This window comes from Thermobia domestica, chromosome 7 (genome assembly GCF_964235325.1).
Source record: "Thermobia domestica chromosome 7, izTheDome1.hap1.1, whole genome shotgun sequence".
NCBI lineage: Eukaryota > Metazoa > Arthropoda > Insecta > Zygentoma > Lepismatidae > Thermobia > Thermobia domestica.
The window spans coordinates 241,537,627-241,679,601 of record NC_137460.1 but is presented as its reverse complement, the minus strand read 5'-3'; the positions used below and the strand labels follow the sequence as shown (position 1 = coordinate 241,679,601).

Sequence of the window (141,975 nt, the reverse complement as noted above, 5' to 3'; positions counted from 1 at the left end):
CACGCTTTATCTGTAAACTTTTGCTACCTATAACACAAATCAGATTTTCTGTCATTTTCGTTTTTGGAAGATAATTCAAATCTGAATGAAATTAAACAAAAAATACGGTTGGTAAAGGGTAGTTTGTATGTTTCGTAAACAACAACCAAAATTAGTATTCTTCTCGATAACTAGCTAATCTTCTTTATGTGCAAATAGTCTAGTTGCGTGTTGTGATACGGTTTTTAAATTGAACAACAAATGTGAATAATATTGTAACCTAATGAACCTGATTGCAGTTTGTGTTATTGAGTTGTATGTAGTAATATTTTAATTTGCGCTACGATATGCAGTCATAAATATTCACAGAAATAATGTTAATGGATACTTAACTAGGCGCATCCAGTTGCTGGAAGAAAGTGGTTATAAAATAAATGCATCCATTCTCTGTATCACTAATCGACTGATCTGGCATTTGCCATATACAGTTACTTAAGCGTTAAGAGCCTGACATACTAAAAATAATACAAAATTTACCATTTTTCTTTTGCTTGTTTTTCATAAGTGAAAGGAGATAATGAAATGCAACTTACCACAATCATAATGTTATTCTACAACAGAAAATATGAACCTGAGGAATTTTCAGTGTTTCCATCCATAGAAATTACAGTGTTGCCAGAATAACGTTTCCCCTAATATCTAAGTTAAGGCAGCGACTAGAGGAACAATCTCAACTGCATTTGATTACATATCATGTTGTCTTGGAATCCTGTGAACTACTTTTTAAATAACATTTTTATTTAATTTTAATAACTGTATGTTAAGACTATTTTGTTTATTACAAACTAAATACAACTATTATTTAAAAAATAGTTAACATGATACGTAATCAAATGCAGTTGAAGTCGTTCCTCTAGTCGCTGTCTTAACTTACGAGTTTGGAAGAAATGTTGTTCTGGCAACACTGCAATTTCTATGGATGACAACATTGAAAATTCTTCAGGTGCATATTTTGTGTTGTAAAATAACATTATGATTGTGGTAAGTTGCATTTCATTATCTCCTTTTACTTATGAAAAACAAGCAAAAGAAGATGGTAAATTTTGTATTATGTCAGGCTCTTAAGAAGGGATTTCAGTGTTCTGAAACGATTAATTTCCAGTAGTTTTCCAACATGTTTCTCAATTTTGATGTTAATTCTCTGAGTTCATTTCGTTTTTATTGCTAATGGAAGTAACGAAATTTTTTATCGAACTGATAGTTTTTTTTTTTTTTTTTTAATCTCTCTCGGCTTATTAAGCATGAAGCTTTTAGACGTAATATTGAAATAATGTCTCCAGATATTTTTGAATATAATTAATCTTGAAAAATAAACTCAAAATAATCTCAGTAAATTATGGTACAACTTTGGGTTAGCTACACTGGTCGCTCAATAGTTACGCAAATATCTGTAAGAGAATTTATTCGCATAAGTAAATGCTTTGTAAGATTTGCATGATTTTTGTGTGAAGGTTAAATACTGTCATTTTTCTGTACTATCACCAAATTAACCATAATTCATACCCTTTCCAGATAAATCAGTCTTTGAGGGACGAAGTAGTATCCCAAAAAATTAGCTGCTGTTAAAAAAAAAAAAAAAAAAAAAAAAAAAAAGTACGATTTTACCAGTAAGCCTACATTTAAGAGTCCATTGACCCATAACGTCTAGTCATGTTTCTTTAGGCTGCTCGTCTAGTTTCAGGAAATCCCCGATCAAATAGAAAAAGAAAATTGAAACAGAATCATGAAAATTTTAAGTTAATATTAATGGTAGTAAAAGTTCAGGAAACATATTCAGACAGACTTATTCTCAAACTATACATTCATTCATTCTCCGAGAGGAGGAGGTGAGTTTGGTGAGAAAACAATGTAGTTTTTAAAAATTTAATATAAAGACTATTATTATTGTTATTATTATTATTTTTACAAATTAGATCTGATATAAGAGTACAATATAATTTTTATTTTAATAGAAAAATCCTACATTATGTGTAGTATAGTTGGCACCACTGTTTTTCTTAGTTTTGTGTACATAGTTAAGATTTTATTTTTGCAATGTTAACATTTTGCTTTGTGTGTTAAATATCCAGTACATTATACAGATTGTTTGAAAAAGAACTCCCTAGTTTTAAGTATAAATTTAATTGGGAAATGAATGAAAACACATCAATGAGTACATATCATGAAAGAGAATTCCTTCAAGTTTTGTTTAATGTTGGTAGACTTCAACGTGGGATCCATTTGTGGCCCTGCACACGTCGAGACAATTTTCCACTTCTCGTCACGTATTCACCAGCATTTCAGGTGTAACTGTCTCAACCGCCGCGACGATTCTTTCCCGTAAATGATTGATGTCTCTGATCTTTTCACTGTACACAATTTTTTTTTATGCGGCCCCAAAAGAAAAAGTCCAGTAGGGTTAAGTCTGGGCTTCGTGGTGGCCAAGGTATTGGGCCAGCCCTGCCTATCCCCCTTCCTGGAAAGCGAGTATCAAGAGGAAAGAACAGCACTGGTGCCGTCTCAAGGTCAAGCAGACCTGCCAACTGCAGGGGAGCTAAACTTAGAAAGTTGATGAATCAAACACCACAAACTAGAATAATGTATGTCACTTTGTACAGATTCTAGGACACATTAAAACACATTAAAACATTACTTTTTCAAACACACTGTATTTATGCTTGTATTCAAACTAACACATTTGTTTGCTTCTGTTTAAAAGTTTACAAAGAAACTACATTCTATATGTTTGATAAATAAAGCACATTATAATATTTAGTGTTTATTTATTTATTTATTTATTTTTAAAGAAGTATTGTTAAACGGATGTGTTTCTTGTTCCTACATTATTCGTCGATAAAGTGAACTGTCTTATCTGGATTTTTGCTTCTAGTAACACATTCCCTATCATAAGCGAGCACAATAATTTATTTAAAGGTATAGTAAAACCCTGTTACTTGGCTACCTGCATTTTCCCATAGAACATTCGTTACTTATTACACTGGACACCTGTCTATCTTGGGAGTTGACCGCATTGAAGCAATGCTTACCCTATAATGATAATGATAAATTTACCTGCGTATCTTGGCCACGCAAAATACCGTTTTGTTATTTCTCTTAACTCTTTCGTATTCCCATACGAGAGGCAAATGTCCTGTATTTGTGACTGGGGACAGAGAAGCACAGATTACTACGATTTGTTCTTGAAGGTCAATGGCCAGAAAAGCTACTCTGATAAAGGGGTGGCGAAGGAATATGTGAATAAAAAAAAAAAAAAAAAAAAAACGTACAGGAATTCAGGAAATAGTTGTACGTATTTGTTTACTCTGTTTTGGTAAGACTATTACCTATATCGGCTCCTTTCATCAGTGGGGAGCTTTAGCAATTCCTTAAAATTCTCCAGGTTAAAGCTAACCATCTCAATTGTCAACTATTGCCACCTGACTGCTTATCGAAAGGTAGCGAAAGATTTGAGATATGAATTCCCTTAACATTTTCCCAAACCATCTTTTGCTACGAGGGAAACACTTCTCATTAACAAGAGTACAAAATTAGAATGTACACTCATGTCCAAAATGATTGTCGCATATCTAGAACTATCTTTTTGTAAGAATATAACTTGATAACGATTTTGCAGGGTACTTTTAATACTGATACTATGTGTATAATCGGGAAATGTATATTTGTGGTAAATTTCACAGGAAAAAAATTATAAACACGAAAATTAGAATGAGTAAAACAAAATGTTGCTAAATGAACAAGAAAGTTTTATTTTCGTTTTATTGTTCTTATTTACTGCTCTTTTGACAGGAAATTTGCCACATACATGTCTTTACCGATTATACACATACTAACATTATGAGAAATACCGGGCGAATTCGTTAGCAAATTATATTCCTACAACAACATATTTATAGACATGCGACCATAATTTTGGACATGAGTGTACATATGTGCCAAAAAGAATAAAAGAAATACTTCTAGAATGAACCACCACAAATCAATTTGTTATTAATACTGTATCAGACTAGTTTCTAGGAAGAGAAAGGTATGTACATTTATTAAATATACTATTTTTTTCTCATACTGTATATTGTTATGATTACTTTATATACATTATTTAAAAGTAGCTGTCGTGCCATTGCTTATTAAAATTTTACGATCAAGTAATACTTACAGAAATCCTATTCTAAAAATACACACTTATTTATAAGTAGTATAACCGTTACATGCCATTGTTATGAAAATTCAAGCAACAATCTACTAGTTAACCATAAATTAAACATAACTTTCTTACAAGGCTGTCTATATTCTTTATTATAAATTAACGAGAAATGTTACAGTTTCGGAAGTATATCACTTCCTTCTTCAGACTACTACTCCAACTGAAATCATAGATAACATAACATAATTTGTTATCTCTACCAATCAAGAATCATTTTTTTCATTTTTTATTAAAATTCAAAATATATGTCCATTGTTGTGACAATTTTAAACTCTTAACAGAAATAATACATTGTTAATTTATCTTTATATTTCTTTTAACATATATTAACTAAATTAAATACTAATTAACTATCTAAATATTGAAATTTTTTACCTAATATTGAATACTAAATTTACTACCTGAGTATTGATTACTAATTAACTACGTGAATATTGAAAAACATATAAATCAAATTTAACCCTATATTGTCCTTATATTCTACTTTTCTTCTTTCTTCCCTTTTCAAAATGTCCTCCCATTCTTCATTAATACTCAAACCACTATTTATTTTCATAGCTTTAACGTACACTTCTTTTATCCTCTTCGCTTCTTTCCACTTCCTAACCAGTTGTCTCCCTTCATATTCCAATATTTTCGCTTCTTCCCAGTTTACTTCGTGGCCTGTTTTATCTACGTGCTTGTAAATGGCATTCGTGTGTCTCTTCAATCTTACATCATCTTTATGCTGTTTTAAACGTTCTTGCATTCTCTTCTTGGTTTCTCCTATATACACCTTATCACACATCCCACACGGTACTTCATATATCACTCCTTTCTTACATAATTCCGCTGTCGTTCTCATCTTCTTTTTCTTGATGATATCTATTATCTTCATTCCTCCTTGCCTGTACGTCTTAATACCTTCTCTCTTAATAATTCTTCTTATCTTCTCTGATATCACCCCTGCACTTTCAATACCATGCCATCTTTTCTTCTTGTCCTCTTCTTTCTCTTCTTCTTTCTCACTTTTCTTCCTTCCCTTCCTTCTCTTTTTCTTGTCCTTATCACTGTAACCATTGTCTTTCAATTGTTCCCATAGTCTTTCTATATCTTTTTCCTTTTGATCTTCCTTCGTATTTATCATTTTGATCTTCTCTTCCATATTCCTAATGAAATTATTTTTTGTTCCTTCATCGACATCACTTCTTTTATTGCAGTAAACTTCCGATGCACATTCTTTTTGAAACCACGATGTTATAAAATTTCCTTCCTTTGTTCTCTTTACTTTGATATCTAAGAAATTTATTACACTTTCTTTTTCTATTTCCTTCTCTAACACAATACCTTTTCTTTCATCATTCAATTCTCCAATAAATTTCTCCAATTGCCTTCTGGTTCCTTTCCATACTCCAAAACAATCATCCACATACCTACAGAACAATATTAATTTATCACCACCTTTTTCTATCACTGTTTTCTCCCATTCATTCATTACCAGATCTGCTATTACTGGGCTTATACATGATCCAATACTCAATCCATCTTTCATTTTCACTATCCTATCACTTATCTTGCAGAAACTATTGTCCCACACAAACCTTAAAGCTTTTTTCATTTTCTCCTTATCCCAGTTTTCAATTTTTCTGTCCTTCATCACCTTGTCTACTACTCTTTGAACAACTTCTCTCTTGAGGCTGGGGAACATACTTTTCACGTCCACACTAAACATAACAGTCCTTTCTTTTCTGGTTCCTAAACCTTTTATCAATTCTTTCACTTCTGCTGAATTAACTACCTTCTTGCTATCCTGAATTCCTCTGAGAGCTTCTGCAATCTTTTTAATCTTTTTCTCCAATGTTTCCATGAAATTACTTCTACAGTCTAAAACCGGTCTCAGTTTTACTTCCTTCTTATGAATTTTAGGAAAACCTTTCATCTTCGGTATCCTTCCTTCTTCATCAATAAACTTTGATAATCCTTTCTTCTTACTTTCTTCTATTACCTGTCTTCTTATCTTCTTCTCTTCTTCTTTCCCTGCTTCTGATATTTCCTCATATGTACTGTCATTCAACTGCTTAAGCTTCTCTTCATAACAACCTTTCTCCATAACCACTATTGCACCTCCTTTATCCGCTTGTTCTACCACTATATCTTTCCTGTTTTTAATTCTCTTTAAACCTTGTAATTCATTTTCATGTAGATTAGATTTCTTCTTTTTTGATACATTTTTCACTAATTTCACTATTTTTCTTCTTACTTGTTTCACCTTCTCTTTATCTTCTATCTCCTGTAAAGCTTCTTCTGCTCCATAAAACAATTCTTATATGTCCGTTTTACATTTTACCGCCTTAAACTTGTATCCTAGACTTAAAAATTCCTCTTCTTCTTTCGTAATCTCAGCTCTTCCAATAACTACTACCTTCTTCTTGGAATCTTTTCTTTTCTCTTCCTTCCATCCTATTCTTCTTCCTTTTTCATTTAACCTCTTCCTCTCTTTCTCCCTGTAGCTTTCTTCCCAACGTCTGAGACCGTCTTTCGAAACTAACATTTCTCGTTAATTTATAATAAAGAATATAGACAGCCTTGTAAGAAAGTTATGTTTAATTTATGTTTAAGATGGACACAAGGCCTTTTTATGAAAATATCTACTAGTTAAGTGTATTTTGTTACATACACAATTCATAAATAAATTAATAACAATTTCTTCCAGCATGTCCGTTGTTAATAGCAATGAACAACACCGTTTTAGCGTCACAAAAATTCGTTTTTTTTTTCGATTTTCTCGAAAACTACACATGAGATACGAGAGTTGTGAAGAAAATACCAGACTTTTGGCCTATCGCGGCAGTGGGCGGGATAGAGTCGCCATCTTGGTGTCAGAACGTTGCCCCACACAGCACACATCCAGCTGGACGCTCTTACTGTGCTTTCTGTGACGTGTTACAATATGCGCTGCAATAGAAAATCCCGCCTTTTGGGAGGTGCGTTCTGTGATTAGGTTTTTGTTGGCAGAAAACCACAAGCTAACTGAAATCCATAGTAAACTGTGTGAAGTATACGGACATGGAATAATGAGTGAAGACCGAGTAAGGCAATGGTGCATTGATTTTAAACATAGCCGTTCCAATGTTCATAATGAGGACCGCAGTGGTAGGCCTAGCCATGTATCTGATGAACTGGAGGCAAATCTACGACAAAATTCGTGCAAATCATCGTTTCGCGATTACGGAACTTGCTGAACATTTTTCCTACGATACTAACGCCGAATTGCATGCCGGTATAAGCCGTGGTTGTGAAATCGCAGAGGCAGATTTCTACCGCGACGGTATAATAAGTGCCTTAATTTGCATGGCGATTATGAGGGAAAATAACTTAAGAGTGTACCTTTCAAATTTATATAATATAATTTGGTTTGTTCATTCTGTTACTTTTTTTTTTCTTTTTTCAATTTCAAAACGTTTGTTACTTTCTGGATAGTCCTCATATCATTCACCTCTATGTGATCTATTGACGGACGTACTGCATGTCTTACGTTTGCACAATATTCAAGTTAAACAGAAGTTAAAATTTAAGAATTAATGATAGTTGATTTAACAAACCGTCTACCGTTTAACGTGGTAAGAATAATTAATGATAATTGATTTAACAAGCCGTCTTACCGTTTAACATGGTAAGAATAATTAACGATAATTCATTTAACTAACCGTCTACCGTGTAACATGGTAAGAATAATTAACGATAATTGATTTTAACAAACCGTCTACCGTTTAACATGGTAAGAATAATTAACGATAATTGAATTAACAAACCGTCTACCGTTTAACGTGGTAAGAATAATTAATGATAATTGATTTAACAAGCCGTCTTACCGTTTAACGCGGTAAGAATAATTAATGATAATTGATTTTAACAAACCGGCTACCGTTTGATGTGGAACTTGAACCAAATGGTAATACTTTTTGTGGCATTGTAATTAGTGTACCACATTGCCAACGAAGTGGCTTCAACTACTAGACACTCTCGATATCGTTCGCAACTGGACACACTATCACAAGTTTGGTGATGGATGTGTAGGTCATAATCGATGTCATGACTGTTTTTCCAGAATCTCATTCACTTTTGCTGTAACTTAAGTCGCCCACCGCAAGGAGCGTCTTCGAACATCGAAATTTCCAAAACGAAAGCAACGTAATCCTCTTTTGGCTGTTGCTTCTATTAACGTGTCTTGCCTGTAAACGCACAAATTTCTTCACGGGCCTGCGTAGCATTTGCGCCTTTATCGAAAAATGACGTTGTAAAATGTAGCATAGTTTTGCCAATAATTTACTCATTTTAACGGAGCAATACGTTACGTCTGATTACAATAATTCCATCTTTTTTTTTTTGCATATCTACTAGCTTCAGCTGTCGAATGACGTTAGGCCTGACTCGCTGCGGCTCATCCTGAGATTTTGGACACTAACGCCATCACATGCGCAAAAGGCTTATCATTATTATTATTATTTAGGCTACGTAATATTGCAGAAATTATATATTTAACTCCGAAGAGCATAACGATCTTTGTCCTTTAATCGGAGCAGAGACACAGACGTCCATTTTGCATGAATATCACTCGGAGTCGCGCTTGTTGACCTCAATAGAACTTGATGATTCATATTCTATTATTCACGTTAAGATCAGTTGAGCGTGAGTTTGGTCATCCCTATGTGGACACGAATACACAAGCAAGAAAGAAGTAAATAAATATTTACTAGAATAGTTCATGTAATGAAAAATATTGCAATGTAAACCTATGATAATGTTTCCGTTAATGCAGCCACTAAAAGTTGGAACGCAGATTAATCTTTCCTTGAGAGGGCTACTATATAGCCCTTTTGTCTAAATGAAAGCAGAGTAAATGGAAATTACACGAGTAGTGATATAGCAGCCATTCTAAGATTGTCGGGGAATAGTTTCGGACATATTGATTGATTGTCTGTTCCAGCCAGACCCGTATTTAGGTAAGTGCTATTCTATGCTCGAGCACAGGGCGGCGAAATTTTGGATTACTTCTTAAGATTCACAATGAAGTAATATTTAAAACTAGCAACGCGCAGAGTTCCGTCCAAGCGTGAGAAAATATGCGTTTAATTCGCTCTAATTACAGTAATTACTAATTAGCTAGCTTATCTGATTATTTTTAAAATGTCATCCTCTCCCACCCGTACCCCAAGGGGTGAGGATGAACTTGAACATCATGAAAACTAATACCGTTAATCTCAGCGAGCTCTAAAACTATGAATTCAACAATAATCTCGCCCTCTCCTTTCGTAGTGAAGTATTATAACTATTGGATTAAAACTATCACTTTTTGTCTCAGCGATCCCGAAAAACTGTGAATTCAACTCTAATATAGGTCGTTTCGGGGGGGGGGGGGGGCAAATTATTTAGAGCACAGGGCCCACAATATATAAATACGGGCCTTGTTCCAGCGTTCTTCATTGGCCATACCATTCTCGATTGGCCATGCAGGATGGCTCAGTGGTAGAGCGCAATACGTCTGGTGCGTGGAATCGTTCGTTCGACCCGCGGCTAAGTTAGTTTGAGGTGGACAACATCGTGTCCGTGGGTTTTCTCGTGATACTCCTGTTTCCTTGCACATTCTCATTCCACAAATTCTTCCATCATCATTCACTTGCATTTATCACCCGTCCCCCTTAGCCTAACAAGCTAGAACGTGGGATGTTAAACTGAAAGATTATATTTGATTTTATTTCGATTGGAGAGGCCGCGGTGGCTCAGCGGTAGAGCGTTCACCTCTGGTGCTTGGGGTCCGGGTTCGATCCCAGCCCTCGCCAAGTGAACTTTGTGGTGGACAAACACCGTGTGTGTGGGTTTTCTCGAGGCTCTCCCGTTTCCTCCCACTTTCTTCATTCCACCATTTCATTCATTACTCATCATCACAGTCTCCATTAGCCTAACCGGCATAATCGTGGGACGTAAAACTCAAAGATTTCATTTCATTTTTTATTTCGATTGGAGAATGGATTGACATTACTCGTACAATTTCCATTTACTGTTGGTGGAAGTCTGAAACCGTTGGACAGATTAGGAATAATAACCTAAACAGAAGCCAGAGGGTTCAGTTTTACATAAACTTGTTCTCTGGACAAAAAAGATTAATTGTATGCTGTTTAACGTTTCCAGAACTGATGACATTGTTGTCAACATTGTCATGATTTCAGAGAAAACCAGACAGAAAAAAAATCTTATATACGTACACACACACACACTGACAAGTAAAACACGGAATGTGATTGATGGATAGTATTTTCCGACGAGTTCTAAGTGTGTGGTCTCGTTCTGATTAATCAGTGGTATGACTTTGTAGACTGATTCGGTTGCTTGTTTCATGTTACATTCTAATGAAGAAAACCCATGTTTCACGAAGTTGTAAATGATGTCCTGCTAAGATTGCTACTTTCATCGAATGCTTTTATTTTTATTTCTTTCTTCCAATAGCCTCAACACTTACGTAGCAGCTTCTTTTTTTTATCAATTCATATTGCATTTCACACATTTAACCCTGCAATTACACATCCACATCTGACCACATTTGCAATTTTTGCTCTGAATTAACTTAACGAGACTGATAGACAGACTTATTGCAAATTCAGTTCCCATTCTCAGCTTTCGATAACATTTTTCGTAATTTTTGTATGTCTTAAATCTTTTCATATCCATGGGTCCAATGGTAGAAGAAGTCAGCATTGTTTTTATCCCGTGAATGAATTCCTAGATATGAAAATGAATTTGATTACTGATACTATTAAAAATGTTTATTATTTGTGTGTTTTTTTTTATTGTAGATGTAGCCTAGTATTTTAATGTAATAAGTGTGTATGTCACAGTTATGTATATTTATATATCTTTACATTTTGACGAGTCTTATTCATACACACGCACGAATTCGTGCAATATGTATGATTATAAACACGAAATAAAATGAAATGAAGTGAAATGGCCTTTTCAACGGTATGCGGCATGTCACAGTGTATTTTTTCTTTCGTTCTTTAACCCATTATCAGCCATTGTCCCTTTTTTGGGACGTTTTTTATTATTATTTTTGAAAGTGTTTGTAAAGATATTCTTTCAATATTTCAGTTCCTTTCATTTGTTTAGTGTCTCTTCTGCATGATACAGAAGTTACTTGCAAACTTTTAATAATACGATGGCCTGGAAATGGCACCACGTTATGTCAAATTTGCATTTTTCAGCTGTGCAAACTTTTATCCGTTTTAGCGTAATATTTGTACCGCATATTCAATAAAATATAGTTTGTTCTGTGACAACATGAGTCTCAAAGTAATATGATCGTCTGCTATGCAACATAAATGCATTCAGTTAAATTTCTCATATATTTATTTCAAGCGGCCCAAAATTGGGGCATTGGCTGGTTACGTTAGTATTATTTCCTATGTGAGTTATAATTCGGTCTTGTGTCGAAGAGTGGTAGTACTGAAGATATAATTAGGTGTTGGTAGTGAGTAACAAAGGTTGCATTTACACTATGACATTGGATAAGCCTGCCATCACAGTGGGTGAAATAGTGAATTTATTAGAAAAGTATGATAGTGATGAGATCGACCCCGAAGATGTGGAAGTTGCAATTATATCTCCAGAACCAGATGAACTTACCGACGAGAAAGATATACCAGAGAACTTTTTACTGGAAAGTGCTGTTAGTGATGTAGCTGGTACCTTGGAATTGATCGACAACTCCGGTAGAATTGAGGACGGAACGAGCACATCAATTCCAAAGAGAAGGGAAACATCAGAGGTAAGTGTCGATGTTGCGCCGTCTACGTCAAATGGATCTGAAGCGGAAAATAAAACAGGCGGGAGGAGTTTCCGTGCCTCGAAGTGGTATAAGTGTGATCCAATATATAGTGAATCAATGCAAACTCAAGAAATAAATTTAGATAATGTAGTGAATAAGTTGTCAGGTAAAAGTATCAGGAATTTTTGCTGAGTTTTTATCAGACGAGGCTGAGAAACTAATAATTGAACAGAGTAAAGTGTGTGGTGCTCAGAAGAATTGTGGAAATTTGACATAACTAAAGACGATTTGCGTGCATTTATTGGGATTTTGCTGCTGTCAGGATACCACAAGCTTCCGCAAGAAGATATGTATTGGGAGCAAGCACCAGATGTGGATGTTCCACTTGTTTCCAACTCCATGTCAAGAAATAAAGAAGTATTTGCATCTCAACGATAATTCAAAAATTGACAAGAGGGACAAACTGTATAAAGTTCGCTTATTTTTTGACACTTTCAGAAATGAATTTCAGAAGTTTGGCGTTTTTCATCAAGAATTGTCTTTAGATGAAATGATGGTGCGATATTATGGAAAACATTCTGCGAAAACGTTCATGTGTGGAAAGCCTATAAACTCTGATTACAATTATGGTGTCTGACTAGTTCTTCAGGCTTTCTATACAACTTTTCACCATACTGTGGCAGGAGTGACGGGAGGAGTGGATCACTTTTTGACAGAGTGATTCAGGAACTTATAGCTTGTATTCCAGTTGCGGACAGAAGGAAATATAACATATGTTATATTTTTGACAACTTTTTCTCTAGCGCAAATACATTTACTGCATTGAAAGAAGACGGACTGAAAGCAACCGGAACTATTAGGGAGAATCGTACCAAACACTGCCATTTGATGAACAGCAAACAGATGGAGAAAGAAACAGAACGTGGTTTCATGGACCATAGATTTGATAAAGAAAAAGGAATTCTCATTGTGAAATGGGATGATAACAAAGCCGTTTCTGTTACAACAAACTTTGACACGATCGCTCCTGTGTCGTCAGTTTGGCGTTATTCTAAGAAGCAAAAAAGGAAATATATATCCCAATGCCACATCTTGTCAAAGAGTACAATGCACACATGTGAGGTGTAGACCTTGTAGATAAACAGGTAGCATTATACAGGGTAAGAATCAGATCAAAGAAGTGGTGGTGGCCTTTGTTTACATAAATGTTAGATGTCGCAGTTGTCAATACTTGGAGGATCTATCAGATTGTCAATGCAAACGAGAACATGTCCCTGCTCGATGTTCGGAGGTGGATTGTCCTATTCTATCTTTCGAAGGGAAACCGTTTTGCGACAAGAAGAGGGCCTCATGCAAGCAAAGTGTTAGGTGGCAGAGTGGGTATTGACGTGCGTACAGACCCAGGAAATAATCTCATAATAGTAACCAAAACGCAGAAAAGATGTGCATTTCGTAAAAAGAAGACGATAAAGATTTGTAAAAGAAGTAACGTAGGACTGCATGACAAACGTTTTGACTCATTTCAGACATAAATCGTAGTGAAACATTGTTGCTCATATGAATTAGTGAAGTGAGTAGTGCTTTCTAATTTATAAAAATTAGTTTTCGTGTAATACCATATAATTTGCAAAATATGGAGATGATCTAACAAATGCAAAAAGATAAGTGCAATATAGGTGTACAAACTGCTGTAGGATAACAATAAAGTAATTTAGAATTACATATATGTAAAAAAAATCAAGTGTGCAAATGTGTATTCATTTGGAATAACTTGGTAAATTTCCCAATTTCAAAGACGTTTGTGAAATGGAAATATAAAATGCTTACGTATTCTGCCATTGTCCCAAAAATGGGACGGATTGTATTTCCTGGAGTATATCGGCTAACTCTATTTTAACACTAATTTTGCGTCTTTATATATCAAAGAGTTATGAATAAACACATTTTTAAACAATTAACAACGATACAAGAATTTTGGCGAGTAATGGGTTAAGGAAAGTCATTAAGGAAATTTTGGGAATCATTTATTGCCATCCAATTTTCTTAAATAATATAAAATGATCTCAATTTTCGCAAATTTCCGCCAATAACTTCCTTTCCAAAGACTCTACTGCCACATGTATAACGGTGCATTCTATCACCATTCAAATGAGCTACGTCTCATCTCTGTAGAATAACTCAAGGATGAACAATAAACAACATGTCATAAATGGTTCAAAATCTGTAGCTCTTAGACTGTGTGTCCTATTCTCAACAGTTTATGACCATTTCTATCACCTCCCAAAGGGATGCTATTTCCTCCTGGGACACCCTGTATAACGAAAAGTATTTTTAAACACATTCTTAAAATGGAGTGAATTCACGCTATTGCCTTCATTTGAAGTCTCAGTAGTAGATCTCATTGGGAAGCCTCAAATAAAGCACAAACTGTTTCACATAAATCTGATAATATTTAGAGAACTTGTCGCAAATGTGTTTATTTATAATGGGGTAAATTCACTCTCTTGGCTCTTGACTAATAATCGGCAAAAGGTAATTCATAAGTCGTACCATTTTTCGGAAAAAAAAAGAAAAGAAAAGAAACACCTACGAAATTAACCGTAGAAAATAAATTGTAGATAATTTACTGTTCTTGATCAATTTCAAATCTTGAGTAATAGAAATGATTGGGAAGTTCCACTAAATATATAGGTCATATTGAACCAATATTGAACTTTTTTTTTTTTTTTTTTTTTTTTTAAAGTTATAATGGAAAATTATTTTATCGCATTGCGCATCTACAGAAACTTCAAGGTTTGGAGTCATTTTACTCTACATTCTCGACGGATTTTAACCCTAAGCAATTGAAAAAAAAAATGAAATGAAATCTTTGAGTTTTACGTCCCACGATTATGCCGGTTAGGCTAAAGGAGACGGTGATGATGAGTAATGAATGAAATGGTGGAATGAAGAAAGTGGGAGGAAACGGGGGAACCCCGAGAAAACCCACGCACACGGTGTTTCTCCATCACAAAGTTCACTGCGCGAGCTGGGATCGAACCCGAGACCCCAAGCAGTGAACGCTCTACCACAGCCACCGCGCCCCCCCTAAGCAATTGACTTACAAGGGGCAGGGACCGCAGTGGCTCAGTGGTACAGCGTTCATCTCTGGTGCATAGGGTCCCTGGTTCAATCCCAGCTCACGCCAAGTGAACTTTATGGTGGACAAGCAGCGTGTGCGTGGATTTACTCGGGTTCTCCCGTTTCCTTCAACTTTCTTCATTCCACCATTTAATTGATTTCTCATCATCACCGTCTCCTTTAGCCTTACCGCCATAAGCATGGGACGTAAAACTCATTCATTTTTGACTTACAAGAGGAGACAAAATAATGGGAACATCCATGGAAAACCATTATTGACCTGTCATCGTTATTGTACCGGTACGTTATGAGTTAAGGATGGCCCTTGTTTAAAAAGAATGTCCAGCTTTATGTGGACTCGGCTCAACCGTTACGTTACCAATTTATCCGTAAACGCTGTCGTATTACATTGATGGACTAATATGTATGATCTTAAAAACTTCCAAAGAGGACAAATCGTTGGTTACTGTCTAATTGACGTATATGTGATAATAAGCCCACGCGTCCAGAGGGTACCGCGAGCTATTGTAAAATGTCCTGCGAGCAGAGTTGGAGAACTCTTCCGCGAAACACAATAATGGACGAAAAATGAAAGTGGGTGGGCGTCGTTAAAGCAGATTGTCACCGCAAGAGGACAACTTTCATGAGGTGAGCGCAGAAGTTAATTACCATATATAGATTCTTTAATAATGTGTTTATAAATACTTTTCGTTATAAGGGTGTCCCAGCAGGAAATAGTGTCCCTTTGGGAGGTGATACAGAATGTCATTCTAAGCTGGAAAAGCTCATAAATCATACGTCCTACTCTCAACAGTTTAAGAGCTATAGATTGTAAACCATTTTTGACCTTACGATGTTTATTACTCATCCTGTTGTTATTCTAGAGAGATGAGATGCAGCTCTTTTCAACGGTGAAGAAGTGCACCGGTGTGCAACATGTGACAGCGGTGTCTTTCGAAAGAAACTAATGGGGGGAAATTTGTGAAAATTAAAATCATTTTATATTATATAAGGAAACTGGATGGCAACAATGATTCCCATATTTTCCTCAGTAACTTCCCTTTTAAAAAACACCACTGCAACCTGCCGCATACCGCTGAAAAGGACATTCTATCACCATGCAATTGCGCTATATCTCACATCTGTAGCTCTTAAACCGTTGAGAATAGGACACATGGTCTGTGAGCTTCTTTGCTTAGAATGACCTCCCTTATCCTCTCCCAAAGGAACGCTACTTCCTCCTAAAATAGCTTATGTAAGTATATATAGATATATACAGGGTGGGACAAATAAATCTAAAACGTTTGCAAAAGTGTGAAAATCATACCTAGTATGGTGTGGGGCCTTCTTTTACGTCCAAAACAGCTTGGATCCGACGTGGAATGGACGTATATAGCTCCTGAATCATAGTGTGTGGAATTTTGTACCATTTTCCTCCAAAACATACTCCAGTTCCTTCAGGGATGCTGGTGGAAGGTAATGAGACAGGACACACCTTTCTAACTCAGACCACAGTGGCTCAATAATATTCAGACCTGGTGATTGTGGGACCCAGGGGTGGTGTGATAGCTCCTGGTCATGCTCCTCAAACCACGATTTTACCGTTTTTGCAGCGTGGCAGGGTGCCAAATCATCTTGGTAGATGCCATCACCATCTGGATACAATATTTGGGTCATGGGTAGAACCTGGTCCCCCAAAATGGCCTCATACGCCTTAGCATTCATCATTCCATACAGGACTATGATGGAACCTGCAGAAAAACATGATATCACTGCCCATACTGCAACAGAACCACCCCCATGCTTTACAGTTGGGAGCAGACAGTCTGTATCATGGGCCTGCGACAGTGTTTTACATACGTAAACACGACCGGTTGTTGGAAACAAAGTGAAGGTCGATTCATCGGACCACATTATGTGTTTCCACTGCTCATGAGTCCACGCCTTGTGGTCCTTGCACCACTGGATATGCCTCTTCGCATTTACTGCTGTGACCAGGGGTTTGGCGATAGCGGCCCTGCCATGAATTTTCATTTTATAAAGTTCCTGTCGCACTGTTTTCGATGAAACCGGGTTCTGTAGGCCGGAATTGAGTTCAGACGTAATTTTCATTGCAGTGGTCTTCTTTTTAGCTGCTACAATCCGCTTTAATGCCTTCCGGTCCCTATCTGACAGGATTGTCTTTCGACCACTGTTGTGCTTTGCAGACGGCGTTTGCCCATGAATTGTGTATGCCCTCGTGACATTGGACACAGTGCCTTTCGATATCCCCACAATATTCGCCACTGTTGCCACTGAAGCTCCAATCAGACGGGCACCAACGATCATGCCTCTTTGGAAGTCTGTCAGGTTGCCCATTTTACCGCACCACTTTCACACCACCACACTCACAGGTGAACTGGTTACTGTTGACTGAAGAGGAAGGTCCACATGACACATTGAAAACAAAAACGATCGGCAACCGCAACACGTGTTGTACAGTGGAGGGCCAAACTTACGTGTCCTGTAAGAAGTATTTTTATTTTTTTATTTTTATTTTATTTTTTTTATTTTTATTTATTTTATTTTATTTTATTTTATTTTATTTTTTTTATTTATTTTTTTTTTTTTGTCTACCCCCTGTACGTATATCAAATCACCTTCTATTGAGATTACAAGTTTAAAGAGTTCAGAATAATTTTCGAATCCGAAAAATTGGACCTAAGAGTTCTGCGTTTCAAAAAGAGACCTATACGATCAATTCAATGAGCGTAAAGTAACTTCTATCACTGGAGTCGCCATGCATTCACATTTATTTCTTTGTCGGAAGATTTTCGTTAAAATTTATTCAAGTTTGGCGTAGACTCTGGAAATTAGCCTATTGCTTAAGGTTGAAATCTGTGAAAATTTGATTTGGTTTAATGAAGTTTAAGCTTCCATTTTCAGTTCTGAGGCTATAAGAAATGAGGACCTAGCGTTTAAGGTTTCATATGAAAGACCATAGAGTTCAAATTTCAATGTTCTTCTCCAGGAAATCGAGCTTGGGACTACATGCACCAAAGGGGAAATCCGTGAAGAGAACGAGATAAAATCGACGCAAACTTGGAAGTTTTCACATATACATGTGATAAAATAATAAATTACACACGTTATGAAAATGGTTGTATTTTGATGGATGTGACATATATTCTGTGAGGGTCCCCAAATATTCTCGTTGCTTAAGATGAAGTCAACCAATGATAAAACATTGAATTTACCGCATCTTAAAAAGAAAGAAAGAAAACACTGTATATCATACCACTATAAATTTCATAAAAATTATCCCTTTTTCATGAAACATGGCATGTGTTTTCTTTTATGGGTTTATCTTACGAGTTGAAAGTGGATGAAAGCAAGAGGGTGATATTCAGTCCCATCTTTAAGAAACATGCTCAATGACAACTTTTCTTTAAAAAAAAAAAGAAAGAAAAAAAGAAAAGAAAAAAGTTTCCTGGCCATTAAGGCTTTCCAGTAGGAGTATTATTTGGGATTGAACTCAAGGGTAAGATGTGAATACCTCCCCAACTTTAAAAAAAATGCATGTCAATTGTTTCGTTTCTTCTTCTTCTTCTTCATCTTCTCCTTTCTTTCTTTAATCCCATGTTCGTAAAGCATGTAGTGCGTTTTCTCTGAAGTTTAAGGCGGATGAATACCTGTGCCTTTTCCCTTTTTAGCTCGATCATTTATATGGCGAATTTTTCCCTTTTCTCTTTGAAGAAAAAAAAAAACTGGTAATTTAATGGAATAATTTTACTGATTTCTCCGTCAAATCTGTTTAAATATCCTTACTTTGTGAGAACTACATCTTGTAATACATAATTTTAATATTTATAAATAAAAGTTCATGAAATGTGTATTAACAAAAAATTGGTTACTTACCAATATATTCAATATAGAAAACTAAATATTGTACAGACGTATCGGAACAACATTCTAATTCCATCTTCACTGGTAAGGAAACAAGAATAAAAACGGATAAACGAAATGAGGTATGGGAACAGGAATACATATCTCCAAATGAACGGAACGTAAAACATGTTACTATAAAGAAACGAGTAGGGTACAATGGAAGAAAAAGTTGAGTTTGAAAGAAGCGTGGTAGCTATGCTAAGTCACTATAGCCAGAACCAAAGTACAAATCAAAGTTAGGCAATCAGATTTTATCAATGTTGCCAAAATCCAGATTTAAAGCCAGTTTATGAATAAAGAAAGATTCTTTGATCTCTCATTGTTGTTGTTGTTGTTTTTCTTGAACCTATCACATGAACGTGTTTTATTTTGTGTGTGTATATGTTGTAATGGTGAAGTGACAATCTCGAGATGTCCTCTTCTTGTGACTTTTTTGATTGTCTAATGTATTCTTTAATTCGGGTGTTAATATTGTGCTTCGTTTGACTTATATATGAAGAATCACATTCACACTGAGCACGATAAATACCTTATTTCTTTAGTGGATCAACAAAATAAGTTTTAAAACCGGTAAAATGTTTTTCTAAACTTTTAGGGGGGATACTGGAAGCAGATATATTGTGTTTTCCAAGAATACGCTGAATTTTTGTCAATAATTGTGGAAAGTAAGGAATTGCTATCCAAGTCTTTCCCATTAGTATACACTGATCCATAAGTCCCTTACCATCCCTTGTAAAATCCGTATTGGTGGAAAATAGTGAACAACAACCATGTAGTAACATAGTAAGCCGAGGGGCAAGTCGGATTGTGATGGTGACCGAGATGGCGGCCATCTTGAAAGTCGCCATCTTGAATTCACGTCAAGACTTTTAAATGGGAACATGGTCATGCGGCATATCATTTTAGGCTAGAATTTAAAGACAAACACAATGGTGAAATCGGTTTGTTGATACCTTAATTTGTTAAAAGTTAAGGTGGTAAGGGACTTCTGGCCCACCCTGTATAACGAAAGGAATCATTGTGACGCAAAGTAATCTAAGCATGTAAATTCTGGTTTTCAATTCTACCAAGAACTTCAGCCTGTCTGCAGGGTTTTCGATCTCAATTCTAGTTATGATAATCACAAGAAGCACAGTAGTTCTCCATGAATTTCTCTTGAACGAAATGCAGTGTCCATCGTTAACAGTGGCATTAAGGGAAACAAAACATAATTGAAGGATAATAATAAAAAAAAATAAATAAATAAAAAATTAAAAAAAAAAACACTATAGGATTTTAAAATTGTATTTTTTCCATTTTTTTAAACACCAGTACATTCTGTAAATATACAAACATACAATATATATCTGTTGAAAATGACAGGATGTATACAAATACCAGTTTTGGCAGTTCATTGAAATAATAACAATAAAATCTGTACGTACATAAAAATTGAAAAATAAAAAATTAATTAGGATTGTACAATGGAAACCCAGTTCGTATCATGTACTAACCATGCGGAATGTGCTAGAAATTCACACATCATATACTATTGAAGACATAATCAGGGAGCGTATTGATCTGGAAAACATGAAATTAAATTTTGAGCTTGTAAAAGCTTGGAATTTAGACACATTGCCTAAAGTTCGTTTATGTGAAAACAAAACAAAACAAAAAAAAAAAAAAAAAAAAAAAAAAACTGAAGAAATTAATTTCACATAATATGATAATATGAATAGTTTTTGTTTCCTAGTAGAAAACGGCCAACCTACAATAGCCCACAGTGAAAAGGCTAAACTTTTTAAAAATGGAAAATTACGGAAAACGAGTGTATCGTATATTTAGTTTTCTTTTTTTTTCTTCTTTTTGGTCGTACTTTTCTCAACTTGTCTTCTCATAGGAGATATTCAACAGTAACATTTTTTTTAGTACAAAAGCTTTTGACAATATGCACTTGAATTAATATATATATTTATGATAAATATATATATATATTTATGATTGGTAAAAAGAAGAAGAAAAAAAAAGAGTACGAATTTAAATTGTTACTAGACTCCCTGATAATGCTTGCCAACAACCAAACACTTGAACTAATGATCACTCTGAACGACTTCTAAGAAATAATTGTTAGGGATAATAATACTTTTATACTCATTTATTGTGGAAAAATTAATTTAATAATTAATTTTAAGAAATATTTACGGAATGTACCGAAGTTCGGAATCGATGTGTATATATATATATTTTTTTTCATACAATATAAGTCTTACTCTATCCGTATTGTCAATGTGTAAATTAAGAAACTTTTACATGAAGAAATTCGAAAGAAATAACATGGCAATGATAACAATATCGTACACCGTCCCTCCAATATTTACAGTAATTATCCATCTTAAGTTATGTACATCAATAAGTATTCCGGAAAAAATAGTGTCAAAGACGATTCATCTTTCTTATTTCTGTAATTTTCATTTGAGTCAGAAGGTAATTTCCGCTAAAGACTTACAGTTTTGTCAAGAAGAAAATCAAAACAAAGAAAAAAATTTCTGTTCCTATAGTTCAAACTACCTAGGTAATGAAAATTATTTAAAAGATATAGAACAATATTTTACAGGATAAAAGAACATATTTCCTCCCGAATTTCATCGATAATCAGGCCACCTTTAGTAAATCCTGTATTAAATTTCAATTGAAGAGTTTGGAGAAATGATGTGTACATCTTTGGTTTAATGTCCGTGCTTATACCTTTAGGATAACAAGCACAGATAATGGTTACTAAATAAATAGACTTATAATGCGGGAGGAAACGACAGTACCAGGGAAAAGCCATACTATGGTATTTGTCTGCATTGTACGGTATTGTATACTGCAAAGATTCTACTATTGCCATGGCCTACAAATATTCATTAACAAAATCACTGATTATTAAAGATTTTCTTAATAATAGCTCAATTTAAAAATAAAATGTATAATCGTAAATTGAGCATTTTCAAAATTCGATTCTAAATCACAGTACCAAATCGTTTCTGATATGTCATACTTAAAGCTCGCAGTAAAATCATCATTAAAAATGGTTTATATACATGTAATATATAATATACAAAATATTTCAAATATTAAAAAATATATATATCAGTCTTTTTAAATCCGTTCGTGATGAGTCAAAAGAGAGTTCGATTCCAAAAAGAATCTCGAAGTTACTTGATTGATCACAGTTATAAACCCAATGTAAACCACGTAAAGATTACTTGTCTGCTAAGGACCCGTTGAAATAGGTTGAATACCAGCATCAACTTTTGAGATTGTACGTTTTTCACTTTCAGTTGTACGATCAACAGCCTCAGAATTCCCTGCCCCTTGTGTATATGTTCTGCTAGTAACCACGGAAGACATTCTCTTGAGCATGTGCACGGACCAGGCATTAGAAATCGTTTTAGCAAATGTTTCCACCTTTCTCTGCAAATTTTCATCTTCATAATAAGGCATTACAGTCTTTATAGCACTTTCTATTCCGTCACCCAACATCAACTTCGTTTGAAATTCTACCAAACTCACAAGGAATTCCGGGACTATGTTGCGTGTTATTTCTGGTTCTGTGTTTTCAATTGCTTTCTCGTACGCCATTAACAAGTCCTTTTTACATTTGTGTGAAAATATTTTATAGTCAACTTCTACGTCAGACTCTTCCGACTCGTCACTTGAATAGAACATCCATGTTGAATCTCTGCTTAAAGTATCAAGTTTCTCCTGTCCTGACAAGGCTCCGTCTTCTGTGCAAAACTCATTACATTCTTTGAGAGTTGTCTGTTGGCTGCTTGGTGTCTTGTTGTCCCTGAGAAGATGAGAAAATAAATAAATAAACGAATAAATAAAATGTCAATTTAGACTAACAGCAAGATTTCCTAGACAAAAGTACAAAGAAATATATTAAAGTACGCATTTTTTAAATGCATTAATTTATATAAGAGAGAGCAAATATTGTTGTCTCTTTGATGTGTCCTGGGATATTGTTTTTTCTACAATATTTCTTATTTATGCAGTCCTTGTTTCTGAATTACTTCTTCAATTCTTCTTAGTTTAAAATTAAAATCTTACCTTTGTATTCAACCCGGTATCCTTATTTAGGATTTCATTTTCACAATATTTTGACCCTCTCTGTGCCCATGTACTGCTGTTCTTGCAAAATGTAAGCTGAAATATCATCCCTTTCACATTTGGTTGTATTGCTCCGATTCCGTTATACCAAGTAATCCAAAAATACGTTGTATGCCAATTCAACACTTGTAAGTATTGTATTCAATTACTAAGAACTTGAAAATTTGCTTCGTGTGAATTGCTTTTACAAATAAAAATAGTATTACTTAACCACATATTTCCTCTGTAGAATTAAGTAGTTTAATGGTAGGGGTTATTTCCTTAAGGGTTAGTTCTTCAATCGTGATGTACATTTGTTCACTTTTACTGTAGTAACACTATCAATTTGCCACTTATGTTGGAGTTTTCCTTCAGTTCTGTGCCTATTTCAGTACACCTCTATGCACTGTCAGGGTGTCTACTGGTCATGAAAGTCATGAAAGTCATGAAAAAGTCATATATTTTGCTTAGTGGTCATGAAAGCCATGAAAAAGTCCTTTATTTACCCAACTGGTCATGAAAATCTGAAATCTCAGAGTATATTTTTATACTTCATACTTTTATACCTCATACTGCAAGTACTGAAACAGTTGTATCAGGTCAGTAATTGTGAGAATTTCCCCCACCAGTTAGTGCTGGCTAACTGGTACTTTACTGTCTTCCTAGCTGCTCCTCATTTCATCTTCTAGTCTCTGTAATATAGTAACAACTTTTTACTGTCCAACTTTCTGATCTGCTATTTCTTTACTTCTAAGAAATGTAAATTGTGTATTTTTGGGCCTTTAGACTTATGCAAATAATATTATTCGTTTGAGTTTGCAGATTTTAAATTTGATCTATTTTTTTAAAACGAATTTCTTTTATAATTTGTTTTGTCTTTTTGAACCGCAATTAAAAATTTGTTTACTGCCTTTTAAATTGCTCTTGCATTTTAAAATTAGTTGTCAGCTAATCGACATTATGTACATTAGACAAATAAGAACATAGTGTGATCTTCATCTTAACCGATGCACCACTGATGGTAGGGGTTTATTATTACTAATGGTAAATTTTTATCGCCATGGTCATGAAAATTTGAACAAAAAGGTCATGAAAAGTCATGAAAAAGTCATGAATTTACTTTCTGGTATTCCAGTAGACACCCTGACTGTGAAGATCAATGTTGCTAGAGTTCTATACCCGGAATCATTCATAATCAGAACTGTTAATCTGAAACTAAATTTAGACAGGAGGAACCACTATCATTGATAGGATGAAATAATAGTAAGCCAAGTTAAAAACAGACATTAACTGAAAAACATTTATTTTCCGAACTCACACATTTGTACCTTGTGGAACCTAGTGACTGATATATTATACAGGCCTCATAACCATTGCAGTTGATCTGGCAGTGATTGAATACAATACTTACAAGTGTTGAGATGACATAGTATAGGTTTCCGGAATACTTGGGGCCAGTGGCGGACTTTTGGCACCAGATGTCCGCATTCAGCAAGACAATTCTGCATTTATAAAACTTGTCTAGACGTCCGTATTTATTTTTGAAAATTTGTAAAGTGTCCGTGATTTTTTATCTTCAAATGATATTCATATAACCTTATACTTCAACATCACCTCTGGGTGTTTTCATTTGTGCCCAGGCGTGTTTTTCGAACTGAAATTGGCTAGCTTGACTACGTCAGTAGACAGTTGAATAGCGGAATGAGCAAGAGAAAAAATGAAATGAATTTTTTTAGTTTTACGTTTCACAGTTATGCCGGTTAGGCTAAAAGAGACGGTGATTATGAGAAATGAATGAAATGAAGAAAGTGGGAGGAAACGGGAGAACCCCCAGAAAACCCACGAGCACAGTATTTGTCCACAACAAAGTCCACACAGCGCGAGCTGAGATCGAACCAAGGATCCCCAGCACCAGAGGTGGACGCTCTACCACTGAGCTCCCGCGCCCCCGAATGAGTGTCAGAAGAAGTGCATATGTAACAACTGAATTGAGGACATGGGTGAAATAGTGGTCTAACCAAGAACAATTTATAAATAAGAAACACAAGGTAATAACATTTGCCAATCTCTTTTGAAAATTTTTACAGAGCTTATATTTGTCAGCTAGTACAATGAGACTCTCAACTTATATGCTGCACTGTAGACTTGTACTAAAAGTTGAGATTTATTTTGCAATTTGGTTTTTATTTATACTGTGAACCTAGTTTGGATAGACCAGTATTGAACCTAGGTCCACAATTGTTTTAGTTTGTGCACAGTACTGTAGTGCATTGTTTCCATTTACAATTAAAAAAAAAAATGGTAGTCCGAATATACCGTGTACTCGTACTACTATTATTTCGTTAATTTTGGCGGATAGATCTAGTTTTGATGGAATCTTAAATCTTTTCTGTTTTCCGAATTCATTTGTTCTGCTTTTCACTCATCCATATGTGCTAATCGTAATTTAGGCATCTTGCGGCTTTAAGCAATTTATAACTGGAGGCCCCTTTACCCGCCACTACACCCACCTCGTAATACGCTATCCACTAATGAAATCGTATTACAGCATATCTTTGAGAGTTTTGCTTTAGCTACAGCCTGTTTTACAGTACACTCACATTTTAGTATATAAAGGTGTATCTTTGAGGTTATCAGTTTAGTGGTGATGTCATGCAACGCTTTCTTGACCAGTGTTGAATGTGAACTATGAATTCATTTTGGCATGAAATTTAAGTTTGTCATTTTAGAGTAATAGTGAAATGTGTCCAAACAAACAAAACGTAAAACGTTACAATAATAATTTAGAAAGAAAGAAGAAGAAAAAAGAATTGTTCCAAAAGTTGATTTCATTTCTTTTGCACACCCTCTGAGGCCCTAGTCTGCTTGCCTTGTTTGCCTAGTTGGAAATTCGACCTTGCTTGGGGCTATCTTTCTTGTACAGGACTAGGAACAATACAACAAAATGTAAAAGCAGTGATGTTCCAGCTTACATTTTATATGCATGAGTATATGGTCTCAGAGAGAAGCGAAATATTGTGAAAATGAAATCCTAAATAAGGACAGCGGATTGAATTCAAAGGTAAGATTTTATTTTTACTACAGAGTGTTTTCAAAAATGTGCACAATATTTTGGGAACAGATCCTCACATCAAAATAAGAAGAAAGTTCATATGGGTTTGTGCTCAAAAGTGGATAGTTTCGGAATTACAGGGTGCCGTAAACATGAAATAAGTGAACTTTAAAAGTTCATAGCTCCACTACTATGGGACCTATCGTAGTCGGGTCAAGACATCATTGAGGAGCTATTATCTGAACTACCCAAATATCCATATTTAAGAGTACTCCAGTACTTGGACACCAATTTTTAGAGAGGTAGGTGGAGAGTGATGAAATACTCCCAAACAGCCTTTCTAAAAATGATTGTGCAAGTACCGGAGGTTCTGAAAGATGGATATTTGGATAGTTTCTTTGTGATGTCTTGACCCGACTACAATCGGTTCTATTGTAGTGGAACTATGGACTTTTAAAATTCTTTTTTTTTTTCACGTTTTCGGCACCGTATAGCTACGAAACTATGCACTTCCAACCAAAGGTCCATAAGAATTTTTTTTCCTTATTTTGAGTTGAGTTGATTTTGAGTTTAACGTCCCGCTCAGCAGCGAGGCTATAGGAGACGTGGACCTACCGATTAACGTGGAATCCGAACCACATGAGCTCCCGCCGGGAATCGAAATCGGGTCTCCCACGCCAAAGTTCTTATTTTGACGTAAGGAATATATTCCAAAATTTTTGTAACACCCTGTATATCCTATAGCATCTATCGGTAACCTTCTTAATTAATTAGTTTGCTTTCTAATCTCTTCTGTTCCGGGAAAAGGTAAACTTCAGCACTTAAGGTCTAAACTTACTAGAACTGAGTATCTTTTGTTAACTTCTTAGAATTGATTACTTATACTGAACAACTTATAATGATAATAGTGTGTCCGCTATCTTCCTGTATACTAACTCGAATTCTGTGGAAATATCTGTGCTGTAACAATGTCATCATTTGTGGCGCTTGTGGCGTTTACTTCATAGGATGTCAATCCAAATAGAGCAAACATCACGCTAGATAGCCATTAATTGATTTTTTTCTTCCGAGCGTTAACGAAGAAACAAGTTATCACAAATGATACCTTTTTCCACCGCTAACTACACATAGAAGAAAATTCAAGTAATGACATTAAATTAAGACAAGAAACAGCATCATCGAACATTCAATTAAACACTCTAAAATTGCATTCGTATCAATATATTGCATCATGCACACAAGGCAAAGAACATGAGGCAGAATCTTAAAGACGCTACTATAGCGAATAATACGCAAGAATTGAGGCTGATATTTAATAAACTAACATACTTACATACTCTTTCAGATGGGCATATAGATTTATATACTAATAAGAATGTAATGTTAATCTAACTTATCGCAGATGACAACTGATACGAATTTTTACAAACTTTCAAATCAATTCAACTGATACGAATTTTTACAAACTTTCAAATCAATTCAGTGGTGCAGCTTTGACTGCATCTTGTTAGTTCATTAGTTTCTGTGCACCAATTGAGATTGCTTCCCGCGGATTCTCTCTTGCTCTCGCTGTTTGCGCGAGCTCCGCCTACCAGATGACGTAATCGCAAGTAAAGCTATAATTGGCTGCCGTTGGTTGCCAAGGCGATAGCCACATCGTCTGCAGGATGTTGCTATCCGTGCGAGGATGCATAGCGCTGTTATGAATGTAACAGTCTTTTTAAAATAAAAAGGGAAGTAAATTGTCTGAACTGGATACACCAAAAATAATGCACAAATAAGTTTATCACAACAATCAATCTAAGATTTTGCTGTAATGTATGTCCCATAGAGACGCAATGAAGGAATTAAAAAAAATAGTTCCTAATGCAAGAGATAAAAAACATTAATTAAGAAGTGACTCAAGAAATAATCTGGAGATTAAGACTACATGAACAAGCAAATGATGAGGTTTGCGAAATATTGTAGAAAAATAATTCCTTTAAGACACACCACACAGGTAACAATATTTATTCCCTTTTATAGAAAGAAAAGTATTTATGCACAAAGAGGAGTAAAATACATATAAATAAAAGTTAGAGTTTTGCCGAAATAAAAGTTCAAAATGGTGTTTCTTTTTATTTGAAAACCTTAAACAGAACTTTTCCTTCTAACATAGATAACCAAACAGTTCTCTAAAATATTCACGATCATCGTGCCTTTTCAGCAGAACTTGTTCCACTCTTCTATCTCTGCTATTGTTGTTTGTAATAACATAAATACGAGTATGTTTTATGCGTGGTTGGCTGGCACATACTTTTCTTGTACCACAACTTCTAGTGTACACTTTTCCCAAATACGTTTGGATTACTCATATATGAATGAGAGAACTTACACGTTATGCAGATCAAAATTAATGATGGTCACGTGACATCATCATGATTTGAAATAGAAAGAACCTACAGACAGCTAGAGCGATTACCTCAGCCGAGTTCATTAGTGGAGTCGGGAATTATTAAAGAAACGAAAATGTTAATCAATTACTCAGATGTAGCTCTTATAATGATAACGATGCATTGTCTATATCAATTATGAAACTGCTACATTCAGGACAATTTTGATAATAAGCGCTTTACAAATTATGCAACCTCAGAAAAAAAAAGAGAAAAAGATATTTTACGTTTATAAAAGTTATGAATTATCCACAATGATTGTGGTATCAGAAGAAATTAGTTATTCTAATGACATTACACTTCGTATATGTCCGCATCTTCTTACATAAACTAATTAGATTCTTATATACTAATTGATATATACTTCGCGATTGGAACGAAGGAGTCGGTGTCAAATATAGAAGTAGGAGGGGAGAAAATAGATCAGGCAGTGCCGGTCTGGAGCAATCACGGGCCCTCGGCTAAAGTTGGTTGTGGGCCCCCTGATCGAGAAACTTTTCACAGCGTATCTTCGGTACTTACAACAATGATTAAAGGTTTGATTGTGAAAAAAAAAAAAGTTTCTGAAGTATTTTAAATCTATCTATGTTACGATAAATGACAAGGTAAAACATACTTAAGCAATATAACGTAGATATAAATCATGATATAGGTTTCGGCGTCAGTTCAGCATTGTACTATATGATGTAATGCGGCTATGAGTGAAATAATAAAGAGAAATGTGTTGATATGGCAAAGTTATGCGAAACTCGTATAGTTATAAACATTTTTTTTTATTCTATGAGAAATAATGACAAATATTTAACGTGTATTACAACATTTATATGACCACGTAACTGTAAAAAGACTAAAATATTGGTATGCACTAACAAAGTGAAGCTCATTCTAGATTTATATTAACACAAACAGGCAAATTATTGATTACTAGTAATAAATGATTACAATATCACAAAGCACATAATTGTAAAATTGAAAATGACTCAGACATACACAGGAAGTACAAAGTATCAGGAATATATCAATACATTAATTTTTTTTCGAAAACTTCGCTTGTCACCGCAATTTCATCAATGACTTTATTTTTGTCCAAATTTATAAACAAGTCTCTCTCAACATTCGTCAACATTAAAGGAGATAGTAAGTTCTCGCTTAAAGAATATCTGAGTCTGTTTCTTACAATCTTCAATTTCGAAAAAACTCGTTCACAAGTTATCTGAGTGGATGGAATGGTCATTATATATTTAAACACAGTATATAAATTACTAAATAATCCAGACTGTGACGATAGTTCACAGAGAATGGGAAATGCACATGAGAGACATCTGAAACATTTCCTTTTAGTATCACATTGAGTTCCAGACTTTTTATCTTCAGATTCTTCTTCAGATGTCACACTTTCATCTGAATCACCATCATCATCATTACTTGTAATTCTCACAAATTTACACACTTCTTTCTCTTCTGGTTCTTCAGACTTGTCACTAAAATCTGCACTCAAATTACGATACTGGCTTGCAAACTGTTTCTGTTCTAACAATAACTCATTTCTATTCAGGTTTGCTAATTGAGAAACAGTTTGCAAGCTCATCTGGAAAATCTTCTACCTTCATTGCAACTATTTCCTCGTACCTTTTTGGGTCTAACCATGAACAGTCAAGCAGTAGAGTCTTGTTGGGTACAAACCGTTCTTCTATATTTTTACTCGCATAATCGAGAATGTTAAAGTATAGTGCTTTGTATTTCTGATCATGAGACAAATCTCTAGCCTCGTAAGAAACTTGTTCACAAGGCATTTTCTTCACCTTGGGAATTCTTTTTTCTGGAAAATCACCTTCTATATCAATTTCCCCATTCCTAAAATAAGCTTTGATGTCTTTAACCAGGGATTTACATTTATCATACAATCTTTTAAAATTTTTAACTTCTTTTTCTTCTAATTTCGTCTAATAATGCATCTACCGACTGCCAGGCCTTTACATAGTCTAAAGACTTGCTTTGGAGAAAGATGGACACAGGAGAAGTAACTGAAAACATGTTTAGCATGACTACAGCTAGAAACAAATTTTCGAATTTGCACCACTGTCCTAGAAGGGAACGCACTGTAAATTTTGTTTTGCAATCGAAATTGCCTGTTGACATATCTAACAATACTGACAAAAATGTAACGAATTTAGAAGATTCAACATTATCATAATGGATGATAGAGCTTTGTGTTTGCTCCACCACCTAGTAGCACTTTTTTTTTTTTTTTTTTTAATCGATGCAGCTTTGCCCACCCAGAATGAAGTTTCTTTGTAAATTTCTCCCATACGATCATTCTCTTGTATGAATTGCTTAAAAAGCAAGCGGATTCTTCCACGAGCCCAAATAAATGTTCTGCTTGGAGGCACTTTACAATAGAATCTGCTATAACTAAACTGAGAACGTGTCCCATGCAATGAGTGTATATGATTTCTGGGTTTACCTTCTTCAAATGTACTTGAAGATCATTATAGCACCTTTTCATAATACTGGCTCCATCAAAACAGCATGCAACCATATTTGAAAGAGGTATATTTAACTTTTCAAGTGATGATTGGCGAAGCACTATTTGAACAATTACAGAGGTATCTTCTGCTATAGTTAAATCAAGAAGTCTTTCATAGATTTTACCCTGTACAACATAACGAACACAAACGGCTACTTGGTCCATCACTGCTATATCTTGAGTAGTATCTATCATGACACTATAAATTATGCTGTCTTTTAAATCCTTAATAATCATATTTTGCCCCAAGAATCCTATTACTTTTATCATGTTATTTATGAAAGCTTTAGACAGGAAAGTAATTAGAGATCCTCTTCCAACTTGTCAATCTCTTTTTCCCTTTTTTTTTCTTTCTTTTCAAATCAGCAGCTCTTTTTCCCTTACTATTCTCAATACACTGATTTACATGGGTTCGCAGTATGACATCGTTCTGCAATAAGTAAGGCTAATTCGAGAAAATTGCCATGATTTCCCTCGCTTCTTCATTGCCCCTGTAAGCAAGCCCTCGGCTACCAATAAAAAGTGTAATATCTAGAAGACGTTGTACAACTTGTCTTCTTGTCTGAATATCCTTTTCTCTTTGCGTTGCTTGTTTACTACTCAGAAGTGTGTCTATATCACCTCCTTTACAACTTTGAAGAGCCGCTGACACAGAGTTCTGATGGTACTTAGAATTTTCATGTTCCGCCACTGCTTTATAAATATGTTTAACTCAAACATCATGCCCAGTAATAAATGAAGAGTCTCTATTGTCATTAGTACCAAATGCCATACAATTTGAACAAAAAGCTTTATTCAGTTCTACTGAATACGATAACCACTTCCTTTGAATTTTTTCACCACTAGGTAAGTCACGATAGTAAAGTTTACTTGGATTAAAAGGCAAGCTTTTTCCTGGTGTATCCAACTGACTAACTTGAATGGGATGTTGCTTCCAGAAGACTCTCTTAACTGTAATAGGATCAGAAACGTTCCAACTGATGAAATTTCCCAGCTCATGCGCGACATTACCTTTGGAAATATCTCCATTGTCATCGACACTATCAGAATCAGAAGACAACTTTATATATTCACCAACGAAGACATATGTGAAAAGTCACTTTTGTTTTCAGGCAAATTAGCATCTTGAGAAATACTGGCTGAGGAGGACTGGTTTTCGTCTGCGCTACTAAGTGAAGACTCCTTTAACTCGTAGTCATGTGAAGTAGATGTGGATGCCTCTGTGACGTCTGTGTTGCAGTCTCGTACATTACGAGCTGTGGAAGAAAATATAAATAAATATTGTAGACTAGACTAGTTAAGTACTGCACAAAATATGGTAGACTAACATACAATCTACAGTCTGCCGTTGCATATTATAATAGGTCGGTACCTTAGGTAGGAACAGGTTTCAACGCTCATTGCATTCAGTTTGTATACAGGGACTTGTTATCACTTTAGCAACCGGTTGTTTTCCTTAGCAACTGGAGGTCTATTGGACTAATTGGAGTCTTCCGAAGCTACTATTATGTTTGGTTCTTATTACCATAGCAAACCGTTGTTTGACGAGCGAGCGAGCGAGCAAGTGCGCGAGGGGCAAATAGTGATAGTATCAAACGTTATGCTAGGGTTACCACCCGTCTGGGCTTGATCCGGACATTCCGGGAGGTAAACAATTCGTCCGGAACAACATCTACTCCGGACGCCAAACGTCCGGGAGTATGAAAATTTATAAATCTACATTTCATATCTGTATCATAATACCTTAAGTCATAATGGTTCAAACAAGCACTACCGAATATTTTCATAATTCTTGCCAATTAACTTCCTGCTTCAAAAATGTTAAATACAGCCAGTCTTTTTTTTTTTTTTTAATGAACTGTTTTGTACTTTATTCAGGGGTTTATTATGTGGTTGGCACCAGTAACGCAAATAGGTTTTCTTTCCATTTTCTACCACAACAAAACCTACTTTCCATTATTGATTGTAATTGACAGAAACAATGAAACGGCAATTCTTGTCATTATTTTTCTCAACACGGAATCAGTGGCGTAGCCAGAGGGTGGGTCCGGGCAATCTGTACCCCTACCCCGAAATTTGAAAAGGTTAAAATAAAGCCTAAAAACGCGTTTTAATTCAAAAATTTTTCGAGGGAGGACCCTGGTTCCTCCCAAAGTTGACTTCTAGCTGAATGACCCCCCAAAAAAATTAAAACTTGGCTGCGCCACTGCACGGAATTCCGTTTTGCATGTCTAATTTTTAACATGACTTCAATTCTCTATATGTCCGGGATTTCTCCAGATGAAAAGTGGTAGCCCTATATATTGCATATACTGCATGAAAGAATTTCTGACATGAGGGTCTGCAATAGATAGTTTTCTAAAGAAATCTACTAAAAACAAACTCATTAGCAACATTCGTTCTCTTCAGTAACCAAATTTGTCTCTCGATAAATGAAACCTATTCTGCAACCACTGGCGCAAATCCCGGGGAGTGAGGGGGACATGTCCCCCAATCTATGAACTGGGTGGGACTGTCCCCCACAATAATCCAATTTGAAATTTGTTTTCTGGGGAATCATTATTAGAACAAGTGTCCTAAAATTTTAATGTGGATGCCTAAGTGGAAATACCAATTATAAGTGTGCATATATTCAGATTTCAGAATGTGTTCACGATACTGATTTGTAATACTAATAGTACCACTACTTCCTGTACATGGCAGTAGCGTAGCTAGGGTGTGGGTCCGGGGATCTGACACCCCCCGACGTTTGAAAAAGTTGTAAAAAATTAAGCCTAAAATGGCGTTTTCAGCCAAAAATTTTCCGGGGGAGGATTCCCGGACGCCCCCGAAATTAACTTCTACCTGACCCCCCTAATTAAATCCTGGCTACGTCACTGGTACATCGCCTGATATATAATATACAACAGGTTCACCTCAGAAATCAGATTAATCTCCTGTATATACGAGTTTATCTTCCCTCCCCCCTCAGAATAAGCCTCAAATCTGCTCGCCTCCCAATGTTGAAGACAACTCTGCTCTTCTGATCCTCCACAGCATTGTTTCTCAACTGCATACATATTTTGAACATCACAAAAAAAGTCCCCCCCCCCCCAATGTTGAAGACTGATTTGCGCCGATGTATGTCGCTCACTCTCTTGCAATGTGGCATAACTCATTTGAATAATATTAAATCTAATTATTTTTTGTCGCTCGCTCTTAATGTGTCCTTACCCTTATGCAGTGTTCGAATTGACTGGCAGATGACGGGAAAATCCCCCTTATAAAAATATCCTCGTCGTGTATCACAGAAAGTACGTAATATATCTGTTTAACCCTTTCCGTATCCTGGCTTTTTGGGCTATTTTTTAGACTTTCAGTCAAGCAGCTACTGTATCGATACTATTTATCCTAGGATCATGGTTCATACCTCATTTTCTTCAGAATAGAGCTGGCTTTCAAATGGTACCACTTGCATGCTCATACCATATACCAGAAGCGGGAAAAAATGTCAAAGTGAAAGTTTCGGAGGGAATTGTTTTCTCAAACTTTGCCCCCCTGGACTCCCTGTGTCAACGTAGCCATCTAAAAAAAATCTGAGAAATAGTACTTGGTATACTGAATGTGTGTGCCAAATTTCAAGTTTCTATCTTGAATAGTAAGGGAGGGAGAAATTTTATCAAAATTTCCCACCATGCCCCAAATTACCACAAAACCTATGATCTCAGGGAAAAAATTCCTGAGACATCCCTAATTACCCTAGGGTCATGTGTCGCCCACATTCACATCTGAATAGAACTGCCTTTCAGGCGGTACCATTCACATGTCTCCATCATGTATCTAAGGCGGGAAGTTGCAGAAAAAGGGATTTTTTGGTCTAAATTTCCTTTTTTTCAACTTTTAGCCCCTCTGGACCCCCCCTGTTTTAACGCAGAAATCTGAAAGAAAATCTGTTAAATACTACTCGGTGGACTGAATGTTTGTGCACAATTTCAATCTTCTAGGTGCAAAAATAAGCCCGCCAGAAAAAAAATCAGAAATTTCCCCATGTTACCCTATACAGAAGTATATTTTGAAAAAAAATCACTGAGACGTCCCTAATTACCCTAGAATAATAATTCGACCGTCATTCTCTTCAGAATGGAACTGCCTTTCATACGGTATGACTCACGTGTCTCCATCATGTATGTGAGGCGGGAAAATCCTATCTTTTTTCAGTTTTTCCCCCTCTGGACCCCCCCCTCTGTTTTAACGCAGAGATCTGAAAAAATCTGATAAATACTACTAGGCAGGCTGAATGTTTGTGCACAATTTCAATCTTCTAGGTGCAAAAGTAAGCCCGCCAAAAAAAATATACCCACCATGTCCCATTTTTCCCTATATAGAAGTATATTTTTCAAAAAATCCCTGAGACGTCCCTAATTTCCCTAGGATAATGATTCGACCGTCATTCTCTTCAGAATGGAACTGCCTTTCAGACGGTATGACTCACGTGTCCCCATCAAGTATGTGAGGCGGGAAAATGACGAGAAACGGGATTTGGGGGGTAAAAATATCCCTTTTTCACTCCTTTGCCCCTCTGGTTCCCCCCTGTTTTAGCACTGACATCGGAACAAAACTGTGGTAAACACTACTCGGTGGACTGAATGTTTGTGCAAAATTTCAATCTTCTACGTGGAAAAATAAGCCCGCCAAAAAATATTGAAAATTGAGAAAATAAATTTTTGACTTATGACGTCATCACCTCCTATGTCTGGACGCAGGAAGGTCTGAAACCATACGTAATGTCTTCTACAAGGCCTCTGGACTTGGAAAAAAAAAACCGGACGAAAAAGCTCAAATAGAAGAGAAATAACGCAATGTACCATGAAAAACGCGTATGGTACAAAATTGTACCATAGGATCCCCAAAGGGTTAAATAAGTATTTCTCTCTTTCACACAGACGCACACACAAACACACACTTGTCTCCAATTCACACACAATAATGTAAGCAATTTTCCCTCGTCCGGAAGTTTAATTCGAACACTGTCTGCCATTACAATTATTGTTACTTTTACTCACCTGTACTTGAAAAACAGTCAGAGCTTTTCCGTTGTTCACTCTCAGCAGAACGACGAAATCAAATGTTCTTCTCTTCTTTCTCTTCTTTTCTCCTCTTTCGTTTTGCAGCACCACTTGTTGAACTCATTTTCTACAGCTTGTTACATGTACATTCTCAAAATCAACTCATAGTCATTACAAAGGACTTTTCAACTTGCCGGACGTAGAGATTGCGAAATACGAATCACTAACAGTTTCGTTTACAAAACAAGCTTTAACGTACACGAATATATTTTGCTATACACAACTTCTGATTTGTGCTTCCGAAATACTATCGCGTGACCTCTGACTTCGCTTTACCTACAAACAATCACTGTTCGCTGGTTTGCATCCATATGCACCTGACTTGAGATGATCCATTGTCCACTGTTGCCAAAATAAGAAGCAAAAAAGGGTGGGGCTTAACACTGAAACGAGGGTGACAAGCTAACGCTGACCTCACCCCACTGTAAACATCCAATAATAAACTAAGCTACCGCTTCAATCTTTTATCTAGTGATTAAATGACTGTTTTAAGGAAGTTATACACGCAGAGAACACACATAGGAAAATATCTTGTAATTAAAAAAAAAAAAAAAATGTTTAGTAAACTATTTCACTCGTTTTTGTCAGGAATTAATACAATGTTAATGTTAGAGAATTTTAGGAAAACCTGTGAAAAATACGAAAAGAAAGGAACAATAAATCTATGAAAATGGTCACAAAGGAAAGTGTGGCAACTATAAAGTTCGAAGGGAAATAGTATAACAGATAAATAGTTTTCGGTACTGTATCTAGGTAATGTTATTAGAGAAGATACCGTATGCACTGTGAACTGAAAATTAAAGTTAGATAGGAAAAAATTCATCATATCCAACTTACTTTTTTAATATTTTGGGGGCCCCTACAAGAGTGGCGCCTTAAGCTGTAGCTTGTTACGTGTAAATCTGGTACTGGTTATTTTTAACTGGTTTTCAAGTATTACATTAAACTATGTTGTTGTGTTTTAAAATTATCAATAGTTAGTTCTGTTTTTGTATTCTAAACATCTGATAATTAAGATATTTTTAAGTTTTAAATATTTATTTTCCTATGCGTCCGGACCCTCCCAAAGGCTCTCGGGCCCTTCGGGACCTCGGCGATCGCCGGGCAGCCGACCTAGCCACACGGCACTGCGGACTGCCCCAAATAAAACACTGAAATGACCTAGTAAAATATATTTAAAAAAAAAATAAGAAATCGTCTGAAAAAAATGAAAACCGAAAGGAAGAGTGAAAATAATAATATACGAGATAAAACATATAATAATAATAATAATAATAATAATAACAATAATAATAATAATAATAATAATAATAATAATAATAATAATAATAATAATAATAATAATAATAAACAATAATAAACAAACAAAATAAAATAATAAAATGAAAGAGAAAAGGCTAAAATTGTAGTAGCAGCGATAAATATAAGGCTTAAAATATTCAGAGAGCGTGAGCTAGGTCAGAGACACTTGAGCTAGACGAAAGAAAGAACACAGGCAATAAAACCAATCGTCATTCACCAGAACACACCGGGGCGACTGGGAGGAGAACTTGCGCTACTCTGCTGGCTATCCCATAAGCACGCCCTCACCGTAAGATCAACGTGGAAATGGAATTGGGGGGGGGGGGGGGCAAGAAAACCTTTCCCATTGACAGAAACGCATGGCCCCGGAATCAGAAGAAGGGAAACGGAAAAATGAACCTGCCAGAACGAAAAGATATATCCTCACCAGGCCACAAAGGAACAAAAAGTTTTTTTTTTTTTTTTTTTTTTTTTTTTCAAAGATTCAGCACATGAACACTGTGAGCACACAACAGCAGACCGGGACGAGTGCACGTACACCCCAGATGGAGGAAGACGTCCACAGACCATTCACTTTTCAGACTCACCACCAACCACCCGTGAGTCTGGTAGCGGTATCCGCAGCTGAGAGTGCATCCGAGAACATGCGGATGAGGGGTGGTTATGCATAGGAAATCAGCTATACTCCCTACCCGTCGATGATATTATTAAAAAGGAATGAGCGAACGGGAAACAAATTAATATTAAGAATAAGGGAATGTTCCTTAAATTAAATCATGCTATATATATATTAAGTATTTACGAAATATAGATAAAATTATAATTGATTTTAACAAAGTTATTCCTTTTATGGTCTCGCCATGTTAAAAATGTTCAATTTCATTGATACTCTTTTGGAGCAAAGTCAAATGGAGCAAATATAAATCCAACAGAAAACAGCGAAAAAGGCAATATTTCATGCAATATTTGGCTTCCTACCTGATTTCTCGATTTGATCATGGACTACTGAAATCATTGCCTTATTCACAAGTTTCTGTAAAATTTTTGACACGCAGATATTACAAGAACTTATTGGCTTATAAATTACAAGCTATAAATGTAAATTTCGTAAGTCGTGAATTTGAAAAAACAGGCTTCCGTAGGTATCAAAATCAAGAAAGTGTGAACCATTACCTGTACATCATCCATGGGCATCGACCCGCCCTGGATTGAAGGCATCTTTTACCTCCTTAATTTAAAATAAATAAGGAAAATTTTGAATGCAGTAGTCATATCTAGTTATTTCCACAGTTAGAAAAAAAGGACCAGTGTGGCTTAATGGTACAGACTCACCTCTGGTGTGAGAATCTTAGATTCTAGCGTAGACCGAGTTTGTGAAGGATAATATTATGTCGTACTTCGGGTTTGCCATTTTCTGCCACATTCTGATTTCTACAGTTCTTCCAGAATTATTTATATTTTACCATCTGCTATGTCCTGTTACTTACAGGGCGTAATTGAGGGATGTTAAACTAAAAAGAAAATAATTTCTTTTTTCCAAAACTAGAGCTCACTCACCTTTGGAATTGCAAAGAATTATTAACTGCTTCCGTTAGTACAACAGCTGCTTCTGAACTCATTGCTTTTATGTTATTATCTTTAGTTAAATCCTAAAAATATAAAATAAAAGCCAATACAAATCAGTAGTTTATCAAGCAGATACTAATAGAAACACAGCGGATACTAAAGACAGTTAAGAACTAATTATGTGTAGTTAATTGAAATACATGGTTTCCTTTACCGAAGCTACATTATTAGTATTGCAATACTGTACGAAGGACAAAAATTATTAGTATTCCTGTTTCAGTGTTATATGTTTTTTTTTTTCTTTTTTTCATGCAATTACTTGAATTTTAGGTGGTCAGTGCTGCTACCTCTTTCATGCTGTAAGAATAAATTAAGACAAATTATTAATTAGTTAAGTTAATAAGTTAAGTGCTTGATAAGTGTTAGGTAAGTAATGAGGACATGCTCTAAAACCCTACGATAAATAACTTTATTTATTACAAGTGAACATTTTAATTATCACCTTAACTTCCCTGCTTCTCCTTTCGTTCGTGGCATCAAAATGTGTTGTTACCATGTCTTGGTACTTCCAATAAAAACCCTGAATACCTAGTTGGGGTATATTATGTGAAGAAAAAAGAAAAAAAGGGAATTATACAGTGGATCTTAGGGTCACGGGAATAATATAATCGGTTCCGTAACGCTGTTCGCGAATTGGAATTATTTTTCTTAATTCAAATTAATGTAAATACAATTAATCCCTTATAGTCACATAAAACATTATGTTGTACGCATTTTTTAACATTTCTTACTGTTCTTCTGTAAGAAAGAATACAGAATTACAAAAGAAAATTTAATCAAAACAAATAAGCTACTCTAAATTAATAAAAACAGTATTGTACTTTACTTTTATTTTTTAAGTATTAACAGTGACTGATGCAGGTGAATATAGAGAGGAAAGCAAAGCTATTTCAATTCAGCCTTCAGCACATTACTGTGTTTAAAGACGTGGAAATTTCTAGAATGGTAGACAAAAATATGTTTGATCTTACACTCACCACTTACACTAGTGCTAATAAAACTGTGAGTCTATCCTTCATTGACTTGTAATGGCAGTTTTCTCTTTCTGAGTGATGTCTATTCTTCTTGGCTTTTGTTTTCCTTTCTTCAGAATAAGGCGTATGTTCATTCATAGCCCGTAATATTGTTCGGGAACCGAGGGAAAATTTTTTAAAAAAGAAACTTTTTTGTAAACTGATTAGTTCGCGAAGAGAGGAGTTCGTGCACCGAGGATCCACTGTATATGCATTTCTATCCAAATAAACTATGGTATTGTAGCTTACCATCAAATCACTCAACTTTGGATCTTATGTCTTCTATAAACTTCAATCGCAGTCACCTTTACTTTTACAAATTGCTAAATCAAACTTCTGTCATCTCTTGAAAGGAAGCACACACCTAAATAGATTCTCCTTGTTCTGGACTAGATTAGTAAATGATTATAGAACATTTTCTGCCTTAATTGCTTCTGTCTAATCCGAATATTCCAATCAAACATCACAGATTCAACTCTCAACAACTTTACAACAAACAGTTTCCTTTATGTATGTCATATTCCTTAAACATTTTGTCTTTGAATTACTTCCCAAGATGAAATAATTTGTCCTATACTTTTGCACTCTTTGAATTTTCATAGAAGCATTGTATTTTAAACTTATGATTCGTACTAATGCAAAAATCAGTGTCTGCTATATGGTAAAATAATAACAGCAATCTATAACGTAAGTATTGATAAAATTTAGCAATATTCATAAGTTGACACTATTGAGAAGAAAAGAAGTGAAGATCGCATTGTGAAAAAGGACTTAACGTTCCTAAGCCATCGTATGCCCCTGAGGATGAATATCTTAATGTCATACTAGAAATATTGGAGGAAGGATTGACTGGGGAACATTTCTAGGTGAGTGATTTGAGGTGTTACAATATGTTCCATACGCTCGATGAATAATATGTACAAGAGATTTACCGAAAAAAATGATAATTATTCGGAAACTGACCATAACACATTACTGAAAGTTTTGTATCAAATACGTGCGGCAAGCAAGGTGACATACCATTCACCTAGGATGCGAAATCATAACAGCCGCAGTGTGTATGTGTGGGGAGGGGGGAGGGAGTGTAAAAAAGGAAGAAAAAACTCTTCGCACTAGAATGTTCCACTGTGGAGAGTTCACTTGTTTGGACATCCATACTTACTAAAGTATATGAGATTAGGGATATCATTAAGCAGGGTTGTTTTGTTTAAAACAAAATGTTTAAAACAAATCATTAAAACTTGTTTTAAACACATGTATTTTTTAAGATTTGTTTTAAACATATGTTTATTTTTTATTTTATTTTATTTTTGTAAAAAAAATCTGCCAGAGAAACAAAATTGTGAAAAAGTGCTCCTCATTCAGAAAACTTATTTTCTTCCCAAGTGAATGTTTTGATTTCTTGTGCCTTCAGTATGTCAATATGGTGATGTGTCGTAGTCGAAGGTTGGGCTACTTGTAGAACTGATATTAAAAAATAAATAAAAGAATTATCATGGAAACAAATGTTTGTGTTGTATTCAGAAAACAAACAAAGGGTTCTTTGCTACATTGTGGTTCTGAAATTAAAATATCGCAGGCATTCATTGATACAGAACATCTTGGTTTTCAGTCTCCGTACAACTTGGAATCGTTTAACATGAGTTTTATGGGAAGAAAAAAGGACATCATCTGGAATAAATTTATTAATGTAATTGCAACTCCATCAGATAAGAAAACGATCATCCGAAAACTGCTTCTGATGATTGTAACGTCAGTGATGTGGTTGAGATCCAACTGCGAACTTCAGGTAAGAATTAATTTTGTATCAACATTTTTTTCATTATATTATGAAAATCTTATTTTGTCCCTCTTCCCCACCTCAGTTCTAAATTTTCTTAAAAACTTTACACTTTGCTGCCATAGCTTGTATGAAGGGACCCAGGGCCGTCGCGTGGGTTGTAAGCGCCCGGAGCGAGAATTCCAAGCCTCCCCCTCAGTGTATTATGAGAAACAACTAGAGTTTATTCTGTACTCCTAGATTTAAATATGGAATCTACGATAAAAGAAGTTAGTATTATGTGATTTCTTTTTAAGTGAATGGCTTTTGTAGTTAGAGCATAAAAGTTAATGAAAAGTGGTTTTGAATTATTGAAATCAATGCTATTCTTGATGTGTATCAAGTTCAAAATAAACAACACAGTAATAGCATAGAACATACAAATATTAAGTTCCAAGATAAAACAGAACTTGCTCTCACATAGGACTGGAGAGAGTTCCTGTTGAATAATCCTAGACGATATTTTACATTACCGGTAATTTTCGAATTCAATACTCTATCGGGAGTCCCTCAAGGATCTAATCTCGGTCCCCTGTTGTTTCTTGTTGTTTTTAATTATATTCGTTTGTGTATAAGAACTTCCCAAGTTCTTCATTTTGCTAACAATCTCAAATTATACTCCAAAGTAAGTTCAATTGATGACTGTGTGAAACTTCAACAGGATCTACAGAGTTCAAATATGGTTTAAGAATAAATTAGTCCTGAATGTGTCCAGATGTAAACCTGTATCTTTCACAACGAAAGAAAATGCAATTAACTTTACCTATACAATAAGTCGCACTTCCTTGTCTACCCCAAATACCATCAAAGATCTAGGAGTTATATTTTATAGCAAATTAACCTTTGCTCAACACATTGACACAATAACGAGTAGTGTAAATAGAAACCTAGGTTTAGTTTATAGGATAGGACAGGATTTCTACAAAGAATCAACATTTGTAAGATTATATTTTTTGTATATGAGGTCAAAATTAGAATACTGTTGTACTGTTTGGACACCAAATATCATCAAATACTCTGATGCAATAGAAACTATACAGTTTAAATTTTTTTAAATGTTTACATACAAGAAAACCGGTTTCTATCCAAAGTATGTCCCCTATGAAGACATAGTAACGAATTTTAGTTTTCAAACATTAGGAAAAAGGAGATGGGTGTTTGGTCGGTTGTTGTTACATAAGTTATTAAACGGTAAAATTGATTGTCCAGAATTAATTTTAGAAGTGTTATTATGTATCCCAACAGGTAAGACTAGAACAGCAATCACTGGGACATTCTATTGTAGAAAAGCAAGAACTAACATATTACATAAGTCTCCTCTGTGCAGAATGTGTGCTTCATATAATGAAATGATTAGATTTCATGTGGTAGATGAATTTAGTATATCCGAAAACAAGTTCAAAACAATTGTTAGGCAGTAACTTCTGACAATTAAACAATGTATATTTATGTATGTATGTATAATAACGTATGTATAAGAGTGTATATTAGATAATTATCTACACGACACTATAACTGGGCATCAAGCCTGCTGTGTTGTCCTTATGAAATAAGTAAATAAATAAATTTTACTTAGCCGTGGTCTGATCGTTATTAACATATCTGAATTAACATTATTTTTTTTAAATTTCATTTACCAACATAATCTGAATTCCTTGAATTTTGTTGATTTGTCGTTTTCGGTGCCCCCTTGTCGCGGCGCCCGGGGCAATAGCCCCGGTCGCCCTGCCCACGCAACGGCTCTGAAGGGATCAGGCGAGAAAGAGCAAGGTGTGTCAGTCGCTCGCGTAACTAGCCATTAAAGCGTAATACTTATTGTAACATCAGTGAGGGACGTAAGTGTCTGGGACGATTTGATCTCAATTTGTTTGTCTGTCCGTATGTATGCACCACGCTACACGGCGCAATTTTCGATCTTTTAACATTAAATTCTGAGGGCAGAGGCACGAGACGTCGTAATTTGCTGTAAAGATTTGGACTGCGATCCGACGTAAAATTTCAAAATTCGGATCCCACTTTAAACAATAAGCCCTGTCTCATATAGCCTTGCTACTGATGAAAGCTGTAATCAATCAAACTAAGCAAACTAATTTAATGCATTTCGAACAAACCTATGTTGCAGGATAAATTTGGCTCCAACTCAGTTATAAAATACTTTTAGATACGGGGCGTTCAGAGCACAAGGGATCCAAGTCCATTTTCAGAAAGGTTTACTTTTGCTCAGCAAACGTAGTATCTTCGTAGCCAAGAGTCCGAAATAAATGAAACAAAAACCACATGAAAGGGCGTGGTGTGGGCTAGAGTTTCATAGGACAACCGCTAGACAAGGGCGTTTCTGGAACGGGGAGCAGGTGGGCTAACTTCCCCCTCACTGCTCTTAAATTTAAGATATTAACATTATATTGTGTACGCTGTAGCGTGGGAATGATTTAATAAGTCAAGCTCCGAATGCCATAGTCAAATATATATAATTACGTTAAATAAATACAGGGTGTGTCCAAATCGCAACCACGAATCCGAGATGAAAGAAAGGAAAACTACATGACAAGTTGTAATCTAGAATTTTATATGATTGTCACTAGCGAGGGGCGTCCGTTTAGAGGTCATCCGCCCCTACCCTGAATTTCAGATTTTGGAGGCAGTAATGCAGATTTAGAACCCTTTTTCTGAGCAAAGTCCAACAGAAAGAAATTGAAGTCCTTATACCGAATAAATATGGATTTTGATCAGTTATAACCCATTTCCATTGGCTGTAAGGAGCTATAGGCCTATATTGCTCTCTTGTACATTTTTTTGGCTCAAAAATTCCAAAGGTGGCTCTATTTTCGAGTTTCGGATCTGCTTAAAATTTTGAAAATTGGGCCTAAGCAACTTTCCAGTTTTGATCATCTGTATTTCCTCCGTCTTTATTTCATATAAGGAGCTCAGGCTTGTTGTGTTGGACTTTACTTATCAAAAGATTTCTAAAACTGTCTTACTGGCCCCAAAATCTGAAATTCAGGGTGAAAGTGGGGACGGTTGCACTCCTGTCCTACTGACGCCCCTCTCTTGCGGTTGTCATATCCCATACCTTTTCGCATGGTTTTAGTTACATTTGTTTTGGACTCTTGCCTACGAAGATATTATGTTTTGAAATAGAATTCATTTGCTGAGCAAAAGTGAACTTTATTGAAAATGGATTTGGGTCCTTTGTGCTCTAAACGCTCCAAATATTACTTTTCTTCAATAAATTATTGACTTAAAAATACCCATTACATATTCTTGCAGAAAATATTCTAAAGTTAGCACAACATGAAGTGTGCTTCAAACAATATCTTTAGAAAATTTATTATTTTAAAATAATTTTATTAGCATCAGTGTTCTGAAATAGTAATAAAATTTTGCGACTAAAATCTCACTCGCCTCCACGAAACGCGAGCTTAGTCCCTAAAGGCATAACTAGAAAACTTTCAGAAGCGGTAACTCCGAAATGACTTGTTTTAGGGCTAAAATGACCGCACAACCGTATTTCTGGTAAAATTCTAGCCTTAAAACATGTAACATGGCTCCCTTTGCATTTGAAATTTCGAATACTGAGCAAACATGTCCGCCATGATGCTTGATAGCACCATCTGATGTGTCAGACGACTTCCAAGTTTCATCATTTTCCCACAACCCGTTCTCAACACACAAGGATGATGAGGACTTTTGTTTCGTCATGTATATTGATAGATTGTGTGAAATCTTCATAGTAAGTAGGTTTTAAAATCTACCTAAAAAGCTTATTACAACCAAGAAAATATTTATGAGAGTCACTGGCAAGAGGGTGTAATAAAAGGGGTCGTGATATGAAATAAGTTGAAAATTACTAATCTATACTGAAATAGTCTGTACCCAACACACTGTAGTGTTAATGAGGATAAAATAAATGAAAAGGTCGGTTGCAGAACAAAAAGTCTTAACAAATACGTTATTACACGATTTTGAAATATGTTTAAAATCATGTTTTAAACTGTTCAAAATGTTTAAAACATGTTTTTTGTGTGTGTTTTAAAACATGTTTAAAACATTTTGAACACTTTTTCATGTTTTAAACACATGTTTTGTTCTTTCTTTTAAAACTATTTTTTCAAACCCTTTCATTAACTACTAGCTCACACACTGGCCTACATGTGAAATATATGTTAATTAGCCCTGTATATGAATTACTGTAATTAATTTTCAAGGTTCCGAAAATAATATCATATTATAGACATTCCAACTAGTTTTTAGTGAGGAGAAAGTTTCTTCCAAAAATATTAAGTGAGAAGAATTCCTTCTTCCTCTCCTCCAGTATTTCGCACTCTGCATTGCATAAAGCAGAACCCATCCAAGATATGAATTAGAAAAATGGTTGTCTAAGTACATCTTTTCCAATATCTTAAAATAAATATTTGTGAACACGAGACTGAAATTACCTTCTTAGAAAATGCAGGCCACCTAAAAAATAACATCTGTAGATGTAATTGGCGAGTGTAACTCGATACCCACATAGTTGAGAAATTAACGAAAAATTTAAGAGCTTAAAATAAAACAAATTAAGGCAATGGTAAGAAATTAACATTAAAAATGGCTATTTCCACTATTATGCAAAGAGAATACCTTGAATTCTGAAAGTTAATATAAAATTTAATGCATAAAATTAACCTTCTTTTTACCAACTTAAATGTTACACGTTATTTACCATGTAGGATGCAAATGAACCCCACATATAAATCGCTGTTTTTAATAAAAATGTTTAATTATTTTAATATATAAATGTTCAGATGGGACTTTTATTGCATAGCTAGTGTTTCGACACATAAAATAATGTAATATATTGTAATATATTTTCTCACAAATACATTATAGTTTGAATTTTATAAAAAATACAGTATGTTAATACTTCTCTGCAAACAAACAAGATTCCAATATCCTTACGAAATTACTTGCCTATTATATATAGTCAAATAAAGAAACATGTAAGATTATTCCTATCATTGCAAACACTAACAGTCTTCGCCTACAATCTTCTTCGTTGAATGATCTTTGCAAATAAAACTGTCACAAACGTCACATTTTGCTCTACCTTTTCTGTTCTTGGAGCGAGGACACTTTACACATCTTCCTTGGTTCAATTCAACAGGAATATTTGTTTCGTGGTTTTGTTATTGCTTTTCATCCTTCTCTCTTGCTCCAACAATGCATCCGAAAATACTACGGCATTATCATTGACATTCGGGAGAAGTAATATTCGTGTAATACCTATGCACCCCACTCTAATAATTTGCAAATATTTAGAAGACAATTCATTTAGTACAATTGCCTTCCGCATAAAAATATTTCATACAAATAAATAATTAAAGTCATTGAATCTCATCCTTGTAGAAATATTTTTACAACAATAACAAAATAATTAGCACTGGGTGTGTTTGCACCCCACTTGGTAAAAAGAAGGTTAAAGTGTTGGAAAATTAATTACTTAGTGTGAAAAATAATTGTTTCTCAAACAAAATTCTTAATTAAAAAATAATAAAATAAATATGACATAAAACGGACAAAAATCTAGGAAATTATGTATTTTTATTAGATTAAATTGATTTATTTTTTTGCGTATTTATTAGTTTTACGAAATACAATTGTTTGATTACATACACGTTCTTGATGAATAACCATTTCACATGGTTTTCCAAAAAAACTTTCAATCGTTACAATTTTTTAACAATTATCAATTGAAAATAAACTCCTGCAAAATTTAATTGATTAAATTTGATTAAGTCCTACATAAAATTTAACTGATTTAATTTAAGTCCTACATAAAATTTAATTGATTAATAACTCCTTCATAAAATTTAAGATTAAGTTTTACATAAAATTTAATTGATTAAATTTCCGATGAAGTCTTACACAAAATTTAATTGATTAAATTTAAGGTAAAGTCTTACATAAAATTTAATTGATTAATTTTAAATCCTACACAAAATTTAATTGATTAATTTTAAAATTAACTCTTACATAAAATTTACGATTGTCTTACATAAAATTTAATTGATTAAGTTTAAGTCCTACATAAAATTTAATTGATTAGTTTTAAAATTAACTTCCACATAAAATTTAATTAACTTTAAAATTAAAAAAGTTTAACTGATTAATTTAATCTTTAATTTTTTTTAACTGATTACTGATAAACACAAAACTAGATATCCACTTCATTGTCCATTTTCTGCACAGAAACATGTCTTAGATGAAGTAAAATGTTAGGTTTAGAGATATTAAACTACTTAAAGTACGATTAGGAATTAATTATTTTGTTTGAGACAAACAGGTTCATAAACAAGAATTAGATGCGAGAAGTTTTCGAATATTAACAAATACAGTAATAGTAAGTAATTTGGAAATAAAAACTCGAAGACTTAAAATACACAAAATATTTGATTCGTAGTCGATGTAATTTCAAATATAAAACTAACTAAAATTATACTAAGTGTTAGAAAAGTCAAACAATATATATACAAAATACAATTCATTATTATAGGGGAAGATACTTGTTTCTGGAATTGTTTGGATATTTTTATTTATATGAAAGATATTTCTATTTCTATTAGTGATGAAAGTGAAACTAAGCCCATAGCCAGTAATCAGTCTACATATTAAAATGCTAGGTTTATATGTTTGTCTCCATTCCTTTCGACAATGAGATCTCGAAAATCACAAGTGCTAGAAACGTGCCGTTTTGTTCAATTGATTCCAAATTTTGTGTAGATTGTCCAGTTCTCATTCAAAATTTCGAAAAACGTGTCGTTATTGTTCTATTTAACATTTTAGGGGCCGTTTTGAGCCCATATGATTAATATTGTTGCAGGCCGAAACAACGGTGTTAAGCAACCAGTAGAGAAGTTACGTATGGCGGGTTGACGGACATTGCAGGCGCTTTGCATAAATCTGAATGGCAAAATCTATTGCATGCTGGCAACTACAAAGGCCTTAAGAGATGAAATGAGGCGTACTCGGACGGATATGGATTTATTAGAAAAAAAAAAATACTTCCAATTGATAGCCTATCGTGTTACTTCTACAAATTTGCTACAAACTCAGTCCAACATCTATACATAGCAATTCACTTTCTTTGTGAGTCTCCTATTCTTTACTTGTGTGAGAAAGGAGATATGCACAGTGGGAAGGAGATTCATGGTCATAATAGAACGATGCGCTGTGTAGATGGCACAGGTTCAGCTAGTACGGTTATAAAATTTCAGCTTTGTTTTATGCGATGAAAGCTAACGTTTATTAAGGATCATCTTTCTAATTAGGATCTAAAGATAGAAAAGGAAATCGGAGTTACAACATACCACATAAGAGGAAAAACACTGATGTCATTTGCAACTGTCCCCTATTTCCCCAGGTTTATACATTTTAACCAATAACATAACATACTAATCAAAAACATGAAATTTTACTTATATCAGTGAGTCTCCCAATCCAATATCAGTGAGTCTCCCAATCCAACAAACAAAACCTGAAATGATGCTACTGGGACTTTACAAAAATAAATTAAATAAAGGGTACAAGCCACTGCATTATACTTCCTCGTTCCAATTCCTTAAACTAAATAATGTACTGCTGCAGTTATTAATGAAACATTTTCTTGTGAAATACGAACAAAATTAAAAGGCATTTTCGAAAAACTTCATCGAAAGAAAAGTCATTCCCAAAAGTGAACTAACTCTTGTAGATTTTTCAAAAAACTTTATGGCATATGTTAGGGTTATTAATTAAATATTAGCTTATAAAATAATGACAAAATCGCATGAGTAGTACTTTACAAAACTGTAAAAATGTAAACTAGCCCTTTTGGATATTCTCGTAGAAGTAATTTATGCAACATTATAAGAATAATAACGAAATATTTATTTATGAAATACGACCAAAATTGCCTCATTCATTTTTGAGAAAGTAATCTGAGAATAAACTCATCCCGAAAAATGAACTACCTCTTGTGATATATATATATATATATATATATATATATATATATATATATATATATATATATATATATATATATATATATATATATTTCGTAAGCATTAATTCACATAATATTGTAGGGTTATTAGTGAAATATGAACAAAATAGCTAGAATAGTTTTTGACAAAATCGTGCGGAAGAAAACTCACACCCACGGAAAAAACTAACCCTCGTAGATCTTATCAGTTCAAATGAGTTACGCAATATTGTCAGGTTATTAATTACAGTAAATATTTATCTGTGAAATATGAACAAAATCACCAGAATTGTTTCGAGAAAATCATCCGAAAAAAAAAAAATCATCCATCTCAAAGAAACTACCCGTCGTACATTTTTTAAGAACAAAATACTTATGCCATATTGTCATGCTATTAATGAAATATTTATTTTTGAAATATGAGCAAAATCGGCTCAGTCGTTCTTGAGAAAATCGTTCGAAACAAACTTCACCCTAAGAATAAACTACCCCTTTTCGATTTTTCCCAGAGAAATGACTGACACCACATAATGAGGTTGTATAAGCAAAATCGTTAAGAGCCGTTTTTGAGAAAATTGCATTTTGTTAATTTTTACCCTTAAGTACACTACCCTTATTTTTAGGGGAGGAAGAAAATTCGAAAACTGCTCCCAGAGGATCACATAAAAATCTTAAGTATAAAAGGACATCGTACAAAAAGCATTGCATTTCCTCGTCTGTCCGATTTGGGTGATTTTTGGATATGTTGTAGATGAGGACCGTCTGATCAATTGTTTATATGGGGCCAACTCCCTACGACCAAACCCGTGACCTCCAAAGGTCATCAAAAGTCACACCGTTACGTGGACTATCCTCATTTGCCGTAGTCCAGTATAACACACAACTATTTTTTGTATGCCAAGTTTGAACCAGTGTTACCTTTGGTGATCTCTGGAGGGCACAGGGTTGGTCATAGGAAGTTCACTCCATATAAACAATTCATCAGAGGGTCCTCAGCTACAACATATCCAAAAATCACCCAAATCGGACAGACGAGGAAATGCAATGCTTTTTGTACGGTGTCCTTTGGTCGGGATACGTTGAACAGAATGGCCTCTAACCGAGTGTACATCAGAACGAGTAAACGGACAGATGTCCAAAAGTCAATTTTTCGGTTATCTATGAGTCATGAAACGTACGTATAAATCCGTTGAAATCGAATTCGATTTTTATTCACCATCACCATACGTTGTTCTCTCCTTTCGTCGCTCGAAAATATAAAGAAAACGAGGGTTATGGCTAGGAGTGCACAGTTTCCGAAAAATCTCTCGAAGATTAACACACACCTTTAAAAGAACAATTTAAAACTTGAATTAAAAGCATCAGTAAATGCATAAAAGTTATTAACTATTTAAAAAGCTTATTTTAAAGAAAAAGAGAATATTAGGTTACGTGCAAATGCAAAAACCGGATCATTGGGACTATGAGAAAGAATATAAAAACAAAAATTAAGAAGCACATAAAGAATGTAAAATTAGCGATATCTCATATTAGTCTTCCGAAACATTTTTGAGAAAATCCACATAAAAATTAAAGATCAGTAAGTCTTGCCCAAGTCCATAATACACCCCGTAGAGCATACTTACGAATCATACGAAGTACATCTCTTTGAGCATAGATAAAGGTAACCTAAATAGAACTTGGGCTATTGTATGTAGAAATATATAAGTACAAATTTCAATAATAAAGACAAATTTCAACAATAAGCACAAATTTCAATAATAAAGACAATAATAAACACAGGCTTTAGTTTCTGTGTACTATGCAAAATTCCATTCTTTAATAATTTACGGTATTATTTTTGGGGGTTATTCTACTGAATGTATTCTACTGAATGTATTCTACTGAATGTGGGGTTATTCTACGTTTCGCTTACAAAAGAAAGCACTAAGGGTTGTGTTTGGATTGTCACAAAAGTCTTCTTGAAAGCCAATCTTTCGAGGACAAAAAATATTACCATTACCTTGTGTGTATCTACATAATATTATCTTGTTTACCGTAAGTAACAAACACTTATTTATTGAAAACAGTAACGTCCATAAATACAATACTCGATTCGTTAATAATTTGCATGTTATACCCCCATTTTTTTTTTTTTTTAAGCGTATATATTAACTGTACAAAAATTTTAAATAAGTTACCTGACTTTCTAAAGCAAAATAAATCATATTCTATTTTTAAGTCTGATCTTTACAAGTTATTACTAGATAAGCATTACTACTCGGTAAATGAGTTTTTTTTTTTTTTGAAGACAATGTATAAATGTGTTTTGTTAATTATGTTATGAATGTGTAAGCTTATAAAAGCCATAGTTATGTATGTATTACTCTATTTGTAAGTTTTTTATAGCATATATATAATTATTTTGTAATTTTGACAACTGTATGTGTACTCGAGAATACTCTCATCTATATGCAAAACAGGCAAATAAATAAATAAATAAATAAATAAATAAAATGCAATTCGCTCCTCCTATAGTTGCACGTTCTGCTCCCGAGGGGGGAGGTAGATTAACCATTAGATCACGACTCAAGGTATGATTCAGAATTTAAAGTTTTTTTTTTCCTTCGGGAAAAGCTTTTTAGACTCTTTACTGTAATGTAAAAGAATTCCAAGAACAGTTTAATGTCAAGGATGCAATTTTGCAAGAAGTGACTCTACAGACATGCTGCCTCAAACTTTGACCTAATGATGAAGCTACGGATCAAGAACTAAATATTGGCAGTGATGGTCAAAATATGGTCCAGGAACCCCACGCACTACAGGCAAACGCTCTACCACTGAAGCATCGTGCCGTGCCCCCCCTCCCCCCGCTTCCCAGGAAACGAAGTTGAGTTGAGTGCCCCTTAGAATCCAGAAGAATAAAGCAAATGTGCTGACGACAAAAATAACCCAAAACCTGTCTTATTAGACCACTGAATCTAATGTGATATGAGCTGAAACCATCTAGCAAGCCCTTAAAGATGACAAGAGGGATAGCAGATCACAAAATACTCAACAAAGCTACTGTGGTAGCGCATACATGCATTGTAACTGTTGACAACCTCAGAAAAAAAAATCTAGGATACTAAGCCCAGTATCTTCGGCACACCTGTTTCTTGTAGGAAGCATTCTAGAAAACTACATGCACTAAATATATCTCACAAAGAAAATTCTGAAGAAAAGAAGTCGAATGTGTTCTTGAATATTCCGGTTGTGAAATTGTTAAAGTGTTCAGTACGGATCAAGTAACACGATATGCTCTCTCCAAACCGAAGAGGAAAGCAACAAAATGCTTAGGGAAAAAGAAGTGCATCGGAAAGACAGAAAACAACATTGAAATTGCTCAGCAAATAATTGATTTTCAAATAAAATAATCCTATGAATATTGCTAACTGTCTATCGTTATATGCACGATGTGAACGTATTTAGACTATACGTGTGGAATTTTCGAGCGTGTTTTACAGAGCTAGTTTGAACGATTCGTTCATTTGAAAAGGCTATATTTTCAGAAGTGTTACACGTACATATACGAAAAATACATGAAAAGAACACAAAATCACCAAGTTTATATAGCCTTTACAAATGTTTAATATGTGCCCGTTTGGTGACAGGACACACGTCCAGACGATCTCGAGCTCATTCCATACATCTTGCAGTATAGTCCTGTCAATTGTCTGCACTGCAGCACTGATGCGTTCTTTGAGCTTGACTAGGGATTGCGGTAGTGGGAGTACGTAAACAGGGTCCTTAACGTATCCCCACAGGAAGAAGTCGCAAAGCGTTAAATCAGGAGATCTAGAAGGCCAGGTGCTTTTCCCTTTGCACAAGCAACCAATGTCCTTGAATTGCCGATACCACCGCAAAATACTTTGTTTACATGGTAGTTCTTTTCCATATTCTCTTCTGAAAGCGTGTTGCACAGCTACAACAGACGAAAATCTAACATATTTAAGCACACAAAACCTTTTTTTTTCTTCTTCTTGCTTTCCCTCCATTTTCGACAGGTACTAACCTTGTACTGCCACACTGCACACTGCCACACCCGATCGGAAAGATAGTAAACTCGTACTTCCACACAGTACAAACTTAATGAATTTATGATTCTTTCCATATATCTTTCATATATGTACACTCATGTCCAAAATTATTGTCGCATGTCTATAAATATGTTGTTGTAGGAATATAATTTGATAACGAATTCCTCCGGTATTTCTTGTAATGTTAGCATATGTATAATCGGCAAAGACATGTATGTGGCAAATTTCGTGTCAAAAGAGCAGTAAATAAGAACAATAAAACGAAAATAAAATTTTCTTGTCCGTTTAGCAACATTTTACTTTACTCATTATAATTTTCGTATTTATAATTCTTTCCCTATGAAATTTACTACAAATATGCATTTCCCGATTATACACACAGTATCAGTATTAAAAGTAAAATCATTATCAAATTATATTCTTACAAGAAGACAGTTATAGATATGCGACAATCATTTTGGACATGAGTGTACGTGTAATACTTTTGAAAATATAGCCTTTTCAAAAGGAATGAATCATTTATGCTAACCCTGTATAACAAAATCATATGAAAATGCAAAGAACATTGATCGAAGTGTACCTGGAAGCGGAGATTTCACACTAACCCTTTGGGGATCCTGGGTTTTTGGGGTATTTTTTACACTTTCAGTCAAGCAGCTACTGCATCGTCACTATTTATCCTAGGATCATGGTTCATACCTCATTCTCTGCAGAATGAAGCTGGCTTTCAAATGCCCATATCATATACCAGAAGAGGGAAAATTGATGCCAAAGGGAAAATTTCGGAGGGAAATTTTTTTCACACTTTGGGCCACTCTGGAGCGGCCCTGTGTGAACGTAGAGATCTCAAAAAAAAAATTTGATAAATAGTACTTGGTAAACTAAATGTGTGTACCAAATTTCAAGTTTCTATCTTGAATAGTAAGTGCGGGATAAATTTTATCAAGAATCCCCACAATGCCCCAAATTACCGCAAAACACCATGATCTCAGGAAAAAAATTTCCTGAGACATTCCTAATTACCCTAGGATAATAATCTCCCCTATTTTAACGCAGAAATCTGAGGAAAAAAATCTGATAAATACTACTCGGTGGACTGAATGTTTGTGCAAAATTTCAATCTTCTACGTGAAAAAATAAGCCCGCCAAAAAATCATGAACATATGCTTCATAAGAGAAAACATATATTTTAAAATTATGACGTCATCACCTCCTATGTCGGGACGCAGGAAGGTGTGAAACCATACGTAATGTCTTCTACAATGCCTCTGGACTTGAAAAAAAAAAAAAACGGACGAAAAAGCTTAGAAAAAGCAGGGCGTAATTTTAAGTTAAAGAGTGCATACAAATCGTCATTTCGTAACAAGATCCAAATGGATAGTAATTAGTTAAAAAAAATACATGAATTGAATATACTAACTCAAAAATTCGTATTGTTTCCGTTGTTTTTGGAAATATCATTATATGTGAGTGGGTGACTTAAACACTACTGGCCAAGTGTGTAGACTGTCAAAATTGGGGGGAGGAAGGGTAAACGATCATACTTTAAAACTAGGATGCAAATAAGCAAGAAAAGTTTACTAGCCCAAGAAGAAAGGTACTAACCCACATCCCACAACAGAAATCGTTTACTTACCTTTGAAATAAATGATAGTGATAATAAGAACTCGCCCGTATCTATGAACAAAGCGACTTTTTTTTTTTTTTGCATTCCTGCTTTAAAAGCAAAGAAAAATGACTAGAAAATGAAAAAAAAAAAACGCCGCTAGACAAAGGATAAAACGGACAACAAAGATTAACATACTAAATAGTGAGGATAAAACATATAATAATAATAATAATAATAAGAAGAAGAAGAAGAAGAAGAAGAAGAAGAAAGTAAAACGACAATTAGACAAAACGGGAAATTATAGAACAATTACTAGCAGGAAAATAGAAATTTAAGGGATAAAAAGACTCAGAGAATGTTAGTGATGCGAGCAGCACTAAGAAAAAATAAAAACACGAGCTACAGAAACTAGATCATCTCCAAAAACACAGTTAAGAGCACTGAGAAGTCCTAGATGTTGTCTAAGATCTGTAGAATGTGCAGAATACTCAGACGATACACTCATCAGAATAAAGAGGCCAATAATAATAAATCAGACGAAAGTATCATTATAAAATGAAATCTTTCAGTTTAACGTCCCACGTTTTTGACCTTGAGACTAAGGAAGACGGATGATTAAAGCATGTGAATGACGATGGAAAAACTGATGGAATGAGAAAGTGGGAGGAAACGTGAATACCCCGAGAAAACCCACGGACACGACATTGTCCTTGGCAGAGGATCGAATCAGCGACAGCACACACCAGAGATAAGCGCTCTGACAATGGGCCAACGTGCCTCCGAGTATCATTATAAATACAATATGATGTACGGTACTTTAATTTAGTAACTGATTATAAGATATTTATCTCGCAATTGATTCCTACATACCACATATTAAAAGGAAATACGTTGTAAATATGAGAGCAGGAAATTAATATATACACATGATAAAATATTTTACTGCAAAGAATTCCTACTTACTTCTTGGTTCTGGGCTAACATTTGAGCAGGACATCCATCTCCATCTGTTGTCACTGTCTCTTGACTGACTCTGTTTTCCTGCCGAGGATGATAATATGAGGCACCTCTCTGTTCATATGCAATATTCTGGCTGGAATCATTGCTAATGGCACCTCTTAAATCAAGAGGATTCCAGATATTCGTTGAGTGGAAAGGATTCCAGATATTCGTTGAGTGGAAAGGATTCCAGGAATTTGTAGCCATACTTGTTACCAGGCCAGGTTCCCAGACATTCGTTGCCATATTCGTTGTTAGGGAAGAATTCCAGGGATTTGTAGTTATATTTGTTGTCTGGACAGAATCCCACGGATTCGTAGTTGTACTTGTTAGGACAGGATTCCAGGGATTCGAATTCATACTCGTCAGCTCAGGGAAGGTAACAGAAGAACCACTCGTCGTTGGTGTCACTTTCAACTCAGAAGTGGAAGGACTGAAAGATAAATGAACATACATTGTTTTAAAGAACTTTTTAACACTATTATTTAGAAAACTATGTATTAATTGTAAGATTCGAAAGACTAAAACTTTGATAAATGAACCATTCGTTTAAATACACATTGTGTGTTGAAGGAATCATTTCTCATATATGAAAAGGCAGATAATTCCTGCTAATTATTTGATTTGTTTTGACTTAATAATGACTCTATCAACCATGGTATATAACATGATAATAATTAAAGCAGGTAGAATGCACAGACCAATGCAATGCTCCTGGTTTAACAAAAATAATTTTTAAACCTACATAATAATAATTACACATATAGACTTTATTACTCACAATTTTAATTACTATATATATTAAGTAAGTTAATCATTTTTCGAAATTACACAAAGGTCTACTTAGATCTCCTAATAGTAATTTTAACTAAGCTGACAAAAGTACTTTTCAATGATTGTTCTTTATAAAGCCAGGTAGTAGGTACACTATGTGATCAAAGTATCCGAACACAAAAACATACGTTTTTCATATTAGGTGCATTGTGCTACCATCTACTGCCAGGTATTCATTATCAGCGACCTCAGTAGTCATTAGACATAGTGAGAAAGCAGAATAGGGCGTTCCGTGGAACTCACGGACTTCGAACGTGGTCAGGTGATTGGGTGTCACTTGTGTCAGAAGTCTGTACGCGAGATTTCCACACTCCTAAACATCTCTAGGTCCACTGTATCTGATGTGATAGTGAAGTGGCAACGTGAATGACACCTACAGCACAAAAGCGCACAGGCTGACCTCGTCTGTTGACTGACAGAGACCGCCGACAGTTGAAGAGGGTCGTAAAGTGTAATAAGCAGACACCTATCCAGGCCATCACACAGGAATTCCAAACTGCATTAGGATCCACTCCAAGTGCTATGACAGTTAGACGTGAGGTGAGAAAACTTGGATTTCATGGTCGTGCGGTTGCTCATAAGCCACACATCACGCACGTAAATGCCAAACGACGCCTCGCTTGGTGTAAGGAGCGTAAACATTGAACAGTGGAAAAACGTTGTGTGGAATGACGAATCACGGTACACAATGTGGCGATCCGATGGCAGGGTGTGGGTATGGCGAATGCCCGGTGAACGTAATCTGTCAGCGTGTGTAGTGCCAACAGTAAAATTTGGAGGTGGTGGTGTTATGGCGTAGTAGTGTTTTTCTTGGAAGGGGCTTGCATCCCTTGTTTTTTTGCTTGGCACTCTCACAGCGCAGGCCTATATTGATCTTTTAAGCACCTTCTTGCTTCCCACTGTTGAAGAGCACTTCGGGGTTGCGATTGCATCTTTCAACACAATCGAGCACCTGTTCATACTACACGGCCTGTGGTGGAGTGGTTACACGACCATATCATCCCTATAATGAACTGGCCTGCACAGAGTCCTGACTTGAATCCTGTAGGACACCTTTGGGATGTTTTGGAGCGCCGACTTCGTGCCAGGCCCCACCGACCTACATCGATACCTCTCTTCAGTTCAGCACTCCGTGAAGAATGGGCTGCCATTCCCCAAGAAACCTTCCAGCATCTGACTGAAAGTATGCCTGCGAGAGTGGAAGCTGTCATCAAGGCTAAGGATGGGCCAACACCATATTGAATTCCAGCAGTACCGATGGAGGGCGCCACGAACTTGTAAGTCATTTTCAGCCAAGTGTCCGGATACTTTTGATCACATAGTGTATATACAATTTTACATCCATATAGTTATGTGACTCTCCATATGCAGATTTTTGATGATACATAATAGATAAATTTTCTTTTCCACGCGTGGAATAGTTGTAAACATTGTCATTTATTTTAATGTTATCTAAGTCATTCCATGTAATTTAAAGTAGTTCAAATATACCTAAAACGGAACTGTTATCGTATTCTGTGATGCAAATGATCTCTTACAGCTGATGCGTTTCAGTGAATTTGTAATGATTCTTATGAGTCATTTTTGTTGTTTGAATATTTCTAAAGTTGTAGCGAAGATTCCTTGAAGTCAATTCACAATTCCACAAGGGCGAGGGAACAGGAAGATGATAAATTGTGCAAGTATCTATATTATAAAACTGAAAGTCATTATATTTATGATTCTTAATCTCTTGAACCACCCGACCAATCTCAATCAAACTTTCAACATAGATGAGATGACACTTTCGATCCCGTTTACATCCAAATTCAGGCGCAACTTGCGGAGGGGGAAAGGGAGATAGATAAAAATGATCAAAAATGACCAATTTTATTGTCGAATCCATAGTTTTCGGAGTCGCTGAGATGAACAGCGAGACTTCCGACCCCGTTTAAATCCATGCCACTAAATACAAAAATAGCATATTTCACGGGCACCAAACACACGAGATAAGGAGTTATACATTTAAAATTTTTATTTTAACCCAGCGAAACGGGTATTCGATGCTAGTAACTTATAATATTATTTTTGTGGATTTATTTTTCTAAATTATAAATAACAGTTAAGATTTGACCTTGAAAACCGGTCTAGAATCTATCCTGAATTGTTCACTCAACAATAACTCTTGGTTGCAGGCGTCCCTTCCTGTTAACCACGGAGGTCTCGGCATTCGTCGCGCCATGGATCTGGCTATTTCATCCTTCCTGTCTTCATTCTATGGCACTAAGCCATTGATCGAGACCATTCTCCAACAAGATCTTAGCCTAGTATCGGATTCGGATGTCAATGATAGCATTGCTAAGTGGTCATCTATAGTGGGATCAGATCCACCTGACCTTGATAAGAGAGGACTACAATCCTCTTGGGACGATCCTCTTATAATTCATCACTTTTCAGCTCTACTTCAGTCATCCGATAACCCAGAAGATAAGGCCAGACTTCTAGCTACATCATCTCCAAAAGCAGGCGCTTGGCTTCATGCTATCCCGTCACCTTCTTTAGGATTACATCTTCCCAATGACAGTTTTCGAATTGCCAGTGCACTGCGTTTGGGAGTAGATGTTTGTGAGCAACACAGATGTCCTGCCTGTAGAAGTGTCGTAGACAAGAAGGGCCTTCATGGACTCTCCTGTGCCAATAGTGCGGGCAGACATTCACGCCACTCCAGCGTCAACGACATTATCAACGACACTAATTTCAGCAGGCGTTCCTTCTATATGTGAACCGTTGGGATGCAGTCGTGCAGACGGCAAGAGGCCAGATGGTATGACCCTAATACCGTGGAAGAAAGGAAAAGCACTTCTATGGGATTTTACTTGTTCCGACACCTTCGCCCCTTCAAATTTACATTCTTCCTCAGCACAATCTGGCAACGTGGCTGCTCGCCGAGAAACAGAAAAACGCAGGAAGTATAGCAATTTACTCGACAAATATAATTTTGTCGCTATAGCTATTGAATCGGGTGGTTCATAGGGTCCCGAAGGCCTTAACTTTATAAAAGAAGTTGGTCACCGCATTTCTTTATCGTCAGGAGATGCTAGAGCAACCTCTTTTCTACTGCAACGCATCAGCATGGCAGTACAAAAAGGGAACGTTGCATCAGTTTTGGGAACGCTACCCTCTGGTAAGGAACTGGAGGAGATCTTTTGTCTGTAATCTCGGCGAAGGTTTGAGGATGCTGTTGCGAGGCTTATCACAATAACGTGTTAAAAAAAGAAGATTAATGATCTTTGCGTAACATGAGATAATCATGCTATATGTCACATACTCAATCAGATAACCCACACAAGAAGAATTAAGAAGTTTCCAGATCTTTTTAATGCAGTTCTTTTTCATTTGTTTGTGTGTCTGGGTAGTGTAGTGTTGGAAAAACAGAAGTGGATTTTGAGTAATTTCAGTTTTTAAGCGAAGTGTTTTTAAATCAAATAATGGGACTGATTTGTGCATTTACAATTATCATAAGATTTTCTTTTCTTTTTAATGTAACTGTTTTTCGTTTGTATAGCCTATGTGTAATTACCCAAATGTAGTGTTGAAATATTAACGAAATTTTTCATCATATTGTTGTAAAACCTTTTCAGTTTCAAATACGCTATTAACTAATTTATATAGAAACGAGTGGTCTGCAATTTATCTTCTGGTACGTAAACTACTATACTTACAGTCTTGTAATAATCTTTTGTGAGATACTGTTCTTCTTTATATTTCTTGTATTTCTTATATTAAAACGTTTATTACACAGTCAAGATTTGTATATCCTAACCCTAAAAGACCAACATGGTTAACTCATAATTCAGGGTTCTAATTCCAACGAAGGTTGCACTTTCCATTATTTCACTACACAATAGAACTTTAGTGCAATACCTTTATTCAGAGAATTACCACGTCTTTTAACTCTCTAGGTTATCAAATAGTGTATTTTTACTGGGTTCTAAGAACGTTACTTAGGCAGTATAAGTAAAATGCAAGAACTAAGAAAAATAAAATAATACTTTTGCATGTACGCTATCCAAAAATGCATGTTTCAGAATCATAAGGTTTTCAGGCAACAACTTTTATAGAGGGCGTTTGGCTACGGACATATAAATTTGAAGTACTCACCAACTACCTCAAAAAAAAAAAAAAAAAAAAAAAAAAAGTTGCGGAAGTACCACAGGATTCTGAAACTTGGATATTTGGATAGGGCACATACTACTTCCTAAGTGAAGTCTTGACCCGATTACGGTAAGTCCCATAGCTTTGGAGCTATGGACCTTTAAAGTTCATTTTTTTATATTTCCGGTAGCCTTACTCCGAGAGGAAGCATTTGTGCACCCAGGTTGGTCTATACTGTTTGTCTTGATGTCAGGAATCACTTTCTAAATGTTGTCGGTGTTGTTTCGAAACACCCTATATATAATTATAAATCACTTAATTACCTGGGAGCCGCGGTGGTTCAGTGGTAGAGCTTTCACCTCTGGTGCTTGGGGTCCCGGGTTCGATCCCAGCCCCCGCCAAGTGAACTTTATGGTGGACAAACACCGTGTGCGTGGGTTTTCTCGGGATTCTCCCGTTTCCTCCTACTTTCTTCATTCCACCATTTCATTCATTATTCATCATCACCGTCTCCTTTAGCCTAACCGGCATAATCGTGGGACGTAAAACTCAAAGATTTTTCACTTAATTACCTATTTCTGTATTGCAACAATAACGTTTATGTATATTTAATTCTAGGACCATAAGGACAACAATCCTGTATCTTATGATAACAAATCTTTTGCCCAGACTTGTTTAAACTTGTTTTATTTATGCTGTTAAAGATATAATAAGTGAGGAAGCCGTAGTTGATTGAAGTGTATTTTTAATTTCTGCGAAACGAATGATAAATATTAAGGAAATACTAAATTTAAAAAGAATAAAAATAGTTTAATTTATTGAGATAATTATAGTGGTAAGTTTTGGTGGATACTAAAATAATTTTAAACGAACTGGGATGGCAATATTTAATTGTATATGTGTATTACAGTATGGATCAGAAAAGAAGAGATTTATTTTACTGTGTACACAACGTAATTATGAGATTTTTAATATCAACAGCTTGTAATATCTAATTTATATAATATTAATTCTTTTTCTTCTTACGAAATAGAAATTGCACGGCACATATTGTTAGGTCTCTCTAGTCAATCTAACTCATACAACATGATCGAACATAACATATGATGAATAGATTGTACGCAAGCAAATACGAAGGTTCTCCTTTCCCTCAAAATGATATTGAAAATGTAATGGGAGACTAGGCTTAATACTAGAATACCAATTGTTCACGGTTTTTAAAATTGAAAAACGTGAATTTTGTAAAAGCATTAAATACCATGATAATTAAATCGTTAATGCCCTACTAAATTATGAAATTTTAGATTTTGGGACACAAACAGGAAGTGGCGTAACCAGATTTTTCAAATAGAATATGGCGATCTTTGCTTCATGTTTGGAAAGCATAAAAAAGAAGAAACAACTTTGAGTTGAAAAAATCCAAATGTTCCTTTGGCCTTAGAATGTCAATGAATGTTACGAGGACTACTTTTTGCTTAACTTCCGCAAAGCCACCAGCGGGGAACCAGATACGATGACGAAATGGAGACAAGACCCCGTCCCGTAGGACGTCGCCTATCCTCCATACTAATACACAAAGTCTGTCGTTCAATCGTTGTGGAGTGCGAGCTTTAAAATATATCGTGTGCAATTGAAGCATCCGCCAATTGTAATTCGATTTATCAAGTGCAATCGAAGCGCCTGCCAAATGTAATGTAATTCAAATTATCGAGTGCAATCGAAACGTCTTCCAACTGTGATTCGATTTATCGAGTGCAATCGAAGCGCCCACCAAATGTAATTCGATTTATCGAGTGCAATCGAAACGCCCGTCAAGTGTAATTCGATTTATCGAGTACAATCAAGCGCACGCCAAATGTAATTCGATTTCTCCAGACGTTGATTTTCAAATTTCAGGGAACTCAGCAGACAGTTCAGATATCGCATTCTACGCCTTCGTCGTCCTTCTTTAAACTCTCTGCAGCATTCGTGCGCACAGCCATCACTTATAAAGTTACCGCCGTCATTCTTACTCATTCGGCGATGAATTTAGGCTGAGTTATGCCCTTCCGCCTGGAACAATCGAATTACATGATGTAGTTCACACTTGGTGACCCTTCGATTCCATTCGATATGTTCTCAAGGTCGCTACTCTACAATGATTAAATCTGCCTATTGGGTAGGAGGCAAGCGATGTCCAATGAACAGCTTTGTCTTATCTCGTTTCGTCATCTCACGTCGTTCTTCTCTGATGGCTTAACGGAGGTTGAAGAAAGAAAATTTTAAAAAAGCCCTCGTAGTTCTTCATGTGAAATTGTTCTCAGCACATTTTCGAAGCCGTTTCAGGAAGAAAGACAGCACTTTCAGAAAAAAATGTTTAAAACAAGTGTTTTTTGATTACTTGCTTAAGATTCCAAATCTGGATACGAAATTACCTCTTCCCATTAATAAACTTTGACTTCCGGTTTGTTTTGAAACTTTAAAATACCACTGAATTTGGTATATATAGTTCATGTTTTAAGACTCTACCAGCAATTAGATCCGTTAGTGGCCTCGTCATATACATATAGTTAGAAAAAGGAATTTCGAAAAACAGGAATGGAAAATTTATTACAAGAAAGTTATCACATGTTCACATAGTAAACAAAGATACACCATAAATACTTTCGCCAAATGTTTCATCAGAGAGGATAGATAAGCAATAATCAAGATCTCAGAAGTAGATGTGTAGCATGTAGGTGGCAGGGGCGGATCCAGGACATATATATAAAACAAGAAAGTTTTCTCTTCTGGTGGGGGCGATTGGGAAGATCGCCCCCCCCCCTAGATCCTCCCCTGGTAGGTGGGAGCCTGGTTGTAATGTAGGATCACGAGATAATGTTATGAGACTGAAAGTAGACAGACTTCAGTGCAAGAAGATAAATTTAAAGATGGGTCGAAAATAGTGCACGAGAGCGAATTATAATTAATGAAGTGGAAAATATTGGCTTCTTTATACTTTTCATTTTGTGTAGTAATTGGCGAAACAATTTAAATTTCTATCTCAATTCGTAAGTTTTGTATAGCATTTTCGACACCATCATTATTTATTTTACTGCCTTATATGAACATGAAATAATAAAAAATAGAAATTTATTTATATCACAAGCATATATACATATATATATAGATATATAGATATAGATATAGATAGATAGATAAAGATATAGATTGATAGATAGATAGAGATATGAGAAGACCGGAAATAAGATTTCCTCTCGTTTTCCCGAGGAAAGCGAACAGCAATGGGGAGAACAAAACAGCGGTTGCAAGGGCAACGCACCCAGACACAAGTGGGTTTCGTTCGTCCACGATCCTCCAGATGTCGCCGTCACAGCGCCTGCGCAAAGTGGAGACGAGTCTCTCAGTCAGTCTGGTAGCTGTGGAGAGAAGGCGCGTTTTGAAATCGTAGGCAAAGGAGGAAGTCCGAGCGATTGTCCGGCATGAATGGGCATGTGACGCATCGCGTGCGGAAATCCATAACCGCCTCGTGCAAGTCTATGGGCCTGATGTGATGTCGAAACAAATGGTGCACAGATGACGTCGCCAATTCAGAGAGGGGCGGCAGCAAATGCTGGACATACCGAGAAATATCCATCATCACCTGTCCGCAAGAAGTTCAAAACAACGCCCTTTGCAGAGAAAGTGCTACTAACAGATTTTGGGACGCCGAAGGGGTGTTGTTGCTGGACATTTTGGAGATTGGAACCATCACTGCTGCGCTGCACTGTCACACCCTGTCGAAATTGAAGGAGGTGGTTCGAAACAAGCGGTCTGTTCTTCTCAAATCTGCTGTTCTGTTGTTTGATGACAATGCGAGACCACACTCAGCGATGCAACGCAAAACGATATTGCAACTCTTGGGCGGGAGCGCCTTGCCCATCCACCGTACAGTCCTGATCTCGCACCCAGTGACTTCCATCTATTTCTCGCTTTGAAGAAAACTCTCAGTGGCAGGCGCTTTGGAAGCAATGCTGATGTCACAGAAGCTGTTCGACGTTTCTTCCGTATGCAGAGCCCTTAATTTTCAACGAAGGGTTTTTGAAGCTTATAGACCGGTATGACAAATGTTTCAAGGTAGTGGTGCTTACGTGGAAAAATAAAGGTACGTCTGGTCTTTAATGTCACATGCTAGTTTTAGTCTTGCATTACCATCTCTGTCCATAGGGAAGTTATTTTCGGACTCCTCCTCGTAGATAGATGGATACAGATATAGATATAAGACAATAGAAATGAAATGTATGTAGGAAAACCTATTCTACGTGTAATAAATAACAGTAATCCAGCAAGGATAAGAAATTGTTTGTTGTCAAATAAGCAGTTCGCGAATAGAATTGTAATGTGAAAGGAAATGAAATGTTTGGGTTTTACGTCCCACGATTATGCCGGTTAGGCTAAAGGAGACGGTAGAATTGTAATATCTTTCTGACGGTCATGAAAGTGTCTGAGCAAAAGATTTTGAGGACACTTATGCAGAATAGGTGGTCGAATGTAGTATATTTGTGTATTCAAGAATCAGCAGATGGAAAATTTGAGCGCTTCAGGAGTATTGACGGTTGTTGATAGGAACTGAAGGAGAAGTCAAGATATGAGAGAGAGAGAGATCTTTGAGTTGTACGTTCCACGGTTATGCCGGTTAGGCTAAAGGAGACGGTGATGATGAGAAATGAATGAAATGGTGGAATGAAGAAAGTGGGAGGAAACGGGAGAACCTGAGAAAACCTACGAGCACGGTGTTTTCTATCACAAAGTCTACACGGTGCGAGCTGGATCGAACCAGGGACCCCACGCACCGGAGGTGAACGCTCCATCACTGAGCCATCGCACCCCCAGGAGAAGTCAAAGAGTTGGGTCTAGGTTAAAATTACCATAGTCAAAATTCCCATACTCAAGAAATGTCAAAACGCCCACACAATCGGTCATAGCCCCCACACAAATGGACGAATCACCCAAATGCACGAACGGTCATAATCCCCACAGGCACATTTGTGTGAGCATTTTGACATTTTCTGAGTGTGGGAGTTTTGGCTATGGGGATTATGACCGTTCTTGGATTTGGGAGATTTGGCAATTTGTGTGTGGGTTATGACCATTTATGTGGTCGTTTTGATATTTTCTGAGTGTGGGAGTTTTGACCTACTCCCAACACTCTTTCCTCTATGCTGGTGGTTGTGATTCTCTCAATCTCATTTGCATGCTTAAATGTGCTTAATGTTAGCCTTCTTCAATTCGCAACAATAATTATTGATACTGCTCCATTTGTATCAATTTTCCATTTACTTACCCGAGAACATATAATCTATCACAACAGTGTATTAGAGCAGACTCTCCGCGTAAGTATCTTTCCCTAACATATCGCATTTCCTTCATAGAAAGACCGAAGGACAATCCCATCCCATTTGCAAACCACCCATTTACTCTTAACCATCTGTAATATCTTATCTTCAATTACTCCATTTTCCATACTTTTTTTTTTTTTTTTTACTGATTTCGATTCTTTTATTTCTTTACAATTATTTTCCCTACACATTTTTATTCTGCATTATCAATCATTTATTATTATTATTTGAAATTACTTTTACATAATTACTTTTTCATTAATTGGTATCCTATTTTTAACCGTTTTATATTTAAAAAAATCTTCATTTGTTATTCCGTCAGCTTCTCCACTATTACCGACTCATTTATCAACCCATTAGTTTGTCTTCTTCCAGAAATCTCCATCTTGGTAGCAATATCATGTAAATGATTCACCCTAGATGCCAACATCGGGCCTACCTGAATACTTCACAGTTACTTCTTTGTTCCTTAAAATTTTCTTTACTGATGTAAGCAGAGTGAGCTAAATTGTTCTTTAAAAGTAAATGAAATGTATCATCATACTGAAGGAACTGAGTCTACTTGAGAACACTACTACACGTTTCTTTCTTGTTTTAAATAATCTTCAAGTGTGTTCAGGTAAAACAGAAACTTGGAGTTTATTTAAAGAAAATACCTGTCTTTTGAGCTCCGAACACCTGACGACTGAACTGAGCTTCGTTGTCTTCCATCGCCATCATCACTGGGAAATGGACATTTAAGAGCATCACAAAATGTTTGTGCATACATTCCTAACCTTGGCGCCTAAGGAAAGAAAAATAAAATTTGTTACAATTATTCCCTTTTAAACAGAATTTCAATATATTCTATGAATGACTGTTGACGTTCAGGATTTAAAAATGTTTTCGTTGCTATAAATAACATTTAGGCACTATACAAATAGATTCTAAGAAGAAAATTAGGAAAACCAAAAATGGATCAAAAAATTATGATTTTTGCGAATAATTAGTTTTTGGATCAGAAGCCATAACATTTTTGAACAGCCCCTAAATCGAGTTTTTGAATTTATTTTACGGAATAAGGACATCATACTGAGTTAACTGATAGTTTGGGTTTGGCTACACTATATGCAGTTCTCCAGATATAAGGCTTACAAGCAATGGCGCCGATCCTGGGGGGTCGGGGGGGAGCAAAGCTCATGTGGGCCCTTGTTGTACTTATGAATATATAATATTTGGCATAATTTGAATGCAACTTGTCTTAAAAGCCTCATATATATAGATTCTGCATCTGAATGGGCCTCCCCAAATTTACAGAGAAATAGGAGCCCTTGTCTACAAGAAAATTTTTGATTGAAATATATTGGATCTTTTGATCCAAAAATGGAAAGCATTTCAATAATAAAAACCATTTAAAAACCACAATTATTTTTATATTTAAGTTACGAAGAAAACTTCTTGTTCTAAAATGGCTGACTTCACCAATTGTGACTAGAATAGGGTTGCCATATTTAAAAAATGAAAATCCTGGACGCTACTAAATTACGAGAATCTTTGAAATGCTTAAAATGAAAAGAAACGTTATACACTAATTTACTTTCTTCCATTAGATAGAGTTGTTCATGTATTGCATAATCACATTTTTAGTCTTTTAAGTAGACCTTCCTCCTCTCTAGTTAAGCAAACGTAAGCAGATGATTTACCCCCTCCCTCTGGTAAGCAAAAAGAATTTTTTTTTTTTTCTCAGGATCTATTATGTTTCGTAGCTTTCAGAGTCTCTTTAGCTCACTCAAGGTATGATGCTTCCTTTCACACGTTATATTCTTTTTTTGAGTGGTAAATTCATTGGTGTCTATTTTTTTTTTTTTTTAAATAATTTGAACAATATATTTTTCTTTTTGAATGGTCAGCGGAAACTTACCACAAATATCGGTCAGGGATTATTGATTAAAATATTTCTGAGGCAAGATACGGATTGAAACAGAGTACTAAACCTAACAATAAGATTGAGCAGTAAAACCTTTTGTCCCTGGCCCAATGAAACGAATGCTTCGTTCAATGTCAAAGTAGTAAAATCGTGAACTTAATTAAATCAATGTTTTATGTATTCTATTTTATTTTATTTTATTTATTTATTTATTTATTTTTTTTTGAATTACCATACTCAGAAGTTGAAAAGAATAATTATGTACCTAACCCTTTGAGAAAAGCACACTACAATATTCCCTTCCTTTCTTCGCTAAAATCCGGGACATTTAAGCGTTCTGGAAAATATTTTTGGGATGCCGGGACGCAGATCTCGATTCCGTAATGGTCCCGGATTTTCCGGGACGAATGGTAACCCTAGACTAGAAGCAGAACAATTCCACTTTCAGCCATCATTTCTTTAAAATTTGAAAGTTTGAGTCAATGGTAATAAAATTTAAACTTTTGAAGAAAGTGTGGCTAAATATTCCATTTATATAGCTATGTTGCAATTATGACGGTCTCAAAACATCCGAATTCCTTAAAAGTGCAAACAGACTACATTACTCTATTATTGGGAAGCTTATTTGAGATAATTGCAGTCGCCAAAAATAAATTTATTAGTACATCATCTCATTAGTTCCATCATTTGTGTATGTCGTTTAACTTAAGACTTAGGGATACAATTACGATACGTTTCACCACATCATTCCTATTGCAAAAAAGGGAAAGATATTACCATGCTGAAATGACATGCCCATTTCATAAAGGACGGGGGTTCAACCACCTAAGCTCAAATATATTTTGTAGGACGCGCGTGATATTTGTACACATTTTAATATGGTAAGTGTTTATTTTTCGTTTGTGATTTAATAACTCTTGAACCACCCGACCGGTCTAGATGAAATTTTCAACACTGGCTTTATCATTTCACTTTAACGGTACAACATAGGGCGGGGGAGGAGGAGGGGGAGATACATAAAAATAAATAAAAATAACTCTTGAACCACTCGACCGATCTCGATCAAATTTGCACATAGATGAGGTTCAGGCCTGAGATTGTTTTTATCATTTTACTTTGACGGTGCAACCTAGCGGAGTGGGAGATACTTAAATATGATCAAAAATGACCGATATTAGTGTTGAATCCATAGTTTTCTAGGTCGCTGAGATGAACAGTGACATTTTCGATGCCATTTAAATCTAAATTGAGCCCCGCAACTTAAGGAAGGGGATATATATATACAGTGGCGGTTCCAGGATATGATCGAGGGAGGGGTTAAACCATAGTTTGCCGCTTTATCCAGTGTAAAACAGGATTGAAGTCCATTTTATCCAATGTATACCTGAGGGTCAAGGGGGGGCTATAGCCCCTATAGCCCCCTTGGATCCGCCCTTGTATATATATATATACAAATGATGGGAAATGATCAATATTAGTGCCGAATCCATAGTTTTCGGGTTCGCAAATCTTTACAGAATGTGTCCAAATGTAAGTTTTCAGTAGTGCGTTTTATACTCATTTTTCATATCTCAAGATTTCTTATAATTTCTGCCAATTATATGCAAAGACAAGCTTTTGTGTTTCCTTTCGCTAGAGAATCTACAGGTTGAATAAAGTATAAGAATTACCAAACCAGAACAACTTAGAAATTTTCATACATACCAGTTTCTGAATTGCATTCTTCTTTACTTTATATTCTTTGCAATAATTAGTTAGTTGGCAAGCTTGTGACGCGAGATTTGACGCTGGGTGTCCAAACCACACGAGTGCCCGCGGCAATGTATCTTTTGTTTCCTCCGTCACAAGGTACTCCACGCGTTGGCCTATGAAAGTAGAGAAAACACTGTTATGCCTAGGTGTTATACTAGTTTTGTAAATGTACAAATAACATTTATTAAGAATTTATTGTTTACGTTTACAAAATATTTAGAACGTCTCTTCAGATATAATCGTAGTTACCTTTTGAAACTTTATTTGTACGCCCATTACCTTATTTCCGTCTCCTGCGTAAATTATACTGAACAAAACTATTAAGAAAAAAGAACAAGTTTTTTTTAACTTAAAAAACAAAGAAAAACTTAAATTTTGATTAATTTTCATCTTTGATAGTCTAGCTTTTTGTAAAATGTGGTAATATATATATATATATATATATATATATATATATATATATATATATATATATATATATATATATATATATAGATAGATAGATAGATAGATATATAGATATATATATATATATACACTCAAACAGTAAAATTTAACCTTGTTTTACAATTTTACTTAAACTTAAATGATACCAAGTGTCTGTCAAAAACAAAATAATGATAAACGGTAGTATGAAGTTCCTATCTCTGAATACTCAGAAACAATAATATTTTCAAAACAACGCCTACCTATAAATAAGGGTGAACAATGTATAGTTAAATAAAATGATTGGAAATTGTGTATTTAACTAAACTAAACTTGCTTTGCTCTCGCTATCTAAACAAAAACAGTTTGTTATTTTACATTTTACTTCATCTTTACCTCCATAGGGCCGAGACTGACTGCCGTTTTCCACAATTGGAGACAAATTTTTGTGCTACTTTTTTCACATCAACTTTGTCTAACATTGTTTTGTGAATAGCTATGATAATAGCGTAATCGTCTATGGCAAGAGAGATCCGGGTTCTATTCCCGGCGGGAACTCATGTTCCGATTTCTCATGAAGCCGTAAACCCACGTCTCATATAGCCTCCCTGCTGAAACGGGACGCTAAACTCGATTCAATTCAGAAACACTAGGCTTAATCTAAGTATGAATGTATCTAGTTCAGAACCAACATTAAGCTGTAGGGCCATGTCTTAAATAGCCTCGGCGTTGGAAAGGAATGTGAAAAACCTGACTAATAAAATTTCGTTTCGTCTGCAATAAATGTATATTTAATCATTTAATTTGCATATAAAACATAATTAACACACACTCAAATACACACAAATTTAGTTAACAATTTTAAAAGCAACAAGAAAACAGCAGACTACAAAAACTTCCGCGCGCATATATTTTAATCACGCTCGACTCTAGCCATGGAAGGTAAATACATGGTTCTGATTGGTTGAAGTTATTCATTTTTCGCCACGTAGCATACATATAGCACAAATCGAACGTCAGTTGTCGGCCCTCGTAGCCGAGCATCCTAGCGATCGGGCTAGTAGTGATAATCGATTTTCGCGTGGGTTCAAATCCGGTCCAAGGAAAGTTTTTTTATTTTTTTAAGTTCTCATAACACTTTTATCATTAAAATAAGATGAGAACAATACTCCTTTGTCCTTGTGCGTAATATATAATGTATAAATTATAATTTTTCCACCATTTACCTAGAGATTTCTGCTTTCCTTCATCAGGGTGTAGTTAAATTTACACTGAAGTTGCATGCACCATCCCGTCGTGAAGTAATGTCACGTGGTAATTAGTCCACTGCACACACAACTTTATTGATAAAGTGATTTACTTACGTTACAAAATATAGCTGAGCGAGGGTCAGCGAGCGAAGGGGGATAGAAACCCCGCAGGTCTAGCTTTGTTCCACCTTGATCCCCATGACACTACCACGTGACATTACGTCACACTCGAGTGATGCAACTTCGATGTAAATCTAACCTCACCCGCTCCCTTGTGACCAACTTAAAACCAATTGCCAGGGTAGCACGTGAAAAAAAAATGTAAGCCTCCCGCGCTCGCTTTTGCCTTCCGCAGTGTTGATACACTCCGGTATTGCGATTAAACAGAAGTCGAACCTAGATTGTGGAAGATTGCTGAAAGTTTTATGGATACCAGTAATTCATATAAATTTTTAAGGTAGTTATTAATTTAGTTTTTTTTTGTCTCCTTCTATTTCTTAATAATATTCCTTGAAATATGATTGAATATCTAACAGGGAAAAGTGAGAAGGATTCTGAATTTAAAATAGTATCATTGCGATAAGTATGGTGTTACTACCGCTGAAACATTTTCCCTAATTTCTCTTTGGCAGGTTGTTTCAGCGAGTGAGAAGTCCACATAGCCATATGCGCGCGTCAGTTTCATGTAGGAGCTACACCGATTTGTTTCAACTGCCTTGAGACACATTTCTTGATGTCTCTCTTTGTAGTCTGTTTGATGGAAACAGAACTTTTCTTCTCCAGTTTTGAAAAATAAAATTATTTACAAATTTGATTCTATCACTATGGCTATTAACCAAACTATCGCTGGTTCTATTATTTCTATATTTTTCCATAACATGAAATGTATATTGATTTTTACTAGTACAGAAATTACAAAAATCATGTCCTTTTAATTTGAAAGGGTAGACAGCGTCTCAATGTCCCATAATTACAAGTAATGCTATTGTAGCGAACGTATATCTGTCGATTGTGGAAATCTCAATGCAGGACCTCCTAACATTTTTGAATATCGTACAAAGCATTTTCTCTCTTTGGAAATTGGTGAAACAATTTGTATTAGGCTGGTGCGAATAAAATGTCTGATGAAAACACTCACGCAGCCTGACCATCTTTAATTCTTCTGATTTTCCCTGCTTCTTCCTGTTCTAAGAACCCTCTTACATGCTTCCACTCTATGACAACTCAGAGCTGTTCTTCAGCCTAACTGTAGTCCTACGCCGTGTTAATTAGGTAATTGCATTTTACACACATTAGGTAAGTATTAACTAGTTAAGTTGCATTACATACAAAGCAAAGAAGAGTTTGGAAGACCTACCTTTTTGAAATACATCCTTCAAATTGAACGAGTTCAATTTAATACCAAAAATGGTAGTGTTTTCCCTTAAGAACGTAGTCGGAGAACGGTCCACGCCTAGAAGTGTGCCATAACGCTCTTCCACAAATAAAATAGTACCGTAATGGCCAATAGTCTTTAATTTCACCTCTTCTTGTGTTGTTAAGGCTCTTGCCTCTTTTTCTTCTAGCTCTATGCTCTTTGGAATCTTCCAAACGTGTGAAGCAACAAACCATCCGTCTGTATTTAGTTCTTCTGTGAGCTTTATCTCTACAAAATCTCCGTCAGAAACATATTCTTCGGCTTGATCGAAATTTTGTAGGAGCTCGCTTGCAATATCTTTACTGAAACATTCTATCGGAACGAATATTGCCTGCCTTTCTCCAGTCTCCAGTTTCACATCTACGAAGTATGCATTATCGAGTACTCCGCTTACAGTACCTTCGTATAGTTCACCAGGAAGCAAAGACGTGTAGGCTTTGTTCTCAAAATATAAAGGAACCGGTTCGCGCTTTATTGTTGGCTTTGTTATCAGTGGCCTATCTCCTTGATACCAAGCAACAGTGCATTCGTATTCGACTCCAGACGGGTGTCTTTCCTCAAGTTTCCTTATATCAAAATAGACTTGTGTACCATAGTTTAAAATCGAGTGAATATGGAATACTTTTGCACACGATTCTCCATTTTTGTATAATACACTTTTGTTACACAGAACTGAAAGGTTTTCGTCCTCAGTGTCATACTTAAATATTGCTTCTTCAGAATTTAAGAAACGTTGAACCAAGCCACTCAGGTTGCTTCTCTTTCCTTCTTCATTAACAGCAATGGCCTGAGTTTCTTCTAGGGTAGCTGTGTACTGTTGATGCGATTCTATTCTTGGTCTGGCACCTTTCCAAGGTGATATAGCATTATACACAACGTCACTCTGCTCAGAAGTTCGTAAGCGCTCAACACTGGAAGTCTCTTCCTCGCTTCGCGCCTGATCCTTTTGCGTAACTAACACCTTGACTGATTTATCAGACACACTGTAATTAACAATACCACCCAGATCAGATATCTCTCCTTGTTTTACGTAAAGCTGCCTTGGCAGATTTATTGTTTGTGTCAATGCGCTGGGACTCTGAGCATTATTTACACACATTGTAGTAGAGTCTGAAGGCTTTTGTGCACTTTCTAATACATTATCGCTTGCAGGAATGAAACTGTCGTTGGTTCTTTCCTCCGCACATTTCCACGCCAAATCTGCCATCCAGGTAAGAGAATCAGATTTTTTCTTGACGACCACCTTGACAATGTCTCCTATGGAAATATATTTTTCCAATTTATCCCAGAAGGAAATAACGTCTTCCGGCCGACCAGTCTTGCTGAAATCTGTGCTATTCGTGACTACGCAATAATCGGCAACCTTAGTTCGTATTGTTGTTACAAAAGAAGTGGGAGAAATGTGAGTCACAATTCCATTATAGGTTTCACCTGATGTTAGATCACACACATCTTGTGTATCAAATATATCATTTTCAGAGTTTCGCTCACCTATAGCTGGAATTTCAGGTTTATTCTCTACTAAAGCGAACTGGCTTGTTTGTCTGCTCTTATTATTCAGGACGCCATGTTTATTCAAAGTTGGAGGAGGTAAAGACCAAAATGGAGCCTCCGGTCTTACAGTACTTTCTGGTGTAGGAACACTTTGTAACGGATTTAATTCTCTTTGTTGTGGCACGTCATAAGCATAATCACCAGCTGCATCAAACTGCCTCGCTTGACTGTTCTCGCCGCACATCGAAAATGTATTATTCAGCACGCCATGTTTATTGAAAGTTGGAGGAGGTGAAGACCAAAACGGAGCCTCCGGTCTTACAGTACCTTCTGGTGTAGGAATACTTTGTAACGGATTTAATACTCTTCTTTGTTGTAGCACATCACAAGCATAATCACCACCTGCATCAAACTGTCTCGCTTGACTGCTCCCGCTGCACATTGACGAAAACGTATTATTCAGTTCTCCATGTTTATTGAAAGTTGGAGGAGGTGAAGTCCAAAACGGAGCCTCCGGTTTTGCATTATCTTCTGGTGTAGGAACACTTTGTAACGGATATAATTCTCTTTGTTGTAACACATTACGAGCACCATCACCTACTGTAGCGACCTGTTCCGTTTCTCCATTTACGCTACACACAGAAGAACAGATGCCATCCAATACTTCATGGTTATTGAAAGCTGGAGGAGGTACAGGGAAAAGACAACCCTCAGGCATTGTTGTGTTTCGTGCAGTAGGAATATATCCTAAGGGATTTACTTTTCTTGTTTGTTGTGCCACATCAAAAGCAGCACGATCTTCTTTAGAAAGGTTATTTAATGATGGTCTTCTTCCAATCCATACCAAACCTGCGATATAGAAGGTGTTATTCTCCACATTCACTTTGTATGCTTCTAACCGTACTTGAGTTCCTCTACACAAATATGTCCCCCATTCCTCGTAGGTACACTTTCGGTTATGTATATATACACAGTTGATATGAAAATACACTACGATCTTACACAGATCCCAGTAAGCTATGATTTTACCCAAGTAAAGACTTGTGCATGACATTACAGTGCCGCTTTTATTGATCAGAACGAAAGGTAGTCTTACTATTCTCTTCCTCTCATCAACCGAATAGCCCCAAAACTCTTCGTTGTCGATGCAACCATTGAATCTTGCATCGCTAGAATTACAGGTACTTTGTACGTAGTCATCAGAGTTGCTTAATACCTTTTCACTTTCATTCCAGGATGATAGTATTTTCAATGTGGATATCGTAAAGTCACTTGTTACAATGCCCTTTGAGAATTTACTAAATGTCGATGCAACCTTATTAGCAAAAGTTTCTCCAATTGAATTTCCATTGGAATTGACAGTAGTGTTTAATCCTGGTATCTCTGAAGCTAATAGATTTGCTTCCTGGGTTGTTGCTTCATTGGCATTGGTCCGATAAACACTTCTGACATTTGCTGATTCAGGAGTAGATCGTGAGAAGTCCCAAGCACCATCTAAATGCATTGAGTATGTTGAAGACGCATTTCTTAACACATGCACATTGCTGTCAAGACAAAAAGTGGGTTTTTTCCCTATCCAGACCATAGATGCGTAGAAAATCCCTTGTTTTGATCCTATCGGTCTGTATGCATCAAAATTTATTTCAGTACCGATCTTTACACTCGACACCCAATGTTCCTCTGAATCGCACTTCGATTCATTTATATACAAAACTTCTTGTGTGAAAACTGCTACAACGTCGGAGGCAAGTATTGTAGCAAATTCATAATTCACGCGGTCTACTACACGACCTTTTAGACCAAATACTTTCTTCTTTTCGACAGCAGTTGCATTGTGCTCGCGAATTATCTCCTTGACAAGAGAAATCTCTGGATGATTAATCCGTACGCTGCTAATATTTGGTTTATCTCCTATCCACAACACAGGTGCATACAATAAGGTTTCATCACCATCTTCCAATTCATGCGCATCAAAATATACTATTTTACCAGGACCAACATAAAGGTCCCAGTCCTGTGTGTTCCAACATTGTTTATTAATGAATAGATTCTTATTTAGAAAATAGACTTCAACGTTATCAGCTAAAAAGGTCATTATGCCTCCGTTTGAGTTTTTGTATGAAATAACAGCAAGTTTGTCTTTAAGAATGAAATTGTCAGTGTTAACACATTCTATCTTTGGTCGAAGTGCAGTTACATTGCAGCTGGGAGCAATCAACGTTGGTTTGGATCCTAACCACACGCGAGGAGCCACGTAGTAAAAATGGTTGAAGTCATGATCATATTGAACAAAATAGTCGAAGCCAACAGTATCTCCTGGCTGCAGTAAGTCATACAATAATGAATTTGTCTTAGCTTTCTCTCCATTGATGTACAGTGAATCTATGAAAAACACAATCTTTACATTTCTGTTTGAAATGCAAGCTGTCAATATTCCTAGAAAGGAATTGACTATCATGTGAACTTTACCGGTGACATCGTTAAAAGTAGGCGATTTTTCACAAATTCTGTTCCGACATGTTATGGACGGATTTTCCTTCCACGCTTGCACCACTTTCCATATTCGTTCATCCTTTTGATAGACTTCATTCTCTTCATGCCATTCGTATTCCCGAACATAATATACTATCCACTCCAACACATCGCCTGCAAGTTTGTACACCTTCCCTTGTACAACATCACCCTCTTTGAATCGATCCACCAGAGATCCATTTTGTTGACACAAAATACTAATCAGAACTGGCACAGATATATCGGTATTCACCACAACACCCAATGCCTTTTCCGTAGTCATAATATACTGCAGTACGATGTTATAACGTACTCTTTTTCTCAAATTTTTATATTCCCTAGGTACTCTTTTCGGCTTTTCCCCAATCCATAACAAATTAGCTCTGTAGACTAGCTCACATGAATCTATGAGGTAAGCATTGTAGAACACCTCGGCTCCATTACGTACTAATCGTGCATGGGATTGCTCATTATATTTCACACCATTTACATAGAGCTTATCAACACTAAACTTTATGGTGACAGTACTGGTACCAACGAGTGTTACTAAGTTGTTGTTCTGCCCTCTCGGCGTAAAGTTCATATGGGTAGAGTATCCCCTTAGCAACCCAAATGGACGCATTTTCGGAAGATTATCAGTTCAGCGTGGACACAAATATATGATTATACAGTTGCATCTAGTGGTATAGTGGACAATTGAAAACTGTAGTCACATTGCTGAATTCTAAAAGCAGTCGAACTATAGGATGAAATTTGTTGTCCACATCCGCAATTTGAAGCCCCAAACCACCTGTAACGCAAAAAAGAAATATTCTGGCGTTACAACAATGTATATCATTCCACTCATCAAACACATAAAAATTGAACAGATTTGATTTGATTTCATAAGTGAGTGAGTGTGTTTGAGTAGGGTTTAATGGGGACGTCAGCATTGAGGTTATTTGTCCCCGTCACAATTAATAAGACTACTTACGCACAAACTACTTCAAATAAAATTTAAAAATGAACACATAAAAACCTGAAAGAATATATAAAACAATACATTTATGAAATAAAACATATAACAGTAATAATAAACAATAAAAAGTAAGATAAAAAGATAAAATTGCAGCAACGATAAATAAAAGACTCAAGAACTAAGACACCTCAGAGACATCTGCAATCTCAGAATCGTGCATAAGGTAAGCACATGCCCAGCAAAATCGAAATTATTCCCTAATACACGACCCAGTGTAAGAGCAGTCTATGACGTTCTTTGAGGTTTGAGTATTCGGGATATTCGATAAGAATATGCGAATACTGAATGAGACAATACATTCTTCACAATAATAACGATTCAACCCATGGAACAAATAGCAATGCGTCAGGTTAGATTTCCGATACGTAGACGCGCCACGAGTACTTTATATCGATGACAGGAACTTGAGGATGACTGCCAATGTAACCAACTGAATTCGTGTCGCTGTTCGGGCGGCCATTTATTTGTAACCACTCCGTATTCTGTTCGCTGTCCTTGGCTCGTGGTATTACCAATAAGTATACTCCTGATACTTTAACTTACCTGGACAGGACGACGAAGACCTCTCCAAGAAAGATTACAAACTGTTTCCCAAAAATGCTCGTCGGTCTCAATAATGAGATGAGCATTAGGCGCCAAGAGGTTCGGGTGTCTCGTCTCGAAAACCTCACGGACGATCAGACGGTCATCCAGACCATAACGCACACAAACATCACCCATACAAACAACGAAAACACACTGAATTAAATGACATTATACTTATTTATTAGAACACTAAAAAAAAAAAAAAAAAAATAGCAAAGAGGAATGGACACAACACTGAACACTGAGGATGTATATCAATTTTAGTCGCTGAAATCACGCTTTGCCCTTTTCGGGTAATATAGCCCTTTATATATATATATGATTACGATTCAGATATCACTACAAATTCTTCTCTCACACCCTTGACACACTTGGGGGGTAGCACTGGGGGAAAGTTATCTGGATCGTCCCACGATGAATCCAGTTGTTACGTTGAACAGTCCTGCAGCGTAAAGGTGAATCTTCAGCAAAGTAACGAAAAGAAGATCTCCACAGTGGAATACTGATATTGGAGGGCGCGTATATCACCTTTTAAACGCACAAGGTCTGCGGACCTGGGATTTCACTAGTTGGGGCTAGCCGTAAGAAATCGTCCTTCACCGGCTAAATAGCTTGTGCCCCTTCACAATAAGTCGTATCTGAAGCTCGACGCGACATGCGTGGGTTACGGCTTCCCGACCTGGAGTCAAACTCCTCGAGCATCCAAGCTCAAGCTACGGGTCGCAATGATCAACTAAAAGTGTTGGCTTTTCATTTCAAAAATCACTCAGTTAACTCACCTGTATGCACATACAAACAGAATATAGAAAACAATTTATGTTAATTTTAGTCAACTGCCCATAATGCACTAGACACGGCGATAACTTTGGCGTGAGAAAGTACAGATAACGGACTGCGAAAATTGTGAGGCTGGTGCCACTTTGGTTGCTGAACATCTGGTCAGCCCGTATTTCTCTAATCTATTATAATGTTTCCATAAGCGATTAACGAAAGCACTTAATTCAGTTCCCAATAACTATAGAATATATACTGTGTATATAATGAGTCAGGGAGAAACACTGAAATGGTTAGTCACTAAGAAATGTTCTCAGCAAAAGCAATGTTTTAAATATATATATGAGAAAACGATGAAAGACTTCTTTGTCCAATTGTGTGGGAAAGAAGCAATTCCCACCAAAGAAAGAACTTATGTGCGTTGCAAAATAAAGTACAAATTGAAAATAATAATCACTGTCTTTACGAAATATACAGAGTGTCCACAAAAAATCCTTCTATAACCTGGTAGCGGTTATACCAATTCCCAAGGAGCGGCTTAATTGTGTGTAGTTTATTTTCATTTGCCTGGTCCAACCTGGTTGCCAATGAGAGCGCATCAAGGTGTGGGAATATCTACAAAGGTCGGAGCGAGGAAGAATATGCTTCAATGCAACCCAGGCCACGGTAGCATGCTTGGTGGATATCAGCACGTTCGTTTCCCCGAATACCCACATGACTCGGTACCCAATAGACAACTACGACACAACCTTGTTGTTCTAGCTGATAGCATCTCAGAAGAATGTCCAATGAGGGCGTGCTTACTAAAGACATTCTGTAGGCTTAGAACTACGATCTGAGAGTCAGTGCAAACAAGCACACGACGTAACGAAAGCGTAAGCGCATGGTCGAGGGCAAGCAAGCTTAATTGCAGTTAATTCAGCAGCATATACGGAACACAGGCGATGTAAACTGAATTGTGAACTATCCCCGTCAGACAAAGACACAACCAATAGAATTCCCGTCCTTAGAACCATTCATATAGAACACATTAAAATGGAGGTTTGAACAAGGCGGCAAACTCCTTATGGTGTACCTAGGAACTAGTGTGCTGTTTGGTATGAGAAGACCAGCGTAAATCAAGTCTTGGTATATAGACGAAGCAGTCATGGTAGGACAGCACAGAAGTGAAGCAACGAGAGAGAGGACCATAGGGAATCATCAACGAGAAAACTCTTATACGAATGGATGTACTATGGGTGTATAGTGCGACGACGCGTAGCATATCGCTCGAAAATCGGCCCCCCACGGAAATAAATTCTACAGAGGTGGTCAGGAACATAGCGTTCATGGCAGAATAATTGAGGAGAAGTCTCCCAAGATCATGTGATAGTAATTGTTCATTGGCTTTAACATAAAGGCTGATAACGGGATTCGTACTGAAGACGCCAGTAGCTAATCGAATACCAGGTGATGGACTGTGTCTAGTTGTCTCAGCAGAGAAGAGCAAGGAAACGCATAAGCAGTACACCCATAGTTTAACTTGGACCGGACTAAACTACGGTACAAGCGAAGGAGAACGTACGATAAGCTCCTCATATGCGACGGGAAAGGACACGAAGGAGATTCAGAGCGCGAAGACAAGAATACTTAAGATATCGAATGTGCAGTGCCCACGGTAATCAAAGATCAAACCCAGGAAACGGACAGTAGCGACGAATGACAAACGAGTGCCATCCAGATACAAGTCCGGATCAACAATGCAAGTGCGTTGACGGCAGAAGTGGACGCACTCTGAGTTTCTCGTTTAAAAGCGAAATTCTGTTTCGTATGGCCAGCGAGCAAGACGATGTAAAGTCAGCTGAAGCTTTCAAATAATGCTGTGGACGTGTCGGGAGCGACAGTAAATAACAATGTCGTCAATATAAAGCAGGCCATAGACAGGAGCATGGATCTACAGAAGAACGTTGTTGACGGCGACAGCAAACAACGTGACGTTGAGGACACTAACTTGTGTAACTAAATTTTTTGTGACAAAGCACTCTGAAAGACTAGATCCCACACGCGCTATAAAATGTCATTCATGAAATTTACTATAAATTGAGCCAGATGCCCACGAAGACCTCAGTGATGTAATCGGTTTAAGATACCTAACGCTAAGTGGTGTCATACGCCTTTTCTAAGTCAAAAAGATAGCAACAAGATATTCGCCGTTGAGAAAGGCGTAGAGAATTTGCCCCTCGAGATTAGCAAGATTGCTTGTAGTGGATCAGAAGGAACGAAATCCACTTCGATATTTGCTCAAGAGTGAGTGAGTTTCCAAACAACGCACTAAGCGCTTATTAATCATGCGTTCAAAGAGCTTACAAACACAATTCGTACAAAACTTGCACCGCAACTTCTTCCGGGCGAGAAAAGATGTTAACAAGCCGAGAATAGATGGAATCGAAGACACGAATGACCACGTCGTCATCTCTGCGAACAGTATCAAGCTTAACACATCTATAAGTAGTATACCCAGAAAAAAGAGAGGACTGGGTAAGCTTGAAATGTGTTTCTTGCAAACAGACAAAGACTGGGGAGCTGTCAAAGTAAAGTTGTGCCAATTCCTCATGGTGATTACTGAAGCCATTGAGGTTCCATTGAAGAAGCGAAATAGTGGAACAGTTCAACGTTTTAGGGAAACTTTCTCACGGGCTCCACCTCCACCTACAGTCTACTATATAGCCAGGAGTTCGTCTTCCACCATGTCAGATTTCAGCGAAACTGCAGGTGTCTTATGAACATGTGTAGATTTTGTTTTCTTCGGAGAGAGAAACGTATAATTGAGACGGCGTATATACTGGCTAAGCTTGAGGCCAGTGAAATAAGGTGAATAGGCAACAGGTTGGAGTACACCGAAGACCTTCACTAACCGAATAACGTGGGCTGTTGGAAGGTTCGTTTGTCGATGCAACTGGGGTCTCTGAGGCACAACGATTCTCAGGAAGAAGGTTTGCTTGGGAGGAAACGCCGAATGTCTGGGTTGCCACATATTTCCCAGAAGTAGTTGCAAAAGTAGCAAAGGAAACAGAAAGCGAGGAAGGAATGCTTTCTTTTAAGCGACGCTTAGCATCGGCAGCAGAGATCTTGTGAACAACAATTAGTTCTCTGCTACGTTTCTCACGTTAAAAGGCTGGACAGTTTCGAGACCAAAGCAGAAGTTCACCATTGCAGTTGACACAAAAGGGTTTGGTTGGCTATTTTGGCCATAATTAGCACAAAAGCAGCAGTCGCATTGCACGACATATATATTGTCCCCTCTAATATTTATCTGTGTAATTAGCTTACATCTGAAAGTTTCTAATCTGATTATAGAAGAAGAAGAAAAATGTATTTGCTTCCATTCATCATTTCTTTTAGTTCATGTTTGGAAAACAAGGTGATAAGAAGTCTTGGCAGCGCACCGCAAGGGGTAATTAGGCAAACAGTGCTTGATTTTTGTGATTCGAGAATTCCCTACGGTAAGGTGTGTTTTGGAAGAAGTTGAAAACCGATGTAAATGATTTTCTAGGTATGAGCGAGACATCTCTTTGTCGGCATATTAAGTAAATCGACAGAGAATTTAAAAAAAAAGTTAAAACAGTTTTGATGGAGAGTTTCAGGATAGAAGGCTACTTGTGAGAAATTACATTTTTCAGCAATAATGGATGGACAATATATTACACGGACGAGTCATGGTATGGGGCAAACCATTAAAAAAAAGTATGGTTGGCAAGAGTTGATGATGCCCGATACATCAAATGAAACATTCGATTACCATGGGAGGACAGTACAAGTTAATGACAAGAAGTGGAATTCGAACACCTTATTCGAGTAATTACGTATGTGTCACATTGGAAACGAAGATTGATTTCTGGAAGATGTAGACCTTGCTTTATTAGATAGAAAGAGGGTTCAGATTATCATTCAAAAAAGAACGACAAACATTATAACGAATGGTTTAGAAAAAAATGTTCACAGCTTTCCGACAAAATCAGCCTTTGTCCTTGATCAAGTTCCATATTAAATCATGATAAATCCAGAAACGAGAAACCACCCATAAGCTGGAGAAAAGCCAATATCATTGAATGGCTTTAAAATAGGGTAATGTTTCTCGCATTCCGTCAAATGCTTCATCATTTGATGACCTTACAGAGGCTGGATTAATTGAACATGGTAGACCAGGCTTTAAACTAAGGGACGTAATATACTGACAAAGAAATCAAACACTTGTGGTTGCCCGTTCCACATTGTAAATTTAACGCAATTGAACTTATCTGGGCATTCGTTAAAAATAAGGTTCTGGCAAAAAACAAAACTTTCAAAGTAGCTGATGTCTTGCAATTGTGCATTGATTCTCTGCAGAGTGTGCCTTCTGTTGTGTGGAAGAATGCAGTAGAACACGTTCGTAAGCTGGAGAATGCACATACAAATAAAGCTCTCCAGGCCCGTAGCCAGGGAGGGGCTGGAGCGGGCAACGCCCTCTCTAAAATATTTTTTGCCCGCTCTAAAATATTTTTTCCGTTCTGAAAAGGACGTTGTCCAGAATTTTCAAATTGTTTCAGCAAATCCCAAATAGGAAAATCTTGTGATTTTATTTAGTAAATAAAATTGAACTTAGCGCGCATTTACTACTACTAACAAATGAAACTGAACGTGGCGTATATTTCTACGAAAAACAACAGTTATTCTTATTACTAGATATACTCAATAATCTCCCATGTATTACTTTTCCTCGTTCCAAGAGTTTGAAGAATCACAACCACGACAAGCATTCAAGGCGTTGGACAAGATGCCCTTCCAAAGAATACCCATATAAAAATTGACCCGAAAACAAGCTATGTTAGATGAATATGAGTACCTGGCTTGTGCATATGTAACATTGCAGGTAAAAAACATTTGTTTTGCCGACTTGACAGTACATATCCCACGTGTGAATGTAATTAACGTGTAAAAAATGCAACATGTCCATGTTCCTTACAGTGCAAGGAAAACGCGTGTCTCATAAAATATGAAACTGGTACCGAAACTGTGATGTCTGGAGAAAACGTACATGCGTCTCTAGAATAGTCAGACACAAAAAAAATCAGTGGGGAATTCGGAAGTTTTGTTTATTGTAAAAGCGGCAACAATGCTGTTTTTCACGTGATTTGAGTCTTTGCGGGGAGCACTCACGAAAATAAATCAATGATTGTAAAATGTTTCTAAATAGCAGTTTGTATCGGCTCACTTTGTGTTTTCTGAGTGGGCTCGAACCATTTGTTTCACGATTTGTTTACAAATATACGGAATGAAGAGAACGTTAATTCTTTATATGCACTCAGAGAAAAAAGTCAAGACGGCAGCACAACACCGAACCTATTATTTTAAAAAGATTTTGTCACACACCATTATAATTGCGCGCAATAATAAGTAGCAGAGTGTTTAGCGAATTTCCAGAAGGAAACAAAAACAGTAGAAAATGAACTACAGGCAAATGTATATACCTCGCCAGACGTTTCCAATTACTCTACTGACTATTATAACGCCATAAATATGAAGCAGGCATCCATCAAGTCATTTTTTGGTGCAAAAGTTATCGAAAATGAAACTAATTCAGAAACAGGATCATCTGTATCAACATGTGTAGAAGGTCAAGAAGAAACTAAACGTCAAACATCTCATTTCCACCATGTTGGTGTTGATTTCCACCATGTATCAACCTTGGCGATACAAAACCCGCTCAGCCGCATCTTGCAAATTTTCCAGGTTCCAGCATTTCTGGTTCAATTCGACGATTTCGTCCAATATGGTACAAAACGTGGGATTGGCTCGAGTATTCTGTTATGTTAGATGCTGCCTTTTGCTTCCCATGCTGGAAATATCCGTCAAGAAACAATGATCCCTCATTTGTGCAGAATGGTTTCAGAGACTGGAAGCATGCAACCGAGAAAAATAAGGAATTTTCTCGTCACGCCAATTCTGAAACTCATAGGCACGCTGTGGCTTGCTACTTGGAGCAACAGAAACGTGAGAACTCGGGCGAAACGGTCATGAAGAAGGTGTGTAGTGATGTAATTATGAATAATAGGTACTATGTGAAAAATGTGATGAAAGTTATTCAATTCTTGGCTGTAAATCAGTTGTCCTTTAGAGGAGATTCTGGGTGTGAGCAACTCGGAAAACAATCAAGTGGTTTGTTCTTAAATTTGTTTGAATTTAATATTCGTAAAGATCCGAAATTAGAATAAATTTTCAAAACTATCCCTGCGAATGCAACATACACTAGTTCGGATATTCAGAATGAGATAATTCATTTCATGGCAAAATCTGTTAAGAGGAAAATAGTAAATGAAACAAACGAAAGTATATTTTGTTCATTACTTGCAGATAAAACCAGAGACAAGCAACGAATCGAGGTTTGTCTGTCGCAGTTAGGTACCTTGTGAATTTTAAAGCGTAAGAAAGATGCGTAGCTATACTGAAGTTGGACAAACAAGACGCTGCCAGCATTAAGAACGCCATTTTAGATTGTTTAAGAAAAGTAGAATTCAAAACCGACACGATAATAGCACAGTGCAGTGGAGCACCTGTCATGAGTAGACAGAAAAATGGAGTGCAAGCTCTTTTGTCTGAGGATTTGAAGAGGAACATTTTGTTTGATCACTGTTTCAACCACCAATTACATTTAGTTATTTGTAGAGCCATTGACACAATTCCTGAACTGAAAGAGTTCTTTGATATTTGTCAACAACTATATTACTTTTTCAGAAAAGGACGCGTTGCAGCAGATTACGCAGGAAGGAGTTTAAAGCGATTTTTGGAACAACGTTGGACTGGACATCTTGACACAGTGACTGACGGCAGGTTTCACATATTAAGTGCACTGATGGCAATTCAAACTTCCCGGGAAGAACACGCCTCAATGAAAGTTGAAGCTACCGGTGTACTACATCAGATCTCCACTAAGACTTTGTTTCCTTACTGAGCTCATGTTCAGGGTTCTTCGATATCTAAAACCGACAAACGCACTGATACAAAGAAGAGATTTGAACATTGATGCCGCTGTGAAGTTAATAGGATCGGTAACGGAATAGCTCAGGTCTTGCCGGCAAGACGAAGGAATATTTGAAAATATCCTTCACGATGCAATGAAGGCATATGCCTTAAACACTTCGATTCAGCAGCCATTGAAACGCAAATGCACACTCCCCAGTCGCTTAGCTGATTCGGTTGTTGATTTGGAAGGCATAAATTTGGAGAAGGGAAAGGAAGACGAGAAGGAGCTGAAAAGATTATTCTGCGAAGTTTTCGATATCTCCGTCGAAGAAATTCGGAGCAGATTCAGTGAGACAGGGACAGCTGTTATTGGTGCCATTCACCACTTACTGAGCGAGAAAAGAAGTGAAAAAAATTTGAAACCTCTCTGTGATGTTGTAAAGTACAAAGACCTGCATTGCAAAATGCTTCAGAATTTGAAGCAGGAAATAGATCTAGCAAATCGACTGATCAACAAGACATCATCTCTGGAAGAGCTCACAAAACAAATTGGAAAATATGGCGAGGCTTTCCCGGACCTAAAGATGCTTACAGAAGCTGCTCTAATTATTCTGTCTTCTACGTCCACGGTCGAAAACTGCTTCTTATATCTGACAGCTCTCCTTCGACCTCAACGTCTGTCTATGGGACATGAAAGAAAATCGGACCTCGTTCTCTTGGCTTACAACAAAGATATTTTGCGTGCACTAGATCTAGACCAGCTTGTAATTGAATTTGCGAAGTGCTCACGTAAACTCCGTTTGATGTAATTACTTACATGAGGACTTCAAAAAAATATTTATTTTACTTGTGAAGGTTGTTTCTTAATTTTTATACATAAAAATATTCCATAATCTACTTGTAATAAAAGTATTGTAGTTCCAAAATACTATAACTTAGATAACAGTTAATAAATGTTCCTAAAATAAATTATTATTTTTTACTTTTAGTACTACTTAGTGTATTAAAATATATATTGAATTATATACCATCATTTTAACAAAAAAAATGTTAATGATGATATTTGATAATCGTGAATTTGGTACTGTAATATTTATCAGCATAATAAAGTGTTTCAACTTTCTTATAGATTCTATAAATAATAAATAAATATATAAATAAACATATATATATATATATATATATTAGAGAGAGAAAGAGTTTTTGTGTTCCTTGAGGTCCATGGCATTGCCCCTTCAGTATTCATCATTGCCCGCCCTAAGCAATCAGGCTGGCTACGGGCCTGAAGCTCTCTATCTTGAGGTACGAATGGAGCCATTGTTAATAAGTGTCCAGGAAGATAGCAGCAACAGCGATGAGTAAACAGGTGATGAAAGCGAATGAGGTAAGTAGATTAATAGAGTTTTGGATGTATTACTTCAACATGTTTTATTTCGATGTTACATTCAGATATGTACATCCATTGTTGTTACTTTTAAGATTTGAAAGATTATGAAATCTTAAATACTTTTTTTTTCTATTACATTCTTATGCAGTAGGCTCCGCGGTGCAAACTTCCTTAACGCGACAACACAGTACGAGATGATCTGTACAGCGTTCCAGCAGTTCCAGTTACTGTATACTGTTTCTTCATATAAGCGCGGGAAATTGAAAGGCTGGGCTGCAACATGTCTCTCCGCTTACCACACAGAATATGTTAGAGTAAACATTCTAGAAATAACGTCACATCAACCAAAAAAAAAAAAAAAATCTTAAAACATTATCTCATTTCCAAATCTCGATTCGAAGTCATAAATCCAAAATAGATGAATAGTGAACATCATAATCTTATTGTTTCTTTTTATTTTTCTGCCTTTTCGCTATAAAAGTGTTTATCCGGTTTGCCATACAGACCAGACTGTCACCTAATCAGGCCTAAAGTCACGTTGCGTGCTAAATCGAGTCTGGAAATTACAAATTTATACGTGATATTTCAAGCGCGTAACCACCGCTTGGAGCGCCCTGCGTAATTCGAAGAACATGCATATATTTTATTATTAATTTTACTCAACTTGACTTTTGACAATATCCATTATCTTACGCGCTATACATCGTTTTTAAGCTCTTCATTACGTCTTTGCAATAAGCTTTATTGCTTTATTTGCCATCTCCTTATTATAGTTTTTTTAGATATGTGGACGACTTAATTTATTTTTTCATTGATTTTCTATTGACATTAATGTTTATGTTTCGTAATTTTTTTCACTATGTTCCATCCATTTTAGGAGAATTTCTTTTTTTGAACGTAGAATCTACATAGTCTGTTCTACATTTGAGCTGAATTTCAGTCATCTACCTTTTTTAGTATCTGAGATAAGTGGAGAAATTATTTGTTTTTCATTGATTTTCCATTGACATTAATGTTCAGGTTTCGTGCTTTTTTTTTTTTTTTTTTTTTTTGACTATGTTCCATTCATTAGAATGGAACTTAGAATGGGACAGCTTACTTTTAGAATATAGAATTTGCATAGTCTCTTCTATGTTTAAGCTGCATTTCAGCCATCTCCCTCCTCTGATCTTTGAGAAAAATGCAGGAATTATTTGTTTTCCGTAGAAATTAATGTTAATATTTCGTGCTTTTCGACTATGTTCCATCTATTTTAGGACAATTTGCTTTTGGAATATAGAATCTACATATCTCTTCTACATTTGAGCTGAATTTCAGCCACTCCCTCGCTTAGTTTTTGACATAACTGGAGGAATTATTTGTTTTTGATTGATTTTCCATTGACATTAATGGTCAAGTTTCGTGCTTTTTTGACTACGTTCCACCCATTTGAGGACAAATTGCTTTTGGAATATAGAATCTACATATCTCTTCTACATTTGAGCTGAATTTCACCCATCTTCCCCAAAGTCTGTTCACATCATTGTAACCGGATAGGCCCTTTCATGTCTGAACAGTTTCGATTATTTTTTATACTTCATTTTCTAACCTAACTCGACTCTAGCCTAAGCTAAGCTGCTTGCGAATAAGTACGCTGTCTTGCCAACTTCTGTCAGGAAATCGGTGATTGCAACAAATGCGGAGAATGCAGAGTTAGCGGAGAGCTATGCGCAAGCTTGTAATCTATTTTGGTCCACTTTTTGACTCAGATTCAGTTTACCTACAGAAGTAGTGGCCTGGACCAATCGATTCCTCGAATCAAAATCTCCAGGTATGTGTGAAAAAAATTTGAGGAAAAAATTACCCAGGTAAATCCGGTTTATCCCAGGCACTTACTGTGTGTTAGGAGAAGTGTTTGAATGCTTTTCTAAATTCTACCAATGAACAATCAAATCATTGTTGACGTTCAATTAGTAATTATATTCCCACAAAAGTTTACCTTTCAGCTGCATCTGCGGTCTGAGAAGAATTGTATATACCCTTATTTGGAAGCACTATCATTTACACTTCTTTTTCATATCTTTTGTGAATGAGACAATTTATCAACAGGATTCTTTTTTGTAAGTGTTTCAACACCAAACTTATAGCCAGCAATATGAACAATGAAATAGAGGTAATATACTAAAATTCTGCATAATTTCAAATCTATTATTCAAACATTGTAAATGCTACACACGAATACAATCTGAAAACTACATATAAGACGAAGGAAAATTTGAATCCACCTCCAAAAGCACGGGAGACGAAGCAGACAAGTAATTGGTACATTTTTTACGTTCCATTATCATCATCGATATCATTAAAGCCAGACAAAACTAAAAAGTTCATAGCTGTATCAAGGAAATTTAAATCTTTAAACACAATAAATACTCATTGGATTTATTGAAATTAATGGATTTGACAGTGATTTATTCCCATTCTTTTCTTTTTCTTTCCTAATCTCAATTGAGGTTTTAGATCTTCAGACGCAGACCTAGTACCAGTTACCTATATAACTAACTTCTTTCATAATGAAACTTAGCTTCTGATTTTCTTTAAAATTAAAAAATAAACTTACTATTTCTGATTGTAATTCGTTAAGAATAACAAGGTAAGGTCGATCCCAAGTTGAAAGTATGCATATACGCATAATTTGATATTAAAACAATTTTCCACTATAACTTTTCTAAAACTTATAATGCTACCATAGTTTACGAAAACATAAATCTGTAAAGCATAAATTTGTCAGAAGAAGTTGACAACATTGATTGAAGACGGTTGTTTTGTTTTAAGTGCTCTTCAATATTTAATTGTATCAGGAGTATTTTTATTTTGTAGAACAGTTTTAATGATGCGGAATCATGTATGAATATTTGATGAGTAGCACTAACGTAAAGAGCCGTGTGCTTAAACATGGAATAATAGATCGAATATATATTAAAGAAAAAGTGACTGACTTGATGAAACTAAACGAATTACATATTATTTACATGCGCGCCGACTACGTGGGTCCTTCGGGTCTCCAGCACCCACACAAATAATCTTGTGGGTGCGCCGCACCCATAAGATTTTTAGTTTGATAGAAACAAAATAAAATAAATATTTCTCACTTGCCATTATCAAGACATAATAAGCAATTAAGACATTGAGATGGGAGTTAACATATCTAACCTCTAAAACATAATTGTTTGTTTCAAATGTGTTTGTGGAAAGGTAACCAAGCAACACACTGCCCCCTTCCTTGCTTGGCTCTGGCCTAGTCAAAAGCAGTCCCCACAATAAACATCGGAATTATATTGTGAATAGAATCGAGACAGCCCTTTATGATACTTCATAAAAGATTTTAACTAAAAGGAAATCAATCAAAATTAACGAGATCACTGAAAATATATAACACGACCCACCATTGATATGCACCCACATAAATTTTGGAAAGTCGGTGCCATTGATTATTTATATTAAGAACTTTTCATATTAATTGTGTGGGACTGTAAAACATTTTGTAGAATTGAGTTTAGACAACTGTAGGCCTAAAGGGATTTACTACATACGAGGTATTACATGGTGAAATCCGTTGTTATGCAATTTGCGTAAAATTAAATTAACTCTTTAGTCGTTATTAATCTGTATTCCAAATTAGCTGCAAAAAGAGTAACAACCCCGCTCTCTGAAAAATAGGAACAGTGATACCAGTTCATTAAACAAAATTTACTGTTGCAATACAATTCTGTGAAAACGTTCGACCAGTGTAAATACTCTAAAATTCAGTGAGATAAATGCCACTGCCCTGTGTGTGGGAATCAGGTGAAGAAAAGTGAAGGGGAATTAAATTGTAAAGGTATGTGTAACGATTGATTTCATCAGAATTGTGTTAAAATATCGAAGGGAGAATATGACAAATTGCTCGAAGACTCTCGTGCTCGGTGGAGTTCTGACTGGGAGGACTGCAACATGAGAGGTAGCTTGAAAAAACAGTTTCTTCAAATCAAAGAACAGTTAGATGCATTAAGGAAAGAGTTCTCAGATAACTTCAGAGAACTATCTAATGACTACAGCAGACTGGAAACGAAATTGGACCCAATGGTTAAAGAAAATGGAAACATACGAAAGGCAATGCAATTCAAAGACGTTGCCTTCGAAGATATCCGGAAAGATATAAAAAGAATTGAAGAAAGGAAATAATGAGTGTTGAAATAACAGTGCAAATAATAAAGTACTAGAAGTTGAGTTGATTTTGAGTTTAACGTCCCTTTCAGCGGCGAGGCTATATGAGACGGGACCTACTGATTAACGTGGAATCCGAACCACATGAGCTGCCGCCAAAGTACTAGAAGTGTTTAACCAATATCAAAGAAGGAATAACCTTTAGATTCATGGTGTTCCAGAGGATGGTGAAAGTCTTTACATGATCATAATAAATGTTGGCAAAACATTGGGGGTAACGATAACAGAACAGGACTCAGATATAGTGTATCGTATTCCAACTCGAAAAGAAGAATGCGAAAAGCCTATCATTGTATATTTTGTTAATAGATGGAAGAAAGAAGTGGTGCTAGCAGCGAGGAAATTAAAACCAAACTTAACAAGTGCAGATATTGAAATCAAGAAGACCTCGAAGAAGATATCTTACAGCGTTCAAAAAAGACTGCACAAGAAGGCAAGGGACCTCCGGCCAAAAGTCAAATACGTGTGGGTGAATGACTGTAAAGTGAACGTAAGACAACATAAAAATTCTCCAGCGGTGTGGATAAGGGATGATGATGAAATTAAAAAGTTCCGCTAGTGAAAACCATGGTAATTAATAATATTATATCGTGGTTTAAGATATTTTATGGATTGCAATTTAGATAATGATACTTCAATTACTAGAATAAACATAAGTGAATACACTTTTGTTAGTGCTGATGATTATGTAAATAACTAGTTAAGCTTACATTCAAAAACTAAGAATTTTTCTATATTATATATTAATGCGAGAAGTAAAGAAACAAAACAAATGAAATTGAATTGTTATTAAGAAAACACAAAATTGATGTTATCGTTATTGTCGAAACATGGCTATATTCTGGAGAAAACGATTACTATAATATTCAGAAATATTCAAGCTTTCACGTTACTGGAAATTGTAAGGGAGGGGGTGGAATTACTATTTATCTCCAGAACTATTGGAATGGAAGTATTGTGAAAACAATTGATAACATTCATAATATTCTTGCTGTTCAACTCTGTATAAGTTCTAAGATAATTACATTAGTAGGCATTTATAATCCACACAGAAGTAATATTTGAAATTTTTTTGGGAGACTTTGAAGAAATAACTCATTGTTTTAGTAACAGTACAATGTACATATTAGGTGATTTCAATGGTACATATTAGGTGATACATTAAAACCAAAAGATAACGAAACTGTACATTATTATGTGTTTATTAATTCAAATGGTTTATAATCAGGCTAACGTAAAATACCCAACAAGGGTTACTAATAAAGTGAATTTTTACTTGACCATATCAGTATTAACAAACTTTGAAATGAGGTGTAAGTTAATAACACAGCAGTAGATCTTAGCGATCATAATTTCCTAATTATGAACACTTAACTCAGGTTCAGTCTTCAGCGACTAAGCTTGAAGTTCAAAACAGTTGCGATAAAACTGATTTTAAGAAAGCAAATGATAATTTTTTAAGAAATGAGTTAACTTTTGATGCGAATAACATCGACGATTGCTATAATCAATTAATTTCCTATATAAATGTTGGTATTCAAAAAAGCTACAATTAATCGCACAAATATAGTTAAAACTCGTAAGTATTATAAACCTAGTTGGACGACTGAACATTTATTATCACTAATATGTAGAAGAGAGAAATATTTTGTCCTTACAAAAAATATCCTGGAAATAATTTCATACGTGAAGAATTCAAGAACGTGAGAACTTTAGTTCCGGAAGAGAAATGAAACCTAAAAGATGCATTCTATCACGAAGGAATTATGAATAACATAAATAACCCTCAAAAATTTTGGCTAGTAGTTAATGAGATTTTAACAAATACAACCCAGCATTAAAAAATCAGGAGTTGCTAAATTATCTTTAATGAAATAGAAATAGTTCACTAAGATGTACCTAACTTACTTAATAAATATTCTAGAACTAGATTTGGCACCTTAAATCTCTAAAGTACAAGGTCAAGAGTATGGTTTTCAAAGCAGAGTTAATTCGTTTTGTTTCGAGCCTGTGACTGCTGATGAAGTTTCAACTGTTATTAACTCACTAAATATGAAAAAGAATATGGTAAAAGACAATCTTACCAACGAATTTTTTTAAACAATGTAAAAATTTTTAATTAAAGTATTCTTTAGCTGATTTCATTAGTCTTGGTTCATTTCAAACAGTGTGTAAAATAGCAAAAGTTGTGCCAGTTTTTAAACGGGGTGATAAATTACAACCAGATAACTACAGACCTATTTCCATCCTAAACTGTACGTCAAAAATAATAGAAAAGTGTATATACAATAAGGTAATTAGGTATCTGGAATCATTTAACTTCAATTACTAAATTAATAGTTGCATTTAATGTATTGCATTTTTTCCGAAATCCGTATTGGTGTTTCTAAAAGAAGTAGAAGCGGTTTTATACAACAACAAACTAGCACCTGGGTTATTTATTGACTTAGAAAATGCCTTCGATACAGTTGATCTTGCAATTTTGCTTTAAAATTGGAGAAAATTGGAATAAGAGGAGCTCTGAAATGGTTTAAAAGTCACCTAACAATAGAACACAATATGTGTATGGTAATGGTCAAGAAAGCACTGCATTACCAGTTCTTTATGGTGTGCCACAAAGACCAGTTTTAGGTCCATTGTTATTTTTGATTTACATAAATGACATAAAAGAGCTAAACCTCAAAGGTAAAGTTGCTTTATTTGCAGATGACAAAACAATACTTTATGTTGAATTACTGCGTAATATTAACCATTTTAAACCTTCGCTTTGTGAAAACAAATTGGTACTAAATTCCTCCAAAATAGTGTTTCTAGTGTTTCATAAACCCTCACTTAAAACACAAATCCCTGGCAAACTACAAGTAATTGAACTGACTATCCTTAGAGTAAGTACTGTAAAATACTTAGGTCTGGATGAAAATATGAAATGGGATAAACATATCTTAATGTTAGCACAGAAGATATCACCAGTTGTGGGAGTTCTTAGTCACTTACATAATATCTTACCAAACTCAAGCATTGGAGCAGTATACTATTCATTCATACAATCGAACCTATTTTACTTATCGGTAATCTGATAGAATGGTGTGCGATCAGATATAAAGAAATTGCCAATTCTTCAAATGAAAGCAATAAAGTCAATGTACGGATTATCTCCCAGATAGTCCAGTAAAAGCTTGCACATAACCTCAGGAATATTACCATTAAATTTAATTAGAAAAGTTCAAACTAGCATATTTCATCTACAAAATATAAATTCCCAGACACATATTGATCTGAAGCTTGAGAAAAAATAACGATATTCATGAATATAATGCAAGACGTAGAGAAGCATTACATATTAGAAGAATGAACTCAACCAGTTATGGCACAAAGATTGTTAAATACAGCCTACTCATAACGTATAACGATCTTGCAGATAAATTTAAAAATTATTGTAGTGAGTATATATTTAAGAAAGAGGTGACACAGCATTTACAGGGAGCAGTATAAAGCTGTTTGTAACTATCACGCTATACGATATTTTCTAATTTTGTTGTTAATCTAAATTACATATACAGGGTGTTAATGAACTATACCGACAAACTGTAAGAGGTGATTGCTCACATCAAAATAAGAGAAAAAGTTCATATGGACCTATTGCGAAAAGTATATAATTTCAGAGCAAGGGCTGTCCAATATCGCGAAAAAGCTAAATTTCAACAGAGAAACTGTGGATGGTGGTCCTTATCAGTGTAAAGGAAGTCACGCATACACAATCCAAAAATGCATATTACATCAATTTTCAATGGGTGTGCAGGGTTTTGTGTACAGGGTATAATTCTCAAATAAGCTCTCAATAGAGTTTTCAGATACACCCTAATTTCATGGAAGACCCAAAGTAGGCAGGAGGTAAGCCTTGACAACAATCGACATCCAGTGCTTCGGAACGAAGCTGGAAGTGTTAGGAACCGGAATCTCCATTTTGTGTATGTGTGTGTGTGTTCGGAATAACGTGTGATGCGATGTATTTCGTCACGGTATATTTCACGTTTTCTTCACTTATAAGCGTCAAGAAAACATCGTAGCATGCACGACATACCATGCTGTTGACGATCCTTAACACTTCTGACATCGCGCCAAAGGTTTCCATGTTCAATGCTGTCAAGGCTTATCGTTTGCCTGCTTTGGACCAGCTCTCACATATAAGCGAGAGAAAAATGAAGTGACTAGGTCAGTCTATCTCAAAGGTAGGAAAGCATATAAGCAAGCTGTTAATGAAGTGAGAAAGCAGTATACTTCGACAAAAATCGAATCGTCTGTTAATAAGTGTAAACAAGCTTGGAATGTAATTAGTACTGTAGTTAAGAGTAATCGGATCTGCGTTTATCCCCATTTAGAAGATTTTAGTAATTACTTCGTGAACTCTGTAGATGAGGTACACAATATTGACAAACCTGATGTAACGGCAGTCAATCTCATGGAACAATCTGTAAATCCTATACAGGATAATTTTGTATTCAGAAATATATCTCCCCAAGTAGTTCTCAACATTGTAAATAACTAAAAGTATTCAAACAGCGTTGATGTTTATGGATTATCGAGTAATGTAATTAAAAGTGTTATTGATTGTATTGTTCTGCCGCTTACCCATTGCATTAATCAAAGTCCAACACAGGGAATCTTTCCCGAAGTTGTAAAATTATCACGAGTTGTGCCTGTGTATAAAAACGGACCCGAGAATTGTCCATCTATTTATCGACCAATTTTTCTGGCACCAGTCTTCTCAAAAACTCTTGAAACTGTGATATACATGCAATTATGTGATTACCTTGATAAGCATAACGTAATTAGTGATTCATAGTTTGGTTTTGTAAAGGGTAGATCTACTGTTGGAGTGATCGATTCGTTATTAGAGGCTTTGAAAATAAGGATTTTGTTCAGGTAACACTTTGTGATTTAAGCAAAGCCTTTGATTGTGTTGAACAAAAACTAGCGTACTACGTATCAAGGGCTTAAGTTTTAGATTATTCATATCTTACTTAGAAAACAGTAAGCAAATGGTTTTTGTAAATAGCAATAAATCTGGTACTGCATCACTTAAGTACGGAGTACCCCAAGGTTCAGTACTTGGGCCACTTTTATTTTTATTAATGATAAATGATCTACCTTACTTTTTATCTGCTTACTCTATACTATATGGTGACGATACCACCTTCCCAAATACTAGTCTTGATCTTAGTACACTTAATGCTTTAACTGAAAATACATGGGATCAGATAGTGATATGGTTTAAGGCTAATGGTTTCTTAATTAGAATAAAACTCAACATATGACTTTTATTTTAAAATAAGTGCCTGTTGAGAATAACTCAAAATGAGTAAAGTTTCTAAGTATCTATACTGACAACAAGTTACTGTGGAAACAGCATATTAACAATATTTCTGGGAGACTTTCAAGAGTAATATATCTGTTAAAACAACTAAAAAATCATGTTCCTGATAACTGTCAGATCAGCTTACTTTTTTTTTTTTTTTCAGAATATAATTTTGTATGCTACACCTTGTGTATATTATTTTGGGGTAACAATTGTCACGTAAATAGCATTCTTCTAATACAGAAAAAAGCCATCAGAATTATTTCAAACGCAGACAAATTAGCCCATTGCAGACCTTTGTTTATCAATCTTAAAATTATGACAATAATCAATCTATACATTTACACAGCAGTGGCGTCTCGTGAGGTGGATGTTAGGGCGTTGGTAAGAAAGAAAAAAATATATTAATCTTCACAACCATAGGCGAAACTAGAGGGGACCCCCTCTTTCCAAAAGCAAAGTTGGGCCGACTCACATTTTTTTTTTCTGATCGAAAATAATGTGATAAGTTATCCTCAATTTACGCATAACTATTTTAGTAGCGTTTGCATTCGACATACGGTGACTATACTTTGCCCACCCATCGATTTCTTGAATATAGTCTGTACCTGGAAGTTCTCGCAATTTTCGAAAGTAAGGGACCATGGCCATCCCCAGCAAAATGTCCTAGTTACACCAATGCCTACAACCTATAAATAGCAATTTTCTTCTAACAATTTAGTCTGGAAATTATAGAGATGAATTAAGGAGGATGTTATTACGTAAGCAATACATTTAATGAGAATAATTATATAAGGAAAATATACCTTCAAAATATGAAACTGAAGATCAAAAACAAGCAAATATGAAACTGAAAATCAAAATCAAAATCAATTTACTTACAATTACTTGAATTCCAGCTCGAGTCGTCTTTCTTCTGTAGAAACCTCTGGATCACTGCATCATAGAATTTTGATTTATCTCCCTCTCGTAACTTGGATAACAGTTCACTTTCGATGGAAATGAGGCTTAAATTCGTAATTCGGTGCTCGGTCTGACTAGCGCGGCAGAACGTGTGAATCCTTTTCAGCGACGCAAACGATCTCTCGACAGATGATATTGTGGAAGGTACTGTTGCAATCAGCATAGCTAACTTATAAATCTCCGTGAATCCACTCACTAGATTCATATCCATCAAATATTGAATGATCTCAATGGGCGTTTTATTTGATTCCTCATTGGAAGCGTACCACACATGTAGTTCATTTTGTAGTTTGGACAAATTAAAAACACCACCATAAACTACCTGCAGCTTTTTTTTTTTTTTTTTTTTTTTTTTTTTTTTTTTGACAAATCGTGAGGAAAGTTTACTCGTTTGTTGAAGAACTTCAGTTTAGATGGGTTTAGGAGATCAAAATACTGCAATTTTTCGAAAGACGCCAATCTAATTGTAATCTGATTACTGATGTTGTCAATGATTTCAAAGTACAGTCTCCGACAATGATCTTTCTGTGATTCATCATTTAATCTCCTTCTTTTTATCTGAATCACTTCTTCGTCCCCTACATCTCTATCAATAGAAGACCAGACTATTTCAAAATTCTCTCTTTCCTTTTGCAGTTGGTTTTGAAATTCAGTAATTTTATTACTGCAGTATAAAATATCAACATCCCTAGACTGGAATATATTGAACAATATATCTGAGAAAACAAGTAAATTGGACAAAACTTTATTAAAAATATATTTTCAAAATTCCTTAGGAAGCTAGCAAATCCTCTGCCTGTCATTGCAGTTAAATTGTCGAAGTCTCCACTTTCACTAACATGATCAAAAAAACATAATCAATGATTCTCTGTTTTCACTGACCGTATGAATAAGTCTAGAGGTAAAATTCCATCGAGTACAAGATAATGATGGTAATTTTTTTGACATGAAAGCAGAAAGTTCGTGCAACCTCTTTGGGGAATGAGAAAAAAGGCAGGCAGTGATTTAAGACCGCAAAAAATGCTTTAAGCTCTTTGTTGCATTTCAATGACTGTTGCAAAACTAAATTCATTACATGAGCATAGAAATGCGTAAAGAGAGCTTTAGGATACTTTTCCAACACTTTGCTTTGAAGGCCATTGAGATGGCCGCTCATCACCGAAGACCCATCGTATGTCTGAGCAATTAATTTGTCCGCGCATTTATAGGTATTCATTAGCATGATTGAAAAGCGCCGCTGCAGTTTTATCAGCACTCATGTCATGAAATCCAAGAAATCGTTCTACGATTTTTTTTTCTCCGTCGCCGAAAAATATCGTAAAACAGTTGACAATTGCGATTTATTGCTTACATCTGAAGTTTCGTCAAGCATAATAGCTACAAACTCTGTGTTCTGAATTTCGCGGTAAATTTCGTCCCTCAGTACATCGGCAACAGAATTTATCAAATCATTCTGAATGCTTGCTGAAGTTCAACGGAAAATTGAAGAAGTCTGTAAGTGTTCTTTTAATGTGGACTCAAACTCTGCACTTGCAATAAGAAATTCCACATAATTTCCCTTGTTTAGAGACGCTGCTTGCTCGTTATGAGATCTGAATGGTAGCTCCTGCTTTGCTAAATAGCAGACGGCATTAATCAACCTCTCTAATATTTCCCTATTCTTCTTTACTTTTTGTTGTGCAACTCAATGTCAGCCCTTCTTTGGAATCCAAAAGAACGACTATTGTTGTTGGAGTTGCAATAAAGGTATCAAATTTAAAAAAGCTAGAAAGATGCATTTCAGACTCACCATGCTTCTTCACTGCAGTATTAAGATGGTTCAAATCCTCGTACCCTTGATGATTCCACACATTTTTCTTAGTTGAAAATAGCAAACATGTCCAACAGTAAAATCTATTCACTACACTACACCCACAAAGCCAACCTGACATGTACAACTCCATTCGAAAATATCTCTCAAAACCAGCACCACTTTTTGCCCTTCACAAGAGTTGACATCGTGAGATTAGGACACGGTCGACCACGGTCAATTATTTGTTTTTCTCATTATAAGAAACTAATGAAAAAGGACTTTTTAATAGTTTTTGAATTACACTCTCACTAGTCATCTAAAAAGCTGAAACCACTACACTCGCAAACGCGAAAGACAAGGGGACACCCAGCATATATGTATAGCTTTGTAGCACAAAAAAAAAAAAAAAAAAAAAAAAAAAAAAAAGTAATGATTCTCCTGAATCGAACTTTTCTCGGCTACCTACTAATTTCAATATAATAGACCTATTTAAAAAATAATCTCAAAATGTAGCAAGTGAAACAAATCCTTTTTGCAGCATTCAGAGACAACAGAAAAAACGATGTTTTAAACAAAGAAAAAAGAATTACCAAGCACTCAAAGACAGTAATAGGGGGCCCGAAACCGTAAGTCTTGTGGATGAGTCACTAACCTAAGTGAATGAAAATTAGGGAAAGAAAAAGGTTGAATGGAAAACCGTTCTGTAGCTCAGCGTCGTTTTTATTTTTTCATCAACTGACCCTTCGAACACAATTTTATTGGATCGAGAAAATAATGGTGTTTCTTTTCACCGTGTTTCTTGCACATATTTTTGCAAGAAGTCGATTGAACCTTTAACTTATGAATTGAACGATATGTTTAACAATAATAATAATAAAAAAAATAGTCCGTAGATATCACACACACACAAAATTGCTTTCTGCATTGTTATATATATATATATATATATATATATATATATATATATATATATATATATATATATATATATATATATATATAAATCTGTACATCCACCGATAAATCTACAGACTTGGCAACGCTTTGAGACAAGCAGAAAACTCAAGGCGTTGAGTTCTTTTGGATCATAGAAGCATGAGGTGGGAAACACGAAGCGCATGCGCAATATGAGTCTCCTAAAGCGGCGAAAATACAGCCAAAGTGTTGCCAACGACTTACTCGCAGAGGTGCCTCCTCAAAGCATAACGGAGATCGTGTAGCTTTCCTCGGTTCTTTCGCACTTCAACAGTTGATTTTGTCCCGTTGATAAATGAAAAAAGTCCCTACTTCTCACGATCGTTTAATTAAATTAAAATACTCTTTTCTTAATTTTTCGTTGGGCGTTACCACACGACTTGCACACCTACAGAAGACGCTACTGTTACACAGTACTCCTCTATATAAAAAGTAATCACCAAAATTTACAACACCAAATAGACAAGATATGCATTCGTACAATACTAGAAGCAATAAACTCATAAATGTCCCATATCAACGACTGTCCAAATCGTTAAATAGTTATAAGACACTTGGACTAAAAGTGTATAACAAGTTGCCTGCAACATTAACAAGTAAACATATAGGTAGATTTAAAAGTATGTTATACATTTGGTTAGTTGTAACGCCCTTTTATTGTTTACAGGAATATTTTAATTGTTCAATAGAAATATAACGTACTTGCTAATCTCGTGTTGAGTTGGTATTAAAAATGCATATTATCATCATCATTTATTTTATAATGTCATTTCACCGTTAATTTAATTATAGATTATTATTCATTTATACTTATGTATCAATATTATATCTCATTTTGACGTTGCTATGTATCGCTTAACGACAATAAAATTCTTTATTATTATTATTATTATTATTATTATTATTATTATTATTATTATTATTAACATGAAGAACACAGAATGTTTCAACTATCTTCGCTTGCACAACCTACTGTCGCTGACGCGCCTACTCCGTTGGAACGCATCCCGTGCAGGCCCATAATTTTCGTCCTTCCCTTACTAGGTTAGATAACATTCGTGCTTTTTTTAGTAGCTACCTTGAACAAGTTGCTAGGACATTTTCTAATGAAAAAGTACATATTACATACATATTATTTGTGTTGAAACTAGTAAAAGCCAAAGGATGATGAGTTTATCGCATTTTTTAAAAAAAGAAAATACAACATTAACATTCCTAAAAGACAGTGGCCGATTTTCATGAAACGTAACGTGACCTATCTCAATGGCCTATCTCTCCGCTGAAAAATCAGTCAAACGCTTAAAGGCGAATTCATTCAATTTTGAAAAATTAAACATGGTTGATTATACTTTTCTTACTATTAATCATGGAGTGACAATTATCAAGGGAAAAGGTACGGTTAAGCAACGACCAAGCAGTTAAGCAGTTGGGGTTAAGCAACGACCAAGAATGTTATAAATAGAGGATCTGCCCATATGTATCTTCATCCTATTAAATCGATGAAGCCAAAAAACAACCGAGCATCGGCACGTCTGATTGGCTACTCTCGTATCTGGCATAGTCTGATTGACTACTTTCGTTTCCGCCATGATTGTTGGCTCAAAACATTGCGATCTTATTGGGTGGAGTGGGCAGAGTAGGGGTGGCGAAGCTGTGACGTATGGCTTCAAGATTTTGTTGTAAGGGCAAATCCTCTATTTTATAAGATCCTTGGCAACGGCTTTAAAAATAATTTCTTCTCATTACATATTACGCCTAAGGATAGTCATTATCACAGTTCTGATATGAAAGCTAGTCTTGCCTTCGTCACAGACAAATTCCAGTGCAACTAGCTCTTTTATCATTATTTCTTGATTTTCCTTCTACATCTGTTAAAAACTAAAAGAAAAAGAAAAAAACTTGTTTCCCCTTCAATGATAAGGAATTTGTCTGTGACGAAGGCAAGACTAGCTTTCATATCAAAACTGTGATAATTAACTAAATTAAACAGGTGTTCGCTACTGTTCGAGAATTGAGTTCTTGTATTTGACCACAATCAAGTAATGCATGCTGGGATTTGTTTGATCATTTGCTCTAGCCCTGTCGATGTGACATTAAACTAATGCGACCTAAAGATAATTTATGAATGTAGTATTCAAATAAAAGGTCACCTTAGTAAATTAAACTACTATTATTATGAGGTTTCTTTCCAACAAGAAATATTTATTTTAAATAACATAGTTATGACAAGTTTGCCGCTCCGAGCAAATGCACGTGTTGCATATATGGTAGAGTCGGTCCTGTTAAACACTTACAGACTTTTCGTCACAGAATAGATTGCGATGGAAAAAAATATGAAGTTCTATTGATACATGCAATTCTCTATAAGGTTAGAAAATAATCCTTTTGTTTGGAGTTGAAATAAGTCAAGAATAATGAGGTAAAATCAACCCGAACTTGGAACTTTACATACCCATTGTATATACATAATGAGATACACATTGTATATACATAATGTGATAACAAAACTATTTTTCACTATAACTTTCCTAAAAGTTATTCAGTTTTGATGCTTTACGCCGTGTAGTTTTTCAAATATAGCTTTTTCGATCAGCCTCATTATTTGGAGTTGAAGTCGGCCATGGATAAGGTATAAATTCATCCTAACAAGAAGGTTTCTTCTTTTACGTAAAATGATACGGAAATAATTTTCCAAAATAACTTTCGTAAAATTATTTGATTTCGATGTAATTTTGTCTATATTTTCTTTAAAACTTTCCAATCATTACCACTGTAAAAAAGATAAAGAATAAGCAGAGAATTCAACCCTCTTCGTCTCCTTGGCATTAAAAATCTTTTCAATGATAAAGTTCCCATTTTTTAATTTTTTTTTTTTTTAATTTTATGAAATGCAGCGTGATTTTCTTTTAGACTTCAGACCTAGCAGTATTATTTTCATTTAAAGTAGTAAGAGACATAGGATGAACACAACCAATATGTAAACAAACAAACAAACAAAAGCACGCTCGATAGTAACTTTCTATTACCATACCATCCTTAGTTTGTAACACTAAATAATAAATGTGATATTATAAATTTTCGTTTAACATGTAGGTAACAAATGTGTAATTAACTAACTCTATGACCTATGAAACTCGAAGGTTCAATGCCGCGTTCACAAAAGCTCTCCATTGACTTCTATCCTTAACCAACTGCATCCAGTTTCTACTTTGTATTCCTATCTCTGTGAGATCCATCTTGATATTGTCCTTTCATCTGCGCCTAGGTCTTCCTAATGGTCGTTTTCCGATTGGATCTCCAGTTAAAACTTTGAAAGGGTTCCTACTTTCTTCCATCTTGACTACATGACCTGCCCACGTGGTGGTGCGGACAAAATCCAAGCAACAGTATCATGTGCGTAGCTGTAGTATGTGTCTGTGGACACCCTAATTAAATTGTATGATTGCTTCTTTCTTCAATTGTCATGCATTCTAAAGTTCTATCTGTAATTCTTTAATTTATTGAAATAACATTTCATTTACTTTTAAAGAATTTAAAATCCAATAAAACAAGTAGGTTTGTCACACTATGAATGCAGAAGAGCTTTAATTACTTATCACATCCATATGAAGAGTTATGTTTTAATTGTCCTGCGAAACGTCAGTTATACTTGTCAAAATAACCAATAACTGAGTTTACATTAAAACCAACAAGCCAATGGAATTTCGAGTTTTGTCCTCATTAGCCAATGAACGCTTGAGTTTTGTTTACATCTAAAATTTGAACTTTCACTTTCTATAAAATGAAGTGAAATTTTGTGATTTGCAGCAGAAAATGGAACTGATAACGTCGAACAAATGTGATTCTAAATTGTGTTTGAATGGTTATATCTATACAAAAGGTTATATCTCAAAGAATTCTATTCGCTGGAGCTGTGTGCAGAGAAAAACAAACGCATGTAATGGAGCTGTCACGACTGATAATGAGGTGGGTTGAATATAGTGGATTTTTTAATGCTTGTTATCTATCGTCACTATATAATAATAGCATTGTAAGTAAATAGTAAGAGTTAGTAATTCTTAGGAAATTTGATGATAGGGAATTTAGGAAGATCATATTTTTCTTATTTTAAGTCATTCTTTTGTCATTTTTCCTAAGTTTCGGTAATTTGTTCGTTATTTTTTGTCTTCGGTAATTTTTAATTATTGTTTGTCATTCTTCTAATTTTTGGTTATATTCTCAACACAGGACTTCTCCTTCTGAGGTAGGCAGAGATGCGAGAAATTAGTACATTTTATACGGAATAATTTACTGTTTTTGTCTTATTCATTAAGTCGTTTAAATTAATATTTTGTTATTTCCATTCAAAATCAAACTTATATATACTTTTTAGGTTATATATCTATATTTTTAGGTCATGAACTTCCGCTCCCTAGTTATAAGTTTATTTGTATTAGAAAATATTAAATAGTGATACTACAAGATAATTTCAAAAAGATGGAATTAAAACATGGAAATTAGATTTTATGGAAAATGTGTCTTTCTGTCAAACATTACAGACATTTGTTTCTTAGTTTACAATTTTTGTTTTTACATTTCTTTTTTCTAGATTCCGGAGCCAAGCAATTCCGTAGAACATAATCATCCCAGTAAGGAATAAGCTATTACAGCCTGCAAATTACGAATATAGATGAAGATGGAGGCTACGAACTTAACGTCTAGACCCATTAAAGTTATCGCAAATAATTTGCGGTATGTACAAAAGGATGTGATGCCTCACATTTGTAAAGTTTCTTCTGTTCAGAGAGATCTTCGAAGGCATAAGAGAGGCACACTTCCAAAAGAACCAGCCACATTACACGATCTGCTTTTAGAAGGTGATTGGACAAGTGGGGGAATTAATTCCGTCATTCTTTATCCACGATAGTGGGCCTGCTGCTACAAGAAGAGTAGTGTTTTTCACTACTGAAGAATGTTTGAGGCTTCCCGCGTCATCGGACAGGATCAAGTTCTGGCAGCCACAGTGATAGAGCAGGCAAAATTTGATGAACCACCAAAGAAAAGAGTAAAAAAGTCAACAGTTCAGTTTTAAAGAAGAATTCAGAATTTGTGCACTAGACTAATTGACAAACAACTAAGTGTAAGTGATTTTCTGAAAACTGGATACATATACACTCGTATACATTTAGATTGAAACACACTTAGTGTGTGATTGACGTACATTAAGTTGTAAAAGTGTATTTTCATCTCAATTTTATTATATATAATAGATTTGAGACACACAGCGTATTGTTGTAAGACCATTCGTTGAAGTATTTTAATTTCATCCTTATCAGGTGGCATACAGAAATTTTGATTTGTTTGTTGGTATGGTAGTGTTTTATGAATATTTTTTAAAAATAATTCTGATATACTGATCAAATTTTCGTCGGAAATGATCAAACTGTGAAACATGTACGGTAGTTGTAGCATGCTGAGTTTTTTTAGTTTTCGTGTTTCGCGTATATATTCTAAATAAGTAAAATATAGATGTATCTACCAAGATCAAAATGTGAATATGGTAATGGTAGAATGTTCAGTATTTCTTTTCATTTTTTAATCCGTTGCCACCCACCATTTATTAAGTTTAAATGCTATTGAAGTGTGTTTTTCTAATAATATAACAATATGTGCGGATTAAATAATGTAAAAGTGTTATCTAGAAAATCGAAATGTGAAAATGTGTCTCGACCAATTAAATGAAAATGTATATGTTATTGGTTATTTTGACAAGTGCAACTGATGTAAATACTTTGAAAGTAGAGAAGTAAATTTGTTTTTATCTAAATTGTATCTTTTTAATTTTATTTCTACTTTAATTTTTTATGAATAGAATTAAGTGTACTCTTTTTAAGACTGGGCTGCTTTACTGTTATTTGTTATATCTGATTTAGCAAGTCAGTGCTTTCATTTTCTAGTTGATTTATGTGAGTATACTCTTTTTAGTCAAAATATTTCTTATCACCCTAAATTAGATCCACCTGGGCATGTCCTAGTAGTAGCCAGAATATTTTATGAGTATAATTAAACCTCATCTGCACTCATACTGTGACAATCTTACATGTCTTATTGGATTTTCAGTTCTTTAAGAGTAAATGAAATGTTATTTCAATAAATTGAAGAATTACAGATAAAACTTTAGAAAGCATGACAATTGAAGAAAGAAACGAACATACAATTTAATTAGGGCGTTCACAGGCACATACCACAGCTATGCACATGATACTGTTGCGTGGATTTTGTCCTACACTCGTCCAACTGAGCTGCCTAGATTTGATCACCCTAACACTATTTGGTATAGAAATGTGTAATTTTCTGGCGTAAATAAGTAATTACCATTAAAAAATATAACTATTGGATTGGCAACACTTCTGATCTGGTGATATTGCACAGTACGTCAGAGAATGTCCTCCTGTGATATTGCACAGTATATCTTCCTGACGATATTTTCACGGTGTGAGATTTCAGTGTCTTTTGTTTATTAGTTTAAATGTTACAAGGATGCTTCAACATAAATGGTCCCCACCTATATATATAGGGTGTGTCAAAAGTCCCCTGATACATGGTAACTCTGTTATTATCAGAGTTACTACAAAATGTAAGAGGGGAAACCATCTCCAAATATGATGTTTTCAATTTAAAGTGAAGGACTCTTTATACGTCCAACGTTAAATGGGAATGAATGGTGGGTGAAACGGGAATGAATGGTAAAATCTCAAATGAGAATCCCAGTTTTACTTGCAATAGGTATGGTTTGTCCGAAACACTTGTGGTGTGTACAAGTGACTGTTACTGTAATGAACCAATATTGTGCAGACGACTTTTGAGCAAAACGAACGTTTGTACACATTGTTCGACAAATTTACTTCGCATTTCAGTTGGTTCAGTTTTGCACAAATCATAATCATTGCCTGCAATCAAAATGGAAGGTACCATTTAACGAGAATTTTACCTACTTTTTCCCATTACAGACATCTATTTCTTATAGAAACACATTTCAGATAATTTTGTTGTATAGATACAATTTGCAAAAACTAAGGTTCTCAATTGCAATTTCACCATTCCTTCCCGTCCTGCTTCACCCACTTACGGAGGAGGTTGGAACGATGATTTTCTAGGAATTAATTTCTTCCCTTTGCATTATGGCACTTTTACTCTAATCATCTTCTCCTCTGTTGCAACATTCTCGAGCCGTGGAATGATAAATACCCTCTGTAATATCGTATACGAGTTTTATTCTGTTCATTTATCTCCAACCGTTTTCATACTAGTGGTACTGGACGTTTTATCTGATACAAACACCATATCTTAGCGGCCATTTTAAAAACGGTGCATTGTGATACATATGAACAATCTTGTACCACAACGCTGTTTAGTGTATGAAGATCTATCAAACGATGTATCACTTGACCCATATTTTCGTTTAAAATTTCTAAGTTTGGCCTGGACCCCCATGAAAGGCGGCTCTGGGGGTGCACCGCGACAACATCATTCGATTTGCCACATGGCTTTTGAGTTTTTGTTTGGTTCATTTATGTTGAACCGTATTGATAGTAGTGGTACTGGACGTTTATCTGATACAGGTAACATATCTTGGCGGTCATTTTGAATACGGTGAATGATATGAAAAATCTTTTGCCACAACGCTTTTTAGTTTTTAAATATTAATCGAACGATGTGTCACTCGCCCCATGTTTCCATATAAAATTTTAAAATTGGGCCCCGGGCCCCATGGAGAGCGGCCCTGAGAAGCACCACGACATCACCATTCGATTTGCCCCATGGTATTTCATGGTATTTACTATTTTAGTTTTTGTTCAGTTCATTTATGTTTAACCGTTTTCGAGATATCTTTGTGGAAAGATTAAAATGGAGAACCCTATATATTCAGAAATAAACTTCTGAATGAATCATTACATAATTTTCCAACCGCATATTTACGTATTCATGAGGAAAATAACAGAAATAAAGTTCAGAATCAACAACACAGATAGGGAGCAGAGTATGAAATTAAGTGATATTTGAATTATTATCTTATTGTTTTCTTTAAATAATTGAATGAACTCTAAAATGAAGTTTAATAATGACATTTACTTTCTCTATGCAATCAATTTAACACTGTAAGCGACCCAGTGATAAATTTTGAAACACAATGGTGGCACCCCTGGTTGCTCGTGAAAGTTTATTTGGCTCTTTTAGTTTACACTTTCATATACCATGTATAAAAAAAGTTTTAAATACATTTCAAAGTAATATAATACAAAATTGACTTATAGGTCTCTGAGTCCTTGTGTTTCTCATACCGTTTCTGAAACCCATGTTTCGGTTAAAGTGTTATATATCACTGATTTGTATGAATAATATTCCTTAGTTCAACTCTGGCAATGATGATTGACTCAAGGATTTGTCTCGCTAAACTTCTAAGTAGAGGGTAACCAATGGTACCGCAAATATTTTGATCTTTAATTACAATTTCCTCCATATTAATGTATTTTATAGGGCAAGAGCTATAATGCTGCTCTCATCAGACGAATATCTCAATATCGAGTAATCAATCATTGCTCAAATTATTGTTGTAATGAAGATTAGGGATATTCAGAAGAGATGAATACATTTCTATAATCTATATTGGAATATCTTTTATAAATTTTCTGGGCTAAAGGAACACAAGGTTTGAAAGTTTATAGGAGATGATACTACAGTTTTGCTTTAGAGGATATACTCTAAAAAGCAGGGTTGGCAACAGAGAAGCAGATGTATCTTGAAGCATAATTTTGAATGGGGGGGGGAGGGGAGATTTTTGGGGTTAAAATTAGTACTTTCTCGCTACATTTTCTGTATTTTTTGTTTGTTCAGGTTAGGTAGGTTAACTTAGTACTTACCGTCACGGTTTGTACAGATTGGCTTTCTCGTTATATTTTCTGTTTCTTCAGATTATGGGTTAGGTTAGGTTACGTTAACTTAGTACTTACCTTCACTTAGTTATTACATTTCCGTAATATCAACCCATTTCCCCTGTAAACATTGTGTTTTCTAGCTGACTTTGGCCCTCCAAATCAAAAAGTTTTCCGTATTTTAACACTGTAAGTGTAAATTTTCCCAATCGCTTTTCTTTCCTATATCAACTGATCTCTAGTACATTTTTCTTTTTATTATCAGCAGATACAGTTACAGAGACGTATACGAAAGCAGTTTTTGATATAAAAGCTTAACTACACACATGTTAAGTATTACATTGAGGAGTTAGATGTTCTGTTAGTCTACGATGGGACAGGAAGTAGGCTCAAAGGTGTGGTACTATTTAAAGCACTATAATTATAAAGAAAGGAAAGCAGACAACATTAGAATACAAATCAGTCTTTACTAGTTATACATATGTCACATTTTCATACACCTACAATCAATATTTAATGTTAGTAGTCAATATCCACAAGTTTCTTTAAAAGACACGCGTACCTTCGACTCGTCACTACAGGGAAAGCGGCACACTTCAGTAGCGTTCTTCCTCCCAACAGTTTCTAGATGACAAATAGCTTCTCAGACTTAACTAAAGTATTCTTCAAAAATGAACAAATACATAAATCTGGACTCAGACGAAAGCCTGTGTGGAAAAAGAAACACGTATTTTTATATAATTATAACTGATGCAAGACATAATACACAATCACTTAATTATTCTAATCTAGTAATTTCGATTTACTTGAAAAAAATCATGAATAGTAGAGGATGATCACAGAAATGTTCCATCACAATGAATTCAAGAAAAGCACTTACAGAACTTAATATTCATGTTATGCAAGACGTCTTTACAAAGTTTCGGATCACATCTAGTTTCTTTGTGAAGTGATAAAAATAAAAAGGAAACAAAACTGAAAGATAAAAACAAAAGAACATGGCCTAGGCGCATAACTAAAAATACTAATTTTTTAAACTTAAAATGTAATTCAAAGTTACAACTTCCATCTATTGTCCATGAAACGTTGTTCTTGCGCAAAGTTGATGTTCTCTAGTAAGCACAGCAAATTTCTCGAATAAATTATAAAACATTGCTTCAATTGTTTACAACACGCCAAAATTCGAGTTTCATCAAAAATTCTTAGTTTTTATTGTGAAAGTCTCGAAGTATTATTATTATTATTATTATTATTATTATTATTATTATTATTATTATTATTATTATTATTATTATTATTATTATTATTATTATTATTATTTGATTTTTGCAAAGTTTGTTATTTCTTTCACTTCATGTAAATTATTACTTTTCCTGTAATAATTCGAAGTAGTAAGTTCTAATATTCCAATAGTGTTCTTTGGTTCCTATTGTGTTCTTTGTCGAAATGTTCGTCTTAGCGCTTGCAATATAAAACCATATTAAAAGTGCTTGAGAAATTTCACTTTTGGAATGATTGTTACAAATACTTCTGCAATTTGTTCAATGTATTCCACTGCCATTTCCTCGATAATCACATTTCTTGGACACAATATACAAGTTTTTTTTCCAACTAATTAGCACGAAGAAAATTTATATACATGTATCAATTTTTAGTTTATAGCTTTCTTTTCTTTCTGTTGGTGGGAAACTATATTGATCTCTTTAGCCATTTATCCTAAAGACAAATTTGTATCGGTTCTTTCGTCCAGTTTCAAATATGAATTTGATCTTTCAAATTTCAATAGGCCCTAATGGTTGAGAGAGGTCATGGAGAGTTCCTTAAATAATTTTGTACTGGCCTTATACGGTGGTGATAGCTATCTTATTAAAAAAAAAAAAAAAAAAAAGTATAAAATGGATATTAAACCAGCAGGAAGAAGAATAAAAGTCTGACTAAATACTTTTGTTTTCGCCTTATTTATGAAGCATTTTGATTATGTTAAGAATCTTATATAGGGAACGTTAAAAGATACATTTGCATCAGAATCAAGGAACATATTAAGAATATTAGTAATGAATTTCCTCAGAAGCGTAACTAAGGATGCATGGTCCTCCCCGTGAATATGTTAAAAGCTCGCCCCCAATTTTTCATCTAAAAATTTATACAGAAATTGAGAAGATATTTTGACTTTGGATGCTCCATATAATCAGTCATTACTTGCTCATATTAAACAAAAATTGCATAACTAAATACAACAACACACTGAGGAAGGCTATGTGATAATATGTATATATAACACACAATCATGTAACAGTTTCAATAGAATAACTCTATCTACATCAGGCTTCCATTTCTTCTGGCTACTTGGAAGTTCGTCGCCTCTTATATATTTTCCGGACATCAACTTTTAATTAGGCTCCGTATCTTCATTAAAAGAAGTAACACTTGTGTTCTTCACTTTTACTTGTACAGTTGCGCATTTGTCCAATTAAAAATATACGGTTTTTTTTCTCGATAAATTCTTGTCCTCTAATTATCCTTGTTATGTTCCCTTATTAATTTGTTCTCTTTCTTTCTTCTTCTTTAAGTAGAATCTTCTCCCATTCTTTGTTTATCACGAATCCTGTATTCCAATTTATCACTTTGTCTCCTGGCTTCTTTTCACTTTCTGACTAATATCCTGTTCTCTGCTTCTATGACCTCTGCTCCTTCCCACCCTATCTTGTGGTTTGTTTCTTTGTGATGCTTATGTATTTCGTTGTTGTCTCTTTTTAATCTTACGTCACCTTTGTGCTGTTTTGTCCTTTCTTCCATCTCCTTTCTTGTTTTTCCCATGTAGTCTGATGAAGACACAGTTATTGTGTTGAAACTGTTACGTGATTGTGTTTTTTATATTTTTATTTTCACATAGCCTTGCTCAGTGTGTTGCTGTGTTCAGATTAACAATATGGAAACAATGCGTAATAGAATAGTAATAAAAATTGCATATTATCATTATTATTAAGCCTAGTTTGATTTTATTCTCATTATTACCAAGCAATAAAGTAAAATATAATTCACTTTTAGCTGAAAACTATTGACTATTGATTGAAATGCCCTTTCTTCGAACTACAAAATAGGTTGATAGAAAGTATTAGAACTTTTTCCCCTCTTAGATACGGATTACAATGGAAAAGTTTTCATTACAACGATAAAAATCTGTAATGTCGCTTTCTTTTCATCCCCGCTCCTCATCACCAATGCCGAGAGAAGGGTGAATTTGGACTTAAATGGCATGGTAAATATCACTATTCATCCCAGTGACCCGAAAAACTATGGCTTGAAAACTAATATCTCTCGTTTCAATTTATTTTTACGTCATCCATTCTCACCTCCATCCATCACTCCTACTGGCGATAGAGGCTGAATTTGGACTTAAACTGCATCTGGAGTGTCACTATTCATATCATCACTCAAATTTTTGCGTAAATTATGTTCCCCGTTTCCAGTTTAAGATTCATTTTAATCAATTTTTGGAAGCTTAAGGTTGGTAATAATCCAAAGAATTATTTTAATTGATCCATTAAGTATTGCTTGACGTGATCAGAGAGAAACTCACGGTCACTTTTACGTAATAGATTATAAATTTTTTCCTGTCAATTATTCCAGCGTGTGTACAGCGTGTTCGCGTTAGCTAAATGGCTCTTAAGCACTAACCTGAAAATATAGAAGACTACAGAACAACATTGACAAACAAGAATTTTAGAAATGATCCAAAAAAAAAAAAAAAGGATCAAAATATTGCAATATTGGTCAAGAATTTTAGGAATAATCCCAAAAATGCATAAAAAGATTGCGATCTTGACCAATAATTAGTTTTTGGATCAGAGGCCACAAAATGTTTGAACAGACCCTAAATCGAGTTTTCGTATCTATTACGGCATAAGCACATCATACTGAGTTAAGTGATAGCTTGGGTTTGGCTACACTAGATGTAGTTCTCCAGATATAAGGCCTAGAAAAAAATTTTTGATTGAAATATATTGGATCTTTTGGTGCATGTTTGGATCAGGGGCCACAAAATTTTTGAACAGCCCCCCCCCTTTTTTTTTTCTTTTCTTTGCACATCATACTGAGTTAACCGATAGTTTAGGTTTGGCTACACTATGTGTAATACTCCAGATATAAGGCTCACAAGAAAATTTTTTGTTGAAACATATTGGATCTTTTGATCCAAAAAGTATAAAATAATGTGAAACCTAAAAAATGGATTTTAATATCGTAACATCGTAAAAATAATCTTCGAGACTTTTGGAGTGGGTCCTTCTGCATTGCGAGCTCGTTAGTTATGTCACTCAATTCCTTACTTCAGGGTTGTCTCAACGTTTAAAAAATAACGGTTTGCATTATGTAAAATTAGAAAAATTGCCAAAAAGTTAATGATAATAAATGAAAAAAGAAAGTAACCTAAGCCACTTAAAGTAAAACCAAGAACCTCCTATGATTAAATTTGGATTGCACCATACGTTTTTGAAATTCATATTAATTATTTTACCTGAACTAGTCTCTCGAAACAAATTAGATGTGAATTAAAGGCATGTGGAGAACAAAAATACTTATCTGCAGAGTTGTTAGATAAATGATTAAATACATTCTATTGAAATTTCTACTACAGCGCTAGAAGAAGCATAATAGAACTTTTGTACTCTTTGAAGATTAACTATCCTTAATTTGTATTTTTAATATTACACTAACTAAACTTCATACGTGAGTGAATTACACAAAAACTTGATAACGAACTAGAAAAGTATAAAACGTGAAGTGAAACCATATAATACTGTTGCATTGCAATTAAGAATAATACAAGAGAAGATCTGATGACGTACTTGTTTCACTAATGTCAATATAAAACTTTGTCAATCACATTCAATAAATTCTAATTGTTATCGTATAGTCATGCAAACAAAGAGTAATTGGGACCTAGAAGGTAAATTATTCAATCGTAAGTAAATCGTCTTGTAGCCTGTTTTATTAATTGTGTGAACAGGTCTGTAGGAAGAATGTAAGTTTTTAAGCTGAAAAATACGAAATTAGGAAGAATATACTGAAGATACTTAGCCGGTCTTCAGTTAGCCCATGAGTGGAAAGAAGGGTCGCGGAAGCTAACTGCTTTGCATCCACATTGTCTCACTATTACTTTATTGGAATATTTTATATGGTAAGTGAAATATAAAATGTACGTTACGAAAGTTGACAACATATTGGACTTAGAACATCACATAAAAGATGTATAAACTATGTCCCATTATAAACGCTGCACAACACATGCCGTGAAATCGACTATAGGGTAGGCATTCTTCGGAACACCGAGGGCCATGTACAAGTGTACTATTTTATGTTACATTAACACTTATTGAGTTATAGCAATGATATAATGCAATATTTCTCCCCCTTACTTTTCAAATGTTGGGGTTTCACGACGGACACAATGTATTTGTAACCTTTCACAATCGTTTTTCTTTCCTATATCAACTAATTTCTAGTAAATTCTCATTTTCATTCTCAGCAGCTACAGTTATGGAGAAGTATACGAAAGCAGTTTTTGATATGAAAGTTTAACTATATACATGTTAAGTATTACCTAAAGACGTTAAATGTGCGGTTAGTTTACAGTGGGATAGGAAGTAGGTACATAGACGTACTACTATTTGCAGCACTGTATGTATAAAGAAAGGAGGACAAAGAAGAAAGTAAACAAACAAACAGATATTAACAGTACTAATCAAAGCCTTTACTATTTTCTTAACATGCCACATTTTTATACAACCACACTTAATGCAGAACATTTAATGTTAGTAAACAATTTCTACACGCTTCTTTAAAAGATACGGGTACCTTCTTCAATCCGTCACTAGAGGGAAAGCGGCACACGCCGTCAGCAGCGTACTTTCTCCCAATAGCTTCTTGATTGAGAAATAGCTTCTGAGACTTAATTAAAGATCTTCAAAAATGAACAAATACATAAACTTGGAATCAATCGAAAGCAAGCCTGAGAAGAAAAAGAAACATGTATTTTTATATAATTAAAATCAATGCAAGACGTAACACACAATCGCTTAATTACAATTGCAAATTTTTATGATTTGGAAAACATTGATTAATACTAAAGGTTGATCCAAAAAATGTTTGTTTACAATGATCTGAAAATAAAATAAATTGAAAGAAAAACAAGAAAAATTATTACAAAATTACTATTCATGTTATGCTAGATGTTTCCGGAAAATTTCGCAGCAATCGAACCTCTTTGTAAGATAACAGGAATAAAAGTGAAAATAAAATTGCAAAGGAACACAGTCAAGCCAGATAATTACCGGTAGAAACACTACTTTTTACACTTAAAATCTAATCTAGTTTAACTAGCTAAGTTAAACTAAACTTAAACACTGTTAGGTTTACTATTCATACCCACTTAACACGCAAAATAAATACATTTGATATTTCACACCATAGACTCAGGCAAACCACTGCGGCATTTACAGTATTAGCACCAAGGTCATGGAATGCTCTACCAAATGTAGTAAAAGAAGCTAAAACATTTAATTCCTTCAAGAAAATGTTAAAAATGTATTTAGTCAGGCAACAAAATTTAAGTTCAGGTACCCATGATTTGTATTCTATCATTTCAAACACGTAAATGAAACCCGACTTGACTTGCTACACTTTTTTTATTATTAAATAATCATGCATTGTAGAAATATTTCATCACCCCCTCCCCCCCGCATTGTTAATGACAAGCATACCTTATTGCCTCTATGTTATAGATTGCTTTGTGTTCGTTTTCTTGTTTGTATTTGTATATTTTGTGTGTGTCCGTGTATTTTGTTAAAAGTACCACTGAATGTATTTATACAACTGCCATTTGTATAACTGAATGTATTTTCTTAACAAGGGTTAGATGGAAGAGCAACAATATGCTGAATCTCGCCCGCTTGAATAAAGTCTTTTTCAATTCAATTTAATAAAATGTACGTCAGAGTTACCGTTTCCATCTATTGCGCATCGAACATTGTTGTTGTGCAAAATTGCAAACCTCCGATTTACTATTATGCGCACCAAGTATTTCGAATAATTAAAAAAAGTGACTCAAATGTTTATAACTCTTCTAAATCCAAGTTTTATCAGGAAGTGTTAGTTTTTTTGTAACAGGTCCCCAACATATCTATTTTAAAACTATTATTTGATTTTTGGTAACTTTTTATTTATTTCACATCACGTAAATCATTACTTTTTCTATGCTGAGAAATAAAGGTAGTGTGTTTATTTCTAATATTTCTAATAGATTCCTAGATTCTGGTAAATATGTTCTTTTTACAGTTCCACGTAAACCACGTAAAACAGACTTGCGAGATACCAATGTTTAGTAATGACTGTTGAGAATACCTTTGTAACTTTTTAGATGTTCTTCACTTCCTTTCATTTGATAATGATACTTTTCGACATTATCTGATTATTTTTTTCTTTCAAATGAATAATACTAAAAAGAATTCGAGACATCTATCCACTTTTGTGTATAGGTTATTCCTTTCTTAGGTAGTGGGGAACCGTTGATCTCTCCCAAGTATTAATCGTAAAGGCAAATATGTACCTGGTCTTTTGTCCCTTTTCAAATATGAATCTTATTTTGTAATTTTTAATAAGTGGTTGAGAGAGATCGTGAAGATTTCTGAGAGTGAAACAACAGATTGTACACATAAAATGGATAGGAGTATTGACTGTTTACAATGTTAATAGTACTTAGTACTTTGAAAACATATTTTAGAAGATTTGGTATAAAATGCATATCAAACAAGGCAAGAAGGTAGATAAAAATCTGACTAAGTACATTTTTTAGGCTTATTTGTAAAATAGTGGTATTTGTGAAGTATTGTGTTTATGTAATAAATCTCATATTGGAAACACTAAAACGAACATTTCTACCAGAATCAACGTAAGTTTTAGGTATATTAGAAATAAATTTCTTACTTCGGGAGTGTCTCAGGATTTAAAAGGGAGTGATTTGTATAATGTAAAGTAAAAGAATATCAAACATTATTATTATTATTATTATTATTATTATTATTATTATTATTATTATTATTATTATTATTATTATTATTAATAGTGAAAGGTAAGTAATAAAAATGACTTAAAACCAACAACCTCCTATGATTAAATTTGGATTCCACTTACGTTCGTTAAATGCGTGTTAAATATTTTATCTTTTATTTGAACTAGTTCTCTTCAAACAATATGCTGGCACATTCATGAATTCTAACAATCATTTTATTTACATGCAATTTTGATTCCTGAAAATTCCTTATACTTGCTAACCTTCGGCACTCCCCCATAGCCTTGATCACGGCGGATAAAAACAGGAGGAATACAAAAGAAATTAAATCATTGGGGTAGAGTAGTGCGATGAACACCTTGTCGCAGTCACACGTCGAGTATTAACCAGCGAACTGTGAAATGGTGGATTCAATCTGTTTTAGATGTTTTGAAAGGCTTGAAACCAGGTGTTCGAATTTAGAATACCTGACATGCTCTTTTAAGTACTTGTACCTTTAAGTTCTCTTTTGTTATGCCTAACCCTCATTTTCATTAAGGTCAGTATAATAATTCCTAAATTGAGTGATAATCTTTATAACGTTTTTGAGAGGCTTCAATGCTTTGCGGAAACCGTACTGAGTAAAAATCTTAATTATTGGAGTTTTCAATCTGAGAAATATAGATAGTCTGTCCCAGTTTTTGTCAATGTTCTCAGTTTCAGGTCTGTCAAAACGTGTATTCCTTCTAAGATGATTATACCAACTGAATAGTGTGGAAACAGGACATCCACTCATGCTATGTACCCTTGTTACAACTTATTGAAACAAGGAAACAAATTTTTACGTGAACTACTCGTATGCATAACAAAAATGCTTATATTTAGAGCTATTAAATTAATAGATAAATATATTCTACTTAATTGTTACTACAGTACTAGAACAAACATAATCGGGATTTTCTCACTCTTTAGATATCAAACTATCCTTAACACCTTTTGGACGAGTGTCACGAATTCGTGACGTACTATTGAGTGCTTGTGAGAGTTGGGGTGTAGCGGTGGTCGTAGATGCCAATTGCAAGGAATTCCCAACGTACCCCTACGTACCTGAAATTGAGGGTGAGGATTTTGGCGGGAATAGAGCAACATGTTCCCGCGTTTTTGTTGGTTTCATCTTTTGTTTCTCTGGGAAACAGTGCTTATAATATTTAAAAATGTAGGACCCTTATGAATGGTCAAAGGGTACAGGAAAGCAACGATGCTCATTTTGGACCAAACGTTTTTCCAGATATTACAGTAAGATTGTTGGACGCTTTTCCTAAATACACTAGAAATACATAGTAATAAAGTACTTTTTAATTAGTAAAGGGTTAGTATTTTGTTTGTTTCAGTCGTACGCTAACTAAGCTTAATAAGCGAGTTAATTGCAGAAACAACTACAAGTAGCTAGAAAAACAATAGTCGTGATGTCTAACCACATAATACTGATATATTGCAATCAAGATTAATACAAAAGAATAGAAATCTTATGATATGCTCCTTTGAAGGCATCAATTTAAATCCTTGTATACCACATTCAGTAAATCTCTGACCGTAATCATATTCAGGCAAGTGATGCAATACATTTAAACTAGAAGCTAAATTATGCAAATATATGTAATTTAAATATTAATACTAATTTTATAATTAGTAATAATTTATACGTATGTTGATATTATGAATAGAATAAACTTTACACAATTCTTGGAACCTATTTTGATAGTTGTAAAAAAAAAAAAAAAAAAAAAAAAAAAAAAAAAAAAAAAAAAAAAAAACTGGTAACACTTTAATAATTATTCAACTGAAAAATATGAAAGTAAAAAAAATCCTAAGAATACGACTAATAACTAGTGAAGCTTGTGAAAAATAAACAAATTATAAGCAGAATAATATTTATATAATAAAAAATGATTGTCTCCATTTTTTAAAATATCCTTTTGATATAGGTCTCTTTTTTTATGGTAACAGTATTAGCTAATAAATGAAATCAGGGGAGAAAAATACGAAGAAGCAGAAGCATTACTCAACAATATCAACAATAGAAATAACCAGTTGAGAATGCTCCAAAAGGCATTGCCAGAACAAACTTAAAAAGAGTTAATTTTTCTTACTAACTTCTAAGACCTTATACTAATTGTTCTATGTACTTTATTATTATACTTATTAAACAATTCTTATAATATACTGCATTTATCCATTTATAATTTCCTTGAGTACTCAATTTTTCTACATGTTTTGTTTAAAGGCTCTGTCAAAACGTTCTACCATATGTTGTTTTGAGTTGAGTTGAATTTAGTTTAGCGTCCCTTTCAGCAGCGAGGCTATATGAGACGTGGACCTACTGATGAACGTGGAATCCAAACCACATAAGCTCCCGCCGGGAATCGAACCCGGATCTCATATGTTGTTTTATGAAGACTCATGCTCAAAATTGAAAAATTAGCAAAATATTATCTCTCTACGACTTACGTTTCCTGAGATGGATCCTTAAATCTCCCAGTTCGATAGTGGCCACCGGTTACTATTTGGTACCAAAATATTCACCACCCTCTTAGGTATTAATCAACCCAATATCATCTATCTATGACTTACGGTTCCCGAGATATAGCTCCTTAAATCTCCCAATATCGGAACTTTTTTGGCTAATATCTCGGGAACGGTAAGAGTGACGCGAAAAATTCCATCACTTTCTCAGATAGGTTTTGATGCTCTATCCAATGGAGGGCTCAAAATTGAAACATTCACAAATAACACACACACGTACACATAGACAGAGAATTTAGTAACGAGCTTTTAAAGTTCATTGAAAATCGAATTTTCAAATAACATACATTATCATGTTTACGTCAGCTTCTGGCTTTCACTCGTGATAGGCACAAAATATATTAATTTACGAGAGACTGTGAAGTAAAAAACTACTAAAATACTACTACTACTACTACTACTATTACTACTACTACTACTACTACTACTACTACTACTACTACTACTAATAATAATAATAATAATAAACTAGTCATGAAAGTATACGTCCAATATTATAAAATTACCTTAATTTTCACGATTATATATCATTAAAATAGTCTGGTAAATAGCTTTGAAGTAAAGGTTCTAAGTTTCATTACGTTATTTTTAAACGAATAGAATTAACAAACTGAATCAATATTTTTGATAACAAATACGAAATAAATAAACCTAAGTTACATTGTTTCTACTTTAGCTAAAACTGGAAGTAAGTTTGTATAATTATCTACATATTAGTGAATTTTTTATTTGTTTTCAATCCTAGATGAGTTCCTGTATGTCAGAAGAATATGATCCAAGTGAAGTGTAGCCATTCAGTTTTATTAATAAAAAAAAAAATCTATTGTAATAGTTACACCTTAACTAGATTTTTGTGATACCATTCCATGAAAAGAAATTTCTTGTTAATCAGCAAGAAATGTTACTCACTACATAGTAGGATGGATTTTAAAATAATAATAATAATAATAATAATAATAATAATAATAATAATAATAAAGAAATAACGGAAGTAAGTAACCTGCAAATACGATTCAATAAATTGAACGAAATATTAAATGAAGTTCTTAAGTTAACGTACTGTATACAGGATGTTTCAAAACAACAGTAACATTTGGTAAGTGATTCCTGACTCCAAGATAAGACAAAAAAGTATAGACCATCCTGGGTGCATAAATGTTTCCCTTCGGAATTATAGGCTGCCGGAAACATGAAAAAATTAACTTTAAAGGCCCATAGCTCCAAAACTATGGGAACTACTGTAGTTGGGTCAAGACTTCACTTAGGTACTAATATGTACCCTATCCAAATATCCAAGTCTCAGAATCCTGGGATACTTCCGCAACAATTTTTATAGAGGTAGTTGATGAGTACTTCAAATTACATGCCCGTAGCCGAACTCCCTCTATAAAAATTGCTTCGTGAGTACCTTAGGATTCTGAAACATGTATTTTTTGGATAGCACAGATATTAGTTCCTAAGTGAAGTCTTGACCCGACTACGGTAGGTCCCATTGTTTTCGAGCTATGGACCTTTAAAGTTCAATTTTTTAATGCTTTTGGTAGCCTATAACTCCGAAAGGAAGCGTTTGTGCACTCGGGTTGCTCTATACTTTTTGTCTTATGGTGGTGTCAGAAATCACTCTCTAACGTTGTCGGTGTTGTTTCGAAACACCCTGTATAACAAAGCTGCCTATCTATTGGAGTAAGGTGTAAGGAGTTTGAGCATAGTATCTATAGTTGCAAGATAACTGTGCAAATCATTATTCTGGTCCAAGAAAGGGATAACCACAGAATACACAATATCATTAACTTGATGTTTATATTACAGAAGATGAATTAAATTAAGTTTGCTCAGTGAAGTTATGTAATAAATAGGACTAACCTTAGATGACCTCAATTTCCTGCAAAGAACAAACAGAAGAAAGCTAACCGAAGGAATTAAGGGTAGATTGTAGACCCCACCCAATATAAATCTTAGTCATACAAGATTAGATAAACTCTCAATTTTGGCAACACATATTGATACAATTTAAATTATTATTATTAATATTGTAAGGTACCGCATGTCTTCACACCAGGCTGTAGCCATGTGTTTATTACACGTGTTTGCAGTAAATAAATACAGTGCAGACGACAGTACCGAAGAGGAGTCGCCCACCATCGCCAACAGTCGGCAAGACGGAGATCAACGAAGGTAGCCGACATTTTAGGATAAAAGACATCAGCACACATTAAGAATCATCAATCTCTTCAGGTTGATCAAACCACCAAAAGCCCTAAGGCGCCTGGCTATTGGGAACACTTTACCCTCTCACGACGCCCGGTCAATTGAGAGATAGCTTTCCTAAAAGCCCTACGATGCCTGGTCATTGGATTCCCTTTCTCTCTCACGACGCCCGGTCACCGAGAGACACCTAATCACATAAGTCATCCGCTCTCACGACGCTTGGTCAAAGAGAGTAACCTCACCTACAAAAGCCCCACGACGCTTGGTCATTGGGTTCCTTCCACTTTCTTACCTAATATATTAGAGGAAAGTTCTTATTGTAATATATTTCTGTATTCAATAGGATCTTTTATAATAAAAGGCCATAGGAAAGTCCTAACTCCCGTGTACCATGTTTTGCTCTACAATACTGCTCTACAATTTTACAATATTGACAATATAGGCTTTCTTAAAACCTTATTTTATAATTTGAAACTCGTATGAAGAGTAGAAAGAAATATGTGGTTAACGTATCCTATGTAATTAGTCAATAGTTTAGTTTTTTTTCTTTGTTGTTTATATTAAACATAAGCAAGTAAAAAACTTGAAAACCTTGGTGCAAGAAGGGAACAGCTCCACTTCTTAAAATTTTTCAGGAATCACTGGCAGCTGTATTGTTCTTCCCCCGATACGTAGGCTGTTACACCTCCTTTCCTTCTGGAATATTGGTTGGAGCTGTGCCGTTCTTGTACAGATTGAATGAGAATATTTTTCTTCATACATTTCAGTGTAAAACACAAAATCGAAAAAGAGGAAGAAGAAGAAGAAGAGCAGTCTCCTTGCACCGACGTCTTCAATTATGCCTGACATACTTTATATTTCTTTAAGTTATGATATTAGCCCTTTTAATTTAAATTTACGTTTCGATTTTACTATTGTTTGAACTTAATACCTACTGAAACAACTAGTTTCTAATGACTTTTTCATGGCGGCCTTCTCGCGAGAAATCATTATGTTAATAATAAAGAAAACATGATGTCCAGTACATAGCAGCATGAATTTTAAATTATATTTAGATATTAATAAATGAATATTAAATAGAAGTAACAATTAAGCAAGAACTACGTTCTAATAGGTCAAACTAAACAGAAAGCTCATATGTTAATTCGTTATATACTAAAAGACATGGTTTGCACAATGGCGTAGATAGCACAATGGCACAATGAATCTTTTTATATCCACGATATCTATGCAAATCCTATCCTCGAGCGCAAAAATAAACAACTACAAAATTCACAATAGCATTAATTTGATGTCTACAATATATATTGAACATCCAAATCGAAAATTTCTTCACTTAAATTGCTTAAAAGTTAAGACTGACCTTATGGTACGTCCGTCAATGTTCCATTACACAAAGAGAAGGGGGAGAGGTGGGGGCTACTGCAAAGACTTATGGGTACCACGTCAACTATCGCAGAGTCTTCTAGCAAATCCAGAAATTATCGATTTTGATAATAAGTATTAGCGTAACTTAAAATTTAGTTTTCTCGGTATAAATATTATTTTGAAGTTTTGATATTCGACTGATAGAAGTAAAATAAAATAAATATATAAATAAAGCACGCACGCCATGATTAAAAAAAACTGATTTAAAATAAATAACATTATTTAACATATCATACTAATTTCAGTTAGGATATTAGTCCGTGCTACTGCTTCATTTTATTTTATTATGCTATTCGATTTTATGTCAATTCTACACGATACATATTTAATCTATTGCACCAATTATTCCGTTATTACTTAATGGCGGCCATTTTATGAAAAAATATGTTTTAAAAAAAGCCATATTGTTTATCTACGAAGAAATTCTGTGCAAAGTGTATTTTAAATTAAATTGACATTAAACGGAAGTATAAACTAGTAAATAACTGCAAATAGGAACGTACAGCTCAAACAAAACACGAATTACAATTCATATGTGAATTCATTGAACACTAACAAACATGGCCTGCTCCACGCCATTAGCACACTCAGCATACATTTTTGAAATGCAAAATGTGTGATTAATTATTAACTCAGACGACAAATACATAAACGAGAATATATAAAATGCCATTATTTTGATTATTACTTTATATAAAGTACAAATCAGTAAGTTTGCTCATTGAAACTTTTATAAAAATCAGAGCCCACCTTGTATGATGTCTTTCCGTCTCCTGCTACAGCAAAGAGGAGGAGGATAACGCAAAGACTTATGGGTATACTATGGTGTCCTACTGATAAATGACACTTTGTACTTACAAATGACACTTTGTACTATCACACCAGAACCAACAAATCCCCAACTCTAATAATATAACTATTTTTAGGTTAAAAATGTTACTTTCAAGTCCTAAAATCTGGTAAAAAGAAAAAAAAATGTACTATTACACTATACAACATTAAGAAAAATATTTTGTATGAATGAAAACTTACTTCTTTACATTACGAAGCATTTCATTTATATATTCTATATAAGTAATCTACAAAAATGTATAACTGATCTTTTTAATACGTGCAGATTCGTACACACGTCCTCCGGTTGCCCAGTCCATAATATTCAACTTGTTTACCCTCCAACTTCCTGTTGACTTAGAAAAACTCACTCCCACGAATCCTTTCAGTTATACCGCTAATTTGTTGTTGAATTTTATTTACACTCTGCCATGTATTTTCACGTAGGAGTACCGTGACCTTGTTCGGCAAAATAGAGTGATCAATTTTTAATCACGTACAATATTAAGTTTGAAGTCACGTTATTATTACGGTATATTTGAATTTTCTCATAAAGCTTTAATTCTTACATCATCATAATAATTACAGAATAACGTCCTTTGATGTAAACAATATATCTCGTACGAAATGAAATGAAAATTAAATCTTTAAGTTTTACATACCACAGTTATAGCAGCTAGGCTAAAGGAGGGTAATGATGAGAAATGAATGAAATGAAGGAAGTGGGAGAAAACCCACGCACACGGTGTTTCTCCACCACAAAGTTCACTTGGCGCGAGCTGGGTATGTCTGGTACGAATATAGGTTGTTTTATATTATAAGGTACCACTAAACAACAGAATAGCGGATTTGAGAAAAACATGTTTTTTAATAAATTGTATACTACTGTACTAATACAAAAAGTGAATGTTTCATGTCGCTGCACAATCTTGACTGCATCACCCCCCCCCCCCCGCTCTTGGCAAAATGTGAAATGACTGTACTCAACAACACATCGAAAAATACTATTTAAAATAAGTAAAAGAGAAAAGAAGTCTATATGAATTCAGATTTGTTTTCTCTTGGAGATACTAGTGGCAAAGCGTTCACCTCTGGTGTATGAGGTCCCTGCTTTAATCCCAGTTCGCGCCAAGTGGACATTGTGGTGGACAAACACCATGTGCGTGGGTTTTCTCAGGGTTCTCCCGTTTTCTCCCACTTTCTTTATTCCACCATTTCATTTATTTCTCATAATCACCGCCTCTTTTACCCTCTTTTAGCTGGCATAATCGTGGGACGTAAACCTGGAAGATTTCATTTCATTTCTTGGAGATACTGTTATATAATAATAATAATAATAATAATAATAATAATAATTTATTTATTTATTTATTTATTTATTTACTTATTGATGAAAGTGACACCACAGACAAAGCCTTGAATTGGCCACTGGCCATAAAAAAAAAAAAAAAAATCATGAAAGGTATATTACACAAAATTTAAAAACACGACAGAAGCAACATTAAGTAATAATTTATAAAACACAAAATTTATGTACATTTCAACAATACAATACATTGTAATTGCATATAATTATTCAAAACAGAACAAAAAAATATACAGTACTTTGATATACTACTTTAAATTACAAAACAAATTTATAGTTATACATTTTATTCTTTACTGACTATTGAGGAAAACAACATACAACTAAAGCCTTCAATTGATCACATAAAAATACGAAAAAGATACACGAGTAAAAAAAAGTAATGAAGAGTATATTCCACAAAAATTAAAATCATGAAAAAAAAAATCAGTAAAACACTAAACTTACGTAAAAGTTGACAACACAACATTCTATGAATGCATAGATAAAATTGCCATAGATAAAAAGATGACTTATTCTTTAGTAATAGTCTTTGAGATATGATAATAATGTTGAAATATGTTTATTGAGAACACTAGAGCCATAAGTGGCCCAAAGAAAAAAAGAAAGAAAAAAAAAACCGAGGAAAAGGCATTTACAATCGTAGGGCACATGCAAATAGAATACAACAACATGCTAAAGTATTGTTCACTATTCTATAAAGAACTAGTATCGTCAACATAACGTATAATATTTGAGTCTAATGTAAAATGTTACAATAATAATAATAATAATAATAATATGATGTTAATTCTTTTTAGAATAGTAAACAATATTAAAGATTGTTACAAGATAGGCAGAACTACTGTATAGTATAAAGATAATAGTATGAGCACCAATTGTTTAAAAACTGAGTGTATGAATGATTTACAGTAACAAGTTCCAATATTATGTCAATCAACAAGAAAGACAAGGTAATATTTTGCAAAAAGTTAATATAACAAGGCAAGCGAATCTCATAATGTACTCCGCGATGTCCTTGGGCTTCCCGAAGTCTATGATGGAGCTCCGTGACACTTTCTCTGAAGAATCTTAATTATACCGTTAAATTAGACATGAAAAAAAAGAAAGAAAAAAAGATAAGAAAAAGAAAAAAGATAAGAAAAAAAATTCCTAGATTTCTTCAACTTGATTATGAAGTTATTTGCACAATTTATGTATTTTCTCCAAAGATGGCCTGCCATTCATATCAAAATTTACGAATATGAAAAAAAGTACAAATTACAACAATTCATATTAACTTTTCTAATTTGCATTCCAGCGATTATGATCTTTGAAAAACAGAAAACATATACTAAAGATCGCTACAGAAAATAGCAGAGAGCACAAGATAGTAACCATTTTCAACCAGAAATATGAACCTTTGAATCAACAGAAACATTTTCAAACTTTTTTTTTTTTTTGCTTTTTTCGGTTCAGAAGGAAAAGTAGATGCAGTATAGCAGACATGACCTAAACAGGAAAGAGAGGTGTTTAGATAAATGTCGCCTAATGACTGTAGCTTCTTGATATCTCTTTGTTTCAAGAGAAATGCCTCTCAGTTTGTGTGTTTCTGTGTTTACTAAGACTTGAGAGATGGGAGGGTAAGCGTGTTCAGAAATTGAGAAATCTTGCTTCCGAGAAAGGAGAGTTTGGGAACATCCAAGAGTGCAGTAAGGTGTTTGTTCTCATTGTGTTGCTTTGAGTGCCATTGTGCGTTTGTTTCCGTATCTGAATATTGGTTCTCTCAAGCAAACACATAATTAACAAGGAAACGAATCAAAACTTTCCATACAGCAGAGGGGTAAAAATAGGGTACTTTTTTTTTTTTTTTTTTTTTTAGTGTTTTCTAGATTCACCTTAATGTAAACAAAATATTCATATTGGCGATTTAACACATTTTAGGAGAGTAATTTTGTGTTTCATTGGCATTTCATCGCGTCTCTCTTGGTGGTGTAATTTCAAAACGGTAGTGGGACCACCGCGGATCGTCGCTGCGGGGTCGCGAATTTTTGGCGTGATGTCGCTAGTTGGCCATCGGTGGTCCACCGACATTTACGGCATGGGGTAGTGACTCCCGGTAGTTAAGTTACACTTCTGGTAGGAGATGACATGAAAAAATAATCGAAAAGGACCAATATTAGTGTTGAATCTATAGTTTTCGGGATCCCTAAATTGATTAGAGACAGTTCCGATCCCCCTTTAAATCCAATTTCATCCTCCAGTGTGTGTAAAATCTCCTAGAACACTTCAGGAAAAGTGTGAAGGGATGACATATTAAAATAAAAATACAAACTTTCCATATTAGTTTCGAATCCACAGTTTTCGGGCTTGCTGAGATTAATAGTGACATTTACGATGCCGTTTCAGTCCAAATTCAGTCTCCCTCAGCACCCCTGGAAGGATAATAGTGACATGTAATATTAATCGAGAACGACTGAGATTAGTGTCGAATCTATAGTTTTCGGGAATCTTAAGTGACAGTTCCGTTGCTTTCTAAGTCCAAATTCAGTTCTCAGTGGGAATAAGACTCCTAGTATCCCAGAAGGGCATGAGACGTAAAAAGTGTGTAAAAATAACAAAAATGAACTATATTAGTATCGAATTCATAGTTTTTGGTCTCGCTGAGATGAACATTCACAATCGCGTTAGCGTTAAAATCGGCAAAAGGGGTTGAAAAGGGGTGAAAAATAAAATGTCTCAAGTCTACGTTAGTTTCGAGTCTGTAGTTTTCAGGGGCACTAAGCTGATAAATGTCAATACTGATGACATATAAACAAGAACGTTCCGGCAAGAACGGGCATGCTAACTGGATTGGAAATTTACAGGACAATGCTGAAGGCGTTGTCCATCTCTCTCTCTCTCTCTTTCTCATATATATATATATATATATATATATATATATATATATATATATATATGTGTGTGTGTGTGTGTCTATATCTGTGTGTATTTATATTCTAACGTGACTCGGAAGCAATTTCAACCAATTTTGGTAGATATATGACCTTACAATTTGGAAAAATACAGTGGGAGTTGGAATGAGTGACATGTAAAAATAATCCAAAACGAACAATAGTAGTGAGTAGTGTGTAATCCATAGCTTTCGAGGTCACTGAAGTGAATAATGACGCTCCAATGCCGTTTGAGTTCGATTTCAGCATCATCTTCAGAGAGAGATAGAGAGGGGGGGGGGGAATGTGTGATAAAATATAGTGACTGATATTAGTGTCTAATTTAGTTTTCGGGGTCGGAAAAACAGCAGACAATTTGAAATGACTTTTAGAACATAGTTAATTACCAGCATCAAGCTTTTTTTTTTTTTTTTTTTTTTTTTTAAAAAGAAGGGATATTAATTTGAATACAGAGTGTATCCAGTGAGGGTATGATGTTTCAAAATTTATGCTAAAAGTTGTAGAGTACTTTGTATCTTTATCACACACTTTTATTGAGGAGATGCATATCCTAAGGGAGAAGGGGATTTAAATATTTTCTATAAACCAATTCTTCCGTGTAAAGAACGAGCATTTCAGTTAGTTATGTATCATAAAGAAAATAAATCATTTTACCCACCTTTGCGTAACTGTGCTTAATTTGATCCTAATATTTCACTCACTTTTGCTTCTGTGAGCTTTTTCGAAGAATTTCACCTTTTGACATAAATCGAGTTGAAATTCACCTATTTATTTAATTAACCTTCCTAGGCCCGCCAGGGATTTGAACGAAATCGAAGACTCTCACGTTGGGGGACCCTGGTGACTCCCAAATTATCACGAGTCACGATCGATACTCATTAGAAAGCTTATGAAATACAGATTCTAACGAGGTAACATATCTGCATTGCCTGTTTTATTCGTAGAAGAAGAAGAAACAAAAAAAATTCCTAAAATATGAAAATGGGGACTCTGGCAACGTTTGCAATTTCCCTACGCTGACAAAATGATGAAACACACCTGTGACAATAATTAAAAAGACGGTAGCCATTGCTGAAATACAAAGCGAGATTCAGAACGAAAATCCTGTAAAAACGCCCTATATATCATTTTCGAAAGGCTGTTGCAGACCTTTGCGTTGGCAGCGCTGGTAGCCCACCTAATTATCACAATCATGGCTAATACATCATTGGAAAGCTTGTGGGAAACAGATTCCAACAAGAATTATGTTTCTAGACCAACTCAGTGAAAAGATGTCTTATATGGAACTGTCCTGAAAATAAATGTAATGTAAGTCAAAAAACTGACTAAAAAAATTGGACAAATTTGTCCCTTGTTCCCCCACATAAGCAACAACTACATATACAAGGTATTACCATGTAGTGGACTACTTCATTGCTTCACATACCAATTCTTATGAGTGTACACCTAAGGGGGCAGAATGGCGATGAAAAAAAAAAAAAACAACAACAACCAAACTTACCCTCCCAATTCACTGCGGTGAACCCCACATACATAATATGCATATCAACGGAAAGCTTCATCCTTCAGGAACACGTTAATCCAAAAAATATCTTCCCAGCTTAATTAAGAGCTGAGCTATTGAGGTTTAAAGCCTTAACGTATCAGTTGCGTCAGTAGGCGTTTAAAGGTTAATTTCTTTCTCACAGATATTCCATTGGAAACAAGTTGTGAAAGTCTCTGCCAAAATTCTTAAGAACTTTAACAGCCACTTGTAGAAAAAACGCATTTTTAGACTGAGTAAGAACAATAACGATTCTTGATTAGTAAATAAATGCATTTTTATACTATAAGCGATTCTTGAAATTAAGAGTTTTTGTAGAGGTTTTGAGAAGTTGTTTCCAGTAAAATGTCTGTGAAGAAGAGATTAAATAAACAACGTAAGACTTTCTCCGAAAAAGCTTACAGAAGCAAAACAGCGAAATATTAGAATTAAAATAAATAAAACTACATAAAGGTACGTAAAATTACGTTTTCTATATTATAGAGAATCTTGTTAACTTGGCTACCTGTCTAACTTGGCTTCATTTATGAAAAACCTGTATTTTCCAATATTATATTATATTATATCTTTCAGTTTTACGTCCCACGGTTGTGCTGTACAGGCTAAAGAAGACGGTGATGATGAGAAATGAATGAATTAATTGCTGGAATGAAGAAAGTAGGACGAAAATGGGAGAACTCTGAGAAAACCCACGAACACGGTGTTTGTCTTCCAGAAAGTTCACTTGGCGTAAGCGGGAATCGAACCAGAAACCACACGTACCTGGTGAACGCTCCTTTCCTATATTTGTATAAAATATTACAGAAATTACTGTTTAATGTGGAACCCAACCTACTGCTCGAGTTAATACCCGCGACAATAATTTCCTACCAGTAAGCAAACATGAACCTACGGCCGCAGAAAATTCGCGCGTTAGCTACTCAGCAATTAGTGTTCACATGGGCCTATTGTTTGATGTAAAATCTAAACATATTAATATTGTAATGTCCCACGTGGTGTTATGTATAAACAACTCTTCACGTTAATGTTTACAACCACTACCACATGGTTTAACAAGAGGTTTCTACACACCAGATGGAACCACTATCACCTGCAGGCGACGAACTTCTGACTCCTCCCGCGGAGCACACGATGACCTCGGAGCAGCAGCGCCACCGCTACCCGAGGACCCCAATAAATTTGGTGTACGACAGCAACTAGGTACCAGTTTTTTGGTGTCCCTCCTACTGTTTGCCACGCAACATTAGGAATAACCCAAGACCTCTAGTCTGCTTTGGGACTACGCCTAACCTTTCTCCTGGCTTAGCCTGCTTCGGGACTCTCTAGAGATCCTGTCTGCGAGGTCTCGGTCAAAGACTACCAATATCTAACCCTGCAAACTTAGAGAAATTATCTATATAGTATTTTGTAAAATACTGTTTATAGTGGAATTTTTATAATAAAAACCGGTAGTGGGAGTCGATTCCGGACGCTCTTTTTATTAACGCTCTACCTGCAACCTATATGGGAAAAAGTTTTACAATATATTCTTACAAAGAATAAAAGCATAATTTCCATGCATACAGTGTGTGATTGAAAAGTACCGGAACTTTTCCCCCCTTGCGGCTCCCTGGCGTTCGAAAAATGTGAGGGGTGGGGGGAAATGTGCGCGGGACCTTCCTCTTTCAAGCGGAACTTGGCCCAGTGCGCTGCGAGCAGCGGTTGAGAAAGCATCGCTGTCCGCGCGAACGTCGTTTTGGTCGCCGGTCACGTTTTTAGAGCGCCGAAAATGGAGTCAAAGATTGACCAACGCTACGCCATTAAGTTCACCGAGGGGTCGTACTCGTAGCACCATGTTTCATCACCACTGATCACCCTGTCTAATAACTCTTCGTCGGCTTCCACACAATCCAGCACTTCACGACTCATTTTCACTCGCAGTTCTTTTTGCTCCTCGGTCAACACCTTGGGGACCAGTTTGGCGCACACCTTCCGCATATTCAATTCTTCAGTCACAATTTTTTTGCACTGCATAGTATGTCAAATTAAGTTCTTCGCTGATTTCCCGGAGGATTGTACGACGGTCCAGGTTCAGGTATTCGCGAACTCGGTCGACGTTTTCATCGGTTTTCGACGTCGACGGCCTCCCAGAGCGTGGTTCGTCATCGGCGTCCTCCCGGCCTTCCCTGAAGGCCTTGTGCCACTCAAAGATCCGAGTACGGGACATCACATCTTCCCCAAAGGCTTTCTTGAGCAGGTCCTGGGTCTCGGTGAACGTCTTTTTTAGTTTGACACAAAACTTGATGGCGTAGCGTTGGTCAATCTTTGACTCCATTTTCGGCGCTCAAAAAACGTGACCGACGACAAAAACGACGTTCGCGAGGACAGCGATGCTTTCTCAACCGCTGCTCGCAGCGCACTGGGCCAAGTTCCGCTTGAGAGAGGAAGGTCGAGCGCACATTTCCCCCCACCCCTCACATTTTTCGAACGCCAGGGAACCGCACGGCGGGAAAAGTTCCGGTACTTTTCAATCACACCTTGTAGGCGATTAAACTGACCGTCCAACTAATTAACCATTGAAGTTCCTTTGCAAGATATTGTTTTTGCGTCCCTATTAAATAGGTTCTTTCAATTCTCTTTGGAATTTTATTATTAAGCGTATATATATATTCTATCTGAATATACCCATTCTTCGCATGGGAGCTGTGTTTGCAAGTCAACGCTAATGGAAGTGTCACCATTCATTTCAGCGGCCGCGAAAACTAAGAATTCGACACTTATATCGGGCATTTTCTACTACTTTTACATGTCCCGGTAAATGCCCCCCTGAGACTCCCTGGTTCGAATTTTGACAAAAACATTTCGCCTTGATCTGGGACCTGGACCAAGGTATTCGTGAACAAAATTTAGTAACTCTCGACAATTTGTCTGGTCCCCAGGCCTGTGCTGGTAAACGTCCCCCTGGTTCGAAATTAAAAAAAAAAAAAAAAGAAAACACTTCGTCTTGATCTAGGGCCTGGACCAAGGTACCCGGGACCAAATTTTGCTAACTCTCGGTCCACTCGTCTGATCCCCAGGCCGCACAAGATAGACAGACAAACACACAAACTCTTTATTTTATATATATATATATATATATATATATATATATATATATATATATATATATATATATATATATATATATATATCTTATATATAAAAGAGAACGTACAAAATCCTTTGTTCCCTCATCACGCTAATACGGCTGAACCAATTTCTTTTATTTTTGGGGGGTTATTAGGATTTGGACCCTAGATGGTTTTTATCATATCACTTTAATTTTTAATTACCAGTGTCTTGAGATAATTGACCATTCAAGTGTCCATAACGTACAAATCCTTTGTTAGATCATCATAGGTAAAAATAAACGTATTTATATGCAACCCGCATGACCGTGTCACTCGGCGGGTTAACATAAATGACAGGCGCTATAATGTTAACATTTACTGCAATCACTTGAAAGCGAAAAAGTAAAAATTATCTAAGTAACAAAGTTTATTGCGTTCCGGGGTGACCGCAGCGAAGCGGGGCGGGTTAACATAAATGACAGGCGATATAATGTTAACATTTAATGCAATCTTCTATGGTTTTTATCATATCACTTGAAAGCGAAAAAGTAAAAATTATCTAAGTAACAACGTTTATTGCGTTCCGGGGTGACCGCAGCGAAGCGGGGTGAACGCTGCTAGTATATATATATATATATATATATATATATATATATATATATATATACGGTATATAAATATACTTATATTAACTCTTGAACCACAAGACCGATCTCGATCAAATTTGCCACATAAATGAGGTTCGAGCCTGGGACAGTTTTTATCATTTCACTGTGATTTCGCAAATTAGGAGAGGGGATATATATATATATATATATATATATATATATATATATATATATATATATATATATATATATATATATATATATATATATATATATATATATATATATGCATACATAAAAATAATTCTTGAACGATTAGATCAATCTCGATCAAATTTTCAACATATCATTTCACTTTGACGGTGCAACGTTGAGGAAGGGGAGATATTTAAAAATGATCGAAAATGACCGATATTAGTGTCGAATCCGTAGTTTTCGGGGTCGCTAAAATAAACAGTGACATCTCCGACACCGTAAATCCAAATTCAGCTCCGCAACTTAGAGGAGGGGATGGGGAGGGTATGTATATATATATACACTATGTGATCAAAAGTATCCGGATACCTAGCTCAAAATGACTTACAAGTTCATGGCGCCCTCCATCGGTACTGCTGGAATTCAATATGGTGTTAACCCACCCTTAGCCTTGATGACAGCTTCCACTCTCGCAGGCTTACTTTCAATCAGGTGCTGGAAGGTTTCTTGCTGAATGGCAGCCCCTTTTTCACGGACTGCTGACCTGGGGAGAGGTATCAATGTAGGTCGGTGAGGCCTGGCACGAAGTCGGCGTTCCAAAACATTCCAAAGGTGTTCTATAGGATCAGGTCAAGACTCTGTGCAGGCTAGTATATTACAGGAATGTTATGGTCATGTAACCACTCCGCCACAGGCCGTGCAGTATGAACAGGTGCTCGATTGTGTTGAAAGATGCAATCGCAACCCCGAATTGCTCTTCAACAGTGGGAAGCAAGAAGGTGATTAAAACATCAATGTAGGCCTGCGCTGTGAGAGTGTCAGGCAAAACAACAAGGGGTGCAAGCCCTCTCCAAGAAAACCACGACCACATCATAACACCACCACCTCCGAATTTTACTGTTGGCACTACACACGCTGACAGATGACGTTAACCGGGCATTCGCCATACCCACACCCTGCCATCGGATCGCCACATTGTGTACCGTGATTCGTCACTCCACACAACGTTTTTCCACTGTTCAGTCGTCCAATGTTTACGCTCGTTACATCAAGCGAGGCGTCGTTTGGTATTTACCTGCGTCATGTGTGGCTTATGAGCAGCCGCTCGACCATAAAATCCAAGTTTTCTCACCGTGATTCGTCACTCCACACAACGTTTTTCCACTGTTCAGTCGTCCAATGTTTACGCTCGTTACATCAAGCGAGGCGTCGTTTGGCATTTACCTGCGTCATGTGTGGCTAATGAGCAGCCGCTCGACCATAAAATCCAAGTTTTCTCACCTCACGCCTAACTCTCGTAGAACTTGGAGTGGATCCTGATGCAGTTTGGAATTCCTGTGTGATGATCTGGATAGATGTCTGCCTATTACACTTTAGACCCTCTTCAACTGTCGGCGGTTTCTGTCAGTCAACAGACGAGGTCGGCTATAAGTTCCGCTTCTTCAGTGTGAACAGAGAGGTACAAAAATGATAAAATGGCCACTAGCAGTGTCGAATTTATAGTTTTCTGAGTTGCTTAGATGAACAGTGATACTTTCAATCCCGTTTATATTGAAATTCAACCCCGCAACTTGGGGGAAGGGGAGGAAAAGATATTTAAAAATGATCGAAAATGACCGAATCTATAGTTCTTGGGGTCGCAGAGATGAACGGTGACACTTCCGATCCCCTTTAAAACCAAATTCAGCCCCGTAACTTGGGAGAAGGAGATAGTAAAATGATCGGAAACGACTAATGTTAGTGTCAAATCCATGGTCTTCGGGTCATCGAGATGATCAATGATCTTTCCGATGCCATTAAAAACGAAAATAATATATTTGATGGATACTAAATACATGAGATACGGGGATTGTGCATTTCAATCGAGCAAAGCGGGTAATATATGCTAGTAATGAATAAAAGCAAGTAATTGGATACATTAAAATGGGAACTGAGTAAAGGCTGTTCTGCGGAGAAATTGCCGAGGTGGAGCCCCCACCCCCCAACAGAATTTTCGTACAGGCTTTCAGTTTAATTCAGCTTAGTTCAGTTTAGAAGAAGAAATATTCCATTCCCATCAAAGAGGTGCCGCTACGTCATACTTCCGATGCCGATTAAATCCGAATTCACCCCATTATGTCCAAAATGCAGCGTATTCTCCCTGTGCGAAAAACGAGTATTCTGCTAGTAATAATAACTAATTCTATGGCCTATGGAACACGGGGTTCAATGCCATGTTCTCTAAAGCTCTCCACTGTCTTCTGTCTTCTGCCTGCTGTGTTCCTATTTGTGCGAGATCCATCTTAATATTTATTGTCCTCATATCTGTGCCTAGGTCTTTCTAATGCACATTTTCCGATTGGATTTCCAGTCAAAACTTTGAAAGCGTTCCTACTTTCTTCCATTCTAGCTACATGACCTGCCCACCTGAACTTCCTAGACTTGATGATCCTAACAGTGTTTGGTAAATCGTATAAATTATGCAGTTCCTCGTTATGGAGTTTCCGTCATTCTCCATTCCCGTTTCTTTTCGATCTAAATATTCAGTCAGAATTTTATTCTGGAATACTTTCAGTCTGCGTTCTTCCCTCAGAGTAAGCGACTAGGTTGACAAATCACAGATGGTTTATATCCGAGTCCTTGAGTCTTAATTTACTTCTACTGAATCTCTCAAGTAACTTAAGTTCTGGGATTTAGAAGTAGACAAGGATTGCTTTGTTGATGAGGGTTTTGCGTCCTTTGCAGCAGCAAGGCTATGCTATCCTACAGGCTAACACGGAGTCCGAACTCCATGTTCTCCCATCGGGAATCAAAGGTCTCGTTCCACAGGCTTATGAATGGCAGAAACTGGATATAATACTGGACCAGACAGCGTAGCTAACTGAAATCATTCAACTTCGAACCAAAAACTTCTCGCTTTGTGAATTGTAATTGATTATATATACTTTAAAGCTTGTTTATCATCTTAAATACTTGTGGTGAACAATTTAAAAACCCATTGTAACTAGAGCACGAGCGACCAAGGCAAAACTTTCACCCCGGGCAAAGTGACTTTTTGGCGTCTCCTCCCAGTCATAGCTTGAGTTGAGTTTTCGTCCCACGGTTATGCCTGTTAGGCTAAAGGAGACGGTGAAGATGAGTAATGAATGAAATGGTGGAATGAAGAAAGTGGGAGGAAACGGGAGAACCCCGAGAAAACCCACGCACAAAGTCCACCACAAAGTTCACTTGGCGGGGGCTGGGATCGAACCCGGGACCCCAAGCACCAGAGGTGAACGCTCTACCACTGAGCCACCGCGGCCCATCTCCCAGTCATAGCGTATATTGTACATTTTATTACAGTGATTTTAATATTTTAAACCCATTTTTTTAAAAAATCAATACTCAAATACAGGATATAGATATATTTAGTACTTAAAAATATACATATAGTATCAATACATTGTGTTTATTATTATTATTATTATTATTATTATTATTATTATTATTATTATTATTATTATTATTATTATTATTTATATACCGATATGTATAAACAAAAACAATATCGAACAACATTTTTGGTGTTTTGTTTTTCTGTAATAAAATTCTATTTTTTTTATTTTTTTTGACATTTTAAAAATTATACCCTGGTTAATTAATATTCTCTAACGGAACAACATAGTGCGCACAGCCTCACTACATCATACATCCAATATAGTGCTTGAATAGCATGACCTTACTGGCTGTTTTGTAGTGGTGGTGGTCGTGGCTGAACTGATAAGCTTAAGCTTTAGTTTATCAGTTATTGTTGCTAGTAACAATGAAAACATATGCTAGCGGGAGGAAGGATTCAAAGGTAGTTACAATGTGTTTCTTTCTTTTTTTTTTCTTTTTTTTTCGTAGTGCTGCTTTTGACTCCCTTGTTCCGGAGTGGTATATTCGATTTCACAAACACAGTCGGAATGAATGATTTGGCAAGAATTGTACATAGCAAAACAATAACATATTCTAGATACTACTTTCAACAAAGACCGACAGTCTGGCGCGGCGGTGACGTTTCTAAGAAATCACAAGTACCGGTAAGTGTTGTATATACTGTTCGCCCTCCACTACCACTTAAACCCTTTCAAAGAGGAAGTCGATTTTTGTCGACAGAACCAAATTTCCTTAACATGTGAATGTCGACTATAGTCGACGTGTTAAAATTTGTTTGTCCGTATCTTGGCTTTGTCGCGAGTACTCGCCAAAGTTGTACCGTTCATTTTTCTTTGTGTTCTCTTGTTTTCGATAAACAATAGAAATCACACAGAAAACCTTTGGCGACTACAATCGACAAAACCAAGATACAGACAAATTTTAACACGTCGACTATAATCGACATTCGCAGGTTAGGGAAATTTTTTTCCGTCGCCTTCCACAGTGAAAGGGTTAAAAGAGTAACATATATAAAATCCAATAACATTCATTGCCTGGAAAAAGTTCACAAAGAACATGGTAAGCTATAAACAATACCAACTCCCCGTCCATTCTTTCTTCTACATGCCATGTCTCCATTTGTCGATACAGCCCCCTCCAGTACTATGAAACTATCTTCCTCCGTGGTGGAATGGAAAAAAGATGTAATAAACGCTGCTTTATAAGAATATAAACCAAAAAGTCAGTAGAAAACACGTTATACAATTTGCTTTTTGAAGCTTGTTTTGGCGCCCCCTGACTGTGGCGCCCCGGGTTTTCCGGCCGTTGGTTCGCCCCTGAACTAGACCTGTAACAATGCGGTTTTACATAGCACAGATGATTTTTCGAACCAACTAACCACCTTATGCAAGGTATTCCTGTATTGCTGCTGACGTTTATGATCGTAAACTTCTTTTGCACAATCAAATTCCTTGGTTGTAATTTAGCGCCCCTTTTCAGTGTCTAGGCTATATGAAAGATATACCATTAGCTTAAGGGTCACTTGAACCAAAGTAATGTGTTCAAATTTTGCTTGGAAATCGAATCCTGGAACCTGTGCACCAAAGACGAGTCAGTAGATTAGAGTGAAAGGGGCCTCTCAAATATATATATCAGAAATTTACTAAGAACAGTTTCTAAAATCTGCAAAATATTTAATTTTCTATACCCGGATTGTACAAGAAATGAAATGAAAACATTTCAACAGTGGTTGTTAACATGTAGTAATTTAGTTTTCTGTGGTATTGGGAGATGATTCTTCTCCCCTGCCCCCAACATTACGCCACTACACATGCTTTGCAAAACGAACAGTGTTTGTAGTATGAGGAGAAAATTTCTGTAATCTATCTAAATTTCGCAGGTAAATTTACCAAAAAGGAAAAAGGTTTTTTTTTTTTGATAAAACGTGAAAATTCAGGGAAATTTCGCACTGACTGACCACTGACTGCCAATTTTTTCTTTGATCAGAAATAAACCAATATAATAGGAATGATATGTGTGTGTGCCTGTTCAAAGTCCTGCATCCTAGGTGTATTTGTGTATATCTTTTTTTAAAAAAGGGAAAAAGTATAAAAATAGAAGCAAGAAGCGAATGAACAAAACAAATGTGGTTGACAGGAGTGCCCACAGAGGGGGGCTATGACGCAAAGTGCGTCATTGAAATATTTGGGGGAGGTTAAAATCTATATAAATATGTTTGAGGGGGGATAAAAATTAATCGAAAAGAATATTTTTTTCATGGAAGAACACCTACGGATAGACAATTGGGGGGGTGCGTCATGGACATAAGGGGGGGCACCACTGGTGGTTGATACTTCCTTTAATACACCTAAATTAATCTTGTGACATACCTTCTGTCGGGACGGCTTTAGCATTTTAATTTTGGATAGGCCCACTCCCTCGCTCATGGACACATAGGGCCTATTCGCATTTGATTGATTAATAACAGTAGGAAATTAATTTAAAGTAGTGGTTGATGCTATTTGTTAAATAATTATCTACCATTAATATAAATAATGGATAATATATTTACTCTTTTTTGTAGTTTTTTAGCGTTTATATATTTTTCAAAATTTTTGGGTAGGGCTATGACTACCCGGCCTACCCGCTAAAACCGCCACTGACCTTCTGTCGCAGAAACTGGCCACTCGACAAACTAGGGAATATATGATGAGAAAAGGGAAAATTTTGACAGACGAGGGAAATTTTATTAAAGAAACCTATGAACACTGAAAACGGATGGTCTGAGCCGAGACGCAGAACTGAGTGGGTTATACTCTTAGGCGCAAAAGAGGCATTTAGTGTGTAGGACTCTTCTGTAAACAGGATGACAAAAGCCAAACAAATGCCGTGAAGGAATGCATTTTCTTCCGTTACGTGGCTTGCAACAGGAAATCAATAAATGCACTCATATCACGTGAT

At 35.4% G+C, this 141,975-nt stretch overlaps 1 protein-coding gene across 4 annotated transcripts; it reads right to left on the bottom strand.

Annotated features, from left to right (window-relative positions):
- Positions 1-20,364: 20,364 nt before the first annotated feature.
- Positions 20,365-125,855, bottom strand: LOC145690787 (uncharacterized). 4 transcript variants are annotated; one of them, XM_081766055.1, is made up of 9 exons: positions 125,825-125,855; positions 116,665-116,818; positions 111,371-111,515; positions 73,762-78,616; positions 70,681-70,841; positions 67,727-67,854; positions 56,710-57,178; positions 39,177-39,268; positions 20,365-22,899 (listed from the first exon to the last, which is right to left on the bottom strand). In XM_081766055.1, the coding sequence occupies exons 4-9, from the start codon at positions 78,446-78,448 to the stop codon at positions 22,323-22,325; spliced, it is 6,114 nt and encodes a 2,037-aa protein (XP_081622181.1). In that variant the 5' UTR covers positions 78,449-78,616; positions 111,371-111,515; positions 116,665-116,818; positions 125,825-125,855; the 3' UTR covers positions 20,365-22,322. The 4 variants fall into 4 exon arrangements, with proteins under 4 accessions (XP_081622181.1, XP_081622182.1, XP_081622183.1 ...); XM_081766056.1 differs by lacking the exon at positions 125,825-125,855 and adding an exon at positions 125,010-125,063; XM_081766058.1 differs by lacking the exon at positions 39,177-39,268 and having other exon boundaries at positions 22,709-22,899.
- Positions 125,856-141,975: the final 16,120 nt, after the last annotated feature.

Bases quoted from the DNA above. Each gene is read 5' to 3' on its own strand.
- LOC145690787 (XM_081766055.1), bottom strand. From the start codon at position 78,448: ATGCGTCCATTTGGGTTGCTAAGGGGATACTCTACCCATATGAACTTT. The intron at 39,269-56,709 runs GTAAGTAGGAAT...TTATATTTTTAG, and splicing joins TGTTAGCCCAGAACCAAGAA to GATTTAACTAAAGATAATAA. The intron at 22,900-39,176 runs GTGAGTGAGCTC...TCATCTTCTCAG, and splicing joins AATTCTTTGCAATTCCAAAG to GGACAACAAGACACCAAGCA.